Source organism: Schistocerca gregaria, chromosome 4 (genome assembly GCF_023897955.1).
Source record: "Schistocerca gregaria isolate iqSchGreg1 chromosome 4, iqSchGreg1.2, whole genome shotgun sequence".
In the NCBI taxonomy this organism is placed as follows: Eukaryota; Metazoa; Arthropoda; class Insecta; order Orthoptera; family Acrididae; genus Schistocerca; species Schistocerca gregaria.
In genome coordinates this window covers 780,623,088-780,767,266 of record NC_064923.1, presented here as the reverse complement: position 1 = coordinate 780,767,266, position 144,179 = coordinate 780,623,088, and positions in this window count along the sequence as shown.

The following is a 144,179-nucleotide window of genomic DNA, read 5'->3' as shown; positions in this document are numbered from 1 at the left end:
GACTTAGTTAATATCAGTAATGCGTTCAGCCCTTTTAGGGCATCATCAGATTGTGCAAAAGTAGAGGCATATGTAACCCATTAGTCATAAATCAACTGTCGGTTATATATGGCTTTATGACGGATTGATTACATCTTCAGCTACTTTTTCATTATCTGATGATGCCCCAAAAGGCAAAAAAACTTTATGGATATTATACAGCGAGTATAGAAAAGGATGGCGCAAAATTACAGTGATGGAAGTACACGGTAATAGAAGCACAAACGTCTCAGTGAAGACGGGTCCGCAAGCGAGCCGCTTGCGAGATAATCGCGACGGTATGGTTCCACTCCGCCACTGAGGGCATTATTTGTAACATCTTCCGGTCTCCCCCTTGTGCACTTCAGTAAAGAAGAAAATCAGAAAAAGAAATGTCGGGCACGGCCTTTCTGCCATACAGTCCCAGAGTGACGGACAGAATCGCGCAAACACGGCGTAAAGACGATTTTTAAACCGACAAGGAAGATTAATGAGTGCCTTAGATCGGCAAAGGAGAAAAGCGACCCACTTGCAATGTCAGGGATATACCGTATATCATGCACATGCGGAAAAGTTTATGTCAGAATGACTGGACGATCAAGCAACAGCAGGATCAAAGAACATAAGCGACATTGCAGGTTGGCTCAGGTGGAGAAATCGGCCGTGGCAGAGCACGCACTGAGTGAGACCGACCACGTAATAAAATACGTGGACACGGAAGTTCTGGCTGCAGAGAAGCACCATCACGCGCGTTTGTTAAGAGAGGCTGTAGAAATACAAAAACACGCAAACAGTTTCAACAAGAAAGAGGAAAGCCTTACGGTAAACGGATCCTGGCTTCCCGTACTGCAGCGAACGACCGTCGCAGGTAGCAAGAGGAGAACCGCACCGGAAATGACCGCGGAGAAGCCCTCGGACGTTGGCGTGCCAGCTACATGTAGTCTGCGGCCGCGAGCTCGGCTCCAGTCACAGACAAAGATATCTTACTCTGTGCTCCAGTTCACCACCGGCAGTGGAGGGTGAAGCTTTGACAATATCAGCCACTCGTGCTGACAATGCCAGCCACTCGTGCTGGCGAAACGTCAGTAAAATCTTCAGATGAACGTCGGCTGAAGAAACCGAGACAGAAGCCAATAGGCAGTTTGTCATTAAAGTTTACTTTCGCCTGGACAGCAGGTCAGGTATTGAGGTGTGAATGTGAGAGGCGAAAATGAAAGTCTATACTTATAGGTGTAGCGTACTTCATGGTGCAGCTTCTGGCTAGCCAGAAACAGTTTGAAGAACTTGTAAGGATGTAGCAGGCTGAGAGTACAATGTGTTACGAAGTAATTGTTACGAACAAAATGCGATGCATTGCGCCGTTTCAGGTTCGATTAGACTGAAGATAGCCAATGAATTGGTTGCGCACTCGAATTCAAGCAACCTGTGGGAGGCAGTCTAAACATAAATGTTTTTCTTTCGTTTCCTCAGACTGAACAAACGTAGGTTTTGCTCACCTGCCTTAAATTAATAACTTCTGGAAAAGACACATTGTAATTGCTAATGAGCGTTGCAACAAGTGGTAACCAACAGATGTCTGTGCATTACTGCATTTTGCGCCATCAACTGCTTGAATTTGGGCGCCTAATGACCTAGTTGGCAGAAGTCAATGCTAATTAAATCGGAAATGGAACAACATATTGAATTTTTGTCTTAATAATTATTTCTCAGCACATCCAACCTTCAACATCCATATAATCTTAGCAGACTGTTTCCGTACGAATGGAAATTGTGGTGTGCGTACGGTAAGACCTTCGGTACACACACCATCAGATTACTTGACTTGTCGCTCTAACGAAGTAGGCGAGTGTCAGCAATATGTCTCGTGGTCTTATTGTGGCGTGTTTATCTTCTGCCGTCAGGTCAGACGATAGAAATGCCACTTGCACGCTTACAGTAGCAGATTGACGGTGACCAAAATTGACAATCTGAAGTTTCTTTGGTCTTGGTATGTTAAGCTTATTCTCACATATCTCTGATACTTGGCAAATTGTCTATTCATTTATCTTTATGGCTAAGTACAGGAATATGATAATCTTATTAGGTGGAGACTGAAACTTTACTATAGACTGGTACAGACTGATGTAGACTGATACAGACAAATGCAGACTAATGCACACTGACTAATCGCGGGTCTGTACACTCATTATAATACCTCGAGCGTTCAGGTATCACTGCGTGAGTGTGATCTGCAAGGAGAAAAGGTTCTACGTTAGCAGCAATCTCATTGGCTGTGTTACATATTAATACGCAGATCGGCAGAAGCAGAATTTGGTCTCTCTCTAAGGCAGCGCCATCTCGTAGTGCAGAGATGGAGTAGCGCTGTGCCTGCGCTGTTCTGCTTAACGGGGCGCGCTCTATTGGGAAAGTTGTGTACGTGCTGACTACGCAGATATACACAACAGAAATAGAATATAATTAGAGTACTGTTATCCTTCTGAATAACGATTTTTAATCTCCATCATCTATGGGGTTCATCGAACTTCAGTTAATTTTTGTGCAAAACGTCTGCTGTGAAACAAATGTTGGCTGTGACATAGAAACAATGCTCAGCAGCGAAGACGAATCAATGAAAGTTTTGCTCAGCTCACTTGGGACGCCACAGCTGCAACCGGAGGTCGCTGCTGTTATAGGGCACTAGTTGTTCGGCACTTCGGGAAAAGTTGCAAGATCATGACAACTAATTTTTAAAAAGTAGCAAATATTTTCCGCCTCTTCTCCAATGTACCTAGAACTCTCGTTGTCAAAACTGTGCAAATAGTTTGGAAAAGAATGTGGGAGTCGAATGTGCACGAAGTATCCGAGGTAATAATCTAAGTGGTGGCGTCAGTCGAAGGAATACCTCCTCTTGGACACTTTACATCTCAACGTGGATCAGGTGTGCAGGGCAGAGGAGAAGGGCATGTACTTGAACAATGTGTTACCGCTCTACTAATATACTGTAAAACTGAACAAAAGAGACACCCTGAGGGAATGATCCCAATGGGACGGTAATCAGTGGATGTGATGTAGATGCACAGAAAAACATGTGCTCACAATTTCAGAAAAAAATACAGTGATTTATTCAAAAGAAAGAACTTCACAAATTGAGCAAGTTAATAAGGCATTGGTCCACGTCTGTCCCTTATGCAAGCTGTTATTCGGCTTGGCATTGAATGGTAGCGTTGCTAGATGTCCTCTTGAGGGATATCGTGTCGACGTATCGTTGTGCCGTAAGGCTTCCTGCTATAAAAAGAATCACCTCCCCAGACGCGTTACGCCTGTTGCCGGGCCGTATGCGGGACGATTGTCTGGTTGGCACCCCACCGCTGTCCAGAGCGTCTTCTGCCTGGGATCTCACTGACTGGAGTAGAGCTGTCATCAGTGACGACTCGCACTTCGAACTGAGCGCCATTACCAGGGGAGACGCGTCTCGTGACGCACTGGAGAGCAGTGCCATACTAACCTGACTGTTACCCACCATGCTGCCCGACAACCAAGGATGGTGGTCTGGGTTTCCATTACTTTTCATAGCAGGACTCCTTTTATTGTTATCCACGGCACACTTAGATGATATTCTGCACCCAGTTTTGTTGCACGTCATATGAAGCCATCGTGGACTTACATTTCATCAAGATGATGCCCGCCCACACATGACAAGAGTTTTAATGCTTGTCTCCGTGCTTAGCAAACCCTACGTGGACAGTAAGGTCGCCGGATCTCTACCAACAATTCGGCACGATACCCCGTCTAGAGCATGTCCAGCAGCTGTGTCAATTAATGCCACGCTGAGTAAAGACGAGGGCTGCTAGAAATCCTTGGGTAACAGAAGAAATATTGAATTTAATTGATGAAAGGAGAAAATATAAAAATGCAGTAAATGAAGCAGGCAAAAAGGAATACAAACGTCTCAAAAATGAGATCGACAGGAAGTGCAAAATGGCTAAACAGGGATGGCTAGAGGACAAATGTAAGGATGTAGAAGCTTATCTCACTAGGGGTAAGATAGATACTGCCTACAGGAAAATTAAAGAGACCTTTGGAGAGAAGAGAACCACGTGTATGAATATCAAGAGCTCAGATGGCAGCCCAGTTCTAAGCAAAGAAGGGAAGGCAGAAAGGTGGAAGGAATATATAGAAGGTTTATACAAGGGCGATGTACTCGAGGACAATATTATGGAAATGGAAGAGGATGTAGATGAAGACGAAATGGGAGATACGATACTGCGTGAAGAGTTTGACAGAGCACTGGAAGACCTGCGTCGAAACAAGGCCCCCGGACTAGACAACATTCCATTAGAACTACTGACGGCCTTGGGACAACCAGTCCTGAGAAAACTCTACCAGCTGGTGAGCAAGATGTATGAGACAGGCGAAATACCCTCAGACTTCAAGAAGAATATAATAATTCCAATCCCAAAGAAAGAAGGTGCTGACAGATGTGAAAATTACCGAACTATCAGTTTAATAAGCCACGGCTGCAAAATACTAACGCGAATTCTTTACAGACGAATGGAAAAACTGGTAGATGCAGACCTCGGGGAGGATCAGTTTGGATTCCGTCGAAATGTTGGAACACGTGAGGCAATACTGACCTTACGACTTATCTTAGAAGAAAGATTAAGAAAAGGCAAACCTACGTTTCTAGCATTTGTAGACTTAGAGAAAGCTTCTGACAATGTTGACTGGAATACTCTTTTTCAAATTCTAAAGGGGGCAGGGGTAAAATACAGGGAGCGAAAGGCTATTTACAATTTGTACAGAAACCAGATGGCAGTCATAAGAGTCGAGGGGCATGAAAGGGAAGCAGTGGTTGGGAAAGGAGTGAGACAGGGCTGTAACCTCTCCCCGATGTTATTCAATCTGTATATTGAGCAAGCAGTAAAGGAAACAAAAGAAAAATTTGGAGTAGGTATTAAAATTCATGGAGACGAAGTAAAAACTTTCAGGTTCGCCGATGACATTGTAATTCTGTCAGAGACGGCAAAGGACTTGGAAGAGCAGTTGAACGGAATGGACAGTGTCTTGAAAGGAGGATATAAGATGAACATTAACAAAAGCAAAACGAGGATAATGGAATGTAGTCAAATTAAATCGGGTGATGCTGAGGGAATTAGATTAGGAAAAGAGACACTTAAAGTAGTAAAGGAGTTTTTCTTTTTGGGGAGCAAAATAACTGATGATGGTCGAAGTAGAGAGGATATAAAATGTAGACTGGCAATGGCAAGGAAAGCGTTTCTGAAGAAGAGAAATTTGTTAACATCGAATATAGATTTATGTATCAGGAAGTCGTTTCTGAAAGTATTTGTTTGGAGTGTAGCCATGTATGGAAGTGAAACATGGACGATAACTAGTTTGGACAAGAAGAGAATAGAAGCTTTCGAAACGTGGTGCTACAGAAGAATACTGAAGATGAGGTGGATAGATCACGTAACTAATGAGGAGGTATTGAATAGGATTGGGGAGAAGAGAAGTTTGTGGCACAACTTGACTAGAAGAAGGGATCGGTTGGTAGGACATGTTTTGAGGCATCAAGGGATCACAAATTTAGCATTGGAGGGCAGCGTGGAGGGTAAAAATCGTAGAGGGAGACCGAGAGATGAGTACACTAAGCAGATTCAGAAGGATGTAGGTTGCAGTAGGTACTGGGAGATGAAGCAGCTTGCACAGGATAGAGTAGCATGGAGAGCTGCATCAAACCAGTCTCAGGACTGAAGACAACAACAACAACAACGAGTAACTGTTGCATAAGGGCCAGAGGTGCACCAACAATTTATTGACCTGCTCAGTTTGTGAAGCTATCTCTCTTGATTAAATCATTTTTTTCTGAAACTGTAATCGTTTTTCTGTACACGTACATCACCTCTACCGATGTCCGTCCCGTTTGGATAATTCCTTCATGGTATGTCGTGGTTTTAGTTTTCCCTAGAATCAATTCACTTTCGCTATGGTGCTCACAACACCTTATCTAAAAAAAAATAAATTAAAAGACGATCTTCTCACAGACAACATCTTCATATGCGAACATTGTTACACAGCAGCCTTTCCGTATAGTCCGTGTTACTATTGCACTTCACAGTCTCTTCCCAACCGCGATAAAACTGATAACTGTACAGTACACTGTTTCATCGAATGTAGGGTCCCCTCGTCCGTCTTTGTGAAGAAGACTCGTTTTTCCTCGTACTTTCAGTGACTTAATTCGTCAGTTCTTCTCTTGGTTGAATTTTAAGTTACAGGAATTATTTCCTCTTACATCTGCCTTTATGTAATCACCACTTCTTGTGAGTTCTCTTCTTCGCTGAATATCAAATTCGTGTGTAAATTTGGAAATTTGTGGTAAGGTATTATGGAGCCAGGCTGCTGAGCTCATCGGTCCCTAAGTTCACAAACTACTTAATCCAACTTAAACTAACTAACGCTAAGGATGTCACACACACCCATGCGCGAGGGAGGACTCGAACCTCCAATGGGGGGAGCTGGCGGACCGTGACAAGAAGCCTCAGACTGCGCAGCTACCCTGAAATTCGTGTGTCAGCTTTTCTGTACCACCAATACCTTGTGCGACATTACTAAAAGATAACTTTTTCCAATTCCAGAAATCGTCTCCCATTATCATGCAGAAGTCTGAAATTTGGCTCAGTATTGTCACCAACATTTCTTTGTAAAGGTGCAAAAGCTTGATGGAAGAGTATGACACTTGACATACATGCAGATGAAATGGCAATCCTGCTGTAAGACCCCCTGCTCAGCGACACCATTGGTGTTATTTGAGAAACTTTGTTGTGCTTTTTAAAACATGTCCCTGTAGAGAGATACTCATTCACCGATCACTAACCACCACCAGATGAGATAAACAACCACTCTACACTACTCGGTGCAAACGAAATCAGAGGCGTCACGCAGGGGTTGCGTATCTGGCTGGTGTGTAGCATTCGGTGGATGAATGTTTCAGCACAACATTTTTAAAGTGCCCAACGAAGGTGCGCAGGTGGTACTGATGGAGTTGACCGATTGCAGAGTCTTAGACACATCCTTTGCCGTCTTACACAGGTGTGTTTCAATGTCGAATTCGCCTATACACACTCCACAAGCGGCCTCAAAAAAGGTAGGATGGAAAAGCGTAAACATCCTTTACTGCTTCGGAACATATTCAAATTTCGCCGCTAGTGGTTCCATCATGTGCACTAAAACAAAACTCGAGATCATGCTGCACTCCAGACGGGTGAGATCACGTTAAACGGGATTACAGCACCGCGATGAATTTACAAAAATTTTGAATTCTTCAGGGTATGTGAACAGAGTAAGAAATTGCCAGGAACGTGACCTGTTCTACATCGCACTGAAAACTGTAGTTTTCGAGCGAGAAATATGTGAAAATGAACACCCCTAGGGAAGGGGTAGTTTCACTAACGCCCTTTATTCCGGTTACTGAGGCCTTTTAGTTTAGATTATGAGTGGCAATGTGTTCTAAATGTTTTGCTCGAGCACTCATAATGAACTAGTCATTTTTACGCCAGGCGTCGCGGTTCTGGCGGCAATCGGAGAGGCGTCAAACAAAGTCGTGAGTTATTGGTAAGAGTGGGTGTGATGAGCTTTCCATCGTCGGTGACGTTCAGAAGAAATGTGGTGATGTTTGGTGTCAATGTGACGTCATTAAACCTCCCTACATTTCACACAAAGTTTTGACGTGTGACCTTTTTTTCGCATATATCGTCGCCTTGGTGTTCGAAGTAGGGTTCTGTCGCAGAGCGTGACGCTTTCGCACCGTTACAGAGGACGGGCGGAGACACACGTGAGCAATTACTCTGTTTCATAACCGTCTGTTTCGCATACTCAATTACTCTGTTTCAAAAAATTCTCCTGTAATTGCGTTCACTACGTAGATTGATCGTACCGGTGTAGATGACAGGTGGGTTAAATATCACTCATCTCTGATGTTCTTAGCGTGGTGATTAATTATTCGAAGCACTGCCTTATTTATATGCGACTGCAACAGAAATGAATCACTCATTTCCTTTGTTACAACTCGAGTTCCAAATTACTCCTCCTGATTTGAGAACATGCGAACTAACAACGAAGTCTTGCAAACATAGCAGGCTCAGATTATATTGTCGCAGTGCTTATACAGTGTGGGTGTTATACTACCCCAACGACCTCCTTCAAGTCAATTAAGACAGAATATCATAATATGAAGTAGAGAAGAGTTATCTTTGCAAATACGACATCTTTGCCTATAAGCTAACACCAAGAAGTTTTTATAACAACAACATTGTTCATCACTGAGAGTTTTTGTTATGAAAGGAGGAGGAAGAAACCTCAGATTTAGTTAATGGACAAAGGTCCAAGTGATAATTGCAATTAATATCTTGAAAGCCAAGTCCAGGGTGATGTTAGTCAGAGATAACCTTTGTGTGAAAGAGAGTTGTAAGCGCAACGAAGAAATTCAATGCGCCTACAATACTCTTCCACAGAAGAAGTCGCTTGCTGGCTCTCGTCATGTTAAGACGTGCGAGAACAATTCTTGTCTTAGTTATTGAGAGTACGGAACACGACGAGATTGTTTTACTTTCAGAAGTGTTTCTTGCGTGACGTGATTCACGAACTTCGGAAACTGATTTTCTAAACAGAGACAGGAACTAATAGACGCGTTTAACCGTCCATAACGGGTTAATTGAACTTTATTGACGAATCTAGTGAAAATTGGACTTGACTTTCAAATAGTTGGAACTAAAAGAAGAGTGGATAGTATATCAAAGGAATACACTCAATTAGTCTCGAGTAAGACACAATTACACGACTTCACGAAGATAATATAATTACGCTGAAGAGTCAATTGTCGTAATTGTCAAGAAACTTAATTTTAATAGAACTGACTTTACCAACCAACTGCGTGCGCGTGTGGTGAGAAAGTTATGTAGTGACCTATTTCTGACAATCGATCCCTACAAGTGTAGAGTGCTCCATAAACATTTCGTGAAGTGTTATTTACGTGGAGTGATATAGTTATTCTTTGACTTAGCTTCTGTTAGTTATTCCGTACTGTTCATGTCTACCCAATTCATTCATCTGTGTAGTGTTCAGTTATTGCTAAATGTATGTGGGGATAAAGGAATTGTTTTCTCCAACACCCACATTTGGTGACACCCGACGAACTACGTAACATCCGCGTCGGCTTCAGCGTTTAACGAAGTTCCGCAACGTTCATGTCTCTAACTTCCGCGCCAGCCGCGTCGGGCTCGTTTCAGCACGATAAGGACCGATTCGCCAGCCTCAGTTCAACCTGAAGCCAGCAGTGCAGTTAACAGGGTGACGATAAAACCCCCACCGATCTGGTCACATAATCCTCTATTGTGGTTTGCCCAGTTAGAAAGCCAGTTCGTCCTAGCACAAATATCAGCGGACGAAACTAAGTACAGCTATGTGGTTGCATCACTTACAGAAGATCTAGCAGCTGAAGTACAAGATATCCTAGCCGCACCACCGGATACAGAACGTTATGCATCCATTAAAAACGCATTAATAACGCGTTTGTCACAATCAGAGGCAAAACGGCTAGAGAAGCTACTGCGCACTGAAGAGCTCGGAGATCGCACTCCATCACAACTCTTACGACGTTTGCGCACACTGGCAAGTAACACCGTAACTGATGATGTGCTACGAAATATATGTCTGTCTCGGCTGCCGCCAGATACTCAAAAAATTCTCACGGTATGTGCAGGCAATTTAATCGCACTGGAACAAACGGCCGACAGGTTAATTGAAGTGTACCGCACATCAAGTGTCTCAATATTAACGCCACAACAAGAAAATTCGCCCACAGTGACGTTAGTCTCCCTACAGTCACAACCGGCAGGGCTGACCGCACAGGTAGCTGCATTACAAACAACGCACAACCGCCAACTGCCACGCCGCCGACGGTCACGGAGTCGCAGTCGATCACCATCACTACAGAACTTATGCTGGTACCACAAGACATTTGGCAATGATGCGCGAAAGTGTACGCCACCTTGCAAGGGGAAACATGAGGCAGACACCGTAGCAGCGATGACTTCCAATGCAAACACTCACCGACTTTTTGTGACAGACAGCGAAACAAAACTACAGTTTCTCGTCGATACAGGCGCAGAAGTGTCCGTATATCCAGGAAACCGCCTATTACGCCGGAGCTGCGACGACTCTTATCTGTCAGGCCGGCAATGACTCCAAAATTAGAACATACGGTCGAGAAAAATTATTCCTTAATTTGAGGCTACGCCGTGTGTTTGAATGGCAGTTTACAGTGGCAGATATATCACAGCCTATTATCGGAGCAGACTTTTTGTCCTTCTACGACTTACTGCCAGATCTGCGACGCCAGCGACTAATAGATTTGACTACTAGTCTGCATACTACAGGAAAAGTCCGTTGTACCACACCACTAGAGGCACGCACAGTCACAGGCGACACACCACATATACGATCACTGAAAGGATACCCCGAGATCACACAGCAATCGCCCACTCTCCCACCAGTCAAGCATACAACTGTCCACCACATTTTGACCACGTCAGGGCCGCCAACTCACGCTCGGCCTAGACGTTTAACGGCCGAAAAGCTAAGAGTAGTAAAGCAGGAATTTCGCAGCATGCTGTCACAAGCTATCTGCAGAGTTTCTAGTATCAGTTGGGCATCCCCAATTCACATCGTGCCTAAAAATAAGAATGGATGGCGCCCCTGCGGTGACTATCGCCAGCTCAATGCAAGGACCATTCCAGACCTGTACCCAGTTCCACATATAGAAGACTTTTCTGCAAATGTTCACGGTAAGACTACATTTTCTGTGGTGTCACCGCCAGACACCACACTTGCTAGGTGGTAGCCTTTAAATCGGCCGCGGTCCGTTAGTATACGTCGGACCCGCGTGTCGCCACTATAAGTGATTGCAGACTGAGCGCCGCCACACGGCAGGTCTAGAGAGACTTCCTAGCACTCATCCAGTTGTACAGCCGACTTTGCTAGCGATGGTTCACTGACTTGTACGCTCTCATTTGCCAAGACAATAGTTAGCATAGCCTTCAGCTACGTTATTTGCTACGACCTAGCAAGGTGCCAGTATCCGTATTATTGATATTGTGAATCATGTACTATAAAGAGCGACGTTCCCCATGAATTGATTAAAGTTAAGTATTTCACCAGCTACGTCCGTTTCTCTCAATTCCAATTCCCTTGTCATGTTCCAGACCTCACGCCAGCCTGGGTGAGCTAAAACGCGTGCATTTCGGCCTCCTTTAACCATACGGTTGGCTCTCCTGCCAACCACAACATTGGCGACGAGAGTACAAGTGTTCTTATCTAAATTGCCCTGATGCACTTGTGTAATGGCTTCACCACAATCTCCAGATGGACAGTCCGAATTTTATCGCTTACAGAATCAGCAGACTCAGGCCTTACTGGATGCCCTTGGACAGCTCATCCAGGGTCAACGTGCGATGCAAAACGATGCGGTAGCAGCCGCTTCACCGCTAACGCAGCCACAACACGCACCAACTTTTCGACCTTTTGATGCTGCACTGGAAAGCTGGACGGAGTGGTCACGCCAATTTGGATTCCATCTCGCCGCCTACAGAATTCAAGGTAACGAGCGGCAGCCATTTTTGATATCTTCGGTCGGCGTACAAACGTACCGTGTGATAGTCAAATTATTTCCCCGACGCGATGTAGCAACTCTGTCCTACGAAGAAATTTTGTCTGCATTAGATGCATATTTCAAAGAATCAGTCAATGTAGTTGCCAATCGGTATACCTTCTCTTGTACAAAACGTACGGCAGGTCACACTAATCGGGAGTGGCTTGCAACCTTACAAGGCTGTACTAGGGATTGTGCTTTTGAGTGTCAATGTGGCCTCCCTTATTCAGATACTATGGTATGTGATGCAATTGCACAGAACGTTTCTGATGTTCGTATAAGGGAACAGATTTTGAAACTAGTCAATCCCTCCCTTCAACAAGTGATTGACATATTGGATCGGCAGGACACACTTGACTTTGCTCAGGAATCATTTGAAACTTCGCCAGCAGTGTGTCAGGTTCAAGGGCCCGCCGGGCGAGCTGCACGGAGCAGTAAACAGCCCTCGCGCCCGGCCGCGCCGCTGCCGCCAGGCTCTCAGCCACGTGCAGGCAAGCAAATGCAATGATCATATCATGCCCGCGGTGTGCTACTAAACATTCGCGTGAGAATTGCCCGTCACGCCAAGCTATTTGCTTTTATTGTAATAAAAAAGGACATGTTCAGAGTGTTTGCCAGAAAAAGCTCAAATTGGAAGCTCAAAACCGTTCCAGGCCCTTTGCTTCGCGCCGGAATCGGAATCGAACAAAGGATCCCCAGGCTCGCGAAACTTCGCCCATGGAAATTCATGTAGTTCACTCCACTCCGCTCAGTGCCACTCTCTCTAACAGTGACTGTGTTCGTCCCAAAAATAGTGTACGTCGACATCGCCGGAACTCCCGTCAAGTCGCAAGTGATTCTGTACCAGTGTCAGTTCACGTTGCACGAGACAGTCGCTCTTGTCGTCAGCAGGACAATAAACGTTTTGTGGACTTGAACATTAACGGCAAAGTGATACCATTCCAGCTCGATACCGGAGCTGCAGTTTCACTGATCAATCAAGACACTTACAAACTGCTGGGCACACCTCCGTTGCGTGCCGCAAATGTTAAGTTATCTAGTTATTCCGGTCAAGATATCCCTGCGTTAGGACAGTGCAGCCTTCTTGCAACATACAAAGGACAAAAAACTTGTGTCATTTTACGTCCTTTGTTCTTCTTCTGCAGTGGACTTGTTTGGTTTCGATTTATTTCAGTTTAACTTGTCTATACTAAATCAGGTGCTATCAGTGAACCAGACTGTGCCTTCAGACAGTGTTTCTCGTCTATGTGAAGAATTTGCAGACATTTTTGCACCGGGCCTCGGTTGCGCTAAGAACTATAAAGCACATTTGGAACTGAAAGTAAACGCGCAAATGAAATTTTTCAGAGCGCGCAATGTTTCCACGCATTGCGTGATGAGGTCGCAAAAACATTACACGATTTGGAATCACAAGGTGTAATTGAACGTGTGCAGAAGATCTTTTTGACAAACTGTGCCCGGGCAAATATTTATCGAAGTTGGACCTCGCAGATGCGTACTTGCAAATACCGGTGGACGAAGAATCCCAGCGCGTTTTGGTGGTTAACACGCATCTTGTGTTTTATCGATTCAAACGACTGCCATTCGGGTGTGCATCCGCCCCTGCATTGTTTCAGCAATATCTACAAACTGTTTGTGCGTCGATCCCTACTGCAGCAAATTATCTGGACGATATTGTGATCTCTGGAAAGACGGAAGAAGAACTTTTGGCCAATCTCGGAACATTATTTCAGGTCTTGCGACAAAATGGTCTTTGCTTGCGAAAGCACAAATGTGTGTTTTTTGCTCGGGACTTGCCATATTTGGGACATGTAATCAATGCCCAAGGCATACATCCCAGTCCCACGCAACTGCGTGCCATACACGACTTGCCTTCGCCGCAGAATTTGAAGCAGCTACAGAGTGTGCTGGGAAAAATAAATTACTAACATCGCTATGTGCCACAGGCCTCTTCCATTTCAGCTCCGCTTCATCGCTTACGCCGTAAGGGTGTTCCGTTCGTCTGGACGACGGAATGCGAACGCGCCTTTCGCCAGTTGAAATCGTCGTTGCTTTTCAATAGTTGCCTTACGCCATTCGATCCCCAGAAGCCCCTTTTGTTGATGGTGGATGCATCGGATTTCGGGATCAGTGCTGTGCTTGCGCACAAAGATGGATCGCACGATCGCCCTATTGCCTTTGCGTCCAAATTGCTCTCGTCTGCGCAAAGAAATTATTCACAGATCTAGAAAGAAACAGTGGCTCTCGTATTTGGTGTTACAAAGTTTCATGATTTCTTGTATGGTCGTCACTTTACCATAATCACAGACCACAAACCTTTGACATCGCTTTTTCATCCGACCAAAGCCAGTACCTCCACGTACAGCGCAGAAATTCATTCGCTGTCTATTTTCCTCTCGCAGTACCGCTACGATATCTTGTATCGGTCCACTGCTAAGCACGGAAACGCCGATGCGTTGTCCCGCTTGCCTGTTGCTGAGGACAGGGCATTCGATTCCTCCGAACTTGCTTGCATGTTCATTGATGCGGAAACCGATGACGTGGTCGAATCGTTTCCGATCGATTTTCATCGTGTAGCTACAGCCACAGTGGCCGACCCTGTCCTTGCTCCCGTTCTGCGTTTTGTTGCTACGCAATGGCCCTTGTTAAAGTCACGGATCGGGGACCCGTTGGTTCGCCGATTTTTTGCTCACAAGGAGAGACTTTTGGTACGACGTGGTGTTTTGATGTTGCGTTCTGATAATGATCAGTCCAGGGTCGTGGTACCACGTTCGTTACAGTCCTCTGTCTTACATCTTCTCCACCAAGGACATTGGGGTATAGTGAGAACGAAACAACTTGCTCGTCAGCACTGTACTTGGTTCGGAATCGATGCCGCGATTACGAATATGTGCTCTTCTTGCATGGTATGTGCCGAACAACAATCAGCACCACCGCGGAAATTCTTTGCATGGCCAAAAGCCACTTCCCCTTGGCAACGCTTACACATCGACTTTGCTGGTCCATTCTGGAATGCTCGATGGTTGGTTGTGGTAGATTCATTCAGTAATTTTTCTTTTGTTGTCCTGATGTCTTCCGCGACGTCTTCTGTCACCATCCAAGCGTTATCCGCTACCTTTTGCATTGAAGGTCTTCCACAGACTATTGTTTCCGACAATGGCCCACAAGTCATGTCAGCAGAATTTCAGTCATTCTAAAGGCCAATGGTATTGACGTCCGCGCCGTTTTCGCCACAGTCAAACGGTGCCGCTGAACGATTGGTCAGGACTTTCAAGTCACAGATGTTGAAGTTGAAAGAGTCGCATTCTCGGGAGGACGCGTTATTGCTCTTTTTGTCCTCGTATCGCTCTCGGCCCCGAGATGGTCGCTCGCCGGCTGAGTTGCTCCACGGTCGTCATCATCGAACCTTGATGTCTTTGCTACATCCACCGCATCAGGTTCCTGTGCAGCGGCAGACACCTGCTCTTGCTCCAGGCGACGTTGTCTACTATCGCCACTACCGAGGTTCACGGCGTTGGCTCGAAGGGCGCATTCTTCGCTGCATCGGACGCGCTATGTATCTGGTTTTGGGGGCCTCTGGTGAGGTGCGTCGGCATCTCAATCAGCTGCGCCTCGTCGTCGCACGGGATCTGCCGCTCGCCGTCTGCTTTCAGCGACGGTGCCGTCCGGTCAGCGCCCCGGGGACCCATCTACTGGCACGCCTCAGCCCCAGGTGTTACCGACGCTGCCTTCCATTTTGTCCCATGGCGACGCGCCGCCGCCACCGCCGCCGCCGCCTGTTCGCCCGCCGGCGACGCCCGCAGTGGACGTGTCGCTGCAACCGCCGGGCACCTCCCTGGGTCACGCGCCGCCGATCTCTTCCCGTGACCAGCTGTCCTCCGACATGGAACTCTTGCCCGCTCCGGACCATATGTCGTCTTCGCACGTCGGGTGCCCCGGCCTGATGGAGGTCGACCCTTCGGCCGCTCCAGTCTCTCTACGGGCGCATACACCGCATGTTGGCGTGCACCCTGGATAAAGTTTTTTAGGCGTTTCCTAGCTCCCCGCGGTCCGAATGGCAGGGTGCGGGTGGCACAGCCTCCCCTGTTGTTAGGCTCCCCACCTCGTCGCATACGTCAACATGGGGTCCTCCCCACGGCGGGCGGAAGCCTTATGCCACAACCGTACGCCGATTTGCGGGGGAGGAATGTGGTGTCACCGCCAGACACCACACTTGCTAGGTGGTAGCCTTTAAATCGGCCGCGGTCCGTTAGTATAAGTCGGACCCGCGTGTCTCCACTATTAGTAATTGCAGACCGAGGGCCGCCACACGGCAGGTCTAGAGAGACTCCCTACCTCTCGCCCCAGTTGTACAGCCGACTTTTCTAGCGATGGTTCACTGACTTCTATGCTCTCATTTGCTGAGACAATAGTTAGCATAGCCTTTAGCTACGTTATTTGCTACGAAGTAGCAAGGCGCCAGTATCTGTACTATTGATGTTGTTAATCATGTACCATAAAGAGCGACGTTCTCCATTAATGGATTAAAGTTAGGTAATCCACCAGCCACCTCCGTTTTTCTCAATTCTAATTCCCTTGTCATGTTCCAGACCTCACGCCAGCTTGCGTGAGCTAAAACGCATGCATTTTGGGCTCCTGTAGTAACGATAGTTGGCTCTCCTGCCAACCACAACATTTTCTACCACTGATCTAGTTCGGGGTTACTATCAGATCCCTACAGCTGCAGAAGACATTCCTAAAACAGCGGTGACAACACCATTCGGTCTATTTGAATTCACCCGAATGCCATTCGGACTATGTAATGCCGCCCAGACCTTCCAACGTTTTATGTATGAGGTTAGAAGAGATTTAGATTTTTGCTATGTGTATACAGATGATTTATTGTTGATGTCTGCATCGGAAGAGGAGCACTTACAGCATTTGGCACAAGTGTTTGACGCCTACGCACACATGGACTAGTAATTACTCCTACCAAGTGTGTTTTTGGTGGGAAAGAGACCCACTTTCTAGGATATTTGGTGAATGCACAGGGTGTTCGACCGCTACACAGTAAAACAGAGGCCATAAACAAATACCCCGCCATGTCACAGTTGTAGTAGTGAATTTCTACCAACGCTTCATTCGCAACCATGCACTGACAACTGCACCATTGAATGAACTACTTAAAGGCACACCTAAACCTAACCACAGTGTGCACTGGACTAACGAGGCGGACACCGCGTTTCACGCTATAAAAAAATCTATAGCAGAGGCCGCGCAATTAGCACACCCGGTTGTGCATGCTCCACTCGCTCTCATGGTTGATGCTTCGTCCACTGCCATTGGTGCCGTACTTCAGCAACAAATTGATCAGTTATGGCAGCCCATTGCATTCTATACTCATACGTTGTCACCTTCTCAGCAACGTTGGGCAACATATGACCGTGAGCTGTGCGCCGCTTATACAGCAGTAAGAATGTTCAGACACTCATTAGAAGGGTGACAGTTCACGATTTACACATATCACAAACAGCTTACCTATGCCTTTAAGGTAAAGCCAGAGAAGGCATCGCCCAGGCAGCTGCGACACTGATTATATCGGCCAGTTAACGACAAGCATTGTGTATGTGAAAGGGAAGCTAAATGTTCCAGCTGATGCACTTTCTCGCATAGAAGCAGTGTCCATAGCAGCAGATGACATCGCACAGGTGGAAGCAGTGACAATGGCCATTGATTACGACGCCCTCACGCATGCGCAACAACGTGATAGTGAGTTGCGTGATCTATTGCAACGAGAGAAAGGATTGAAGCTACAGCTCGTGACATTTCCTGAAGCAAGCATTGAGTTGTACTGTGACATAGCAAGAGGAAAGATACATCCATTTGTGCCACAGCAATTCAGAACACAGTCAGTAGCACCAATGCACAATCTGTCACACCTAGGAGTAAGAGCTACATTCAGATTGGTCAAACAAAAATTTGTATGGCCATGTATGCACACAGACTGTAAAGTATTTGTGAAGCAATGCTTGGCGTGCCAGAGGAATAATATCACACAGCACGTCAGGGCACCATTAGGCACATTTCTTCCACCAAATCAGCGTTTTGGGCATGTGCTTGTTGACATCATCGGCCCACTCTCGACGTCGGAAGGCTGCAGTTATTGCCTCACGGTGATTGAGAGATTTACTAGGTGGCTTGAGGCATTTCCAATGAAGGACATCACTGCAGAAACTATAACTCACACATTTTTTCGTGGTTGGATTGCCCGGTTTGGAGTTCCACTGAGAATTACAACTGATCAAGGACGAAAATTTGAAGCCTACGTTTTCAAAGCATTGGCTACGTTATTAGGTACGAAACGCATACGCACCACGGCATACCACCCCGCATCAAATGGCATGGTTGAGCGTCTTCATCGATGGTTAAAGGCAGCACTGAGATGTCACGCAACAACGGATTGCTCAGAGACACTACCTATCGTACTTTTGGGTCTACGTACGTAATTCAAAAGTGATCTGAAAGCAACAGTAGCAGAATTGGTGTATGTGTAACCTCCCCCTCACTTATCGACCTTAATGATAGTGAAAAAATAAACCGCGTGTACCTAATGGAAATTTGGGAAAAGCAATCGTCACCGAAGTTAATCCGTCGGTAGAGAGGGAGGAAAGGGTTACAGCTAAATGAAAGGAAAAATACAAATGAAACTGGTGGAAATTAATTTTGAAAAGGGGTAACGTTTATAAAGAAAGTAAATGTGCGGCCGTTACGTTAACAGTTAACTAGCGGTAATTACATATTTGGGATTTGGGGGAAATTACGGTCGCCAGTCATATGGACAATTACTATAGTAACTGAACAAGAAAGGTTATTACACATATAATTAGCACTAGAAGCGTGGCAACTGAAGGTTTGACACGTGTAGCATGAAAAATGAAAGTTTGTCAGAAGTAATAAATTTCGCTACACTGTGACTTAATTTAGCAAAAGAATTAAAAAAACCGGAAAATTGAAAGTTAATTTAGTGACTGAAATTAATAGTGAGCTCTGTTTCTGAAGCACATCGAAATTCAGTCAAATACTGTTAATCTTGGGCTACCTCAACAATCATTTCAAAAGCTACTTGAATCTACGCAATTTAGAAATAAGAGATTTAACTTAGAACTTGAATTAAATGATTCTGAACAATTAACAATAGTAAAATTTAGTACGTACCAAGCTGAGCTGCAGTCACAGGTAAGCTAAAATACGGTAACAAAACTCGCACTCTTAATTTCTGCTTGTGTAATCTAAATATTGTATCCAGCTATCAATACCTTAACTGAACTTCGAAATTAAAGCAGTGAAATCGAATGATATTACTTTAATGCTGGCGTTTGAATTTCGACGACACTTGGGTTCATTCCGGAAAAGGAATGGACCCTGCTTGGTAATGCAATTGGGACAATGAGCAACAAAGGTTCATGCTACGTTGCTGTAATTTTGTGAATGGAACAATTTTAAAAGCTGAGGTCTGCCATACAGTTATAAAACTTTACGTGCTTCCAGTCTTCCTTGTTGGTTAATTGAAGGTTTGAAGTCGTCGGTCGAGGAGGTGGTGACAGTCACTCATTGTCGGCCGTCGCTGTTGCAGAAGCTGGATGTTGGCGCGCTTTCTTCTCGGCACGGTCACCAGGCGAAACGGGCTCTTGATGTGCGCCAGCTAATGCTTCCCGTCCGCGACACTATGTCAGAAACTAACATAGCAAGTCGAGCACAATTACATGCTGCCAAACCCCGAACGAGCGGCAGCTCACGGGAGCGTCACACAACCCACCTGCTTCACCGCCCTACTCCAGCCAGACACTCTCTGCTCTGCCCGCGCTCCACGCGGCAGAGCTCACACTACCAAAGATCCTAAACACTTTGGTTCTCCACACGACCTATCGATGTATTCGTTCGACAGCATAGTTTTCCCTAGGCAAGACCCAGCGTAAAATACAAATAATATTTAGAAAATACACCAATTATACATCGGCATAGATCCATATATATATCAAAACAATTACAAAACATAAAGGCACAAAAATGTCATGTATTCAGGTAACAAAATAAGGAAAAAATTTATAGTGCAATAGATGGAAATAGGAGGATATGCCTTTCCGGCGTTACATATGGACAAACGTTACGCCTAACTGGAGAATTTCTGCAGAGCATGGCAGATGATACAATCACAGCCTCAGAATTCGCCACAAGATTAAGACAGCATATACGCCAATTGAGACGACCAATGCCTAGAAACCAGCTTGGAAGACACTCGTTCGTGTTTGCGGATCTAGACAAGTGCACGCATGTATTCTTACGCAATGATACTGTGCGTAAACCACTGCAGCCACCATATGACGGACAATATGTGGCAGTCAGTAGGGGAACCAACACTTTCCGCATAATGATTAACGGTACACCGACCACAGTTGCAGTGGACCGTATGAAGCCTGCATTTCTGGACGCAACAGACACCACAGCTACCACTGAACACAAACCAGAGAAGACAGGAGAAGCTACAAGATGTGTTCCTGTACCCCATGAACACCAGTCACTGCAACACCAAGGCCGACGTCGAGGACTATTACACCACTCCCTGACACAACCACTGACACGCGTGACGCACCGCCCAGTTCCAAGAAAGAAGGAGTTACAAGAGCTGGAAAGCGGGTGAAATTTAATCTGCGGTACCGTTAGCATTAAAGGGTGGAGTCATGTAGTGACCTATGTCTGACAATCGATCCCTACAAGCGTACAGTGCTTCATAAACATTCCGTGAAATGTACGTGCAATGATATAGTTATTCTTTGTCTTAGCTTTTGTTAGTTATTACGTGCTGTTCACGTCTACACAATTCATTCTTGTGAGTAGTGTTAAGTTATTGCTAAATATATGTCGGAGTAAAGGAATTGTTTTCTCCAACACCCACAGTTATAAAGTATTTAGTGGCCAAACTGTTCGTTCCAAGTGAAATATCAAGCGTGGACTACATTATTAATAATTTAATCAATGATAGTTAACCTACGACTGTTCAGCAATTTAATCTAAATATCAAAATACCTACTTCATTAATTGAAAAGAGAACTTTCGAACATATTTTTAACATTACGGCGTAGGTTCACTCGGACGTGATCAAAGAGTATCTGTGGATCCCGCTTCATACAGGTTCAACAACTCCATAGCAACGAGCCCACAACGTACGAGAAGATCGATAATTACAATGTATCCTCGCAATTGGTGGTGTGTACGATGCGGATGAGATAAGATTTAACAACTACTGCATATCCGGGCAATGAATAATTCAGTCTTAAATCAGAAGAAGCTTACGATTTCGCATTTCTGTCTCCCGTTCACCAATGGGGACCTACGTCACCGCGCATCGTGTCTCAACTCCAATGCGAGAGCTATGGCAATAGCAGCTCCACGGCGTCGATATCAGCACGCGGTTAGAGTGCAGGGACGCCACAGTGTGTCCCTATCTGGGACACCCTGAAGTGCAGGTTCATCAGCGTAATTGGAAAGATAACCTGTCCTTAGAGCATGATGGTACCTTTCCATCGCGATGTATGAGTGTTGTGTGTTTAAATGTATATGGTAAGTGGCTATAATGGGTGTGTGTTTGGTGGAATTATGTTGGTTCTGTATGATAACGATGAGAGGAGGGAGAAGGTGAAACCCGGTGCCAGCACATGGCCTGCACCTCTCGAAGAGCACCGCAACAGTGACACGTGTCCCGACCTCAGGACACCGTGCGGGGAGATTTGGAATTTAATCCAGTGTTTTGATCAGGAACCTTCATCACTACCCCTCCTGTCCCCTCTGCCGTAAAGGCAAGGGGAAAGCAGCCCACAGCAAATAGCGTGGGCAGGCGGTTACCCATCCAATTACTTGCCACGTCCGAACTTGCTTAACTCCAGAGATCTGACAAGAACCGGTGTATTCAACGAAGTAAGGATAATGAATATGATGCATCCTGGAGAAGTGAAACTTCTGACTTGAAGGACAGACACCAGGAAGTGAAGTCTTACCTCACACAGATATTATTTAAATTTGCTAATTGCCACACAGAGTGTCTTGACGCTGATGTCCTTCACGTAAGGGAAATGAATGCGGAAACATGGTGTTTGGAAGGCCGCTGTTGTCGTCAGTATTTCAGTAACACAGCCCGTTTCCACTGTCGTATATTAGCTTACGGTTTTATTAATGGAGTATCGCCCTGTCGAGACATGAGAGTGCAGCTACCAGGTTAATGACATATCCACCTCTCCTCCAGCGCCATCAACAAATGAGTCACAGAAATCTACCTTCCTCTGTCTAACACGTCATCATCTATGTTTCGGAAGTAATAATTCAAAAATATATACGTCACCTGGTAGCTAAACTTTACATTGCTTTTTTTTCTTATTTTCTGCAAAGTAGTGTTCCTCTCTCCTTGTTTCTTTATTATGCTTAGTCTTGTTTTTTGGAAACCAGGAATCTTTCTCATTGTCTACTGTCTACTCTAATTGTCCTTCAAACGTATTTTGTTCTCTTACAACTTTTGCGCCAATTGTGGCTGACATTTTGTGCCAATCAAAAGGTTCCGTGTATTCGCAATCAACTATCTGCCTTTACCAGTGGAATGCAACCATACTTATTTACATCCCACGTCATTCGCGTTGATGACAGTACTAGGACGGTTTCTCAAACAGATCCAATGCTTATCCAACCACAACATCGGTTGCAAAACATCATGATTAGGGGGAAGTCAAAGTTCAGTGTTTCTTCTTCTTATTCCATTTCTCCTATTTTCTATATGTTGGACTTCTATAAAAGGTGATTCTGTGATGTAAGGTTTCAGGGATAAGGAGCACGATAAATGTATAAATTTGAGATTAGGGAACCTGGTATGGAAACCACCGAGTGATAACCGAAAACTTTCCTCATACCTCTGACGGTGGAAAAAATATACCGGTACTGTTGTTGTTAAGAACGTAGGGTATGAAACTTTTCAGAAGCGCTAGCATGCAACGAAACAAGATAAAAAATGTCTACGGAACATGGCCTTCAATATACGTTGCTTAAGAACTACGAGTACTTCATCTTCGATACAGTGCAACACAACCCATGTGCTGGATGCTCTTTGGTTTCCTTGTTTTTGGAGGAGGTACTATGTACCACAGGAACAAAAACCAGTTCAGCAAATATAAGCTCCTTCCGAGGTATGAGCATTTGTTTCTCTTCGCTGTTCTGCAAGACACCTCCTCTACTGAACAAGTGTACAAGGTACACATTTTAGAGCCCATGTTTACTAGATATGCTTTTCTGTTCATACTGTCACCTTTAAAACCTAACTATCCCATTGTCTCAGCAACAATAGCACAGATATATGTATTCCACTGTCAGGGATATCAGGACTATTATCGCTTTCAACTTTTGACTCGGTCGTTTCCTGACCACTATCCCATACCTCAAATTGATACTCTTACCTTTCACAGTGTTTTCTGAAAGTTTGTGTTATCATCACGGAATGTTTTAAGCGATTTAAGGAATATAACTGGGATGAAATAACATTAGGTGTTCCACCGGGTTCGATCATGGGTCCCTCTCTTTCTTATCTGCAACAAGAAGCTAAACTGACACAGTTTGCTGATGATACATCATCATTATTAATCCATTAATGGAAACTCCAGTAGAAAATGACACAAATAATGTCTTTGGAAAAGTTATTGATTGGTTTTCTGCGAATGGACTTACTCTGAAGTTTGAAAAAACACAGTAAATCTAATTTTCTACTTCAAGGAGTACACATCAACAGAAGTCAGTAGCCAGGATAGAGCATACTAAGTTTTTGAGTGCACATATACATGAGAATCTCACTTGGAAAATCCATATTTTATATCTTCTAAAGCGACTACGTTCACTATTTTTCCAGTTAGAATAATTGTTAATTTTGAGAATATAGAAATCAGCAAATGACATACTTTGCATACTTTCACTTTGTAATGTCATACGGAATAATATTGTGGAGTAACTCAACACTTAGGAAAAAAGTACTCACTGCTCAAAAGAAAGTGGTTAGAATACTGTGTGGGGCTCATAGTCGCACATTTTACTGGCATCTCTTTAAAAAAGTTAGGAATTCTTACAACAGCCTCACAGCACATTTACACAGTAATGAAAACTGTTCTCAGCAACATGGGCTAGTTTAAATACAACAGTGACATTCATGATTATAATAACAGAATAAAGAAAAACTTACACTTTCTTCTACTTAACCTGTATTTGCCACAGAGAGAAGTAAAATATGTTGTTGTAAAACTTTTCGATAAATTACCAGATGAAGTAAAATGTGTGACAGACAGCAGTAACATTTTTCAAAATAGATAGAAATCATATCTCCTTGATTCTCGAATAGGAATAAATAAATCTTTAGGTATAATATATGCATTTTCTGTGGTAGGTAATAACATTTTTAAGCCTAAAAAAAAACCTTGACTCACGCTTGCATTTCTTATGCACTTGACACGGTCCCCGTGAGACTGGTCAGTGGAACACGTAACTAACACCTGTGCGCCTGGGGGCTAGTGGCTGTGCGGCTGTGCCTGCCAACTAGCAAGTAGACACACGTGTCTCCCCGTCTGGTATGGGGACACACCTGGCATTCGCGACTTCACACCGGTACACGCGGCTCCCTGCAACATCTGCAAGCGCCTAGTGCACACGGAAAGTCGCACATCTCTACACGCACTTTAATGAGTAGCATAGGGGCACCTCATTTTTGTATGGCCTTATGTGAGTGAATGTGATTATCTTGTCCGTACTTTAGAAGGTTGTATACGTGGAAGAACCCTGGAGATACTAAAAGGTATCAGATAGATTATATAATGGTAAGACAGAGATTTAGGAACCAGGTTTTAAGTTATAAGACATTTCCAGGGGCAGATGTGGACTCTGACCACAATCTATTGGTTATGACCTGTAGATTAAAACTGAAAAAACTGCAAAAATGTGGGAAATTAAGGAGATGGGACCTGGATAAACTGAAAGAACCAGAGGTTGTACAGAGTTTCAGGGAGAGCATAAGGGAACAATTGACAGGAATAGGGGAAAATAATACAGTAGAAGAAGAATGGGTAGCTCTGAGGGATGTAGTAGTGAAGGCAGCAGAGGATAAAGTAGGTACAAAGACGAGGGCTGCTAGAAATCCTTGGGTAACAGAAGAAATATTGAATTTAATTGATGAAAGGAGAAAATATAAAAATGCAGTAAATGAAGCAGGCAAAAAGGAATACAAACGTCTCAAAAATGAGATCGACAGGAAGTGCAAAATGGCTAAACAGGGATGGCTAGAGGACAAATGTAAGGATGTAGAAGCTTATCTCACTAGGGGTAAGATAGATACTGCCTACAGGAAAATTAAAGAGACCTTTGGAGAGAAGAGAACCACGTGTATGAATATCAAGAGCTCAGATGGCAGCCCAGTTCTAAGCAAAGAAGGGAAGGCAGAAAGGTGGAAGGAGTATATAGAAGGTTTATACAAGGGCGATGTACTTGAGGACAATATTATGGAAATGGAAGAGGATGTAGATGAAGACGAAATGGGAGATACGATACTGCGTGAAGAGTTTGACAGAGCACTGAAAGACCTGAGTCGAAACAAGGCCCCCGGAGTAGACAACATTCCATTAGAACTACTGACGGCCTTGGAACAACCAGTCCTGACAAAACTCTATCAGCTGGTGAGCAAGATGTGTGAGACAGGCGAAATACCCTCAGACTTCAAGAAGAATATAATAATTCCAATCCCAAAGAAAGAAGGTGCTGACAGATGTGAAAATTACCAAACTATCAGTTTAATAAGCCACGGCTGCAAAATACTAACGCGAATTCTTTACAGACAAATGGAAAAACTGGTAGATGCAGACCTCGGGGAGGATCAGTTTGGATTCCGTCGAAATGTTGGAACACGTGAGGCAATACTGACCTTACGACTTATCTTAGAAGAAAGATTAAGAAAAGGTAAACCTACGTTTCTAGCATTTGTAGACTTAGAGAAAGCTTTTGACAATGTTGACTGGAATACTCTTTTTCAAATTCTAAAGGTGGCAGGGGTAAAATACAGGGAGCGAAAGGCTATTTATAATTTGCACAGAAACCAGATGGCAGTCATAAGAGTCGAGGGGCATGAAAGGGAAGCAGTGGTTGGGAAAGGAGTGAGACAGGGTTGTAGCCTCTCCCCGATGTTATTCAATCTGTATATTGAGCAAGCAGTAAAGGAAACAAAAGAAAAAGTTGGAGTAGGTATTAAAATTCATGGAGACGAAGTAAAAACTTTGAGGTTCGCCGATGACATTGTAATTCTGTCAGAGACGGCAAAGGACTTGGAAGAGCAGTTGAATGGAATGGACAGTGTCTTGAAAGGAGGATATAAGATGAACATTAACAAAAGCAAAACGAGAATAATGGAATGTAGTCAAATTAAATCGGGTGATGCTGAGGGAATTAGATTAGGAAATGAGACACTTAAAGTAGTAAAGGAGTTTTGCTATTTAGGAAGTAAAATAACTGATGATGGTCGAAGTAGAGAGGATATAAAATGTAGACTGGCAATGGCAAGGAAAGCGTTTCTGAAGAAGAGAAATTTGTTAACATCGAATATCGATTTATGTATCAGGAAGTCGTTTCTGAAAGCATTTGTTTGGAGTGTAGCCATGTATGGAAGTGAAACATGGACGATAACTAGTTTGGACAAGAAGAGAATAGAAGCTTTCGAAATGTGGTGCTACAGAAGAATGCTGAAGATTAAATGGGTAGATCACGTAACTAATGAGGAGGTATTGAATAGGATTGGGGAGAAGAGAAGTTTGTGGCACAACTTGACTAGAAGAAGGGATCGGTTGGTAGGACATGTTTTGAGGCATCAAGGGATCACAAATTTAGCATTGGAGGGCAGCGTGGAGGGTAAAAATCGTAGAGGGAGACCGAGAGATGAGTACACTAAGCAGATTCAGAAGGATGTAGGTTGCAGTAGGTACTGGGAGATGAAGCAGCTTGCACAGGATAGAGTAGCATGGAGAGCTGCATCAAACCAGTCTCAGGACTGAAGACAACAACAACAACAACAACTTCAGCACATTTTATCAGTAGTATAAAAACTTCTAAACTTGCCAACTCTGATTTACTAGTTAGTTCCCACTTCATCTTCTTGTTTACGGAAGTACCTATGGTTAGTTGCACGTAACAGTGATAGTTAAGCATACACTAACCTATACTTATTTTATCCGATACGAAATATTTCAAATGACTGACGGCGCCGCTACGTAGGATTAAAAAAATAATGCCGTAATTAACCAAGCTTAATCTCACATCAGTGTCACATACATGCAGGATCTGATACTAAAGGCAGAAACCGACAAAGGAAAAATATCCGTGTCTCCTTCTGATACTCGTTCACAGGTAAACGTTTATTACCTGTACAAATAAAGCGTTTTGATTTCTTACATTCAAAAATAAAAATAAATATGGAGAACAGGGAAAAGACATTGTGGAGAGTTGTCTGCACTGTACTGGCTGTCAATTTGTGCCACAGCTATTAATTCCGTACCTCTTTTACTATCCGACTTCAGCGAGGCCAGTGTTAGCTAGGTGCGTCTTTGAACCATACTGTCAGCTGTGTGCTCTGCGTATTGAGGAACGGATCGTCTGAAGACAGCATAGAATTTCCTGTGGTTTTAAATTAACTTTCTGTGTACGTAGTATAGAGAATCCTGTTTATCGTAGGTGGCAGCATAATGTTCTATTAATGGGTCATTATAACTTAATAGTCAAAGAAAGTAGTACACCTGCCTAATATCTGATAGGGGCCACGCGAGCACTCGGAAGTGTCGCAACACGACGTGGCAGGGACTCCACAAATATCTCAAGTACAGCGACGTGGAATTGGCACCATGAATCTTGCAGGGCCGTCCATAAATCGGTAAGACCACGAGGGGGTGATCTTCTGACTAGCACGCTGCAAGGAATCCAAAATATGCTCAATAATTTTCATGCTGGAGAGTTTAGTGGCCAGCCACTCAGTAACAATTCTGGATGTTTGTGGTGTCGCATTGTCCTGTTGGAATAGCCCATATCTGTCGGAATGCACAATGGGCATGAATGGACGCAAGTGACCAGACAAGATACTTACGTACGTGTCTCCTGTCAGAGTCGTATCTAGACGTATCAGGGCTCCCATATCACTGTAACCGCACACGCCTCACACCATTACTAAGTCTCCACGAGCTTGACCAGTCTCCTGCTGTCATGCAGAGTCGGTGGATTCATGAGGTTGTGTCCATCCTTTCGATACTATTTCAAACGAGACTCGTCCGACTAGGCAACATGTTTCCAGTCATCAACAGTCCAGTGTCGATGTTGACGTTTAGCTTTGTGTCGTGCAGTCATCAACGGTACACGGAAGCCCATATCGATGATGTTTCGTTGATTGGTTCGCACGCTGAGACTGGTTGATGGCCCAGGATTCAAATCTTCCGCAATTTCCGGAAGGGTGGCACTTCCGTCACGTTGAACGATTCTCTTCAGCCATCGTTGATCCCGTTCTTTTTCCGGCCGCAGCGCGATCGCAGATTTGATGTTTTAGAGGATTCCTGATATTCACGGTACACTCGTGAAATGTTCGTACGGGAAAACCCCCACTTCATCGTTACCTCAGAGATTCTGTGTCCTATCGCTCATGAGCAGCTAAAATACCACGTTGAAACTCAGTTAAATCTTGATAGCCTGCCATTGTAGCAGCAATATCCGATCTAACAACTGCGCCAGACACTTGTCTTACATAGGCGTTATCGACAGCAGCGCAGTATACTGCTTGTTTACACATAGCTGTTTTGAATACTTAACTAACCTAAGGACATCACACACATCGATGCCTTAGGCATGATTCGAACCTGCGACCGTAGCGATAGCGCGGTTTCAACCTGAAGTGCTAGAACCGCTCGGCCACACCAGCCAGCTCAAGTACTTAGGCTTACTATTTATTGCCTACCTGAGTGGAGGTTTCTACATAAAATGTTATTTATTCCTGAAAAAGAAGATTTTTCTGTTATTAGCTGTTCGCAATATATGATGCACCACGATTTTCTACTGAACGTACATTTTACTCGGTGAAAATTTCGGCGACATATGTCTAGCTTATAAAGGCACATCTGCATGCCGCGCGCGAGTTTCCTCGAAAACGCGAAATCTTAATTAAATAATTAATCTCTGACAAATAAATAAAGCCTATGGCACAGAACTTCAGCGCTTTGCCGCTGATAAAACAAAATACAATTAGGACACTCTTATGTGTCTTTAGGAAGAAGGGGGTCGAGTTGAATAACTGGTATGGAAAGCACTATATTTTATTAACTGCCACACCGCCGTATTTTATGTTATATAAGAACACTGCGAGTTGCAATCTTACTAGGCACTCGATTCTGTAAAGAATTTATATTTATGAAAGTAAGTAGAATTATGTAACTGTAGCCTTATTCGTTGAATATATCTGATTTAACTAACTGTGTAAACTTCTTTATGTTTAGTAGACAGTCGCCTCTGTACGACGTATTGACATGGCTGCCAAATTATTCTAATATTGAGATTTAGATTTTGAGTCCGCACCTACCGCAGCAGTCTTTGAAAACGATTTAAATACGAAGTCCGATTATTTGAGTCTTATTTCACGGTCAACTACGAATAACATTGCATTTACGAAAAACCCATTGTCAAGCGTCTGATGCCAAATAGTTGAACGTCCACGTTCCAGATAAGCAAATATTAATTACAACCAATCACTATCATACATATATAATAATTTTTATTTTATTTTATTTACTTATTTATTTTATAAGCTGCTCCGAAAATTTACAACAAAAATGATATAATGTCGTCAAATACTTTGCCACTGCTCCCAGTTAATTGATACTATTGTAACACTGGATACGGTTTCTTACATTAACTTTAACTGATCTGAATTCCCACCATTATACAAGTAGTAATAACCCTTAAGTTACCCAATATCTGATAACTCTTTCGCAGTAAAAAGCGATATCTGGTTTTGCTGATCTGAAATCGTTAAAAGATCTGACACACTTTCGGCCGCTGGCTAACTCAAGTCAAATACGTTAGTTTCACACCGAATCCAAATTCGAAGTAGAACAAACTATTAGCGCTTCTCATTACCATCACAGCCATAATAATACCAGTAGTTGGCTGCTTATAAATCATCTTTGAAGTCACCCTGTAGTACTTTTGTTAGTTTTTGTTACTCTATAGATCCGGGCAGTCCGCAGCTCGTGGCCCCGCGGTGTCTTTCCCGGTTCACGAGCACGGGGTCTCGGGTTCGATTCCCGGCGGGGTCAGGGATTTTTCCCGCCTCAAGATGACTTGGTGTTGTTGTGTCGTCTTCACCATCATCATTCATACCCATTATGGTCGGAGGAAGGCAACGAGAAACCACCTCCACTAGAACCTTGCCTAGAACGGCGGTGCGGATCTCCCGCATCGATCCCCCACGTTCTGCCGAGAATCATGGGACTTAATTTCCATAGATCCGGGAGCAGCATCGACCTTGTGGTTTAGGGTTTGCAGGCCCTGTTAACATGCGATAACAAAAACCGACGAGCATGTAAACAAGATGCTGGAACCAGTAAAAATTGTTATTGGCCTATGTCCCTGCATTATTCAGCTTATCGAATCATCACGTCGGAGATATTGCTCAATCAGAGGAATGCCAAGAGCAGTAAACGAAAACAAGTCCGTCGTAAATTTTTAATATTTTTTTATGAAACAAGATGACCTTAAAATTTATTCAGATATTTTGATCAGTCTAATGGTGTGTGTCTGAAGATGCAAGCTTGTACACTCGAATGGCGTCTGTCTTAATGTGGTCATGTTATAAGGCGACTAATGTCGTGAGTGTGGTGAGCGACGTTGCTGTTCATGTGTTCTTTCTACCGGAGACTGATTTGAGAAAACTTTATTCATCTCTGCATAGCTACTGCAACAAGCATTTACTTCAACCTGCTGCAGTGAAGCCTTGATCACACTCTACAGCTTTTATTTATAGCTCTGCTGTCCATATTACAAAACCGATGGTCCACTCAAGACTCAGCATGCGTGTTATCGACCAATCATTTTCTTTACTGAAGTTGTGCTACAATTTTTATCACAATTCCATTCAGTACTTCCCCATTAATTAGTCGATCTATCCACTTAATCTTCAGCACTCTTCTGTAGCACAACATTTTTAAACCTTCTGTTCTTTTCGTGCCTGAACTGTTTTTCTTATACATTTCATTTCCGTACACGGTTCCACTCCAACACTTAATATAGTCTATGTTAAATTCGTTATTTTCAGAATGCAGTTCTTGCTATATCCGTAATATATTAAGATACTTTAACTTATTTTGGCAATAGTCACTTATTTTGCTACCTAACTAACAAAAACGTTTATTGTCTCATTTTCTAATCTAATTCCATTAACATTACGTGATTTAATTCGACGGCGTTCCATTACCATTTGGGAGTTTGTTATTTGCGTTTCTGGAATTTGTACATACTTTGGAAGTCTAAAATGTTAAGCGAAAATTTCGAATCGCTTAGTGTTTGCGCACAGTCTTTGGTCAGAGTAGGTCTGTCGGTGGAAGATGTGTTTTTTCATCGCTGCTTGCTAGCGAGGAGCGCGAGAGAAGAGTAGTAGTAAGGCAGGCGCCGAGCAGAGGACTCGTGGCACTGTCAACGTGAAGTTAAGTTTGTCTGTGTTAAGTAACACGACTTGTGTATGGTTATTGTGAAACAGAGGAGAAAGATTCTTTTATACATTTAGAAATAAATGAGATATAAGATTACTAGAAGAAGTACATGAAGAAGAATGAAGGTAATATCTTTAATTTAGTGGCACAGCATTAGCGCGTAGTTAGGATCCATTTTTGTATGAGCCATCCATATAAGGGAACTTCAGATTTTTCATTAAAGAGTGTGTAATTTTCGCTGTAAGGTATTTTTTGTGTTTATCAGTTATTTGTGTAACATTTGTCAGAGTGAGAGTTTGATGTCAATGTTGCCCTTTGCCAATGGTAATGAGTGTTGTAACATGGATTTCATACAGTCATGGATTTCTTACAGTCTAAAAACAGTATCTACAGATTTTATTTAATTGCAATCTTTCATTTATAAATTTCTACGTTACATTCGCAACTGCCAAGTGATAGGAACCTTCGACCATTCGATTCACGTGTATATCAATATTGTATAGTGTACACTGAGCAGTATTTGGCTTGTAATGCGGCAACTACGTATTCCAGCCCCTAGACAACGAAACGAGCCAAAAATTTTAATATTTCGTCACTGAGTCAGAGAGTACGCAGTTGGGGCCATCACACCATTTCATGTTAATGCTTTGAAAGCCCGCAGCACACAAGGACCACTTTGTTCAATTAAACAGATTAATAGTGAAGTTCAGGATTTCATCAATTTTCAAATTTTTATATATATTATAAAATAGGGCGAAATTCATGTTGTGTTCTAGCCCGCAGATGTATTTGCTTTCCCTCGTAGTTGGAAATGCATGAAGTCACACATAGCTAAACAACAGCAAAGTTAACAATCAGGTTCGTAAGTCAGCTCGAGTTATAAATAAAACAAACAGATTTAGGACGGAAACGTTTGCTTCAGTAAAGGAAACATTCACATTGTTTTACGCCTTGAAAGGAGGTATACGTTCAGTTGAACCGATCTTCCAAGTCATTGGCCATTTTGAGCCAAATCACTCACTTAAGCTGTTGAACGGTATACTTTGATCAAGACGGTTAGACAACGAACTGGATAACATGCATTTGAAGACTAATCCACGGCATGCGCTCTCCATCACCTTCACTCCGATTACTGATACATAAACATGCAATTAGTGAATCTTCGGAATTGTCGTACAACGTGGATCACAACGTTTCGAGTTCTAGTACGGTTTGTAGTGTTTTATAACAGACTGAATGTCTGGCACTGAAAGTGAAACCTTGCGAGCGGCCTTTCACGCGTAGAGCTGGATGGGAAGTAAAGCTTATCCGCGCCATTCTTATTTCAATAAGGGACCCGTCCGACCCTCGCAGACTTTCGCTTTCGACAGATAGCGCCTTCCTCGGCTGCATCAACACGAGGGGATCAGCCCCCGGGCCGTCAGCGGCGTTCTATCCCGTCGCGGGAGACGCGTCCCGGCGGTTCACACCCTCACTCTGCCCAATGTCAACCCTGTCGCACGGTACCCAGCGTGGAGTGACTGCTCTGCAGGTAGGGAGGCCGCAAACACGGTGGTGCAGCGTTACCACGATTATACCTTAGCGAATTGTTGTGCTTTTATTCAGAAACAACAAAAATAAACGTATATTAGAACAAATAAGCCCTCGGTCACAAATATTAAGTCAAAATTGACCAGGATTCGACACTACTATGAGTGTCGTCTTCAGAATTCAACTATTCAAAAACATAATAGGTATATAAGACATTAATAGACCAAAGAGTGTACCGACTGGACAGAGATGCAATGCTTACAAGTCACATTCTAAAAACAAAAAAAACATAAAAGCAAAAAACTAAGCCGGAAAGGCGACATCATGAAATGTTTTAAATAATATAAGATCGCGAGCCGCTAAGGGCTGCTCATACCTGAGTGAACACGGGTTGCAACAAAACTGAGGTGCCCACGTTAGAAAGTGTGGGCAAGTAAACACGGTGTTGCTACAAGCGCCATCTAATAGCAGCATAAACAACTAGGCTACTGTACATCCAAAAATAGACACATGATATTGTAATGAAGCTGATTCAGGCATAACGTAAGCACTAACAATAATAAGATGAAGTTACATATTTATCTGCTTTAAACATAGATATATTTTGTAACGTAAAAAAACGTCAGTTATGACATACAAGAAAACAGAAAAGACGTAACAGGAAAACAACATTTCGGAAAAGTGCATGAGTAAATCTGAAATAAAGATCAAGCAACGGCTTTATACAGTCGAAAAAGTTTTTATTTCGCAGCTGCAGCTGTTCTTTGAGAATGAGGCCAACATGACGAGATGTTTGAAAATCTCCAATTCCCCTTAAACATCTAACCTACGCCCCTTCTTTTCGGTATGCAGAATATTGCTATGGACAATGGCTTTAGGCACGTTGTGGGGCGGCGTATGGAAATAATTGTCAACGAATGTAATGTAGAAAAGATGCATTTCCCGGCACATGCACCATATGTGGGGTGGCGTATGGAATTTATTGTTATTGAAATGTTCCTATGATTTATTTGATGCTGTGGTTTGCCGTTCTCAACACTGGCTCTCTAACTACAATGTTGGCAACCAGAAAGTGATCAGCAAAACGTGAAGCCTGTATTTAGAGTTTCTAGTGCCCACTTCATCTGAGAAATACACTTATAGCTCTGAGGAATTAAGAGATTGTTTGGGATTCATAATCAAAAACGATTCACTCTAAAAGATTCACTATATTCTGAAAGTCACTGACCAAAAATAATCCACACAATCCAACTACCAGAGTAGTTCAGAGTCTAATGCGCTGAAGCAACTATAACTGTTCAAATTAAATGTTTAATTGATTGCTCGCCATAATTTGATGACAATGTTCATGAAACGCCACGCTAAATAATGGTAGAATGTCTGTTCCGCGGCGGTACGTGAAAATACGACAAACGCAAACTGAAGATAGATGATCATTAAAGTCATCCCAGAATTAACACTTCACTCGAAAATGATTTTCTGGCTACACGTATCCCGAGTAACTTATTACGGCAACCGAGGCTGTTTATAGCAATGATACCGACGCAAAGCGACTCCGGGCACAGGTGTTGAGCTAATCAGAGTCTGGAGAAAACTGGGGCCTTACTTTCTCGCACTGCGTTCTTATATATAAAGCCGCGATGCGGACGGCTAAGGGAACGCCTGATTAAATCCGCTGTCCCGACTAGCTTCTGGACTAGTAATGCACCACTTTAAGTTATCAAATAAATCATTGCTTCCTTTGCTGATGACCAATGAAACTCTCAATTTAAATGTGCAATCAGCACACAGGTAAGTAATCATAATAAAAGTCTGACGTGGCTAAGTCCAATATTTTGGGCGAGAGAATTAATTTAATTACGCTACACGCAGTAGACGAGATCTGAACTTGCCCTTTGGAGATACTCTATAGTTTTATAGTTATTCAATTGAAGCGTCTCACATATTTATGAATATAGCGGATCTCCCTTCTACTTAAATTTAAACATCTTAGCCTTATTTATTCACCTACTTAATCTGTCTTGTTTACTTAATTTCTAAGACAAAAACCAGAAAATTATGAATATCAACTAAAATTTAAATTTGTGAGATTCAGAACACTGTTTCTACTAAATTATTATGCAAAAGAAATCTAAATATAAGTTTTTAAGTTTCTAGCTCTTTTCTGTTGCGCCTATTATTTTTACAGAAAAACGTCCAAATCTCGAAAATGGTTAAAGTTATTGCACTGATATTCAATACATATTGGTTTAGTATTGCTCCTGACAAGCTAGAAACGTTTCAGGTTATTTACATGATTTTTAAAGTATTGCGCAACATTTATGACGTCAGAGCTAGTTACAGTGGACTGGTGGCACACAATGGAAAGACTGCTGTGAATTTTATACGGCGTGAGTTGGCTGCTTCCCTACAGCGTGTCCAATAATTAAGAGATGATCGGCAAAGGATGAATTTAGGTGACTGGTGCCGTTTCTTCTCAAAAGATGTTCTTTATATCTGATGGTGAAAGCACGTCCAGTTTGCTCTATATAATAGGAGGAGTCGGTATCACAGATGATCTTATAAACGCCGAAACTTTCTGTAGGGGAGCGAATGGATTTCAAATTATAAATGAAGTTTCTCTTCAGATTGTTGTTCGTAGAGAAGACAATTTTGAAATTGTATCTGTTGCGAAGCATGCGCTGAATCTGATAGGAAATGGGTCCTAGAAAGGAATAGAAAAAAGTTTTTTGGGAGTCACTTCAGCGCGTGAGTTGTTGAACGTATTAGTTCTTGCTGTTTTCTTTTTGAGGATATCGTCCACTATGTTAGGCGTATATTCATTATTGACTGCTGTGATTTTAAGTAAATTAATCTTCTCATTAAACGTTTCTGTTAAAAGTGGTGTAGAGGTGACTCGGTGGACGGCAGAGTGAAAAAAGGCCATTTTTTGAGACTGTGGATGAAAAGAGTAAGCAGGCACTATTTGGTCAGTATATGTTTCTTTTCGAAAAATATTTAAAGTGATGTTATTGTCTTCTATTGTAAGCGTTAAGTCTAAATAATGTAATTGGCGGTTTTCGTTTTCGAGTTCAATAGTGAAAGAAATTTTTTCATGGAGGTCGTTAAAAAGTTTAAGTATATTATCAATGATATCGGCGGGTCCGTTATAGATGACTAGAATATCATCAACGTATCTTGTGTAAGAAAGAATACCCATAGAAGCGGCTGAGAAGCGGTTAAACAGCTTTTTTTCCAGTGAATTGATAAAGATGTCGGCAAGGATGCCGGCTAAAGGGTTGCCCATAGCGAGCCCATCAGATTGCTGGTACAGTTGTCCGATGACTTCAAAGTAGTTGTATTTGACCACGACATGAATGAGATTCATTGCATGTTTCTATCCTGAATCTCTGATATTTTCTGTTGGATAGGATCTATCTCTAAGAGAGACTCACCCATATCGCTGATACGCTTACAAGCACACTTCCATCACATACATATATAATACATATAAGTGAGACACTGAAACAGATAAAATATGTCCAAGTACTATTTGTGCTGCTGTAACAACGAGTAATTCGGGGTTACTGTTCGCTAGTGAAGTTAGATATGGGGGTTGGCAGAGCAACTTTATTGTACTGAAATATATTCACCAAGCTGGTAAAGTTGATTTGTTTTGGCTTGAACAGTGGAATCAACCAACAAGTACATGATACTCGACTGGAGAAAACTTAATGGAAGCCCTAAGAATGACACATAACTTTTAAGGCTTTCGTGGCCACTTGTTGACAAACTTCCTATTGGCTTCTGTCTCGGGTTCTTCGGCCGACGTTCATCTAATGATTTTACTGTCCTTTCTCCAGCACGAGTGGCTGGCCTTGTCACATTTCCCCCTCCATTGCCGGTGCTGAACTGGAGCCGAGCTCGCGGCCGCAGACTACATGTACCTGGCGCCCCGACGTCCGAGGGCTTCTCCGCGGTCATTTCCGATGCGGTTCTCCTCTTGCTACCTGCGGCGGCCGTTCACTACAGTACAGAAATCCAGGATCCGTTTACCTTAAGGCTTCTTTCTTGTTGAAACTTTTGGCGTGTTTCTGTATTTCTACAGCTTCTCTGAACAAGCGCGTGTGATAGTGCATCTCTACAGCCAGAACTTCCGTGTCGGCGAATTTTATTAAGTGGTCGGTCTCATTCAGTGCGTGCTCTGCCACGCCCGATTTCTCCACCTGCCCCAACCTGCAATGTCGCTAATGCTCTTAAGATCCTGGTGTTAATTGATCGTCCAGTCATTCCGACATAAACTTTTCCGCATGTGCATGGTATACGGTGTATTCCCGACATTGCAAGTGGGTCTCTTTTCTCCTTCGCCGATCTAAGACACTCTTTGATCTTCCTTGTCGGTTTGAAAATCGTCTTTACGTCGTGTTTGCGCAATATACGGCTGATTCTGTCCGTCACTCTGGGAATGTACAGCAGAAAGGCAGTACCCGACATTTCTTTTTCTGATTGCTTACTTCGCCGAGTGTTTGGCTCTGCTACACTTCTAATATGACTTGTGGAGTACCCATTGCTCCTCAGAACACTTTCCAGGTGTTGCATTTCGCGTCTGATATGCTGCGGCTCACATATTCGTCCTGTTGGCGTTACGAGCGTATTAATCATGCCTCTCTTCTGGCTAGGGTGATGGTTTGATAGTTTGTGCAGGTATCGGTCCATGTGTGTCGGTTTTCGATACAAGCTTTGTCCCAGGTTTTCACCATCCTCTGTGGTCTAGAAATGGCAGTTTTTTGTCCTTTTCTACTTCCGTAGTAAATTTTATGTTGGCATGGAAGCAGTTGAAGGGTATTAGGAAGACACCGAGCAGTTCTTGGCGACTTGCAAGGCTAAGGTGTTGTACGGGTACGTCGACGATAGTTTCGTTGTGTGGAGCCATATATATATATTATTTTATTTGCAGGTAACTGCCGTACACTGAACTTCGCGATGTTGGCTCCTCTTAAAACAGCAACGGAATGGGGCTGGAGAGCTGTCCTCCAGGATATTTAAAGGCTCGGTCGATGAGCTACAGTGCACCTCCGACGTACGCGACAAGGTCTTAGTAGGCAACCTAACAGGGGTGACAGGAGGAACCGTTCCTGCTGTTATGGCCGCCTGGAGTAGTAGAGCTCAGCTCCTCAACTGGCGAGAATTCTCAGAAGGCGGGAGAACCGTGTGGACGATTTGAAATAACAGCGAGAACAGCAAGCCAGATTTCGCTATCTTGGGTGTTTTCTATATGAGTTAAACGGTTGTAACACTATAATCAGTATTGTTAATAATTTGTGCTGATTAATTCTGCATAATATCAAGTGTATATTTTTAACTATGCGATGTCTTTGATCTACTGTAAAGAAGTGGAAAGGTAGTGTGACATGTTTACTCTTTGCAAGTTAAGTTCTTTGTATTATTTTGAGGGAAGTGGTATTTAATTATGTATATTTGTGTTGACTTCTTAATATGTTTAAAGAGTGAGATCTTTAAAAATATGTTTGCTGGCAACTATGTAATAACTGGATCATAAATCGGGACTTTGTACTGTATAAAGAGAAACCCAAAGTAGTTCCCTATGCAACGGAAGTGAGTTGGTGCCCTACGAAAAGGTGAGTGTGGCGCTCAGTCTGGGCGGCAAGTGAGAGAGCACAGTAGGCAGTCGGTAGCACGTAAACAGTGCAGGTGCCGGGTGAGGCTTACAGTATTGCAGTTGGACTGGAATGGCTTCGGATTTAATACGCAGCTGTAAAATGGTGCTCTCGAGTTGGGAAAATCTCTAAAAATGATATCAACAACGACACGAAGAGGTAAATAGAGCACCTTATTGCCAATGGAAAGACCACCTAGCAGCCACATGCTCGCCACCACGATTGCGCAACCACTTCGTCAAGGCCAGAAATGTATTACTGTATGATCCAGTACTGCTGTGTATGGTTCTGTGAAAATACAATCCTAATGTTAAAAATATCTTTGAACAATGTGTCCATCCTATGCACTGATCCACGTAGGCTCCTCTCCTTTAAGTGATGAAATCCGAGAGTGTCCTTTGCATAAAAAGCATTAAAGGTTTTACAGTGCATTTTATTGATGTGTGGCAAAGTTATGCCAGTACTCTTGATGTGCAGGGTAAAATTCACTTCTTTTTCATACATGTAAAAGAGACTATTTATGTTTGAGTATTTTGAAACTTAGCTAGAAAATGTATTTGAATATCAGCTTAAGAAAGAGTATTACTTGAAAAACAAAAGTGTTCTAATGTTTGTTGCTTTAAAGTTGTTGTCAAAAGTACTCGCTTCACAAGAAGTATCATGACACTTTGTCTTGAGGTTGTTTGAAGTAAAATTTTACTGGTGACTACTTACGATTTGTAGAGGTTATTGTCAGCGTAATGAGTAGTAAATTAGTACAAACTTAATGATCTCAGATGAAAGAGTAACCCAATTCTACCTTAATGCTACATAATTCTCGAAGTGTGTATAGTTTTGTGGATGCAATCGAAGGGGTAGTTAGTGGAACATATTTCTATTCCATCATAACAAAAAAGGATAAATCAGATTAGTAGGTTTCTGGCTAATGAGTCTTGAAGTGATTACTCAGAAGCAAAGGTAGAAGGTTTGTATGCTGTATCTTCTTATTACTTTTGTATAGTAAACGTGTGTATTAAATGTACTTTACTATTATCATGTGCTATCTTGTTTCGTGTGGGTTGTGAAGAGCAAGTTTAGACTGTATTAGTAAAAGGCAAAAGTAATGATTAAAGTAAACAAGGAAAAGGGCTAATTTGCAAATCATGTGACGGCTTAACTGCTAAAGTGACAACTGCTCCTAACCACTGTGTAATTTGTCCATTTGGGTGTGTTCATTGCACTTCATAGAACAGTATTTAATGACAGTTCGTTTTGAATTAGTAAAAATAGGTTCCTATAAATAATGCTTTTACATTATTATGCCTAATTAGGCAGTTGACGGTATAACTATTTCAGTTAACAGTAAACAGTGTCTGATACTTTTTGCTAAATTATTTTCTTTCCGTTAACTACCTACAGCTATTCCTACGAAATTAAGGTTAGATACCAAGTTTCCGTTAGGCAAACTCGGTCAATTTTCTAAACTGTTCTCAGAGGGTAACATTTACTGCAACTTTAGGCCATATTTGGGAAATTTACTGCCGCAGTAGTGCTATACGTGGCTGCCTCGTGACAGAAGTAAACCTTGTCGTCAGTAGGTAAACTGCACGCCGGTGTAACAAGCGAAGCAGTAGCGTTATACGGGAAATGCTAAAATTATCCTGCCCCTCTAACCTGTAGTCCTCTATCTACACAATACCTCGGTAATGTCTGTGGACTTGCAAAATTTAATTTAGTGGTATTAATTCTACGATCAATTATGATGAATTCTTAATTAATCATTCTACTGGTCAGAGTTAGGTACCAGTCTATTCGGAATTTTATATGGAGTTCGCATCTGTGATGATAATTAAACGATTAACTTTATTTCTCTCTCTCCTTTTGTAGTGAGGTCTGGTCCGGACAGACGCCGTGGCATTGCCAAACAAAGTCACTGCGTTAAAACCTGTGCACTGTAACGTACGGGTTGTGAACGACTCCGATGGTAACACCAGTTAGTAAATCTGTAAAGTAAATTCCTACCTTTCAAAAGATATTGTGTTCTATTGCTAACTATTGCAGACCATAGGAGACAAAGCCAACAGTACTTCGCCAGAACTCTATTAAACGATATCTGAGAAACTTCGGCTGTGGTTGCACAGATAATATCCCAGGAGACAGTAGTACAGGTAATTGAATCGTATTTTTCACAATTTTCCACCACGAAAAAACATTCCATATAGATTCCGTGTACTGTTCATCCCGCGGTACGAAGCGGAAAGCGGTTCATCTGCGCATTGTAGGGGTATTAGCTACAGCTCAGCATAACGTTGCGGTAAAGTTATAACGTCGGCGAAATACGGTGTCAGAGACTAGGGTGGTATTAGCTGACTGTGGAGTGACCTAATTACTGTGCGCCAGCATGGGTGCAATATAGTACTGCATTTGTAAAAGCAGTGAGAACAAAATGCGAACACGGTGCCATAGCTGGCCAAATTACGTTACTCGTATATTTCTACCCCATTTACTTATTCCACTTTATTAGATCAGACTCAGAAATGTGATGCTTAGTATTCCGTAGATATTTCTAGCTGAAGCAGCAGCGAATTGACTCTACAGATCTTCTGTATACTATAGTCCACCCGAACAGGCTATGAAGGCCTATCGGTACCGACTGGCCGCCGCGTCACCATCAGCCTAAAGGCGTCACTGGATGCGGATGTGGAGAGGCATTGATCAGCACACCGCTCTCCCGGCCGTATGTTAGTTTACGATACTTCTCAATGAAGTAGCTCCACGTTTGGCCTCACAAGGGCTGAGTCCACCCAGCTAGCCCACATTTCATGGCAGATGGGATGGTCACTCAACCTGGTGCGGACAATATTTAACTACTCTGATCTGACGAGAACTGAAATATTTGTTGATGCACGTAGATCAGATACGGAATTATTAATAATTTTAATTAAAGAGTACCACTCTGGCAAGGCCCTTGGCTCTATGGAGCGTCTACTAGACCAAACTCAATAATATTAAACCTGCAGGGGCGTTGCACTGGAAAGACTGAGGCAATGTTTGAGGTACGTACTGCGTCGACGTAAACTGCGTGGAACACCAGTCACAGAGGTATTCACTGTTGCTAATAGAGATATACACTATTCTCAATGTAAGTGGGGCGCAGAGATAAGAAGTGTTTTCTCTGCAATATATGTCATATTCAGCCTACGGGGTGAACATTCATAAGACCGACAAACTGCAGGGACGGATTCCAGACTGAAAAAGTCCTATGAAGATGTGTCCGGAAACGCACCTTAGATGGCGCTTATGCATTACAGTTCGTTTTACCATTTGCAGTATGTTTCTTGTGTGTTATAACAGGCTGTATGATTGACACATCTCACTGTAAGCGGCAGAATGCTCCAGGACAAGCGGTATGGTGTCCGCGCACAGCAAACAGATGTACACGATCGAGAGGAACCACGGCTATAACAAGAGAATAACCTTCACAGACACCAACCACAGCAACTACATTCCAAGCCCGTGCTGAGCGTTTCTGTGTCACGGATCCTTTCGGACAGACGAATGTGCAGGGAGGCGACGGACTGTGGGTACACCACATTTGGAGATCCGAGTTCCACAGAATATTGAGACGAATCCTAGCACAGGCTCCAGGCAATTGGTCCCGCCAACATGGTGTAAGGCAAAGTACGACTGTATGTATCCTGCATGACATCCGCTAACATGGAGGCCGTTCTGAACATACGTTGTGACATGGATGCGATGCACATCTGTACTGTATTCCAGGATGACTTGTTGTTACACTCAAACATTCCGTTTCCTGGCACGTTTTTTCCTCCTAACACTCAGGAATCTGTCCCTGCAGTTTGTCGGTTTTGTTAATGTTCACCCTGTATTTAAGATAAATGTCACTAACGAAATGCTACTTGCGTATCAGAGAGCGTGTCAACCTGCCGGTGTGGCCGTGCGGCTCTAGGCGCTTCAGTCTGGAACCGCGTGACCTCTACGGTCGCAGGTTCGAATCGTGCCTCGGGCATGGATGTGTGTGATGTCCTTAGGTTAGTTAGGTTTAAGTAGTTCTAAGTTCTAAGGGACTGATGACCAGAAATGTTAAGTCACATAGTGCTCAGAGCCATTTGAGCGTGTCAATGTGTTGTAAATATTTGTATAACTAAATGTGTAAAATGCTCAAATAAACAGCTAGTTCCAGTGGCAGTTTGTCTATCTAATGGTTTCCAGAGACAAAAAATACCAGATTTTTCAGTATTTATGTAATTACTGAACCAATTAATAAATTTGAAATTCTTTTCTAATGTCCTCAATAAGCAGTATGATCTTACGTAAAAGGCTTAACACATTATGTCAATTATTACATTTAGAAAAAGTGTGTACATCTTGTAGCAGCATAACTCACTGATCACAGATTGCCTAGACTACATTCACGCAGTATTTAAGAACAGGAGGATGTAGCGTCATGCAACAAACTTTAAACATAATTTAAAACTTTTTCAAGCTACCACCCGCCCTCCGACACACACATGCACAAAAACACACACGCACACACGCACTAAATAATGAAAGGAAATGAGTTTGTTGCCCGCTACAATTTTGCTGTTCATTGAGTAAACTGGTTTCGAGACATCGTTGCAGGCAGAGCTCAACACGACCGTTATCGTTCACAATGTATATAAGTGATCACTTAGAAAGTGTTGGTAGCTCCTTAAGACTGTTCACAGATGATGCGGTTATCTACGAAAAAGTACCAACGCCAGAATACAGTATGGTTTTGTAAAATGACCTACAGAGGATTGGTGAGTGCTGCAGCTTCTGGCAGTTGCCATGAAGTCAAACGAGTGTAACTGATTGTGCGTACAAAGGAAAAAAAATTCACTACTGTACAGCTACTCTAGTGGCAACATAATTCTGGAAACTGTATGCACCGTAAAACATCTAGAAGTAATCATCCATAGAGACCATAAGTGGGATGACCACCTAAAACAAATAGTGGGAAAAGAAGATGCCAAACTGCGATTTTTAGCAAAAATTTTAATGAAATATAACTCATCCACGAAGAAAGTGTCTTTTAAAGAGCCAGTTCGACCGATTCTGGAGCGTTGTTCATCAGTGTGGAAAACTTACCAGACAGGACTAACATAAGAGATAGAGAATACCCAACGAAGAGTAGAGTTTAGTCGGCGCGAGGTCGTTCCAAAAACGTCCAGTACCAGACGTTACAAGAGAGGCGTTGTCCTTCTCGGAGAGGTTTAGTAATGAAATGACGAGAGAGCACTTTCCAAGAAGTGTTGCACAACATCTGACTTCCTCCCCAAACGTCTCGCAAAATCAGCACGACGAGAAAAGACGAGAATTAGATTTAATACGGAGTCTTAACGACAATCATTCTTCCCACGCACCACTAGCGAGTAGAACAGGAAAGGAGGGTATCAGTTAGTGGTGACAGAAGCCCCCTCCACCACTGAACGTCAGGTGGCTTGTGGAGTGTTGATGTGGACGTAGCGCCTGGCTAGCATTTTAATTTATTGCTTCTTTATTAAGAACTCTCTTCACAAGACGTACTGCACACAGTATCCACGTACACCTGTAAATGCACGTGCAAAATTACGTCACTGTACGACATGTACATTGAAGCGCGAAAGAAACTGGTATCATCATTGAGCCGTGGGTGGCTCGTGTCCGTGCCGTCTCTTATTTAACATCCTGTTTTTGCTGTACTGACACCTTGTTATGTTATTTTCCATTACTTGTGTCACTGAGTTGCTGCTTTGCTTGACCTTGAGCGGCAGTAGCAGCGCTTATCGATACAAGCCCTGCCGTAGTATCTTTGCTGGACTGCCATGACTTCTCGGTCGTCGTGTGTCGACCAGTTTAGCTGGAACGCGCCAGCAGGGAGTTCGGATCAGTCATAGTGTAGTTCGTCTTGCAGGTGTTCGTGAAACTGTGTGTAGTTCGTACGATTTTGACTGACTAGTTACTTTGTATGTTGTTGGCGTACTGGCTGCGAGGAGTCGGTCGGTTGGGTTGTCATCGGATCGTGAGTTGTTGGCCCGACTGCCTGTCTCACCTAAGCGAGCGTTAGTGCTTGAATTACAGGCCGATCTTCGAACATCTGGACGCCCTTGCGTGGACTGCCTTTTTTTTTAAAAAAAATTGTTATTGTTTCTGGTACTTGTATGGCCTCTAGCCGGTTTTGTGTTTTAAATTAGAGTTGTTTTAATCTTAAGGCCTTCAGCTAAGTTTAGAGTACTGTTTCAGATAAGCCCTTGGAATTTTAAGAAATTATTTAATTCTTTAGTCTTCGGCCTTCAGGTGATTTGAATTTAACTTCTTAACTGCAAGCAATGGAATTTTTAAGTCTTTGGCCCTCAGCCAGTTTGAGTTTGAGTTGTTTGTTCTTATGGCCTTCAGCCTAAATTAAAGAACTGTTCCACGCAAGGACTTCGGTATTCAAAATAAGAAAAAAAAATATGTTTTGGAGTTTTAAGTTTTCGTGTTTCAGGCGATTTGAATTTAACTTGTTATTTTAGCCTAATTAAAGCACTGTTTTCAGATAAGACTTGCCTTTTAAATTCCTGATTATGCTTGCGTTTTAAGTTATTGGGCTTCAGCCGTTTTTAATTTAAAGTAGTCAGTAGCCAGTAATTAAGTCACAGAGATTAAAGCTGTGTGTTTAAAAAAACTTTTCTGGCTCTTGTAATGTTTGATCAAATAATAAAATTGTATGTTCGAGTGTAACTGACAGCCCCTTATTTTGGCCACTTTCCACAACTTATTCTATCTGTCCTATATGCGGGTTAAGCAGGGCATTTCAATCATCATCATCTTCATTGGGCAGTCTGCCTTGCGGCAGGTTTTGACTGCAAAGCCCCCGATGCCTCCCTGTCTTCTGCATTCCTCTAGATTCTTCAGTACCCTCCTTGTGGCCTGCTGACATCATCCAGCTTCTGGAACCTTCCTCTCCCTTCTCCCTCTTCCCGGAATGAACCCTTCAATTGCCTCTCCTAGAAGGCAATCTCTTCCTAGATTGTGGTCTGTCAAGATTAGTTTCCTGTTGTTCACCGTCAGCAGTATCCCCATTCTTCTCCAACTCACCTCAGTACTCCTCATTCCTGACTTCATCAGGCCAGATGATATTCTCCATTCTACGCCTTATCCACATTTCACCAGCTTCCATTCTCTTCGCATCCTGATTTCTCAAAGTCCACGTCTCTGCTCCATACAAGGCCATGCTCCATATTAAGCTTTTAACCAGTAACTTCCTTAATTCCTTGTTTAAACAACTAGTTAGGAGTCTTCTCTGCTTTTGTAATGCGTCTTTCGCCAGAGCCTTTCCCACTTTCATATCTTGTTGGCAATCCATGTCTTCTTGGAATGCTCTTACTTCTTCTATGATATCTGACCCAAATTAATTTTCACTTTTGTTTTCTTTAGCCCAATGCTTTTGATTTTTTCTTTGTATTACTTTTCATACTATATGCTGCACAGGCTTAATTCAGGTCGTTTAGCATTTGAGTCAGCGTCTCTTGATTTTCTGCGAGGATCGCCATGTCATCTGCAAATCTTATACATTCAATTTTTCCGTCCATCTATCCTGACGCCTCCTGTCCCATCCAAACAGATCTCCAGTATATCCTCCCGATAGATGTTAAATAAGATCGAAAAGAGACAACAGGCCCATCTAACACCTTTCCCAATCTTGCTGCCACAGAGATCCCATTACCCATTCGCACCCGAGCTTTCTGATTGACGTAAACATTTGCGATCAACCTTCTCTCCTTCAACTTTACTCCCTTCTTCTTCAATCTATCTAACAGCTGCTCCCACTGCACTCTATCAAAGGCCTTTTAGAGGTCTATAAAGACAGTGTACACTTATTTGCCTTCTTCTATGCATCCTTCGCCGATGATTCTTAGAAGTCCAATGGCATCTCTTGTTCCCTTTCCCTTACGAAACCGTATTGTTCTTCACCATAGTCTCCTACTCAGAATTCGGAAAACTACTTTTGCTCCCTGCTATATTAGGATAATTAGTCTTTGGTATTGGGACTATTATACTTACTAGAAAGTTTTCTGGCCATTCAACTTTGTCATATATGTACTTGCAAGGAGAGGTCAACTCACTTTCGACTGTTTCTTTTAAACTCTTTAAGGTTTCTGCTGGAATGTCATCTATACGACACGATTTGTTGTTTTTAACTTCTCCCAATGCCTTATTTACTTCTGAAACTAGTATAAAATCTCCTTTTCATCTTCATTTACCGATTCTTCCTTCTCAATCTGTAGATCAGAAGGTCTTTGATCCGCTTCATAGAGAATTTCAGTATATTCTTTCCATCTATACTCGACAGCGTGTGGTTCACTTAAAAGAGTTCCATCTTTCTTTTCTATCTCCATATTTTTTTGTTCTTCCTTCCCTGACATACTATTTCTTTGGCTAATCCATACATCTTTTCGTACTTGCCCTCTTCCTCCAGCGCCTCAATTTCTGAGCAGATTTCTGTCGTCAATTTTTCCCTGGCCTGATCAATTACTCTTCTTAGCCCATTGTTCACTATTCTGTGTGGCCTTTTTCCTTCATCAGTTTGTGCGTTATTTAATTTTCCCCCTTCCTATCACCTTCAATATCATGCTGTCGGTAACCTATGGTTTTCTTCTCCGCTTGCACTTCACCAGACCAACAAAATCTTTACTAGTTGCTTTCAGAGTGTGTCTGAACTGGCTCCACTGTTCATTTATGCCCTTTCTCTTGTCTCTAATTTTCCACTTGTCTCGGGAGTCTTCTTCAAGCTTTTTGGTTATTCCTGCTTCCTTTAGAGCATCCAAGTTAAATTTCTCTCTCACTTTACCTAGCAACATTCTTTTCAATCTAACCTGCACATCTGCTACAACCAAGTTGTGGTCAGAGTTAAAATCTGTTCATGGATTTCTCATGCATACCTGGAATGTACTCTGGATTAGTATGTAATCAGTTTGGTATGTGCTATTGTCTATATTCGATGTCCTTGTGTACCGTCTTCTTTTGTGATGTTCAAAAAGCGTGTTTCCAGCTTACAAAACCTGACCATTCTCGCAGCTCTTCCATTTCTGTTCCCCAATCCAAACTTTCCAACCACATCTCCGTCTTTCCCTTCGTCAACCACCGCGTTCCAATCTCCCATTACTACGATGCACGCGTTTTTCTTCTCTCTCTTCTCTCTCCATCAGTGATTCAATTCTACTGTAACACTCTTCAATCACATCGTCACTGTGTTAGCTGGTTGGCTTGTGGACCTGTATCACAACTACATCTTTCTTGTGGCCTTTGTAATGTATTGCGAATACATAGAAAGCAGGATCCTTTATTGTATGATTGTATGACAGCGGAACAAACTCTGGTAGCTGTTACTTCTGTAAAATATCTGGGAATATGCCTAAGGAACAATCTGAAGTGGAATGATCATATAAAATTAATTGTTGGTAAGGTGGGTGCCAGGTTGAGATTCATTGGGAGAGTCCTTAGAAAATGTAGTCCACCAACAAAGGAGGTGGCTTACAAAACACTCGTTCGACCTGAATATTGCTCAACAGTGTAGGATCCGTACCAGGTCGGGTTGACAGAGGAGATAGAGAAGATCCAAAGAAGAGCGGCGAGCTTCGTCACATGGTTATTTGGTAAGCGTGGTAGCGTTACAGAGAAGTTTAGCAGACTCAAGTGGCAGACTCTGCAAGAGAGGCGCTCTGCATCGCGGTGTAGCTTGCTGTCCAGGTTTCGAGACGGTACGTTTCTGGATGAGGTATGGAATATATTGCTTCCCCCTACTTATACCACCCGAGGAGATCACGAATGTAAAATTAGAGAGATTCAAGCGCTCATGGAAGGTTTCCGGCAGTCGTTCGTCCCGCGAACCATACGCGACTGGAACAGGAAAGGGAGGTAATGACAGTGGCACGTATAGTGCACCCCGCCACACACCGTTGGGTGGCTTGCGGAGTATAAATGTAGATGTAGATGTAGAATCTCAGCATCATCAATCGGCACCTTCATTATCACGGTTTTCACCTTCTTCTTTACCATGATATCTACTCTATTCATTAAGTTTTCAATTCGTTTTCCTCGCGTGAGTATAGTAGTTTGTAGTCATCACTCTGTAACAAACCATTCCGTCCCCATCTCACTTCGCACATTCCAAGAATATCTATATTGTTGCGCTCCATCTCTTTTTTTCGCATATTCCAATTTGCCGGTATCTAAGAGGGTACGAACGTTCCATGTATCAATCCTTAGCTTTACCTCCTTCTTTTTCTTTTTTTTTTATCTTTATACTTTCAACTAGCCTCGATTTACTCCCCTCCCAAATATATGATTGAGGAGATGTCTTACCTCCGGAATAATTATTTTGCACATAGAGGCCGATGTCAAGTGGGAATCAGAATGTGGTAGCTTCCCGGTACTTTTCACGTATGATACCCGCCGCCCACGCTGGGTCAGACGCTGTTTGCAGTCGCTCACTTTGAGTCAGACACTGCAGCTGCCTGTTGGTCTGCGGGAGGTATTTGATTTCCCTCCTACCACCCATATCTGAGAGGCGTTCCCCGATCCGCCATCTGCGGACGCTCTCTCTAGGCGTTATAGGCACGCGTAATCAAATATAATGATATGTATATAGGCAGAAAACGGCGCTGACGTCGGCGACACCTATTTAAGAGAAGGGGCGTTTGGCGCAGCTGTTAGGTCGGTTACTGTTGCTGAAACGGCAGGTCATCAAGATTTAAGTGAGATGCACGTGGCGTTACAGTTGGTGCATGAGCAATGGGACACAGCATCTCCGAGGTAGCGATGAAGGGGAGATTTTCCCGTATGACCACGTCACAAGTGTACCGCGAATATCAGAAATCCACTAAAACATCACGTCTCCGACATTGCCACAGCCGGAAAAAGATCCTGCAAGAAAGGGACCAACAATTTACTGAAGAGAATCGTTCAGCGTGACAGAAGTGCAAGTATTCCGCATACTGCTGCACATTTCAATGCTCGGCCATCAAAAAGTGTCAGCATGCGAACCATTCAATGAAACATCATCCATATGAGGTTTCGAAGCCGAATTCCCACTCATGTACCCTTGATGACTGCAGTCCACAAAGCTCTACGCATCGCATGGACCCGTCAACACCAATATTAGACTGTTGGTGACTGGAAACATATTGCCTAGTCGCAAGAGACTCGTTTCAAATTGTATCGAGCGGATGACAACCTCATGAACCCATGGACTCTGCATGGCAGCAGGGGACTGTTCAAGCTCGTGGAGGCTCTGTAGCAGTGTGGGACGTGTGCAGTTGGACTGATATGGGACCCTTGGTACCTCTCGATACGACTCTGACAGGTGACACGTACGTAAGCATCCAGTCTGATCACCTGCATCCTTTCATGTCCATTGTGCATTCCGACAGACTTGGACAATTCCAGCTGGACAGTGCGATACCCCACACGTCCAGGATAGAGACAGAGTGGCTCCATTATCATTCTTATGAGTTTAGACACATACTCCTCAGACATGAACGATATTGGGCATAACTGAGATGTCTTTCAATGTGCTGTTCAGGAGATATCTACACCCCCTCGCAGTCTTACGGATTTATGGACAGCCCTGCAGGATTCATTGAGTCAGGTCCGTCCAGCACCACTTCAGACATTAGTCGAGTCCGCGCCACGTCGTGTTGCGGCGCTTCTGCGTACTTTCGGGAGCCTTACATGATATTACGTAGGTTCGCCACTTTCTTTGGCTCTTCAGTGTAGTTCAGGAGATAAGGCGTCACAAACATTGAAACTCGGATAAAATTAGCTCCCTTAAAAAGAAGTGCATATTATTCAGATTTCAACCATAAAGGTTTCTCATGGTTAATGTCAAATATTCAGCACATTAACTCTTTTATAAATTGATCATACAAGTTGTTTTAAAGCAACTGGTTTGTGAAGCAAGCGAAATCTTGTAAAATTTGTCAGTTTTCTAAGCAGTGTAGCTAAAAGGATAAGAGTCGTAATCCAGTGTAATGCTTACCATCTTTTAAAAGATCTTTTGGTAACAGTTTGATTTATGGATGACAGGTTTCGGTCTCACACTTTTCTCCACAATGTAATGTGTGTTGCGATTCAATTAAATTATGTGAATTATTTATCTTCAGCGTGGATACACATATTGCGAAACAAAAGCGAAGTAGAAGCTTGATATTTTTCCTGGAGGATTGAATTAAATTATGTTAATTGTTTATGTTCAGCGTGGATACACATATTGCGAAACAAAAGTGAAGTAGAAGCTTGATATTTTTCCTGGAGGTTTTTTTACACTGTTATGTTAACATGGTAGATCGCATCTTTAAACAATCGTTATGGGGGGGGGGGTAATTCCTCTTCAATAACCCCTAGCCCCTACAAATATTCGAATAATGAGTCAAGATACACAACAAGATTTTAGGAAAGTTGCGCTTCGCACGTGACTATGGAAGAAATATCTGAGAGCGCAATGCGATAGCACGCAATACAAAACATGTCATCATCCACACTGAACATTATCGAAAAAGTACGATGTAAAATTTAACAGTTTTGTTTCATTCCTAGCACGCTTTTCGAACGCGTTTACAAGCAACGGTGTATATTCCTGTAACAAGGAGTAAGAACGTCGGTCGTCGGAAGGGACCACATGCGAATGTCAACCCGTATCAGTGGCAGTGTAAAAGGGACCAGGAACCGCTCCTGTTAGTGGGTGCTAGGCCATCCCAGCCAGCTTTTGAACTAAGAATGCGAGGAGAACTGGGTGAACTAGACATTTGGAGTGGGGTACCTCGCGAAGGTCCATTTCGCTCACCGGCGCATAAGCTGCACTTCTTCAACACACAAACTAGTCACAGCTGACTGTAGTTACGGTCTGAGGAGTTGTAATTTTGCAACTTTTCAAATGATTCAAGGCGTAGAGATCATAGTCGGCCCAATGAGATATTTGACCTGCAGCGTGTTGAAGGAATAGTTGAGGTCGGACACTGTTACGTGATGTCTTGGAGAAGATTTTCGGAGCGTGCATGGACCCTCTCTTTAGGTTACCGAGAGCATGGAGGAGGGTGTACATTTCGCATTCTGGGTCATCAAGTGTTGCACTACTCTACATCTCCGTGATTTGTATGCTGTGGAGACACCTGTTTTGCGAGATGATGTGAGCCGTGTTCATTCGGCAGGACTCATACATTCCTGGTTTGACGAACACTCCAGCATTTTGTCACATCACGACTACATCGCTAAATCATTCCATCTTATTTCCACATAAAATGCCTGGGAGTATTTCAAGCAGCTAGTATGAAGCTCTATGATATCTAATCGCTGCGTAACTTTGGATGTTCCGTACTTGAAGAAGTTTACGGTGTCTTATCCTCGCAGAAATGAGACCATTATCAAGATTGGATCCGGCGTTACACAGTGACGTCTCCACCTGCTCACGAGTCATATGTGCAGTGTTGTGACGAGTACTGTTTAGAATGTAAATTCTTTTGCACGCTGTAACTGAGAGCTGAAGTCAATAATGTGATCGAGGTAACTGATTACATATACGAATAATAATAGATAGGCGTCTTCATGATATGAGGGAAAATATTTTATTTGTGAGGTCTCATGGGAACTAACAACAGGTGCGAAAGAACTACAACATACGCTAACACTAAGGCAGCTAGTAGCAGTATTAAAAAATGGGCAGTTTTTTCAATGCAGCTGCCTACATAACACTTTGCCCACAGAAAAGTTCTTTAAGCAACTTCTAGCACCTAGTATCTGTTTCAGCATTTCTACTAGATTAGTGATTCTACAAAACGTGCTGTCAGTTATACAAACAGCGACATATAAAAGTTATTACTTGTATGCCAGTAGGTGTTGGAACTGCTTTAATGAATCTTCGGTTAATTTTTCACGGGGTTATGGAGTTCAAAATCGACTGTATGTCTTGGCACATAAAATATGCTCTCATTTCATCAGTACCCTCCCCATTTTGACGTACATTCCGAGATTTCGCAGTAGATGCGATTAAATATTATTTCGTTTTTAGCTTGCGGGTGGACAAATTAGTGATCGGTTAATGGACGGATAAAACTGTATCGAGAACAAAACGGACTCTTTTTTAACACCCCTCCAATGTTCCAACAGCAAATTTCCAATTACACAGAAATTTCATCACGACTATAAATATACGACCGTTCAGCGGACGCAATGAGAGAGAACTCTCGCTACAGGTGGTCTCTACAAAAGAGTACAGCTACAGCAGTGACTCCTGTTTCTGAATAAAGAGTAAACAGAAACACAGTTGTTAAATTACTGTTATAGGATATCACTGCCGAACTGAAAATGTACTTAATCTTTCCTAAATATACTCGACATTCAAGCAGAATCTATGTTTTCATTCTTAGAGCGACTTACTGCGCTTTCTTTCATGTCAACCTCCCACCTACACTGTTCATAGGTGATTTCCGAACAGATAATTATGTAAGAATGCGGTGCTGCTCATAGCTGGGAAGTAACATTGGTCGAGGAGTACTTTTTGCATGAAATGACACGATTTCAGACACTTTTTTGGTCTCACACAGATACTATTGTATGTGTATAGACTGAAGCGGCGACTGAAAATTTGTACCAAAGCAAGGAATCCAACCCGGGTTATCTGTTTACATTGCAGTTGGGTTAGCCACTAAGGCACCTTGGCACAGAGGTACACACCGCTGCATGGATTACCCTGGAATGCCTCCCACTTCGATCCAAATACTGTGCGTGTGTAAGGGGAATTTAAGGTACACTGTGGCGGTAGTGAGACTTTGGATCGAGGAGGGAGGCGTGTCAGGGTAATCCGTGGATTTACCTGAATCGCTGTGGCGAGGTGGCTTAGTGGTTAACGCATCTACATAGTAAGCAGGAAACCTGGTTCAATTCCCTGCCTTGGTACAAATTTTCGTTCACCACTTCAGTCTTCATACATAGCACTTTTTCCACTGGGGAAAACTGAACCATTCTTCCTTCGACCCACAGTATCTGATAGCAGAAGTCTTCAGAAAACCGTTTAAAATAATTTTCCATAATGCCCAAGGTGAATTACGACACTCGCTTTCCCTTCTTGCTGTACTATGGTGCCTGACTGTCTATTGATATCGACATCCACCGGAGGTTGAAGCCAATAAAAAAAGGATGTATACATCAAAAACAGATTCGTAATGTTAAAAGGGGAAATATGTCAACGTCATTATGTTGGTTTCTTTCAAAACGCCGAACTCGAAAGTGAGAAGAGTTTTATTCTGCTCCACGGCAACTAATTAGGCGGAAATAGGGTATAGCCTGCCAAGGAGAAGCTGACCAGACCAAACGTATCAGATTATTCTTATCTGTATTAGGTGTCGAACTCATAACAACCGTACTTGGCAGGGAGAAAAAGTAACTAAACAAAGGCTGCAACTTAACATTTAGAGTACACACATGAGCTAAAACGGTGATAAGCATGTGTGGCCGCTACACAGAGGCTCTGAGTTCGTTTCCCGGGGTTGTTGTTGTGGTCTTCAGTCCTGAGACTGGTTTGATGCAGCTTTTCATGCTACCCTATCCTGTGCAAGCTTCTCCATCTCCCAGTAGTTAGTGCAACCTACATCCTTCTTAATCTGCTTAGTGTATTCATCTCTTGGTCTCCCGCAACGATTTTTACCGTCCACGCTGCCCTCCAATGCTAAATTTCTGATCTCTTGATGCCTCAGAACACGTCCTACTAACCGGTCCCTTCTTTTTGCCAAGTTGTGCTACAAACTTCTCTTCTCTCCAATTCAATTCAATCCTTCATCATTCGTTATCTGATCTATCCATCTATTCTTCAGCATTCTTCTGTAGCAACACATTTCGAAAGCTTGTATTCTCCTCCTGTCCAAACTATTTATCGTCCATGTTAAACTTCCATACATGGCTACAGTCCATACAAATACTTTCAGAAACGACTTCCTGACACTTAAATCTATACTCGATGTTAACAAATTTCTTTTCTTCAGAAACGCTTTCCCTGCCATTGCCAGTCTACATTTTATATCCTCTGTACTTCGACCATCATCAGTTATTTTGCTCCCCAAATAGCAAAACTCGTACCGCCATGAATTTTTCGTTGGCGGGAAGAGTAGAACGGGTGTGGTCAGTCTCGTGAGGGCGACTGAAGAGCCACCTGACCGATCAGTAGTGGCTTCAAGGTCGCTACAACGAACAACACCCTAAAGAGTCGTGTGTCCACCTCCCAAGCCTGCATGCAACAACCAGTAAGGCAACGGATGACAAGGCGGTCGACCGGTAGGGACTGACTCGTCTGGACCCCCATATGGAGTTTCGCTTGCTTGCTTTGTTCAGCTAAAGCACTGGATAAAACCCACCGTGAGGCTGAACGCCTCCTGATGGCGTTATGGACACGTGGCACGCCAAGGAAAGTATCTGTGTGGAGTACAGACGAAACAAAAGTCATTGTAGCGACTACATAGGTCGCAGATGGAGGAAATTCCAGTGACATTAGGTACTCATGAAGAGCGGATTGTTGTGGTCCACCGTCTGGCGAGGAGGAGCATTTCGGTAACGGTGAAGCTGGTCGGCTATCTCTGCAAAGTGGCTGAAGGACAGTGAAGCCACGAACAAGCGACCAGTGTTGGATATCCACACCTCATCACCGAACGTTTATGTCGGAAGGCCTGCGCGCTTTGTGCAGTCGGGTAGGCAGCCACGTGCGGCACATCTGACGAGGCGGTACAGTGCTGAGGCGGCCCGGGCGTTAACGAGGCACTCTGTGCAGCGCACATTGTTGACCCTGGTGTCCGCCGAAGACGACCGCAGTGTGCGCTGGCAGTGACCCAACGACGCCGTCAGAAGCGGCTGCACTGGGCACGATGGTCGTTATTGCCTCGTTCAGTCTTCATATTTTCTGCATTTCCGATGTGGCGATGCAGTGACAGTTTGAAACGCATTAATATATGTATGCTCTCACCCACTCTCGCACATGTTTGAAATTTTATTAGTGGTCTGAAAGGTACTTAAAGGAAATCAAAATTTATTTGATTGGGAGTAAGGACCCATATACAGGTCTAAGTGGGAAATTTATGAACTGTGGCCGAATGCCTATTATCAAATCCATGTCCGTAGTTTCATTTTAGTAACGTCTGATTAAGGTCCAGTTCAATAGATAATAGACAGTGCATTATGTGTAGGCGATAGTTCTTATATACAATACACGTAGTTATAGCCTCTGTCTGCTAGGTAAAAACTTCAACTGCAGAAGCTACAAACTCCTCCATAGCCGGTCCTAAGCCCAGTTGAGAAACAGAGTACATACTCATCAAACAGAGGTTTAGGGGCAGCGTGAAACACTCCAAGACTGAGCCCGCTGCCGATGTCGACTCGGATAACTGCCTTTTGGTTGAAGATATCAGTACAAGGATGAAGACGATCCCACAGCACGGGAGGGGAAAGCACAGATTTGATTTGAAAAACTAATAGAGGACAGTGGCGCAGTATAGGAGTGCTTGTAGCAACGCTTTAGTGAAGCGACAGGTGAAAATGGAAGTTCGGAAGTGCAGTGGCTAAAAGTTAAACTGGATTTGTTGAATACTTCACACATTGAAGTCCGGAGGGAAGCAAAGACAGGGAGGTAAACGTGGACCACCAACGAGATGCTGCAGAAGATGAAGGTAAGGAGGAAGTGTAAAAATGTTAACGAAGAGAGATGCAGAGGTTAGAACAACACACTCAGAAGATGCCCAGACAAAGCAAAGAAAGAGTATGTAGATGATGATCATGATGATGATGACATTTGATTTGTGGGACGCTCAACTGCGTGATTACCAGTGCTCGTACAAATTGCCAATCCTTCCACCGTCCAGTCTCGCCACTTTGCCGAATGACGATGATATGTTGAGGATAAGGCAAACACGTAGTCTCCAGGTGGATATAATCGCCTACCCGGCCAGGTATCGAACAATATGTGTGACGAAACAGAGGAACGTACCATCTCATGTTTCTGAAGACGAAGGAGCTTAGAGGGAGGGAGAACAAAGAGTAAACACCTTCGGAATAGAAGACTCTACAGAAATGGTTACTGAACAAGCGATAGCCCAAAAAATATGTGAAGAATGTGTAAAGGAACGCTACGATAAGGAACCTCACCCACAAGACTTGGAAACAGACAAAGAAGAGGCGACTGACGAAGCCGAAAAGTGTAGCATAATGATAAAGGAAAGAAGGAAACAGGGAAGGCCATTAGGGACAGGACAGCTACAGGAGATGGCAACATACCGGTGGATTTGCTGAAGGAAACGGAGTTCTGAAAGCTCGGACGCAACCCCACTACAAAATCTATGAAACTATAGAACGGACTAAGGACTTTACGGACATCACAATGGTTGCTCTTCAGGGGAAACAACAATCCAACAAATTTAGTGATTAGAGCACAATTAGTCTCATCTCAGACATGGAGGAGATCATTGCAAGAATAGTCAGGTGACGGCTGGAACACAAAATTGAAGAAGCAATGGAAGACGACCATTTGGGATTTAGGAAAGGAAAAGGTACCAGAGACGACATCAGCATGGTGAGGATTTTGTGGGAGAGAGTTTTGGCTGTTAACGAAGAAGCATACGCTTGTTTTATAGACTGGCAGAGGGCCTTCGACTGAGTCAGGCGGTTGGAAGTGATGAATTTCCTTAAGGAGATAGGACTGAACTGGAGAGCCTGGAGACTCATTCTCAACTTTTAGCTGGGACAAGGAACAAAGGCGCGACTGAGTTATGGGAAAGAAACAGCTTGGAAATATCGTAGACGTGACTGAAACTAGTTGTAGAGGCATACGACCGTCATAGTAGCGTGTTTAGAAACGGTTTTAAAATAGCTGCTTGGCCGCGAACTAATAGTCATACGATATTTTTGGACACTTTTTTCATTCATCACGCATTTCTGGCTCTGCCCATCTTCAGACGACCTGGTTCTCATAGGGGGGAACGGCCGCCAGCCACTTCACTCGGCTGTTGGTAGCGCACATGTCTACGTGAAGTCTTAGTTTGCGGTGTGGAATTGTAGAACCAATGTCGCTGTTGACGTTACTTAACATCTTTGTAAAAGTTTTATGTTCACTTTGAACCAAAAGGTATGTATTACGTGTTGCATGTCTTGTTGTATGGTGGTTTTGTATAAGGGCTCCATTTATTCACAGGTCTAATTTCGCGAGATAGCAAAAATAAATGTATTTGTCATCAGTTCATCTGAAGACGGACAGAGCGCTAAATTCGTAATGAATAAAAAAAAACAAGAAATATCCTACAACAACTATTTAGCGACGAACCAGCCATTTTAAAGCCATTTCTAGCTAGGAAATAGGAAGTGGAGTCACTCAGGGATGTTATCTATCGCCGAGTCTCTTCGACCTTCACGGAGAAGGGGGGTGAGAGAAGCTTTGAAAGGATGTGGAATCTTAAGGACAGGACAACGACACATCAACACCATGAAGTACCCTGGTGAACTGGCAGTGCTGGCCAAAATCATAGACAACTGGAACACATGACGAACCGGCTGATGGTAACTGTAAGAAAATATGGCACAGAAACCAACTTCGAGAAATTAGAAGTGATGCAGATATCAAAACGGGAGACACCTTTGAAGATAACTGTCGACAATCGAGAACTGGAAAATGTAATCTATTTCAAGTACTTGGGAAACCTCCTGACAATGGATGCCTAGTGCACAAATGAAATTCGAGTAAGAACAGCTGTGGCCAAAGTCGTATACAACAAGAAGGGGTCTCTGCTAAGCAGCAAGTTGAGCTTGGAATTAAATAAGAGACTTCTGCATTGCACGGAGCAGAGACAATGACCATGAAAAAACTGTATGAAATACCTTGGAGGTTTTGGGATGTGGTGCTGGAGAAGAATAGAAAAAGATCAAATTGGGAGATCCCATGACAAACGACGATGTACTGAAAAGAGTAGGAGAAAAGGAAACTACTTTCAATACAGTTCTTTAGAGGACGGCTAACTCAATTAGAATGTAATTAGACACGGAGTACTCGTACAGCAAGGGAAGATCAAAGGAACGAAAGATCAAAGAAACTACAAGACCAGGATGAAGAAGAATGCAAGATCTACATTACATGAAAGATAGAAGGACATACAGCAGATTGAAGGAAGAAGCTCAAGACACGGAGAGTTGGCTTCAAAATTCTCCATACAACGACACGTACGTGCCACTAGATACCGTATAATGATAATAGTAACAATAACAATAATAAGCTACAGTCCTCACTCACTTTCGTCACTACTTTCAAAGTAACAAATACACTACTGGCCGTTAAAATTGCTACACCAAGGAAAAATGCAAATGATAAACGGGTATTAATTGGACAAATATATTATAATAGAACTGGGTGCATAGATCATGAGAAATTAGTACCCAGAACAACCACCTCTCGCCGTAATAAAGGCCTTGATACGCCTGGGCAGTGAGTCAAACAGAGCTTCAACACTCCACAACACTCACACTCAACAACTCCAGCTTCAACACGATACCACAGTTCATCCTGAGTAGTGACTGGCGTATTGTGACGAGCCAGTTGCTCGGCCACCATTGACCAGACGTTATCAATTGAAGAGAGATCTGGAGAATGTGCTGCCCAGGGCAGCAATCCAACATTTTCTGTATCTAGAAAGGCCCGTACAAGACCTACAACATACTGTCGTGCATTACCCTGTTAATATGCAGTGTTTAGCAGGCGCATCAGAAATGTAATGTCCACTGTTCACAGTGCCGTCAATGCGAACAAGAGGTGACCGAGACGTGTAACCAATGGCATCCTATACCATCACGCCGGGTGGTACGCCAGTATGGAGATGACGAATACACGCTTCCAATGTGCGTTCACCGTGATGTTTCCAAACACGGATGCGACCATCATGATGCTATAAACAGAACCAGGATTCATCCGAAAAAATGACATTTTGCCATTCCTGCACCCAGGTTTGTCGTTGGGTACACCATCGCGGGCGCTCGTGCCTGTGATGCAGCGTCAATGGTAACCGCAGACATGGTCTTCGAGCTGATAGTCCATGCAGCTGCAAACGTCGTCGAACAGTTCGTGCAGGTGGTTGTTGTCTTGCAAACGTCCCCATCTGTTGACTCAGGGATCGAGACGTGGCTGCACGATCCGTTAGAGCCATGCGGATAAGATGCCTGTCATATCGACTGCTAGTGATACGAGGCCGTTGGGATCCAGCACGGCGTTCCGTATTAACCTCGTGAAGCCACCGATTCCATATTCTGCTAACAGTAATGGGATCTCGACCAACGCGAGCAGGAATGTCGCGATACGATAAACCGCAATCGCGATAGGTCACATTCCGACCTTTATCAAAGTCGAAAATGTGATGGTAAGCATTTCTCCTCCTTACATGAGGTATCACAACAACGTTTCAGCAGGCAACGCCGGTCAACTGCTGTTTGTGTATGACAAATCGGTTTTAAACTTTCCTCTTGTCAGCAGGTTGTAGGTGTCGTCACCGTCGTCAACCTTGTGTGAATGCTCTGAAAAGCTAATCATTTGCATATCACAGCATCTTCTTCCTATTGACTAAATTTCGTGTCTGTAGCACGTCATCTTCGCGGTGTAGCAGTGTTAATGACCAGTAGTGTGTACTCTAGTTGAGGTCATTTTGGGAATGTATGCACGAAAATAGCAAAAGCTGAAACAGAACTCGATCTAGAGAAATTGTTTCCTATCGTTCTCATGGTAATGTTACTTTTAAACAGTTCAGCAACTTTTAAAAAATGTGCATCTTCTTTGACAACTCTACTGTGCCTTCTTCGTCCCTGAATCAGCTAATATCAGTATTCTTCCTCTCGTTGCATTTCCCCTTTCTACCCATTGCTGAGCTATAATTCTCCATGAATATTAGTCTGTGTTCCCAAAATCCAGCCTGCAACACTCGCAACCTGGCTCTAAAACGAACTCAGATCGTAAAACCCGCATCATCAGCACCACGGTGGCCAACGAATGTCCGTCTGCCAAAGTTCTCGGCCGCGGGTGAATGTGGTGAGCTCACACGAAGCAGAGCGAAAGCAAACGGCCTAACTCAAAGACGTTTCATGTAACGGAAGAACTGTACAACAATGCCTATAGTAGAAATGCAAATCGACAGGATATGAGACGCCTGAGAGGTACTACAAATACCTCGCGAAAGAACTTGTTCCTGTTCTAGCCATAGTTTATCGTACGTCGTTGGCGTACTGAGAAGAAAACAACAGCTCATTTCGATTTTCAAGAGGGGCTGTAGGACAGGGGCACTTCATTGTCATCTTATTATCACTGACGTTAATACTCCGTATTAATGGTGTATGTTCTAGGATCAAGCATTACAGAATTTCTGGGAAATGAAACTATCCTCTACAGAAATGAAAGCAGTTTCTGTAAACAAACTTATTGTGAAACAGCTAGCTCTGTTCGCTTATGAAATCCAGGCCACCGTTGACAAAGGTTCACAGGTTGTTCCTTTTTTTTTACTTTGGAAAAGGCATTCAGTAATGTTCTATACTGTCGTTTGGGAAACAAAATCCAAGCTTACCGTGTATCGGACCATATTTGATACTGGCTTTGGGACTCCGTTTCAGATAGAACTCAACACGTCCATCTTAACTGAACAAAATCGTCTTACGAAAAAGTAATTTCGAAGGTACAGGAAGAGGGCGTTACAGGGCCATCACTGTTCACATTTTATAATGTTTATATAGTGGTTGAACTTTCAGGCTGCGTGAAGTTCTTCGCGGACTTTGCTGTGGCCTACAGGAAGATTGCAACGCTAGGGAACTGAGGCGAAATGCTGGATGACCTGCGGAGGAATGACAAGTGGTGTGCGGACCGACGGTAGATCCTGAACGCAGCTACGTGCAACGCACTGCACATAAATATTCGGGGAGAGCCACTACTTTCGACTGTACCTTTGGCGACAATCACTGGAAAGTGGAAGTACCGCAAAATGCTTAAGAGTAACCAGTCCGAGCGACGTAGAATGGGATGATCACAAAAACTAACATTAGGGAAAACAGTTGACAGGCCGCGATTCATTGGGAGAAAATGGTTCAAATGGCTCTGAATACTATGCGACTTAACTTCTGCGGTCATCAGTCGTCTAGAAATTAGAACTAATTAAACCTAACTAAGCTAAGGACATCACACACATCCATGCCCGAGGCACGATTCTAACCTGCGACCGTAGCGATTCATTGGGAGAATTCTAAGGAAATATAACTTATCCAATTATTACTTCATACCACACTCATTACGCAAAATGGCCACAACGAGGAATTTGAGAAGACGAAGCTATACCGACAATCGGTCACTCGACGCGCCATTCACGAATGGAACAGTGAAGGAGGCATCAGGCAGTGGGACTACAGGCACCCTCCGGTCACGTTCCAGGAGAAGTGGTCGAGTAAGGCTGAAGCAAAAAGGCTGCGTGTCGACATGTGCCCTATTCCCAATGTTTGCCGAGATAGACCACATTTAATGCAAATTTCATAGTTTGTACTATTTAATACAGTGTCAGGTTTCACACGTACATTTGTTCAACAATTAGTAAACATTATAACACACATTTTACAAAGTATGGATTGAAAAATAAGCATTTTTAACACAATCGTCTGTAAGCACTGTCGTACACGTTACATCACACCTGTTGTACAGATCACAATAAACTTTCGAGCAGTGCGAGTGGCCCGTTGGCTTGAGGCGCCATGTCGTGGATTGCGCGGCCCCTCCCGCCGGAGGTTCGAGTCCTCCCTCGGGCGTGGGTGTGTTTGTTGTTCTTAGCATAAGTTAGTTTAAGTCGTGTGTAAGTCTATAAACTTATAACATCAGCAGTTTGGTCCCTTAGGAATTTACAAACATTTGAACATTTTAAACTTCCAAGTATCCTACGGTCAATTTAAATGCATTTGTGCACTCATGGGAGAACGTTTTGCTTTTCTAAGTTCCTAATGAGGGTAGCATAATCTTTCGTTTGTGCAACTCAGATTTCATCCAACCCCGTAAAGAAAAATCAAAGGACGTGAAGTCTGGCACTACTACCACAAATAATCTACCGATTGGGGCAAGTACGCTTGAGATGTTCAGTCACACGTCTGATAAAATATAGAGGGGGCTCCAACATGCTGGTTGCACAGTGCAGTCTGCGCGGCCAAAGGAATTTTTTCAAGACGTTCAACTAACGTATATCCCAAAAATAAATAAATGGAAGTGATTCCGTGCCGTCACTCGCTGTTCTAAAATCATTGAACTTATCAACATGTTATCAATCATGTCACACCAAACACTCATACAAAAAAATAACTTCGACCGTCGGTAAGTATTACGTGTGTTGTTGGTTCTAATCCATGTAAACGTGGCTTCACCATTGGACAGAGTTACATTAAGCAAAGCTTACTATAGTTGTCCATTAACCAGTGACAAAAGTCAAGTGTTGTGACATTGTCGCTAATCAGAGGAGTGTGGATGTGCAGTATGTGAAATGACTACGAGTTTCCCGCGTGTAATATTCTCCATAAATGTGTTCGTGGGACAATGATACGTGCACAAAGTCGCCGTGTGCTACACCACTTGGACAACGTTTTGCTGTTCCTGCACAGGTTGTTGAAGTGCACTTTCAGAAGAACGTGTCGGAAAGCGCCGATGGTATTTTTCGACGGCAGCAGGAGCACTACCGTTGCAGAAACCATTGACGTAAATCACATCTGCATGTTCTTCATTACTGTAGCTGTGTGATATTTTAATCAGCACGTGTACAAACACAATTAACCGATACTTCTCTCTGATACACTGCCAATCCTTTGCACTACTTCATTCAGAAAACCTATCTACAACTGAACTTTCAACGGGCTCATTTAATGGCTGAAAGACATCCAGAAAAAATAGGTCGCAAGCAACGGCGTAGATAGGGCTGAAAGAGAACGTCAAAGTGGATGGGTAATACACATGCCACTAGCCCACAAACAAATGTACAATAAATGTATTCTACCCAGGAAACCATTTGGGAAAGGGCATATGTCCATACAAAGTTTTTTGTTTCAAACGAGCATTCCTCATATCCTTGGATACCCTTCCATACAGATAGAGATACCCCGCATATGGAAATGTATATCGATGAAAGAAGTAGATTATAAGATCGACGAATTCTTGAGGATTGTTCATCAGTCAGCGATCCTCAACAAGCAGTATTAGTAACCGCCGTCTGCTGCACGTCTGCTATGCAGCGAGCTACCTTAATTTTATTGTTAACTGTATTTTTCTTACTTGTTACTTCTTCTTCCGTGTGTTTTTGCTTTTAGGAAGCTTTAATTGTCGAGTGCTATTAATAGTGTTCCATAGATTTCGTGTTTGTTTTGAATGCAGTCAGAGAGAGTCCCTTTAGTCAGCCATAGTGCCAGTATTCTAGTGTTTGTTTTGAATGCAGTCCAGAGACAAGAAGTGGTTAGCAATCACAGTTTAGTCCATAATCAGCAGCCTTTAGTGAATTAGAAGTCTAGTTAAAAGTTGATTAAGTCTCTTCACTAAATTACGGAGATGATATATAAACTCCAGTGGAAGACTCTGCAGGAGAGACGCTCAGTAGTTCGGTACGGCCTTTTCTTAAAGTTTCGAGAACATACGTTCACCGAAGAGTCAAGCAGTATATTGCTCCCTCCTACTTATATCTCGCGAAGACACCATGAGGATAAAACCAGAGAGATTAGATACCTCACAGAAGGATACCGACAATCCTTTTTTCGACGAACAACACGAGACTGGAATAGAAGGGAGAACCGATAGAGGTATTCAGGGTACCCTCCGCCACACACCGTCAGGTGGCTTGCGGAATATGGATGTAGATGTAGATGTAGATGTAGATGTAGATAGAGGGAAAGCCAAGAAAGATTTGGTCAGTTCGTCAAGAGGTCGTTTGGTACGCGTGATAGCAATACGGAGACACTCAACAAAGTCCAATGACCGATTAGACAAAAGTTCTAATGGTCGAAAAGAGTGTATGACCTCACCCTGATTGTAAAGCTGTAGCCTAGGCCCGTGTGACATGAAGCGGTGCTGAAGATCCGTGTGCATGCAAAAAGCTCTTTTCTGGACTACACATAGTGGTTTGTGCTCCTGGAAAGACGTAGCTTTTGACGTCATGTGCTTAGCTGTACGTGAAGATGTTTGCAAAAAAGGAGAGCTTGGTATTGAGCTTTACAGTATTATACAACATGTTGGAATGTCTTCTGACTGAGATTAATAATTAGAATCGTCGACCACAACATGCAAGAATTCATATATGTTCAAATGTAGTTTTGTAATATGACGAAGATTAATGCATTTTTCCGAAACTGAACAATATACAAAGTAGCAACTTCACCTTGTTTAACTGAGTACAAACAACTCTGCTAGTTCTATTAAGTGTCTTTTTTGTGTAAACAAAGCCCATCCAAGTTTTATTGTACGTACGATACTGATAAATGCTAAATTATCAGTGCTTACGGACAAGTAGGAAATTTATTCTGATTTATAAAGTGGATAAATTCTATTAATCTATTAGCATTGATTAATACTTTAAGAGATTTAAGCTAAGAATTTTGCTAACGTCTTACTTGAATTGAATGAAGTATAAAGAATCAGTCCCAATACATTTGCAGTCTATATTGGTAGATAATGACAAGCTTTTCTCTTAGACAAAGTTAATTGAAAATGATTTTATTCTTGTTGAAACGGATTTAATTCTGCAAGTAATTAAAGCTTTTCTTTTACTTGACAATTTATTTAAAAGGATTATTCTGATTCAAGCAGCTCTTACTTTTCAAGTAAGTAGAGTGTTTCTGAATACTCACATTTTATGCAAAGAGAAATCATTCAAACTAAACTAACTTAAAAGTCGTAAGTTTCTACAGCATTTTCTTAAACATAAAACTTTAAGGTCGACTGTGTAACCTTATGGCATTCCCTTCGTATGCTGCGCTATCACAAACTGTGACGACGTTAAAGAATGCTTAGCAGGAAGGAACTGAAAAGAGTGTTACTGTGTCTTCGGTCGTCCATTGCTTACTGTTCATTTACAGACTGACAGTACGTCACAGTTGAGACTGTTGAAACTGTATAATTAGGTACATTGTTAGATACTGCTATGAAACAGGGTTAGATTGAAAGTATTTCATTTCATAAGTTAAGTGAATTCATTGTAAAAACGTTACTAGGCAACCATATAAGGAGAACTAAACTTGTAAACTAATTATAAATTATCTCACAATTCTAAAAGTATTAAAAGTCTGAATAGTAATCGCTACGCGTTTGACCTGATAATAGCAGCCGTTTACGTTGTGCGTTACGGAGAAAATTAGTACTGAAATTTTGACAGAGTACCTTCTTAGAGGAATCAGAGTACACGCACTACCGGAAAAAAATGAACGCCTTCAGGGACAGTGTTCAGTGGTACCAGGCCATAACGTGTGCACACTGAGGGCTTGTAATATTAGTAATTCATTTGTCACGGTGAATGGCGATCGGATGGCTTTCAAGAGGCCTGCGCGTGCACCCTTAGCTTCGACTCTGCAGACAGTAACTGTGCTTAGTTAAGAAGCGAACAGTGTTTGCAACATTCATTGTAGGGAACTACCATACCCCACTTCCGAATATACACTCCTGGAAATGGAAAAAAGAACACATTGACACCGGTGTGTCAGACCCACCATACTTGCTCCGGACACTGCGAGAGGGCTGTACAAGCAATGATCACACGCACGACACAGCGGGCACACCAGGAACCGCGGTGTTGGCCGTCAAATGGCGCTAGCTGCGCACCATTTGTGCACCGCCGCCGTCAGTGTCAGCCATTTTGCCATGGCATACGGAGCTCCATCGCAGTCTTTAACACTGGTAGCATGCCGCGACAGCGTGGACGTGAACCGTATGTGCAGTTGACGGACTTTGAGCGAAGGCGTATAGTGGGCATGCGGGAGGCCGGATGGACGTACCGCCGAATTGCTCAACACTTGGAGCGTGAGGTCTCCACAGTATATCGATGTTGTCGCCAGTGGTCGGCGGAAGGTGCACGTGCCCGTCGACCTGGGACCGGACCGCAGCGACGCACGGATGCACGCCAAGACCGTAGGATCCTACGCAGTGCCGTAGAGGACCGCACCGCCACTTCCCAGCAAATTAGGGACACTGTTGCTCCTGGGGTATCGACGAGGACCATTCGCAACCGTCTCCATAAAGCTGGGCTACGGTCCCACACACCGTTAGGCCGTCTTCCGCTCACGCCCAAACATCGTGCAGCCCGCCTCCAGTAGTGTCGCGACAGGCGTGAATGGAGGGACGAATGGAGACGTGTCGTCTTCAGCGATGAGAGTCGCTTCTGCCTTGGTGCCAATGATGGTCGTATGCGTGTTGGGCGCCGTGCAGGTGAGCGCCACAATCAGGACTGCATACGACCGAGGCACACAGGGCCAACACCCGGCATCATGGTGTGGGGAGCGATCTCCTACACTGGACGTACACCTCTGGTGATCGTCGAGGGGACACTGAATAGTGCACGGTACATCCAAACCGTCATCGAACCTATCGTTCTACCATTCCTAGACCGGCAAGGGAACTTGCTGTTCCAACAGGACAATGCACGTCCGCATGTATCCCGTGCCACCCAACGTGCTCTAGAAGGTGTAAGTCAACTACCCTGGGCAGCAAGATCTCCGGATCTGTCCCCCATTGAGCATGTTTGGGACTGGATGAAGCGTCGTCTCACGCGCTCTGCACGTCCAGCACGAACGCTGGTCCAACTGAGGCGCCAGGTGGCCATGGCAACCCGTTCCACAGGACTACATCCAGTATCTCTACGATCGTCTCCATGGGAGAATAATAGCAGTCTGCATTGCTGCGAAAGGTGGATATACACTGTACTAGTGCCGACATTGTGCATGCTCTGTTGCCTGTGTCTATGTGCCTGTGGTTCTGTCAGTGTAATCATGTGACGTATCTGACCCCAGGAATGTGTCAATAAAGTTTCCCCTTCCTGGGACAATGAATTCACGGTGTTCTTATTTCAATTTCCAGGAGTGTATACTCTTGTCGAACAGCTTAAGCCGTATGAACGGGATCGCTCTGTGCTCCTGTGGGAAGTTTGCTGGAGATATTGACGTACTGCTGCAAACGTCGGTGGCAATGTATCGATAGTAAATTGTTGTTTTCAGCAGAGGTTGCCAGCGACATCTCGACATGTATCGTTAAGTGAACATTCATCGGAAGCGATAAAGCGGGAATTTACTCTCTCCAAGGCTTGCAAGAACAAAAGATACAAGATGCTTGAAGAATCTATTGCAGGATTCTGTTCGAACTTTTATGATTGTTTTCATGCAAGAATACAAGCTGACATATTCAATATAGAGGGCTACGCAGTGTATTGATGTGAGTGTTTGGAGATCCTTTACAGTGACGAGTATTTCAATGGGTCTGAAACAGAACCTTTACCCAGTGAATGTTTCTTATTTTGTCTTCCGGAAATGTGTTAATTTCTCAGACATATGTCTCGTAAAATGATCATGACGAGAAGAATGAGAGAAATCTGATGTTATACGGAGCCACACGCTTTAGAAGAGTAGATGTAGTAATTAGAATGTAAGTGATTTATACCGCCACCGCCTGTTTCCGAACCCGGTTGGTTCGCTGAGTTTCGGTGCTAATTCTGCTGAGTCAGCTTCCACTTGCCCCGCGCGCGCAGGCTCTGCCGCGCAGCTTCACGGCCGCCACGTGCCTGGAGGTTGTTCCGACGGCGGTGGCGGCGCAGAGCTGTGTGTTGCGGGTTGCGGCCACACAGCACCTAAGGGGACGGCCGGTCTCCTGGGCGCACGAAGCGACAAGTGACGGGCTGCGGGGAAGCCTAGCCTTACCCCGCGACCCCAGCCGAGCTGGCGGGTCGCGCAGGAGTGCGTCACGTCACGTCACTTACCCCGTGGGCCCGGCTGATGTCTGGTAGGGCCCTGGGGACGGCGCTCTGATGCTCGCGGGCGTCTCACACCTACGCCCTATACCCGTCACGTCCCATTACCCTCGCGCATTATTCCCCAAATGCGGGGATTTATTAACGTCTCCACCGAGTGTTCAACAACCACCTTTTGATTACAACACTAGAAAAAAAATGTGTTTTTAATAACAATTGAGGCGTCGCAGCTAGGCTATGTTAATAGTTCACACCAACTGTGACTATTTGAAAAGATATGATAACACCTTTAGTGTTTGGATTCAAATTTGGAAAGTTTTGATTTTATAAAACCTTTTCGTAATTTCCCTGTAGTAATACCTTTAAGAATTTCAAGTAGATATTTATGTTTCGTGTTAGGGTGAGTGTGAAAAAGGATACTTATGTGACTGTATGTGGGATATTCGCCAATACTGAATTTTCAGTTTGTAATTCTCTATAGGAACTTGCAAGTATTCCAACTTTGTATCGTAGGAACGAATCATCCAGTGGTTCCCCTACTGGTGTATGACGGATGTCCAAACATATTTGAATATGTAAGAGACATCCAGAACGTTCGCGACTATATAGTTAAATTCCGGACATAAAGTACAGCTCAAGGTTTATTTCACTTTATTTGTGTAACAAGAGAGTTTTGAGTTGCTTATTTTAATAACGTCAATGAGCTGAGGGCAGTGGTTGGCTCTTGCTAGATTGCGGTGCGAGCCGCGCCCCGACAGTCAGTTCTGATTGGCCGTAATTCTGTACAGCCAATAAGAAGTGAGACGGTTGGCCACCAAACGCAGGAGATAGAGGGGCTTGTACAGGCAGAGAGAAGAAGGAAGTGGTGGACTAGGTTTCTAAGAAGCCCGTGATGCTGAAAGTGTCCGCACGCATTATGTGTAAAATGAAGTGATATTGTGATTTCCGCGTTTCGGTACAGTGATAAAGGTAGCTGCTGTTTAACATTAACTATTTGTGAATTTTTAAGATTCGAGAAATATTTTGTTCTGGAGAAAATTGCGTGTGTGAACTTTGAACTGAAAGCGTGTCGGTACTAAGTAAATTTTTTTATTGAGTATTTATGGCGAGAAAGAACTTTATTTAAAGACAACCACAGAATGCTGAGTGCAAAAGTAAATAGCAGTTTATTGACTGTGTTACTCACATAAGTGATTTCGGAATTGGATAGGAAACGTTCTGGCTGTTTGTGTGTAACGAGGTCTGTGAACAGGAACTTTAAATATCTGAACACATGTGGGCTGATCTTGCTTAATACCAATAAAAAATCCTAACGCAAGTTTAAAAGGACGCCTTGCGTCACACAGTGACTGAATTATTTTTATTTAGAGTAGACGGTAGAGTTTTGTGGGTGATAAAGAAAGAAAAGGGAACTTCATCTTTAGTCTTAGTTGCTTACAGTCCATGGTCCGATCATGCTTAATTCATTATGGTAAATAATAAACTGTTTCTACCCTCAGATTGTCCCTAAATGGTATCCTTACACTGATAAGCTAAAACATTATGACCACTGCTCACCCCGACGTTGGATGTCCCTTGGCAGTTTTGCTGGCACGTGACGCAGTAACGAAAACTCGAAGGCGTAGTAGGATCACCCTACCGAAGATACGAGCTGAAAGTTGGAAAATCGGTTGAGGTAAGTGACTTTGACGAAGGCCTGATTATTATAACGCAGAGCCTATCAAACAGTAGCTGGAAAACGGTGAAGCTGGTCGAATGTTCAAGTGCTACTGTCATGAGCGTGTACGAAGGGAGGTAGAAGGACGGTGAAACTACCACCAGGCGCTAAGTGGTTCAACGTGCACGACTCTTCACAGAACGTGTGGGTCGGAGGCTCGTGTGCTCTATAAAGTAGGATAGATGGTGGCATCTCCACCGAAATAGCACAATGCCAGTCCACGCACAATAGTTTCGGAGCACACCGTTCATCGTACACTGTTGAACATGGAGCTCCACAGCAAACCACCACTACGTCTTCATATATTGACCCAATTACATTGTCAACTACGGTTGCAGTGGCCACGTAACCATCGAGATTCGATCGTCGATAAATGGAAACGTGTCGGCTCATATGGTGAACCACATTTTTTCTACGCTAGGTCAATGGTCGTCTCCACAAACACCGTTATCTAGGTAAACGGCGGCTGAAAATGTGCAACGCGCCACGGAATCAGACTAGTGGAAGCAGTATTTTGCTATGGAAGACATTCTACTGCGCTTGCATGGGAACTGTGCTAGCAACCGTTGACACGCCGAGAGCTGTGTACCACCTGCATACCTTCATGGCTGATGCTCTCCCACACGGCGATGCCATGTTTCAGCAATATAAGTCCTTCGTGCCTAGGAGCCAGACCCGCGACAGCGAAGTTGATGTCACCAGATTCACCCGATCCAAATCATATGAAACTCATCTGGGACGCTATCGGCACCATCACTGCGGACGCAAATCAGCGGCCCATTATTTACGCGAATTACATGACCTGTGCGTAGACATCTAATGCCACATACCTTCACAAACCTGCAAACAAACTGTCGGATCCCTGAGACGCAGAATCAGTTATGTATTTCGTTCTAAAAAGGGACAAAGGAGTTGTTAAGCAGGTGGTCATAATGTTTCGGCTCATCAGTATAATTCTGAATGTATGGCTGAGTGAGTTTCCAAATATGCTGATTGTGAAACTGACAGTTTCATTTCTCTCATGCAGAGTAGTGCAAACATTAAGACGTTCATCCAAAGGCGTCTAGCAAAGTGGTTCCCTCTCAATACCGAGCTTTCCCTCTTTTTTCGTCTATACAGTTGGCTGCAGGGACGCCCATAACCTGCTGATAAAAAGTGGTCGTCACGATAACGCCATTGGCCAGCGTTGAAATCAATAAACTGTTTACATTCAACTAGATATACAAAAAGGTATAAATAGTAACAAAGTACATAAAAATAATAAACTACATATTTAATAATTAATGTTCCCTTTAGCACAGTTGCAACGCTTATAGGTTTCGTGTTTATGTCTTTGGTCTGCGCTCTCCACTATTATTTTGGTGCTAGGCACCCACTGTGACAGTCACCTTAGCGACGGCTGTTTTGACATTCCTCACTGCTTTGTATATCACAATAATCTCTCACGACAGGGCATAGTTTATAAGAGAAACATGAGTATTATTTCTCATGCATTTAAGAAGTAGTGGATTATTGTTCGTAACAAATAAAAATACTTGACCTGCAGTGAACAGTGAGAAGATTGTTTACAAATGTTTGATAGACTGTCGTGTTATGCAGAGACTGCACTAAAATGAAATGAAGTGGTTTACATTACTGTGATGTTCATATGCTAGGATCACAATGCAGTTCAAAACATGTTTCATCTAATTAAACAGTTAACGCACGTCTCCTAATCATGTAATACAGTATGACACAAATAAATTGTTATAATGATTAAAACTATAATGTATTATAAATAGAAGATAGTTGAATAGTTCACACAAATCGATAAATCGTATACTAAAACATAGTGAAATTCACATGAGTGTTTAGTTATTCAGTGATGCTGAAATGCTCCAGTAAGCTGCAGCATAACTGTTATGATCATTAGCGCTGTCAAGAGCTTAAAACTCTAACGACAGTGCAATAGTTAAAACAAATCGATTAATCACACATTAAGATGTAGTAAAATCGATTCAGACTGTTGTAATTCGGTGATATTAAAATGATAAAGCCGCATATATGCTATAAAATGATATGAAATCGTCAGTATTCTTTGCCAATTTTAAACTATATTAAAAAGGTTAAAATAACTACAGCTTATTTATATTAATACTATGTAGTTAGAGTCACATGTACTGATAGGAATGAAAGGGGTTTAACGTTTCTGTTTTATGTACGTCTCTGTTCTTCTGAGTTACTACCTGTGTCGCTTTGTTATAGTGATTCTGCACCACTCCCCTGTCTCCGTTCCCCTGGTGTTGTGGCCTCTGCATTGCTCCTCGGTGTTCCCTGCTCCCCAGAATTCCGCTTGTAGGAGTCTTGACGTGGTATCGGCTGTCTCATTTAGTTCCTTCTAGCTTTCCGGATGCCGTGTTGCGTGGTTCATGTTGTAATGCATAAGTTGGATACGTATTTCTTGTGCGTGTTTAATACAGTGTAACACGACGTACTTAGGCGTATCTTCTTATCCACATTCGCAGTTTTCCACCGTCGTTAAGTTCATGCGATTTAAATAGACCGGATATCGGTCGTAACCGAAGAGAAAATGAGTCATATATCGGCTTTGGTCGGCGTGCTAAATGCTTAAACTCTTCCTTACGTCGGGGCAGAATGAGCACACTCGCCTTTTCCCTAGCGTCCCATTCTCATTGACAGGGAGTTGTCCTACTACATTTTAATTCTTTCTTATGTTTTACACTTCCATTTGGTATTTGGAACACCTTGTCATGCTAGCCTAGTCTTAACCAATGCGCCACTGCCCTGTGCCTAATCGTTAAGTCTATAGGGTAAGTGCCAAGTATCACACACGGTGCTTCTATGGATGTAGAACTAAAAGCTCGTGATAATTGTAACACCACGTTTCTTTGGCCTCTGTGGGCAGACATTGGTTGATAATCTGAGTCGATGTGCCAATGTGTTCGCCGAAAAACTCACTATCTACTCATATACTGCGCAGTAGCATTGTTTTCTCATTTTTGGAGGCATTCTGTATTGGGCTGAGTTTATCTTCGCTTGTTTATGTAGCACTTTGACTGCCTTCTTAGCTACAAGCTTTATGTGGTTTTTGAATGTAAGTCGCTCAGCTACGTGCACTCAGAGATATCCGGTAACAGTTATGAAAATAACTATTTTGTGGTCACAGTCAGCACCAATGGACAGAGCAAAGTGTTCTACGCAGTGTGATTGTCTGTTGCTGTGATGCGAATCCAATTTAAATGAAATTTTCCACGTTATTCACCTTCGTCAGAAAGTTCTGATGTCCAATTCCGTCCCGCAGCAGTTCATGCCGTTTGTGTTTTGTCTGCATGGGTTTCTGGTATTTCGGTAAGATCCTAAATTCTTAGAACCTCTATAGGCGCTTCACTGTGTCTATGAAAAGAGCCGAGTTATGGACCATTTTGTAAAGTTTTCTGGTTTTCAAGTCTCTTCCCTCGGAAGTCTGTATGCCAGCGTTCTTGCTGAGTCTTGGCAGAGTGCAATCATTACATAATTATGTTCAAAGAACATGTTTTTCTTCCATAACGATCGGATGATATTTGATTTGCTTTATGTTAATGTTCAGATTATTGTAATAACCTCCCATTCTCTTTGTAGATGACTTGCAAAACTACATGCCTGTCAAACGTTTCCATGTCCTACAAATCCCCCGGAATAGCCACGACTCATACTTCTCAGGAGTTAACATAATCGTTTTTCAAACTTTCCTCACCAGGAATAAAACCTATTACTTGATGTGAACTGTGCCTCTGTGAACTTGTAACGTAACTGCAGCACCATTCCGTTGTGGATCTACAAGTACATTCAGGGCTTAATAAAAGACGTATGCCATCAAGAACACATGACATATTATGTACGGTAGACGAGTGTAGTATGCAAGAAATAATCAAATTACTAGCTTCCCCCATCCAGGGAGAACATCAAGTCCATACTGGCATGCAAAAAGTACGTTTACTAAAGTAATGGGAAACCGGGTATTTTGAAAGTGGTAGAAAATGTAACTTGAGGAGGGAGATGAGGCTTCTTACAAGGCACTGCCTACCAGAAACACTCGAGATCTCAACTGTAGGTGACTTTTCTTAGAAGACTACTTTTGGCCAGGAATGCCTTACTTTTATGTGATAGTATACTTCACTCGAGATCTCAACTGTAGGTGACTTTTCTTAGAAGACTACTTTTGGCCAGGAATGCCTTACTTTTATGTGATAGTATACTTCATGACCCCCTAGCTTCGTCCGTCGTATGTTATTTCGCTGCTAAGGTAGCATTAATCATTAATTACGTCAACAAAGTTTTCGCAAACTTCAAGTCACGTTACTCACTATCCTCGTTTCTGCTGCTCTTCGTTATTTTTATCTTCTTTCGATTTACTCTCAGTCGATATTCTGTAGTCTTTGGACTCTTCACTGCAATCACCATGTCCTGTCTTCAGGATAGCAATATCATCAGCGAATCTTATCATTCATATCCTTTCACCCTGAATTTTAATCTATCTCTTTAACTTTCATTTCCGTAGATGGTTTTTCGGCGTAGAAATTTAACAGCTGGGGTGAAAGACACCATCATGTTTGTACATACTCCTTAATCTGAGGACTTCGTTTTTAGTTTCCATTCTTATTGTTGCCTCTTGGTTCCTGTACGTATTGTATTTTACTAGTTTTTCGCTAGAACTTATTCCTATTTGGCATAAAATTTCGAACCTCTACCATTTTACACTATTCAGCGCTTTTTCTAGGTCGAATAACGCTACGAATGTAACTCGATTTTTCTTGAGTTTTGCTTCCGTGGTGAAGAACAACGACTGAACCGCCTCTCCGAGGCCAGTAAGTTTCTGAAATCCATACTAACTGTCAACTAACAAATCCTCAGTTTTCCTTTCTGGTCTTCTGTATATTATTGCTGGTAACAGATTGGATACTTGCGCTCATAACTTATTATCTTCCTCTACGTGATTACTCTGGTATTGACATAAAGTGTATGACGGAGGGTTCAATGAACCACCCTAAGCCGTCTCTCTACCGTCCCACTCTCGAACGGCGCGCGGGAGACACTAGCACTTAAATTTTTCTGTGCGAGCCCTGATTACCCTTATTTAATCGTGATGATCATTTCTCCATATGTAAGTGCCTCGCAACAGAATGTTTTCGCAATCGCAGGAGAAAACTGGGGACTGTAATTTCATGAAATGTTCCCGTCGCAACGAAAAACCCTTTTCTTTTAATGATCACGTATCATGTCTGTGGCACTATCCCCCCTATTTCGTTATAATACAACACGAGCTGCCCTTTTTTCAACTTTTTCGGATACTCTTGCACTTACCAGCTCTTCCTATTTTCAAAACTGAATAAATGATATTTTAAAAAGAGTGTGATCGTATGTCTCCCGTCTCATAGATTCTATACATTAACTTGAAAAACACTTCGCTTACAACTTCCATACAATATTCTCGAAAATCCGAAGGGATGTTGTCTGTTCTTTCGCTTTATTTGATCGCATGTCTTTCAAAGCTTTGTTTGAATAATGCTGGATACCGTAGGTCTTCCATATCATCGACTGACCTGTCGCGTCTTCATATAAGTCTTCCTCCTCATAGAGGCCTTCAGTGTGCTCTTAGCACCTGTCCACGCTCTCCCTTGCATATAACAGCGGAATTCACGTTGTTCTTTTACCATTGATGTAGTTGGTTCTAATTTTACCAACAGTTGTTTGACTTTTCGATATGCTTCATCCGTCTATCTTTTTCTATTTCTTCACATTTTGCCTGCAGTCCCAATTTATTTTATTCCGAAGTGACCTATAATACTGTACTGCTGTCTTTCGCTTGACTTTTGTTTACTTTCTTCTTTCATCAATCAGCTAAAGTATTCTTTCAATCATACGTTTCTTCGTACTTCCCTTCCTTATATCTGTATCTGTCTGCCCGTGTTCTGTAATTTCTCTTCAACTACACGGCCTACTGTGATATTATTACAGCAGTAATTGCATCCTTAGAGAGCTTCAAAAGCATCTCATCATAGTACTTCAGTATCCCACTTCTTTCCAAAATGCTTGTTCCAGCTGATTTTCATAAATTTCGTTCTTCTCTTCACATTACTAAGTTTTAACCTCAGTTGTGTGTTAAAGCCTTGTGGTACATTATCATCAAGGAAACAATGGTAACCAACGATATATTATATGACATTCATCTGAGCTTTGACTTTCAGATGTGAAACATGTGTTCTCGTTGACACATCAGTTCGTAGTTTCACCTGTGGAATCACATCTATGATCTGGTCTTACATTCGAAGGAGACTTGTAATCACAGATTACACAACCCCAAATTGCATTGAAATAACGGAAATAGTAAGGCAGTGAAATCAGTGACACCAATTACGAAAAGAAAAAGAAAAACCACAGCAATTTCTATGACAATGCTCCCGGTTGCTTATATAATTCACGGTTGATGAGTCAACGATTGTTACTCATGTGTACACGTAAAACATTAAAGAATTAAATTCCATCAAAACTATGCATAGTTATTTGGCAACTGGTTGAACACAATAATCAAACCACCATAACTAAGAAGAAGAAGGAAAAGGGAAGAAAAATAAAGATAAAGAGGCGGCAAGTATGATCGGTTAAGTCTTAAAAGTTCCAAAGCGCAATGCTTTCATTCAGATGACAGAAGAAACCCCAGACGCACCACAAGACAAAATTTCTCTTCCACTTCTACGTATTAATTTTCTTATCGTGATAACACTAAGCATAATCATTTATTAACTTATTGATAAATTTTGTTAAAAAATATATTCTTATGGGTATGTCGTACCGTACAAGGCTTGAGTTCGGAATCTGTGTTGGACCATGGTATTAACCAGCTAGAGTCTTCTGTTGTGACATCCCGGGTCATGTCACCTACCCCTGCCTGGCGCAGTCAGGACGTTAATGGCATCGTGGGTTTAGTTTACTTTGTTATCAATCTTCGTAGTGGTTATAAGAGGGAGAAATGTCCTTAGTTGAAGGGAGTTAGGTTACAGAAAATCGGAGTTGGCAGGAATATTTTATTGAAGCAGCAAGTTATTATTTTTCTCTAATCGTTTTATTGTTGTTCTAACAAATACATTTACTTAGTAATGTGTCGAACCAAAAACCCTTATCAGAACTCAGATGCTTTCAATAATTCCTGTAGAGGATTTCTATCAGAAAAGAGTGCTTAACTGTCACTGTCTTCTAACATCGGTTACTTGGCCTGAGAAATCAATCGTCAACGCTATGAACTGCTTCCTTGCTACTCATAGGCGACTTTACCTACCTTACAAAGGACAACCTAGCACTAACTTGTTCTTTTTATTCACTGTTATTCGACTCTTCTAAATCTTTGAGACCGAGAAAGGCAGCCCATTTTCAGCACTATTTCAATGAGTACTGTAAAATGCTACTTAACTTGCAGTTAACGTGTGTCCACAGTGGTTTACCAACGTCTGCTCGTAGCTGAAATGTTTACTTCTGCACCAGGTGCTGCTGTGCAGCGACATTGCCTTCTGGATGCTCGGAACTGAAACTGAATACTCCTCCCACCCACTGTCTAACGACTGTCTATATCGTTCTTAATTGATTGTATCTGCTGGCAGACCTCTGCACTCTCTTTCTGCAACATTCCTTTCGACCCCTGCTTCTACTTGTGATCGAGATTCTTCCATCATGCTGGTTGGAAAATACGCTATTATTTCGTTGAACTCGATCCTCGGCGTATTTGGCGAGGTGTCACGTGTCCTACGTAAGACATGTTTCACCAGAAAAAGCAAACAGTATCCGGCTGCTTTGGGAAGCGTTATATGCACCCGATATCTTACGTGGCTTCCCTTTGCCACGCAAGCGGTCCCGTCTTGCATGCAAAACTTGATTTATTTCTCTATCCATAAACGACTTATGTTGTTGTGAGTTTTGAACAGTGTTCGTTATTACTAGTTGAAATTTATTGAGAATGGAACCTTATTTCTCTCTCATTCTTAATATCGAGAACGTATTCTCTCACAGTACTATAATCAGAACAGTTCACTACCACAGCGTTCCATTACCCCATACTATCAGATTATCATCTCTGTCTGCAGACTACACTACTGGCCACTAAAATTGCTACACCACGAAGATGACGTGCTACAGACGCGAAATTTAACCGACAGGAAGAAGATGCTGTGATATGCAAATTATTAGCTTTTCATAGCATTCACACAAGGTTGGCGCCTGTGGCGACAGCTACAACGTGCTGACATAAGGAAAGTTTCCAACCGATTTCTCATACACAAACAGCAGTTGACCGGCGTTGCCTGGTGAAACGTTGTTGTGATACCTCGTTTAAGGAGGAGAAATGCATACCATCACGTTTCCGACTTTGGTAAAGGTCGGAATGTAGCCTATCTCGATTGCGGTTTATCGTATCGCGACATTGCTGCTCGCGTTGGTCGAGATCCAATGACTCTTAGCAGAATATGTAATCGGTTGGTTCGGGAGGGTAATACGGAACGCCGTGCTGGCTCCCAACGGCCTGGTATCACTAGCAGACGAGATGACAGGCATCTTATCCTCATAGCTGTAATCGATCGTGCAGCCACGTCTCGATCCCTGAGTCAACAGATGGGGACGTTGGCAAGACGACAACCATTTGCACGAACGCTTGCAGTAGCATGGACTATCAGCTCAGAGTCCATGGTTGCGGTTACCCTTGACGCTGCATCACAGACAGGAGCGCCTGCGATGGTGCACTCAACGAGGAACCTGGGTACACGAATGTCAAAACTTCATTTTTTCGGATGAATCCAGGTTCTGTTTACAGCATCATAATGGTCGTATCCCTGTTTGGTCACGTCCCGGTGAACGCACATTGGAAACGTGTATTCGCTATCGACATACTGGCTTATTACCCGGCGTGATGGTATGGGGTGCTATTGGTTACACGTCTCGGCCACCTCTTGTTCGCATTCACGGCACTTTGGACGTTACATGTCAGATGTGTTACGATCCATGGCTCTACCCTTCATTCGATCCTTGGGAAACCCTACATTTCAGCAGGATAATGCAGACGGCATATTGGAGGTCCTGTACGGGCCATTCTAGATACAGAAAATGTTCGACTTCTGCCCTGGCCAGCACATTCTCCAGATCTCTAACCAACTGAAAACGTCTGCTCAATGGTGGCCGAGCAACTGGCTCGTCACAACACGCCAGTCACTACTCTTGATGAACAGTGGTGTCGTGTAGAAGCTGCATGGGCAGCTGTACCTGTACACGCCATCCAAGCTCTGTTTGACTCAATGCCCAGGCGTATCAAGGTCGTTATTACGGCCAGAGGTGGTTGTTCTGGGTACTGATTTCTCAGTATGTATGCACCCAAATTGCGTGAAAATGTAATCACATGTTAGTTCTAGTATAATATATTTGTCCGATGAATACCCGTTTATCATCTGCATTTCTTCTTAGTGTAGCAATTTTAATGGCCAGGAGTGTAAATTAGCAGTTCAGTACCCTCGTATACAATCTCTGCCTTTCCTTCTTCTATTGAATCAAGTATTAAATGTTCCGCCTCGGCTGTTGATTAATAAACAGGTATTTGCTTTATTACGTTGCGGCCATACTGGCCTTACTCAGCCACATTCTACGAAAACTGGTGTACAGCAAATTTAAGTTTGGCTTATTAACACAGAAAAATATTTTTCAATAGCCCAGCCTAAAATTCTCACTTGCGGGTGGCAGCAAAACATCTCATAATGTGTCCTACTATTAGCAGTGGACATGGTATTTCGGAAAGCAAGAAAGTACACGTGCAAGCGTCAATTTTACATTAGAATGTTTACTAAATTCAATGTCATCATCGTAGAATCTATTGGCGAGTTTCAAAATACAGTACGCGCTCACTTTCGTGGTCAGGAACAAAGTGTCAAGTTTGTTCACTTGGTTACCGAACACAGCAAAGATACAATATTGTACATAGGTGTGTTAACAAAAAAGTACACATGTCACAGACGTATTGTAAAACACGTATGTAGGTCTCCGGCTTATGAGGGTGATTTATATACCTGAACTGTTGTTCTTGGAGTCAGTTTGCTGTCGATTCTGTCGAACTCAACCCAGTCGCTGAACTCTTCACAGTTACTCACTCATGCGCGGCCTTACTGTTCATAATGAATCCTCTTCCCATTATACCATTTACTGCTGCTATTGGTATTAAGCTGTAATCTTCTGACCAGAGATCCTTAACTTCTTTCCATTTCACTTCACTGACCTCCAGATATGGTTTAAGGATAAACAAAGCAAGAGGAAGTTGGCCATTTGGAGACAAGAATGCCTAACAAACTAAAGTTTTAGAAAGAGCCGTTCAGAGCTGTGGGAAAAGAAATGGTCGAGTTGGTCAAGAATAATTGTGCCACCTCTATCTGACAACACTTTTATTTGGAAGCAGATAGCACCGAACGAGAACAGTGGCGATCACTTAAAGAGTTCCTTAGTAGAAGGCAGCACGTCCTTTCACGTAGCCCACTACTTGAGGCTCCACTTTGTAGCAGTGTTCCCGAATGTTAAAGCCCCATAGGTTTAGAGACGGCTTCCAGATTTCGAGGAGCAAGCTGTTTAAGCAACCTGACGCTTTCTACCCGCGACGGCGCAGTTAATGGACACTACAAAAGTAGATGAAACGTACGTATGCAACCACAAAGGTAGCCGCGCTGCGCCTCAGGTGGCGGTAACATTTTTCTGCTGCTGAGTTACTATCGTCCCACCATCAAAAGCATTAGTAAGAACGCATCTGATAATATTCAACCTTTGTTATAATTAAAGATCCCATCTGCAAACGATCATGAACAAGTTACTGCAGAATAATACTTTAGTGAAGTATGACATTAAAAAGAAAACATGAAACCTAACCACTCCAACACCTTCCGTTCCCTCGCTAATCGATTTCCCAGCAGTCATTGTAAGTAGAACACTTGTACCATAGCTAGCCAACTGAAATTAAGAGTAGTGCGTTTGTACTGGAATCTACACAGAATACTTTCTACAGCCTACGGATGATAGGACGCTAGTTCCACTTTTCATGGCATACAGTATAAGCAAGCACTTCAAATGAGGTTATGAATTACAGCAGATTAGAGGAGTTGCTTTTTTTGGTCTTACAGCTGGTTCCGAAACCGTGAATCATAAGGAACTAAGAAAGAAGCTCTACACAACTAAGGACTACGGACTGAATGAGTTTATTCAGTGCTGCAGAACAAATAGTTTCTTGCCACTCTAAATGGAAAAAACTATATATGGAGAATGCAGAAAAATGGCCTTCTCCAGGAAAGTGGCTCCGATATTATATGACACATTACCAATGATCTACCGCTCAGCAATGGAATCATCTACAAAGATGGCGCAGCTGTTGCTACTCAGGGAGCAACATTTCAAGAGGCAGAATCCAAGCTAACTTCTACTCTCGAAGAACTTGACATTTACAATGACAACAAACACTTGAAACGCAAGCGTCCGTGTTTCACGTACGGAACAAGGAGGAAAGGAGAACGTTGAACATCACGTGGTAAGGTCGCAATCCAAACCACTGCGCCCAACAGCAGTGCCTAGGGTTATTGCTGAATCGCCTGTTATCATACAGACAGCAATGTATAGTCACCAGACAGAATGTATGCATCGGCAACAGTCTTATCCGGAGGCTGACAAACACGAGGCAGGGAGCGCCGCCGAGGGTCCCAGGCACACACGCACTCACACAGTGGTTCTCTGCTGCGCAGTATGCCGCTCCAGTCTGCAAGAACTCTGCACATCATACAAAGCAAATTGGTGCTTCTCTTCATGAGACAGGCCACATAGTTACAAGATGCCAAAGACCAACCCAAGTCAACAAGAAATCTCCACTCATGGGAGTAACCACGCCAGATGTTAGGCGACAGGTAGCAGCAGAGAACGAAAAGAAGAAGCAAGGAATAGAGTCACGACATCCATTGTTTCGAACTCGTACGTATCCATCACGACCGTAATCCAGAAGAAGCTTGCTTCTCACAGCTGCACCAATTACACGTGGAGCAGAAGCCTGCCAACTGAGCTGTAGAAAACGAAGTCTCCTGGAGGATTATCCAATACGAAACCTGAAAACCCTCAACAGGCTCATAACAGAGGCGAAAGGTGCAAGAACAAGTTCGAAAACTGAGGTGTCAGTAATGATGGATGTTGTCAATGTGCGGCAAGACATTACTCTGGATTAACCTGGACGAAATCTGTGACGTGGGAGACGTGTTTGCAGCAAATAACCGTGCTATTCTGTGTGATGGACATTGGACTCATAGAATGAGAAGTTATCTGTAACTAATGTTAGATTATAGTTTTTATTATATTGTACTTTAGTCTTGTTTTAATTCAGATAAATAAACAAATAAAATTTAATATGTTCGCGAAAACACATCGTATAGTGCTACTAAAGCAAATCTCTAGTGTTTTTTACGAACGGAATATACAAGTGCAATATTCTGTCCTTCTCATCTGATGTTGGCAGTGAATATGTTCAAGAATACTGCGACTGTGGCTATCAAACTAAAAACTCAGAATAATCGAAGAGCGGTTTCTAAACATGTTGCTTAGTATTACGAAAACTAGAGTTCATTACCAGGCAAGACAATAACCAGTACGTACTTCGCTGTTTATGTACCACAGATAGTTATACAGTTATAGTATTTCATACATGCAGTAATGAAAATTGCTATGTGCCATAAATGAATTCTTATTAGATCGAAGGGGGGTTTATAGTCTCTCGAATGAAAGCAGAATTTACACATTTAATAGATTTATTGCAGAGATCAGTTTACACCATACCTTTCAAAACAAGTATCGGAACAAGAGTAAGTAATCTCTTATCATGCAGATAATTATATTTTACGAGAGTCAACCAAACACGACTAGTTAACACAGGCTCACACCTATACGTTCCATGACTCTTCCTCGTATGCGACGAAAATAACAGTTAGTGCACACAGCATGTCAAAGTAATAAAAATCAGGTGGAATTTCCTTACAAAATGCAGCATCTTTATTGTTCGGCATCTAGCAATGTTGAATGATCTTACAAACACATTTTAGAACTCCAAAGTGCCCCAAACGTGATGGATATTCCGTATTAATTTTGATGGATAATTATCTGGAGTGCAAGCACACCAATGATCTGAGAAAGGATCACGTCTGTAAAACAAAACGTTATTTTGAATCTTATAATGAACAAGCTTGTTTGGAGGGTTGTACAATACTGCTGCTTAACATTTTTCTACCTGAGGTCAGCATCCTGCAATCATTCAATGTGTTTCCATGTATCTAAATAGTAATTCTTAAGGATGGAGTTTTTCTTTAGCAGGACTCCAAAATCTGAAAGTTGTTCTGTAATTTTTGACACACTTGATAAGCATTGCGGAAGTCATGAAAGTGCATCTGCCACGACATTACTTCGTCCCATGTTGTGAATGGTCTTGAAGTCATATTCTTGAAGGAATAAAGACCATCTGGTTAACCTAGTATGTAACAAGTTACAGCTTAGAAGAAAACTTCATGTTTGGTGATCAGAGTACACTTTTATGCGTTTATTAGAACCACAAACATGGTGACCCTATCGAGCAACTCAGGCCCGTGCACTTAATCTAAGGCCACAATAAATTCAGTGGAACTAATGTTCAGTCCAAATGGTAAAACCTTAAGTTGGTAAATATGGTAAGCACACCCGAACGCAGGATACTTGTGTGATTCCTCTGGCAGGACTATCTGCCAGTAGGAGGAATGCAAATCAATATTTCGACGAAATTTCACTCGATGAAATCTTTATATCTTGTCTGCAAGGCTTTTTTGTCTTGTTTGAGTCAGAATGATCACTTTATTAATACTCCTTGCATTCAGAACCGAACTGATGTTGTCCCCCGTCTTAGCTACTGCTAGCAGTGGAGTACAAAATGGCGATAGTCATGGTTCTACTATTTTCCATGACAACATTTTCTGAATTTTGCGGTCAACTTAAAGACTGATGTGCACACATAATAATGTGGAAACGCATGAGTATGATACCGATAACTACCAACAATTACAGACTCTTCTTCAAGTATAGTTGGATATCTGAACAAAATATTTATTAAGCCAATTTCTTGATCTTGGGTTAGATATATCGATTCAGAAACCTTATTTTCAATGATTTCCTCAGCACAGTATGCCTCGTTAGTATGAGTCTGCAGACTATCTGAATTGTGAATCTGTCAACTAATTAATTATATTTTTGTAACGTCTGCATTATTTTTCATAGTTTGCTTACCATTTTATTAAGTCTACTGCGACGTTCATCCCTTTTATAGTCATGTACCACTGTCCTGTAGAGAGGTTTATTGTTGAGTTGTCTCCCTAAAGAACTCAATGCTGTCAAACAATCTACCACTGAAAACGCGCCTTTAGTCGATGAATTTCCTAGAGTGACTGGAAGGCACAGTTGTATCTTTACATGTCTAGCTCAGGAGCCGACGACAAAGAGGATTCTACAGTTCTGCAGTGGCATTATCATTTCAGTTGTACTTTATAATCCCAGTGCCTTTTGTTCTCAGGTGACTCATTGTAAAAAGTTTCCGATGTGTTTATGGCAAGACGACGGAAATTAACAGACTTTGTGTGTGGAATGGTGGTTGGAGCTAGGCGCATGGGACGTTACATTTCGGAAATCGTTAGCGAATTCAACATTCCGCGATCCACAATGTCAAGACAGGGTCCAGAATACCAATTTTCAGGCATTATCTCTCACCACGGACAACGTAGTGGCCGACGGCTTACACTTGATGGCTAAAATAGCGGCGTTTGCGTAGCGTTGTCAGTGCTAACAGACAAGCATCTCTGCGTGAAACAATCATAGAAATGAAAGAAATCAAGGTCCTCAAAATTTGGCGTTACTGGGCTTTACCAAGACTAAGTTATCTGTGCACTGTTCAATCGTTCGACAAACTTTGCTGTATGGGAGCAAAAGCTGGGTGGATTCAGGCTATCTTATCAACAAGGTTGAGGTTACGGATATGAAAGTTGCTAGGATGATTGCAGGTAATAGTAGATGGGAACAATGGCAGGAGGGTGTCCACAATGAGGAAATCAAAGAAAATCTGGGAATGAACTCTACAGATGTAGCAGTCAGGGCGAACAGGCTTAGATGGTGGGGTCATGTTACACACATGGGAGAAGCAAGGTTACCCAAGAGACTCAGGGGTTCAGCAGGAGAGGGTAGGAGGAGTTGGGGTAGACCACGGAGAAGATACCTCGATTCGGTTAAGAATGATTTTGAAGTAACAGCCTTAACATCAGAAGAGGCACCAATGTTAGCACTGAATAGGGGATCATGGAGGAATTTTATAAGGGGGACTATGCTCCAGACTGAACGCTGAAAGGCATAATCAGTCTTAAATGATGATGATGATGATGATGATGATGATGATGAGCTATGGCAACAGATGACTGACACGAACGACTGTGCTTACAGCACGACGTCGTCGGCAGCGCCTGTCTTGGGCTAGTGACCACATCGGCTGGACCCTATACTAGTGTTGGACCAGACCCTGTTCAGATGAGTACAGATTTCAATTGGTAAGCCGATGGCAGGGTTCAAGTGTGGCGCCGAACCCACGGAGCCATGGACCGAGGTTGTCAAGAAAACACTGTGCAAGCTGGTGGTGGCTCCATAGTAGTGTGGGCTGTGTTTACACTAAATGGAGTAGAGCCTCTGGTTCAATTGACACGATCATTGACTGGAAGTGGTTACGTTAGGCTACTTAGAGACCATTTGCAGTCTTTCAAGAACTTGATGTTCCAAGATAACGATGTCATGTCACTGAGTCACAACTCTTCGCGACTTATTTGAAGCACATTCTGGACAATTTTAGCGAACGGAATGGCCACGTAGATCGACAGACACGAACCCCTTTGAACATTTATGAGACGTAATCGGGAGGTTATTTCAGGCACAAAATCCTGCTCTCGCAGTACTTTCGCAATTTTGGACTCCTAAAGAGACAACAAGGCTCATTATTTCTGCAGGGTCTGCCACCGACTTGTTGAGACCATGCCACGTCGAGTTGCTGCAATATGAAGCGCAAAAGGAGGTCCGCCACGATAAAGTCATCTCAGTGTAAAATTGACAAGATGTCTCTATGAGATATGTGCTCATCGCAATACCTGATTTTATTTACATACTTCTCGAAGAGCATGCCATACATAAAAACGTTTCAGACTGAATCCTATCTCACGAAGTCTCTCCTGAAGCACAACGGACCAGTACTTCCAAATTGTTTATTGCTTTGGCAATATTAGGGTATTTTCCGCCACCCATAGGAAGGTTCACCTTGGATTAAGCCTCTTACAAACTGGATTTTCTATATATCTATCCAGGTTCATGGAAACACAACGTTACAGGACTTCACAAAAACAACAGGGTGAATGGTGTCTTTATCGAGCAAGAAAACTTGAAACGGCCCATGTTTCAACAATAATTGAGTATACACCATCACACCATCACATACAGTTTGCCAATAATCATTGTGTTTGTCAGCTTAAAACGATATTTCCGCTATCTGTTCGATTGTAGTGGGGGAAGGAGCAGACTGTCGAAGCGATATATTATTAATATCGTGTGTTGTGATTTTCGCGTCTCTTAGTTCTCCTTTCATGCCATTTACTTGTATTGAAATATTAGGTTGGTGCATAGCAGAGGCTTTAGTCAGTAATAATCATCACATCAAGAAAAGTTTTGCATCACCTCGATTCCCAGAGTTTGGAACCTGTACAGAAATTTGGGATGGAGAGCAACATAAATATCATTACCACCCTTTTTTTTTTTGCTCATGAAAACCATACATTGCATGTTTACCACCATACAGCAAGACCTTCAGTGGTGGTGGTCCAGACTGCTGTACGCACACAGGTACCTCTAATACCCAGTAGCACATCCTCTTGCATTGGTGCATGTCTATATTCGTCGTGACATACTATCCAAAGTTCAATCAAGGCACTGTTGATCCAGATTGTCCCACACCTCAACGGCGATTCGGCTTAGATCTCTCAGAGTAGTTGGTGGATCAAGTCGTCCATAAACAGCCTTTTCCAATCTATCCCAGGCATGTTCGATAGCGTTCATCTGTGCAGAACAGGCTGGCCACTGTAGTCGAGCGATGTCGTTATCCTGAAGGACGTCATTCACACGATGTGTACGATGGGGGTGCGAATTGTTGCCCATGAAGATGAATGCCTCGCCAATGTGCTGCCGATATGGTTGGGCAATTGGTCGTATGATGCCATTCACGTATCGTACAGCCGTTACGGCGCCTTCCATGACCACCAGCGGCGTACGTCGGGCCCGCATAATGCCGCCCCAAAACATCAGGGAACCTCCACCTTGCTGGACTCGCTGGACAGTGTGTCTAAGGCGTTCATCCTGACCGAGGTGCCTACAAACATGTCTCCGACGATTGTGTGGTTGAAGGCATACGCGACTGTCATCGGTGAAGAGAACGTAATACCAGTACTGAGCGGTCCATTCTTCATGTTGTTGGGCCCATCTCCACCGCACTGCATGGTCTCATGGTTGCAAAGATGGACATCGCCATGGACGTCGGGAGTGATGTTATGCAACATGCACCCTATTGTGCACAGTTTTAGTCTTAACACGACGTCCTGTGGCTGCACGAAATGCAGTATGCAACATGGTGGCGTTGCTCTCAGGGTTCCTCCGAGCTATAATCTGTAGGTAGCGGTCATCCACTGCAACAGTAGCCCATGGGTGGCCTGAGCGAGGCATTTCACCGACAGTTCCTGCCCTCTGTATCTCCCCCGTGTCCGAACAACATCCTTTTGGTTCACTCCGAGACGCCTGGGCACTACCCTTGTTGAGAGCCCTTTCTGGCTCAAAGTAACTACGCGGACGCCGTCGAACCGCGCTATTGACCGTCTAAGCATGGTTGCACTACAGAACACCAGCCGTGTACCTCCATCCTGGTGGAATACTGGAACTAATCTGCTGTCGGACCCCTCCGTCTAATATGCGCTACTCATGCAGGGTTGCTTACATCTTTGGGTGGGTTTAGTAATATCTCTGAACAGTCAAAGGGACTGTGTGTGTGATACAATGTCCACAGTCAACGCCTATCTTCAGGGGTTCTGGGAACCGGAGTGATGGAAAACTATTTTTGATGTGTGTCTATTCTGCTTCACTATTTACAAAAGTAACGTTCCGGTGCCGCTAGTACAGAAATCGCGTAGTTCTGAGGCCAAGAACTCGTCTAGCCATAATCGGATCGTATTTTCATTCCTATAGGAAGTTCCTTGAAGGCTGTTCGATAGAGTGCGGAAAAAGTGAATATCTGAGGAGTCTGAGGATGAGGAGAATGGGGTGGGTGCAGAATGACCTTGCAATCCAACTCCTGTACATCGTCTTTCGGCAGTCTAGAAGAATGAGGGAAAGGGGGCGGGGGAAGGGGTAGATTATCTTGGAGAAGCACCACTTCTCGCACTCTCCCTGGTCTTTTTTCTTAGATAGCGTGTCCAGGACGTCTCAGTTGTGACAGTAAAGTCTGGCAGTGATGGCTGCACCTCACTGAAGCAATAGTACGGGACACAGTCGTTGTTCCACCAGATGGGTAACAGAGACAGGTAACAGACGAATAACAGACATCTTTTGTGGATGCACGCAGGTCTTTGTACGGGGAGCTGCTGCTTTGTTTGGACTCAACCATTCCTTTCTTTTCATTATGTTAGGATAAAGCACCATTTCTCCTCACAATTAACTAGATAGGAGTGGTCAGTGTTGTTTAAAAGCCAATTGGTGACTATCAAACAGAGATGCACATATGGCCATCCACTGATTTTTGTGAATTCGGCTTACAGCATGCTGTACCCGTACATCAGATTTCTGAACATTTTCCACTGCATCCCAATGTCGCAAGATGGTATAATAATCACAGATCATCACATTTGCGATTTCTCTAGTACAGTAACGAGGATAGTTGTAGCTTAATGCGTTTAACCGATTTTCAACAAATCCCAAAGGTCTTCTTGAACGTGGAAAGTCAGTCATGTCAAAATTATCCTCTTTGAAACGAAAGAACTAGTTACTGGCCGTGTTCTGGCTAGTAGGATGATTCCCGTAGACGCCGAAAATGTTTCTGACTGACCCCGCTGCCGTCACACCTCCACTGAACTCAATCAGAAAGATATGTAGGAAATGACAAATTGACAATCCATTTTTAACGTCCACATCTCCACTCGCTATTTCCAAATGACAAAGTGGCAATAAGTAAACAAAAATAGCAACAGTGATTTACTAATACAAAAATGACAATCGATAAATAAACGCATAGCAACCGGAATAACAACAGCAAAAACAAAAACGCTACTAACTTATGCATCAACCTAATAAAATCACGCCAATCCGTTATCGCTCAATGTGACTTTTCTTTGATTTTCGACGATTCCGACTCGTTACTTTCTTGTGGGCTAATTGGTTCTTTCTGACATCACCCTTGCACAAAATTTTTACGTATCCTCGTCTGCTTGAGGTCCTACCTTTTTGTCAGTTTGGCTGTCTCTTTCAGCAGACCAGTCCGAAATCGCTTTCGGACGTCGTCGACTGTCCGACTCAGATTTCTCCTGCGATTTGTTGCCGGGTTCAGCAGTAATATTAACTTCTCTTATCGATAGCTGCTGACCAGTGTCCGACAGTGTTGTTTGAGCTTTACTGGCAACCGAATCGTCGTCAGTCTATTTCTCTACAGCCTTAGGTAGGCCTTCCTGAGTTAATCATAATTCCGGAATTTCGCCCTTTAGTTGTTTCGCAATGTCCACTTCCTTTTCACTGAGATGCTGACAATGGAGCCTGTGCTGACGTAATGGCGCTCAATTCTGTCGACTCCGTTGTTTGCACTGACTAAAGTTCACCACTTCTATCGAGAAAAGTATTCATTATTCTTGCTCTATGGAACATTTCTGTTTGTGGGTTAGTGGCTTTGGTGGCTTTTTCAGTCAACGTAGCAGCAAAGGCCTGAGATTGTTCATCAGGATACGTTTCAGATTCCATACCGGACTGCTGTTTCACAGTTTTCATCATTACACAATGAAATATGAAAAACCCTCTCAAATTAGATATATCACTTTAGAATCAACAATTAATAATGGTTGATGATATCTAACTTGAAATACGCTGGATCTCACTGCACCGTCGGAAGATTTCCAGTCTGTCTCTTTTAGATAGTATTTCTCGTGAACTGTGAATGTGTGAGAAACAAAACATCAAATATTTTTTATAATAAGAAATATTAATACATCACACTTTGTTTCTTATATTTAAAGTTTTTAAGTTTGTCACTGAACGGCAACATGTTAAGGTAACACCAGTATTCATATTCTTTCTATTGTGTGTAACTGAAGCTGAAATTATGTACGAACATTTATTTAATCGTTTAAAGTTTTTGTCACAATACTTTCTGATTTAGTCGTAACAAGAGGGCACTAGGTTCTTTTAGAATGAAAACAATTTTCGAGCACCGTAGAAAGTGTTTACTTGCGGCTTTCTTCTTGTGTTAGTGGAAATATAGTTGTATACATTTATTATCTGAAGCCGTTAATAGAGACAAGTTTTATTTACGAAAAAATAGAGTTTATGTGCATTGACATATTATGTGGATAACATCAGCAAATAAAAGCAGGTCCGACTTGAATTACAAATACATTTAGTAACAGAGGTACCACAACGCTCGGTATTTTTAGCCATCAGAAAATACGTTACGATTCCTAAAAGAGTCTCACCTCAACAATTCGGAAAGAAAAACTTTTAGTCTTATGAAGGGATTAGGTTTGTGCATAAAATAATAAAAGTTATATCATTAGTAACTGAAACATTATCGATATACCTTGTTTATTTCCTAAGAAATACAAGAGGCTCAGCTGTGCGCGAAAAGAAAAAGCAGTACAAGCGAAGAAAAGGAAGTAGAGAGAATGCACTCTTTCTGCACTTATATGATAAAAATCAAGATACATGAAACATAAATATAGTTCTAATGTCACTCATGACCGTATGAGAAATATAGGTGACATAATTATTTTTTTATGCACAGGATAAATGGAAGATATTGACACAGTAGAAGACTGGAAACAACAGTAACCTGCACATAATAATTTTCTCTGTTAATTTTCATGCAAATGCCTCTCAGCGACGGAAAGAAATTTGTGTCTAATGGTGAGTACATTCCTGGCACGAGGTTAAACCTAAAGAAATTCTGCTTCTTTGTTACGGTGAACTGGAAGTGCGACAACCAATGTTTCAGAACTTAATCTAGTCGTGTGCTCTCTTAACATGTGCCGTAGCTAGTGCCAATCAAACCTAAAGCGCCTCGATCTGAAGAAACTAGTGCCTTGACAGAATCCCAGAAATGACCCACGCAACTCATTAACAATTCCAGTCTCACTTCAGTGTCAGAAAATGAAATTACGTGAACACCACACTACTACGTTAAATGCTCGAAGTAAAACTATAATTTATAGTATCCAGAACTGGACAACTGTGAATACGAATATCAGTCCTAAGTTCTTAACAGTATGTTAAGTGCTGTAGTGAGTTACTTACAGTTGAGCACTGTGCTGCGGGGATGTAGACACCTAACTGTAGCCGTAATAGCCGAAAATGAACCACTCACTATTTACCAGCAATGGGCCTTAACTCTGTTAGATGATACTGCAGTTCCAAAGTTTCGATACGCATGTTTTGTCAAGATGTGCTACACACATCGAGATAATACTCCATTCGACATCGTTTTTTAAAACAAGAATAAATACATCTCTGCAGGATTATGGACAGCGTCTGTTGTCAAGATCTACTTTGTTAGTTAATATGTACTCATCGGAATGGGGATACGTGTTCTTAAAAATAAGAGATGCAACTATCGACATGAAATGCCCGATAAATTTAAGAGATGCAATATTTAGCAACACGTAACACGCTATCATGAAATAGAAAAGGCGAAAGGAGATGCTAGGTTCCACTTAAATCCCAATAAACCATAAAGAAGATTGAAATAAAAAAAATATTATAATTTAAATGACATAACTGATGAAGATAGTAAACATTGAAGCCTTGGCATTACAAAAAGGCGTGACATACAAGTCGGAGATACGAGAGTCCCATAAACTCAATTCCACAAGCTACAAAAACTAAATCATAGACTGAGATAAACCGAAGGAAAACGTGAGTGAATTTATTGCATGATTATTTAATTAAATTACAGAAGTTTGATTCTGTAACCAGATTCGTATTTACTAATTTCAAAAATTCACAAACCATTTGCAACAGGATGAGGGGAAAATGTTCATTTCCGCAATTATAGCAGCACGAATTAGTTATAGTTTAGTCATGGAATACGAGCACCTCACGAAAGAGTTTATAGAATGGTGTCAAACACAAGCAATTCGTTCGAATAACCATAATAAATAGAACAATATCACAAAGACTGCTAACCCGGGGAAATGTCGTTCAACATGGTTCGGCCGTCTGCGCACCGCTAAGCGACACGAATAGTCGCGTTTGAAAAGCTACTAGCTGGTGTACTCCTCGCACGAGAAGAGGCAGCTAACGTTGACGTGGGCTCAGACGGGGTTGAGGTCCACTGTCGACACACTGGACGAGTTGGGTAACATGATCTTTGCTCCCAGCGCTATGCAGAGGCCGTTATCGGCTTTATTTGGCTTGCAAGCCACACAGTTGCCTGACGAAAATGGGTGCGTGAGAAATAGCTGCGTTAACTCTTTCAGTGGTTGTCAATGAAGTGCGGAGAAAAGCGAGAAAATGATTCTGGACGCGTCACTGGCTTGAGCAGCGAACTGCTGGTGAGGAACACTACATAAGGCCATAAAACGTTCTGAGATACATACTGGTTGAAGTTATTCATCAAGTTAACCGAATTTTCAGCCAATTTCCGGTTTCACATTGGACATCGTTAACGCCTAGTGTGCAATGTCACTCTGCGCATGAATAATGTCCATGTTCTCGTTGTTGCATTGGCAACCAGAGCTCTGAAATAAAGTACTTTATCACACAGGTTTCAAGATCGAATTTCGTTCCGTAAATTCATCCGAATGAAAGAGGAGATTTACGCGAAGCTGTTCACAACCAATCAAAAACGCGATAATTAATTGAAACCCTCAGCTGCCGACAGGTTTGTTGACATACCTTGATGGGGACAGCTGAAAACGTGTGCCCAGATCGGGACTCGAACCCGGGATCTCCTCCTTACATGGCGGGCGCTCTATCCATCTGAGCCACCGAGGACACGGATAAATAGCGTGACTGCAGTGAGTTTTCGCTTGCATGCTTCCCGTGAGACCCACATTCCCAACTGTCCACAGTCTACATACGTAGTGTTCCTAATAGATACTTTGCCCATCCACTCATTACTCGCGCCCACTGGATCGAGCATCTGCCATGTAAGCAGGAGATCTCGGGTTCGAGTCCCGGTCGGGGCACAAATTTTCAGCTGTTCCCATCAGGGTATGTCAACAAGAACTGTCGGCAGCTGAGGGTTTCAATTAGTTATCATTTATTCTAGAAAAGCTGCACTGTCATCAATGGTATCTGTATTTTCGAGAACAGTTACTATCTTCATATATACTCAAAAAGGTATTTACCTACAAGATACAGACACGAGTCAATCAATGATCCCAGAGGTAGGCATACACTAATGGGCCAAAACAATATTACCGCCTGGTTAGTAGCTGGTTTGCTCGTCTCTGGAACAAAACACGCAACTGATTCTGCGTATGAGCGACTCTATAAAGTTTATTGATAGATTTGTGGAGATATGCGGCTTTAGATGTCTACGCACATATCATGTAATTCGCGTAAATAACGGGCCTCAGATTTGTGTCCACGGTGGTTCCTCTCAATAACGACCCAAATGGATTCCATAGGATTTACATCAGGCTTAATTTGGTCTTCGACATATCAACGTGAGTTCATTATAATGCTCCTCAAACCACTTTACCACGTGTGTGGCTCAGCGGAAAATGACGTCGCCGTCGGGGAGACATCAAGCGTGAAGGGATGCAGGTGGTTCGCAGCTGTCTGCGTGCTTTCGATTACTGCCGCAGGGACCATGCAAGCGGAGGAGAATATCTCCACAATACTGCTCCCAGCAGATTGCGTCCATGTTGCGCTGCACATTTCGAGCCGCCGTTCACTTCGATGACAGCGTTTGTGGAGACGACCGGGGACCTAGTGTAGCAAAAATGTGTTTCAACAGAAGAGTCGACATGTTTCCATTGATGACGCTCGAAGCCCGGTGGTCCCGTGTCCACTGAAATCGCAGTTGCTGATGTCGTTGGCTCAACATGCGAACACTTAGGGGTGGTCCGCTGCGGAGCCTCACGTTCAGCCATGTACGACGAACGGTGTGCTCCGAAGCACTTGTGCCTCAGATCGCCATCTGTCCTACTTTACAGTGCAGACAAGCCTCCGAACCCCGTGTTCTGTGCAGAGTCGTGGATGCAGTTCCACTGTCCTGCGTCTTTCTGTATGTGCTCACGACACTAGCACGTGAGCATTCGACCAGCTTAGCCGTTTTCGAGATACTCGTTCATAGACTTTGTCTAATAACAATTTGTCCTTTGTCACAGTTTTTTAACTAAATGGTTTCCCTCATTTTCAGCCGTTTTCTTCGCAAGGGTGATACCTCTTACTTGTCTTCTCCGCTTATACGCATTTGTTACCGCATCACGTGGCCGCAACGCCACCAGGCGGCATCCAGCATCGCAGTGGGCAGTGGTCGTAGTGTTTTGGCTCGTCAGTATATGTGTTTCATTAAAAGTTTCAACATGACGAAAACTTCTACTGTGATGTATGTCTACTTTGAGACATAGACTGGTTAGACATGTGAAGATTTCTGGTCACTAGGGAAACTTTCCAGTAATTTTCCTTTCAAGAAGAATTCCAGCAAAGACATTATCTATATAAATAAAAATATAAGTGTTCGTTTGATCACACACGAACACACACACACACACACACACAGACACACACACACACACACACACACACACACACACACACACACACAGGCGCGCGCGCGCGCGCGTGAACAATATAATTTCAAAGCAGTCGGTCAAAATTGTTCGGAGATTTGTGAATTTGTGATTAGGAACATCTACATCATAGGGTGCATATACATCAAAAGGTCACTGTTGGGCCGCCCGGAGTCGCCGAGCGGTTCTAGGTGCTACGATCACAGGTTCGAATCCTGCCTTGGGCATGGATGTGTGTGATGTCCTTAGGTTAGTTTGGTTCAAGTAGTTCTAAGTTCTAGGGGACTGATCACCTCAGCAGTTAAGTCCCATAGTGCTGAGAGCTATTTGAACCATTTGCAACTGTTGGTTTGTTCAAAACCGTGTACCTCTGAAAGTTCTTGACGGACTACTTCGAAATTATGTCACAATGTAGCCCATTCTAATACAGTCGTGCTTATATGGATGTACAATAATAGTAATAATATAAAATTGAGAAACAAGGCCAAAAACTGTGTCTGTTTACTTAATTTAATATAGGAAAGCGTTACAAAATTTTATATATATATATATATATATATATATATATATATATATATCCGACACACACAACATTTTAAGGTATCGGTCCATAGCTTAATGTACAATTACGTCAATGTTCATTTTTTAACAAATTACATACATTATTACAAATTCAGCAATTACTCTACGATGGCCAGACTAAAGTTATGCGTCAGCTTAGGACTTTTCAACTACGGTGGACTGGGGCCTAATGTTTTATTTCTATCATGGGATTGTGATCTCCTCTGAGATGTGGTAATTGTACATTAAGCTATGCAAAGATACCTTAAGGAATTGAGACGATCATCTTTGCCTTGTCGTCATGTTTACCTGTGCATTATAATCTTTGGGAATCAGTTATGTACTTAAAATGGGTTTATAACCAGAAACATAGGTTGTGCAATAACAGTAATAATAAAATTGTAAAACAAGGCCAAAAACAGGGTTAGTTTACTTTATTTACAATGTTTTTCCAAGAAGCCACAGTTGATTCAATTAAAACTATATACACCAACCTAGTATCGATATAACCCTGTTCAGGCGGTAGTAGAGTCACCTGGCAGGGACTGACTGCTGGTGAGAAGCACATAAGTTGCATGGAGTATCAGTCCATGCAGTCCGTGTATATAACGGGGAAGGTGCACGGTATACCTGAGTATGACGGAATATAGACTGAGATGGCCTGGATGCTCGGCACAAGCGTTTGGGAAACTGCCCGGCTTGTGGGGTGTTGGAGGAATGCTGTTCTGATTGTCTTTAACAAGTGGTAAAACCAAAGCGAAACCACATCTTGCCATCTTGGGATCGGGCGGCCACCTCTCATTACATATGCTGGACTTGTAGGCTATGCAGGCTCGTAAACAGGACAGTCGGCGAACTGTTGTGGAACTAACATCACACTTTTACGCTGGGCAGAGTACAAGTGTGTCTAAAGACACAGTGCACCGAACGTTCCCAACAATGGAGCTCTGCAAATCAACGAATTATGCTTGTGCACCACGGCATCGTCAGCTGTAACTGAAATGGGCAAGCGCCCACTCTTACTGGTCGCAGGCGTAGTGGCAGAGCGTTGCACGGCCTGATGAATCCCGATATACTCTCCATCACGCCGACAGGAGGGAACGCATCCGTCGTCTTCCAGGGGAACAGCTCCTTGACACCTGTGCTGTGGGATGGAGACAAGCTGACGGCGACTTCATTATGCACTGGAAAACATTCACTTGGGCATCCATGAGACCAGTGGAGCTCGTGCACGGAACCATGACGGCCAATAGTTGTCGTACGCTAGTTGAGTGGTTGATTTAGAAAAGGGTACTAAGCAGTGAGGTCATCAGTACCATGAGATTTGGGAAGAATGGGGAAAGAGTTTGACCACGTCCTTTCAAAGGAACCATCCCAGCATTTGCCTGAAGTGATTTAGGGAAATCACAGAAAACCTAAACCAGGATGGCTGGAGCGGGTTTGAACCGTCGTCCTCCCAAATGCGAATACAGAGTGCTAACCACTGCGCCACTTTGCACGGTATCGTACACTGGTTGAAAACCATATATTCCCCTTAATGACGACCATGTTCGCCGACGGAAGTGGCATTTTTCAACAAGGTAATGCACCATGTGACAACGCCAGGAGCGTGATGGAGTAGTTAGAGTGAGAAGATGGCGAGTTCCAATTCTTATGGTGGTCGACCAACTCGACAGATCTGAACCCGATCGATCCGGGATGTGACTGAACGTGGCGTCAAAGCTCATCGGCCTGCTCCCCTTAATTTACGGGATTTGGATGACTTATGTATGCTGATGTAATGCCAGCCACGTCCAGCGACCTACGAATGCCTCACTGCTTTCATGCCACAAGGCCTCGCCGCTGTTATCCGTGCGAATCGTGGACGTACAGGCCATTGGGTAGGAGGTCATAATGTTCTGGCTCGTGTAAAAACAAATGCGCTTTCGAATGCAACGTTGTGTTAAAATTCCTAATTGCATGGTCAAAAACTTTCAGAGATTTTCAGTTAGGAACATCTACATTTTCTATGTGAGTGAAAACAGATGTTCGCTTCTTAAAAATCTGCTTACTCCGAAGGTTCGTCACGGGTTGCTTTAAAATTTTGACAAAACGTTGCATTCGAACACTCAAGTGTTTTTATACACCGCCAGGTGGTATATATGTAATATACACTCCTGGAAATGGAAAAAAGAACACATTGACACCGGTGTGTCAGACCCATCATACTTGCTCCGGACACTGCGAGAGGGCTGTACAAGCAATGATCACAAGCACGGCACAGCGGACACACCAGGAACCGTGGTGTTGGCCGTCGAATGGCGCTAGCTGCGCAGCATTTGTGCACCGCTGCCGTCAGTGTCAGCCAGTTTGCCGTGGCATACGGAGCTCCATCGCAGTCTTTAACACTGGTAGCATGCCCCGACAGCGTGGACGTGAACCGTATGTGCAGCTGACGGACTTTGAGCGAGGGCGTATAGTGGGCATGCGGGAGGCCGGGTGGACGTACCGCCGAATTGCTCAACACTTATGGCGTGAGGTCTCCACAGTACATCGATGTTGTCGCCAGTGGTCGGCGGAAGGTGCACGTGCCCGTCGACCTGGGACCGGACCGCAGCGACGCACGGATGCACGCCAAGACCGTAGGATCCTACGCACTGCCGTAGGGGACCGCACCGCCACTTCCCAGCAAATTAGGGACACTGTTGCTCCTGGGGTATCGGCGAGGATCATTCGCAACCGTCTCCATGAAGCTGGGCTACGGTCCCGCACACCGTTAGGCCGTCTTCCGCTCACGCCCCAACATCTTGCAGCCCGCCTCCAGTGGTGTCGCGACAGGCGTGAATGGAGGGACGAATGGGGACGTGTCGTCTTCAGCGATGAGATTCGCTTCTGCCTTGGTGCCAATGAAGATCGTATGCATGTTAGGCGCCGTGCAGGTGAGCGCCACAATCAGGACTGCATACGACCGAGGCACACAGGGCCAACACCCGGCATCATGGTGTGGGGAGCGATCTCCTACACTGGCCGTACACCTCTGATGATCGTCGAGGGGACACTGAATAGTGCACGGTACATCCAAACCGTCATCGAACCCATCGTTCTACCATTCCTAGACCGGGAAGGGAACTTGCTGTTCCAACAGGACAATGCACGTCCGCATGTATCCCGTGCCACCCAACGTGCTCTAGAAGGTGTAAGTCAACTACCCTGGCCAGCAAGACCTCCGGATCTGTCCCCCATTGAGCATGTTTGGGACTGGATGAAGCGTCGTCTCACGCGGTCTGCACGTCGAGCACGAACGCTGGTCCAGCTGAGGCGCCAGGTGGAAATGGCATGGCAAGCCGTTCCACAGGACTACATCCAGCATCTCTACGATCGTCTCCATGGGAGAATAGCAGCCTGCATTGCTGCGAAAGGTGGATATACACTGTACTAGTGCCGACATTGTGCATGCTCTGTTGCCTGTGTCTATGTGCCTGTGGTTCTGTCAGTGTGATCATGTGATGTATCTGACCCCAGGAATGTGTCAATAAAGTTTTCCCCTTCCTGGGACAATGAATTCACGGTGTTCTTATTTCAATTTCCAGGAGTGTATATGTTGTAAAAGAGGAAATGTTATAAAAATGTAAATGCTGATATCTTTTCCTCATATTTGATTCCATGCCAATGATTCTGCTCCACGGCCACGATACAATCCAAAAATGTCCTGAAATGTTGAATTGTTCAGAATCTTATTTTCTCAAAAAGCTCTTGCTAATTGCTTTACAATTTTGATGCAACGTTTTATTCTAACACTGGCTCGTTTTTAGGCACCTAGTTATTTAATAAACGATTTATAATGTATGTTTATGTTACCTCTTGAGATTCGTTTGTAACAGCGGTTCCTTCTATTTAATTTAATATAAGTTTATGTTTAAAAAAGGTTAATAAAAACGTGTGTATATGCCAGTGGAATGTTGTGTCAAAATTTCAAAGAAATTTGTCAAAAACTTTCTTAGATATATGCTTAGGAACATCTACATCTATACACAGAAAAACGTTAATGTTAGTTTGCTCAAAATTGTGTATCTCCGAAAGTATTTGACCGATTGCTTTGAAATTTTGGTATGAGGTTGCATCTAATACAGGTGTATTTTAAGTACCTACTTCTTTAAGACACACACACACACACACACACACACACACACACACACACACACACAATAAACCAACATTTTCATGTGCATAGATGCAGATGTTCCTAAGCACCACTCTTCGAAAGTTTTTGACCAATTGCTTGGAAATTTTGTCACAACTTTCCATTGGTATAAGTATAGGTTTTTATTTACCTGTTTTTAACATGCACTGTTTTAAGTGTTTTCTTATTATTAAATTTATAAAACGTTATATGTATCATACATTAAAAGAGAGATAAATATAAACAAAAATTTAATTTAATGCAACACCATGACAAAATTTCTAAGTGTTTGGTAAAACACTTTCACACATTTTTAATGATGAACATCTACATTTTCTACATAAGTACAAATGAAGGGCTTGTTTCAGTTGTGGTACAAGTCCATTTTTGTTCATTTTGATATACGAAGTCCCGAAGTTAAATGAGTGCTGAAAAATCTGCATTTGAGATACCGGAAATATTGAAGCATATGGCTTCTTGATATAAATGAACCTTTCTTTCTGTTTGTTTGGATCATTAATTTCAGGAGCATTATAGGCAGAAAAGTGGAGGTAATGGACTTGTACCACTACTGAAATAAGCCCTTCAAATTTAGATGTTTAGTTCTTCAAAAATCTCCAATCTCCCAATGTTCTTCGTGGATTGCTTTAAAATTCTGACGCAACGTTGCATTCGAATACTCACGTATTTTTGTGTACTCTTTGGAACACCTTGTTGTCTAAATGTAATATGTGTTTAAAGTCGACTAAACCGATGGTTTTGTCGCCGTTCACTTTATCGTTATCTAATATTCAAATTATATAGAGAGATGTGTAGATCGAATTGATTTGATTTCATTGACAGTACATTCCTTTATTGTTATGAAAAATTTTCTGATACGCTTGCGGAAACACGGAAGGGAGGATGAGCAGACGTGATGTGGGCTCAAGACGAAACGCTCGCTTGGGTTGGAATCCCCTTGCCGAAGTTCGAGGTGTCTCTCTGATATACAGGCGCTTTGCGGACATCCTCAACTGCTTCTCGAAACCGTCATGAGCCTGCTTTGCGTCGACTACGATCGCCTGTTCTGGAGAACAATAACTGTTAATAGGAGGGGGGTGGGCATGGTACATCCGCCTAGGTTCTGACTGCAGAAGCGAACTGGAATTGATTTTCCCCTATGGAATGAACAGCTTCTTGGCCGTTTAAGTTAAGTAATTTCACACCCGTTTCTCGATTTCTGATTTTCTTTCTTTGGGTTTAAATTGTTGGTACTTAAGTATAGGGGTGTTCTTAGAACACAATAGTTGCTTGAGATGGTACATAGAAACTTAGCTGTCCGGTTAATAACTGTTTTGCTACTAAAAAAAATGGTGACAGCTGTTAGAATATTTTTCATAAACTCGTGAATACTAAGAAATCATATGAACTGTCTGCTTAGTAACCATTTTCATGTACAAAAATTGGGACAGTTGTTAGAATGGTTTTCTTAAATTGGTGAATACTAAGAAGGCATGTGAGCTGTCTGTTTAATTACTGTTTTCCTATTACTTTTAAAAATGTTTACGCTGTTGGAATCTTCCAGTAATTCCCTGAAGGAAGCTGTATTCGAAGGGTTCAAAATTGGTTCAAATGGCTCTGAGCAATATGGGACTTAATACCTGAGGTCATCAGTCCCCTAGAACTTAGAACTATTTAAACATAACTAACCTAAGGACATCACACACATCCATGCCCGAGGCAGGATTCGAACCTGCGACCGTAGTGGCCGCGCGATTCCAGACTGAAGCGCCTAGAACAGCTCGGCCACTCCGGCCACTCCGGCCGGCTATTCAAAGGGAAGTGAATGCTGCAGAAACTGAGTGGGGCCCCAGTGTTTTCATTTAGGTGACCAGATCCTTAGTTCCCATTCGAAATCCACCTCATTAGCAGAATGTTATTAAAGATTTTCGTGTTATAGTTCAGTGCAACTACTGCGCTCTTAGAATAAAACTTATGGTAATTCTGACTCTCATTACACACTTCTTTCACCTGGTCACAAAATTGACTTAGAGTGTCACTGTTCCATCATCCTTTCCAAGTTTGTAGTGGAATAATTTAGCGCTCAGCAAAATTCATTGCATAACAAATGATAGTTTACGGTCTTCATAGAGCATCTTCACTCTGGTACAGATTAATGACCTAATGGCGATTTTTCTCGGCGTACTATAATGTGTAACAAAAGGGGGAAAGCTATAAAATGGAATTTTTTCACCATTTTCGATCCCATGTAAATGGTTGTGCCCCACGACCTTCACATATACCAGGACAGAAGGAAGGTCAGCATCGTCATTTTTATTGAATTTCACCGCCTTACACTGCACAAAAATGATAGATGATAGTACGAACAATGCTGACATTGAAACTTCCTGACAGATTAAAACTGTGTGACCGACCGAGACTCGAACTCGGCAGGGAGGCGGCGGAAGGTACGTAAACCAGATTTGGAGGACCGCATTCTGCAGGATGTTGTGGAATCAGGTCCTCCAAATCTGCTGCCTCCCGACCGTTTCCACGCGCTTGGCCGTACACAGACTTCATCTCGGCTTGTTCTCGACGTGAATACCCGAATATTCTGCTGCTTACTGTACGCTCCTTCAGTCACATAGCTTGCAACACACAAGGTCACACGAGGTCAGTGCAAGTTTCATTCGCCAGTGACATCTACAGTGGCAACGATCAATTTCCGGAAAAATGTGCGAAGGACCTTTTCTCCTCCATTTATAGTCAGAAATACGTCCCTGCAATTTGTCAGTCTTATTACTGTTCACCCTGCATACATAAATTTACAGATGGCGACGGCTAAAGATTTGACACTCTATAGCGTCGTAGGGTGACATTTCCGGACGTAGATTCCAATGTAAAACTTGATCTACTAATTCCCCTCTACAAAAGCTTAGATCCGTAGCACGTACTCCATGAGGAAGAAAATCGACCAAATACGATATTTAGCGCCATACTATATGGTAGCTGCTAAGTTTTGCATCTCACTGGTGACGTTCTCCTGCACGACGCAAATATCTGACACACACCAGATTCCTTATTTCACGCATCGCAGTTTAGTGGAACGTGGAATTCCGTGCTGTGACGTCACCAGCTCCTCGTCCACGTCCGTTTTTACGTTCCGTGAGACGACGACCTAGAGGAGGCTAACCAAAACGTCAGGGAACACGTGACCAGAGCTTCCGCCGAACACCGTACACAGAAAACATCGAAGACTTTGACTACAATCGATACTGGCTACGGTGAGACATCTGCAGCCAGTAGTTCACGAGGTGATGTAAGAAATTTACAAAAAAAAAAAAAAAAAAAAAAATAGAATGTGGCTGTTTAATAGGTAACTTTTAGCCTGAACAAGAATCTAGAAATTATGAAATCAGCCCCCAAAAGCCGAAACAGAAGCGCGACACAGGAGATGTACAACGTTTTCATTTCTCATCTTTCCAGGCTTCGATGCTACTGCAAAACAGTCCGTGTATATCATTGATCTTTTCTTGCACGGTCCATAGTTTTCTGTCGTTTCTTGAGAACAAACATTTTGCACTGACAACAGTGAACCTTTTAATGTGGAAACACTGAGTCACAGCACCAGAAACTGCGCCAAAGAGTATTATTCCGCCGCCTCCACTGGCGCAGTAGTTGTTCAGATAATCTCGAGGGCAGTTGTAGTTCAGAGGATGCCGAGAGCAGTGCTTGTTAAGTGGATGTCGAGAGCAGTACTAGTTGAGAGCATGTCGTCAGCAGTTGTCGTTCTGTTGGGCGAGAGAGTAGACGCTGTTCCGTTTGTGTAATGTATATATGGAAGATGTCGCAATGATCACAGTGTATTTTTCGTCTGTATATATATATGGAGGTAACAAAAGTTCCTTTACTTCAAATTTCCTAAATAACAATTCCTCTTGGTCACAGGTTCAGTCAACAAAGCATCTGGCTCGTGTTCGTGTGTTAAACTTGTAATTCTGGTTTCTATGTGTACTTATAGTATTTCTGGTTTTTCAATTAGTTCATTGTAAATGGTGTTCAAAATATCTCGTCGTATTGAGGAAGAACCGTGCCAGATACATGTACGTTGAGTCACACTACCACATACAGAACAGTTACACTTGTGCTTTGTTGTTTCGTAGCTTTTATAGTTGCTGGGGCTCAATTAATCAATTGTGTTAACGGAAATTTCCATTCTTTATTGATATTTTATGCAGTCAGATTGCATACTATTACTACTCAGGGCCAACCGGTTATGAGATTTCGTAACCGTATACACAGCTACTAAAATTGTTATATTTTCATCATTTCTATAATTATGCTCCCATGCACTTGGCGACCGCTGCTTCGGATCGCCCCTTCGAATTCTTTTGACAGTAAAAATAGCAGACAGTAGTATTGGTGTAGTAATTTGTAGTTTAGTAATTGTAGTCTATATTGTATGTGTAGATTTGGTAATTGAAAATTTGTAGTTGTCTTGTCATTCTTCTAATTGTATTTTTACAGAATTTAATTTTTGATATGTCGTATACGGATTTGACAGTTCTGTGCAATTATGAAGATTTCAATTGTTCGTTAATCGTGTCGTCGGGAAGCGTTTCGCGTGAATGGTATCGTCGGTGATTGTTATATTGTGTGTAATTTTCGTATAGTGACTAGTTTTGTATGTTTTGTAAATGATTACGCGATCGATAAAAAAAGGCAAAAATGATGGATAGTCAGAATGACGAAATTGTTAACATGGTTAACTCGCCAACACAGGAGAACAGTATGATGAATAATGAAGTAGAAAACAATTTAATAAGCCGGGAAAATAGTCCGGAACCAGTTCAAAATTTTTCACAATCGGAAAATTTTCTGAACATGAGATTAACGACAGAAGATTTTGGAATAGTATCGAACACAGATAGCTTTACAGCTATGACGAAGGAAGTTAGTTTTACGGGAAATGTTAGGGGCGAAAACAATTTTGAGCCAGTTAATATGGGGCAGTTGATGGGTGCTATATTAAATTTGGGATCACAGATGGGAACACTGGCAACACGGCTAGACTCACAAATAAGAACAGTTAAAACTGATATGGTAACAATGGAAACACGGTTAGACTGACGAATAGGGACATGTTTCAAAAACATGAAAGAGGAATTAAAGAAAGAAATTAGAGAAGAAGTACAACCGATTTTGAATAATGACAATAATAGATTAATTTCAATAGAAATTAGACAAGAGGAACAGGATACAGAACAGGAAGAAAGAGATCGCGTGATAGTACATAAATTTCCAGAGTTAAATTTACAACGTGCACACGATAAGGAAGAAATATTTGAAAGAATCGAGGAATCTGTACCAAATGAAAGAATAAATAACCTAACACAACAATATGAACAGTTAACTAGTAAATACTGAAACTCGAGTCGCGACACTTACAGAAGACGTAAATAAACAGAAAGAACAAATAGGTGACTTATCGGATAGAGTTGACGTGATTTCAGATAAATTGACTAGTCTTAGTTTAAATGAGGACAGAGATTCAGATGATACAGTTCCACTGCCATTTGCAGAAACCGAAAAGTAATAGAACATAAATAAACATGTTGAAAATCAGGGAAAATTTAATGAACGCGTTAAAAGAGAATTTGACGCATTACCAAAGCAACAAAGTGAAAGCGAAATCGTATGAAAAGACAGTAGAAGAAATTTAGAATCACAGATAGCAGCGGGTTTAGAATAAAATAATTTATTTCATTCACGAGATGCAATAAGAGAGCGCCAGGCGCGCGAACTTGACAATAATCGACATTGGGACGGGGACAGACGCGGTAGGTCTTCGTGGCCACGAGGCGAAAACTTTGACTATAAACACTTCTTAACTGTTCGGAAATTTGAGATCTTTCGCAATTCTAAGAATGACACACGTACATGTTCATCGTTAGATCAATTTATGTACGCACTTCATCTACATCTACATCCATACTCCGCAAGCCACCTGACGGTGTGTGGCGGAGGGTACCCTGAGTACCTCTATCGGTTTTCCCTTCTATTCCAGTCACGTATTGTACGTGGAAAGAAGTATTGTCGGTATGCTTCTGCGTGGGCTCTAATCTCTCTGATTTTATCCTCATGGTCTCTTCGCGAGATACACGTAGGAGAGAACAAACAATGTATTTACCTCAATAGGCTTGACTCTTCGGTGAAGGTATGTTCTCGAAACTTTAACAAAAGCCCGTACCAAGCTACAGAGCGTCTCTCCTGCAAAGTCTTCCACTGGAGTTTATCTATCATCTCCGTAACGCTTTCAAGGTTACTAAATGATCCTGTAACGAAGCGCGCTGCTCTCCGTTGGGTCTTCTCTATCTCTTCTATCAACCCTATCTGGTACGGATTCCACACTGCTGAGCAGTATTCAAGCAGTGGACGAACAAGCGTACTGTAACCTACTTCCTCTCTTTTCGGATTGCATTTCCTTAGGGTTCTTCCAATGAATCTCAGTCTGGCATCTGCTTTACCGACGATCAACTTTATATGATCATTCCATTTTAAATTACTCCTAATGCGTACTCCCAGATAATTTATGGAATTAACTGCTTCCAGTTGCTGACCTGCTATTTTGTAGCTAAATGATAAGGGATCTATCTTTCTATGTATTCGCAGCACATTACACTTGTCTACATTGAGATTCAATTGCCATCCCCTGCACCGTGCGTCAATTCGCTGCAGATCCTCCTGCATTTCAGTACAATTTTCCATTGTTACAACCTCTCGATACACCACAGCATTATCTGCAAAAAGCCTCAGTCAACTTCCGATGTCATCCACCAGGTCATTTATGTATATTGTGAATAGCAACTCCCCTGCGGCACATCTGAAATCACTCTTACTTCGGAAGACTTCTCTCCATTGAGAATGACATGCTGCGTTCTGTTATCTAGGAACTCCTCAATCCAATTTCACAATTGGTCTGATAGTCCATATGCTCTTACTTTGTTCATTAAACGACCGTGGGGAAGTGTGTATCGATGTCCACCAAATAGGCCACTAAGTCACCGACTGGCATTGATATGTGGCTATTTAAGTCCTCAGGGGATTCACTACACTTGTAAGTAGGCTGTTTAGGCTTTTATATTGGTAACGCCACGTAGCGCTCTATATGAAAATCACTGGCTGTGCTGTGTGCAGTCTGTGGCTAGTTTGCATTGTAGTGTTGGGGAGCTGGAAGTGGACAGCACATAGTGTTGCACAGTTGGAGGTGAGCCGCCAGCGGTGGTGGATGTGAGGGGAGAGATGGCGGAGTTTTGAAATTTGTGAGACTGGGTGTCATGAACTGCTATATACATTATGACTTTTGATCCCTATTGAGGTAAATACATTGTTCGTACTCTATCAAAATCTTTCATTTGCTAACTATGCCTATCAGTAGTTAGTGCCTTTCGTAGTTTGAATGTTTTATTTAGCTGGCAGTAGTGGCGCTCGCTGTATTGCAGTAGTTTGAGTAACGAAGATTTTTGTGAGGTAAGTGATTTGTGAAACGTATAGGTTAATTTAGTCAGGGCCATTCTCTTGTAGGGATTACTGAAGGTCAGATTGCGTTGCGCTAAAAAAAATATTGTGTGTCAGTTTAAGCACAGTAATTCATTAATTGTTCTAAAGGGACGTTTCACACTAAGTGAATATGTGCCGTAGCGTGCACTGGGCTCCAAGCTGTAGTATTGCTATTTCCGTTTTAGTTTTCTGACTGCACCCACTCTTTTACTATTCCTTGTATCTATCAAAACAACTCTTCCACTATCAATCTATCTAGGAAGACAGTCGGTAAGGAATAACCGGACATGACTATTTTACCAAAAAGTAATTTCGGAAATTACCGTTTGGATTACTATATCTTCTGCAGCATTCATTTGTAGTTTAAACGAAATTTTACCTGTTTATCTTCGTGACAATATAACTTCATATGTTGACGATATTCGTTTTGCTAAACGTTCTTGGAGTGAGCATAAAAAATTTAGGATTCATTATTACATATTTTTGCTAGAGTTGTCATTACAGTGAACTTGGAAAAATCTGAATTCGGTCGTTCTCAGGTGAAATTTCTTGGTCATATTATTTCTACAGAAGGTATTCTTCCTGATTCAGAGAAACTAGACGCTATTCGTAATTATGCTGTTCCTACTACAAAACGTGATGTTCGTAGTTTCCTTGGTGTCTGTAATTTTCTTACACGCTTTGTTAGATTGGACAATTTGGCCACTCCTCGTTTCTGTGAACTATCCGGAAAGTATTCTAATTGGTGTTGGGATGAGGAAGCTCAGTGAGAATTTGAACAACTTCGTGATGCTTTAGTTGCTGCTCCACTCCTTTCAATTGCGGATTTATCTAAAGATTTTTGTTTGTCGACGGACTCACCATACAAAGGCCTAGGTGCACATTTATTTCAAGAGACAGAAGAAAACGGCGTTGTAGTACAGAAAACTATTGCATTAGGAAGTCGTGTTCTCTCTGAATCAGAAAAGAATTATTCGATTACAGAACTTGAAGCTTTGGCTGTTGTATGGATTTTCACAAAATTTCGTATCTTTTTGTATGTCAGACATACTAAGGTTTACACCGATCATCGAGTTCTGGAATTTCTTATGTCAACAAAATTAACACATGGAAGATTGTCACGATGGGCGCTGTATCTACAGGAATTTGATTTTAGTATTGTTTACATACAGAGTTCTTCAAATATTATAGCTGATGCTTTATCACGTGCACCTATGGGTTTGAAACAAAGTGCTGAGGAGGACTGCAAAGAAAACAAATAGTGTTTAATGTATATTCAAGGTGTTGCGTTTGAAAATTTTATTTCGTCTTCGCTCCAGGACATCGCTAAGGAGAAAAACAAGGATCTAATCTGGAAGGACATTAAGGAGGAGAAAGGAAAGCGTAGCGATTAGACAGTATTATTTACTTCGCAATGATATCCTTTTTAAACGAAAATCCGTTGACAACTCTGTTTGGTTAGTTTGCATTCCTGATGAGTGTGTTAATAAATTGATTTGGTATACACATTTCAGTTATGCACACTTTGGTCGCAGAAAATGCTTTCATAAATTACAAGAAAATTGCTACTTCAGTAATATCGAGAAACGTATTCGATCTGTTCTTGCCAAATGCAAATTATTTCAGAAGGCTAAGCCGCCAAATATTTCTCACAGAGCACCGTTGTTTCCTATCATTCCAGCGAAATTAAAGGAGATTGCTGCAGTCGATTTGTTCGGTCCAGTGGTTCGTTATAGCAATGATTTTGCGCACATTTTGGTAGCAGTGCAATTGACATCAAAATATGTGTGTTTTACACCTTTACGCAAAGCAACAGATCGTTCGGTATCTAATGCTTTCATCAAACGTTTTCTCAAAGAAGTGGGTCATGTTGATAAGGTTATAGCAGATAATGGATCACAGTTCCGCTCTAAAATTTGGCTTCGTACTCTACTGCGTCGTAAAATTAAAACAAATTTCATTTCACTTTTTCACCTTCAATCTAACGCTTCAGTGAGATGGACGAAGGAAATCAATAAATTGTGTCGACTTTATTGTCATCAGAATCACAGAACGTGGGATCAGTATATTCATATTTTTCAAACATTCTGAATGAACTCCCTAATGTTTCAACTTCTTTACCGCCTATATTGATATTAAAAAATAAAGCACCGACAAATCGCATTTCTGAAATAGTTGCTTTTCCGCCTACACGGAAACTGTGTCATTATGAAGTTGTCAAACTGGCTCTACAAAATATTGCATCTGCGGCTGCTAGAAGAGAGAAATCAGCTAAACGTCCTGGTCTTTCAAAAACTTTGTCAGTTGGTCAAAAGGTGTTAAATAAGTCTCATCGCTTGTCTCACAAAGGAAAAGGCTTGTGTCGCAAATTTTTCTGCTTTATAACGGTCCATATAGAGTTCGCAAAATTATTGATGATAACACTGTCGAAGTTGAAACTCTTAAATCACGGCGCTCCAAGGGAATACATCATATATCGAACGTTAAAATTTTTGTGGAATGACATACTTCTGAGAAACTAACAGTTACACGTAAACACGCAGAGAATACAAGGATACCGCGCCGTGTTTCTGGCGGCGGCACATACACAAATCAACAGTCAAGTCTGCGCGCCTTACAAGACAGTCGTTGACCGCAAACAGTTACTTCGTGCAGCTCGATCGAGCACTCAGTGCGAATGCACTGTCAACCGTAAACAAATACACAGTCTAATTTCTCAGAGTAAATTCAGTATAAAGCTATAGTGACTTGATAAACTATGTTATAAACGTCAGTTTTTTTCAGGATACAGTTGTATAAAATATTTAAGAACTTCAGGTAAATTCTGTGTGTGTCCTACGTTAAGAGGACTTTCTATCGAGAAACTTTCAGGAAGAATGTAATTTCGAAGAAGAAAGTAATAAACTGAAAAGGTAACTATTAATTGAGTTTATTTTTCAGGTAACATATTTCCACTTAGGTACGTACTTTAGACGTAATTTGTGTGCTCACGATTACGTGATTTATACTTTGTGTTAACTAATTTTGACAATGATTGATTAATGAATGGGGTTGTTACTTACGTATATTATGCATCGTTGGCTGCTCTGCTTTTTCACTGATGTCATATGTTTTTATTAGATGCCTGCTGTGCTTATTATTTAAATTATAATTGTCACCTGATTAGTTGTGCCAATATGGTTATGTATGTAAGTTGTACTTATGTGATTTGTCTCCTTGCGCCTTCGTGTTTACTTATTAAGATTACATATGAACGTTTATTCGCTTATGCTGATATGATGCTAATGACCTGTTTATTATGTAAGATATATATTTGCTGCTTTGCGTATGGATTGCATATTTACACATTTCTGTTTTGTTGTCATAACTACTCTTTAAATTGGTATATAGAAATGCTGATATACTCTGTACGAACATGGAGTTTAGGTCACACTATGGTATTAATTATAGATTGTTCGCTTTGCAGAGCATCGTTGTAGGGATTGTGCTACATCCACTTGTTGACATTCTGTTCTCTACTGATATATTTACTCGCTATTGCATGTTTTGCTTACCCTCATTGCTTTAAATTTTAAGATAAGAAAATGAACTGCTATAATTCTTCAAACGACATTGGCACAAGAAACTTCACTGAAGTCACATGAGCTGGAGGTTTTATGGAAGCTGTGTAAATTTATACTAATACAAAGGAAGCTAACGACATGAAATACCAACACTAGGTTTACACCGTTGACAGTTATTAGACTGCATTCTTCGTGAGCAATTGAAATAGCAAGTGACACTTGACACAAGAAATACTCCACGTGTTTGCCTCAGTTTTGCCATGATTCTTGAAGTGGTGTACACACTGTCAAATATTACAATTATTCACACTCCGTACTCGTACTTACTTACTGAATGTTATTCAAACTAAGGGCTGTTAGAGGTCATGTATACATTTCTTTTATTTAATGATGGACAAGGTAACCAAAATGTATTTTATAATTCATAATGAGTAGAAGATTTGGGTCAGATGGATTACATAGAGGTTGTGTGTGGACATTATGTCTTCGGATTGTATGGAATGATGAACTGAAGTTTGCACTAGGATTTTATCTGTACTTGTTCGAGGAGACTGACTAGAGGAAAGAGTTTTTATGGAAGTGAAATGATATTGGCGATAAGGTTTAATGTGCCTACCCATTGAAGGGGTATTATTGAGGTATTGAGATTGTGTGAAGTTGATGATTATTGGAGTTTTGGTGGGAAAGAGGTAAGGTAAATGATATTGATGATAAGGTTTATATGTATCGACGTAAGAGGTATTATTGAAGTATTAAGATTGTGTAATACTGTTTTTTTTTTTTAGTTTTGGTGGATAACAGGTAAAGTAAGTGAGGGCATGTTGTTTTTTTTTTTTTTTGTTGGTTTATGTGGAACAAGGAGGATGAAGATGGCAGGCTAGAACCCTCAAGTGGAAGGAAGATTGTCTACACACACACTTCGTTAAATCAATAAGCAGTATATACTACTTTTTTTCTTTTTTTTTTTGGAGAAAGAAAGTATTTGCATATCATGGCACACTGACAGCTGTTCAGAAAAAGTTGGGTTGGCAAACATTGGTCTTGACATTATGACTATGACGTCGACTAACTATTATTGACTGTTATACACTGTTGCCACTACCACTTGATACACATGTTGAACGTCAAATTTTGACAGAATTGCATTTACACAGTTAACACTATTCAATTACACAGTAGTACTTAATGTGGATGAAATATAAGTGAGTGTGTTTAGTGTGTTTTCCTTTCCTAATCCCAAATAATTGGTACCGACCTATCTCCTAAATGTTATTTTACTTGTTTGTTGTGGCTTGCACTGACACCCATAAATATTATAGGTTTACTGATATTTGTGTATTTGAAATAGTTCATGGGACATTTATCTGATATCATTTGTGTGTTTATTATAATTTGTATGTTTAGTGTAGGAGCAATGATAATAATTTTGTAAAAGCAATTGTGTGTGAATTCAAACTGTTGTTCGTTTGTTTGTGCTCGCACCTATCATCACTGATGGGTGCCACTTGGAAATGTTTAATTAGTGCTGATGAACTCTGATGAACTGTTTAATTAGTGATAGTGAATATTATGGACTGTTACCTGCGCTTGTTCAACATTAATGGGTGCCACTTGGAAATGTTTAATTACTGCTGATGAACTGTGATGAACTGTTTAATTAGTGATAGTGAATGTTATGGACTGTTACCTGCACTTGCTCAACATTACTGAGTGTCACTGATGGAACTGCTGCTACTGATGATGTCACATGTTGGTGTCTGCACCTGTTCAACATTGCTGGGTGCCACTGATGGAACTGCTTCTACTGAAATGACGTCACTTGTTGGTGTCTGCACTTGTTCAACATTACTGGATGCCACTGATGGAACTGCTTCTACTAAAATGATGTCACTTGTTGGTGTCTGCGCCTGCTCGCCATTCCTGGGTGCCACTGTTGGAGCTGTTTAAATACTGCTGATGAAATGTTATGAGACTGCTATTTGCACCTGCTTGGTGCCACTGTTGGAACTGCCAGCTACTCTGAGGAGTGCTACCTTTTAATTGAACTAATAAAAAAATTTTATGCGAATATTTGTATAAACTAATTTTTTGTGTATTTACAGTTTACGAAATGTTATGAGACTCTTACCTGCACCTATTCGTCATTGCTGACGCTATTGATTGAATTGTTTACCCACATGATACTTGTGTGAACTATTGTGTAAAATCACATGTATGCCTGCATTTGTATTCCTTACTATATTTTATATATTAGGTTATTGAAGGGTCAGTGCAAAGCCAAAATTTATTTAGTTACGTGATATTTACTTAATGATATCATCTTTCATCTTTGTCTGTATTTTTTTTGATGAATTTTGTGGTATTTTCACCACCAATGCTGGCAAAAATACCATCAAATTCTAGCCTATGGAGGAGGGGCATATGAAAGTGGCCTCAGAAAATGTCCTACCAAAATGTCTAGTCAAGTTGTGCCACAAATTTCTCTTCAATTGTATTCAACACCTCCTCATTAATTATGAGATCTACCCGTCTAATCTTCAGCATTCTTCTGTAGCACCACATTTCGAAAGCTTCTATTCTCTTCTTGTCCAAACTACTTATCGTCCATGTTTCACTTCCAGACATGGCTACACCCCATACAAATACTTTCAGAATCTGCTCCCTGACACTTAAATCTATACTCGATGTTACCGAGTTTCTCTTCTTCAGAAACACTTTCCTTGCCATTGCCAGTCTACATTTTATATCCTCTCTACTTCGACCATCATCAGCTATTCTGCTCCCCAAACAGCAAAACTCCTTTACTACTTTAAGTGCCTCATTTCCTAATCTATTTCCCTCAGCATCATCCAACTAAATTCTACTACATTCCATTATCTTCGTTTTGCTTTTGTTGATGTTCATCTTATATCCTCCTTTCAAGACACTGTCCATTCCGTTCAACTGCTCTTCGAAGTCCTTTGCTGTCTTTGACAGAATTACAATATTATCTGCAAACCTTTTTTATTTCTTCTCCATGGATTTTAATACCTACTCCGCTATCAGTATAGCTTGTTTATTTGCAAAGAATTAAAAAAGCCATAGATGTGTGCGTAAAGAAAAAGTAGCACAACCTAAGAAAACGAAGTAGAGAGAATGCAATCTTTCTGCACGTATATGATAAAAAATCAAGATACTTGAAACATAAATATAGTTATAATGTAACTAAAGAACGTATGACAAATATTGGTGACATAATTATTTTTTATGCAGAGGATAAATTGACGATATTGACACAGTAGAAGATTGAAAACAGCAGTAACCTGTTCATAATAATTTTCTCTGTTAATTTTCATAAAAATGCCTCTCAGCGACGGAAAGAAATTTGTGCCTAGTGGTAAAACCTGAAGTAATTCTGCTTCTTTGTTACGGGGAACTGGAAATGCGACAATTAATATATCAGAACTCAATCACTTTCTAGTCGTGTGTTCTCTTAACATGTGGTGCAGCTTGTGCCAATCAACCCTAAAGTGCCTCGATCTGAAGAAACCAGTGCCTTGACAGATTCCCAGAAATGACCCACGCAACTCATTAACAGTCCCAGTATCACTTCAGTGTCAGAAAATGAAATTACGTGAGCACCACATTCCTACGTTAGCTGCTCAAAGTAAAACTATAATGCACAGTATCCAAAACTGAACAACTGTGAATATGAATATCTCCATCTACATTTATACTCCGCAAGCCAGAAAACGTTGTGTGGCGGAGGACACTTTACGTGCCACTGTCATTACCTCCCTTTTCTGTTCCAGTCGCTTATGGTTCGCGGGAAGAACGACTGTCTGAAAGCCTCCGTGCGCGCTCGAATCTCTCTAATTTTACATTCGTGATCTCCTCGGGAGGTATAAGTAGGGGGAAGCAATATATTCGATACCTCATCCAGAAACACACCCTCTCGAAACCTGGCGGGCAAGCTACAACGCGATGCAGAGCGCCACTCTTGCACAGTCTGCCACTTGATTTTGCTAAACATCTCCGTAACGCTATCACGGTTACCAAATAACCCTCTGACGAAACGCGCCGCTCTTCTTTGGTTCATCTCTATCTCCTCTGTCAACCTGACCTTGTAAGGATCCCACACCGATGATCAATTCTCAAGTATAGGTGGAACGAGTGTTGTAAGCCACCTCCTTTGTTGATGGACTACATTTTCTAGGGACTCTCCAAATGGAAGTTGTAAGCTCTTAACAGTTTGTAAAATGCTGTAGTGAGTAACTTATAGTTGAGCACTGTGCTGCGAGGATGGAGACGCCGTACTGTAATCGTAATAGTCGATAATGAACCACTCACTATTTACTAGCAATTGGCCTTAACTCGGTTAGATGATGCTGCAATTTCAAAGTTTCGATACGCATTATTGACCAAGATGTGTTACACCCATCGAAATAATACTCTGTTCGACATCGTTAAAAAAAAAAAAAAAAAAAAGGAAATACATTTATGCAGGAATATGCACAGCGTCTGTTGTCAATGTCAATTTCTAGTTAATTTTAGCTAATATGTACGCATCGGAATGGGGATATGTGTTCTTAAGAGATGAGACTTTCGACATGAAATGCTCGATAAATTTATAAGATGCAACACTTTGTAACACGCCATCATGAAATAGCGACAGACGAAAGGTGATGCAAGTTTCCTCTTAAATCCCAATAATCCATAAAGAAGATTGAAATAAAAAAAATATTAGAATTTAAATGACATAACTGATAAGGATAGTTAACACTCAGGCCTTGGCATTACAAAATGACGTGACACACAAGTCTTATATACCAGCATCCCATAAACTCAATTCTACCGGCGACAAAAACTAAATCATAGACTCAACTAAACCGAAAGAATACGTGAGAGGATTGATTGCATAATTTTTTAATTAAATTACAGAAGTTTGATTCTGTAACCAGATTCGTATTTACTAATTTCACAAAAGCGCAAACGATTTGCAACAGGATAAGGGGAAAATGTTCATTTCCGCAGTTATACACTCCTGGAAATGGAAAAAAGAACACATTTACACCGGTGTGCCAGACCCACCATACTTGCTCCGGACACTGTGAGAGGGCTGTACAAGCAATGATCACACTCACGGCACAGCGGACACACCAGGAACCGCGGTGTTGGCCGTCGAATGGCGCTAGCTGCTCAGCACTTGTGCACCGCCGCCGTCAGTGTCAGCCAGTTTGCCGTGGCATACGGAGCTCCATCGCAGTCTTTAACACTGGTAGCATGCTGCGACAGCGTTGACGTGAACCGTATGTGCAGTTGACGGACTTTGAGCGAGGGTGTATAGTGGGCATGCGGGTGGCCGGGTGGACGTACCGCCGAATTGCTCAACACGTGGGGCGTGAGGTCTCCACAGTACATCGATGTTGTCGCCAGTGGTTGGCGGATGGTGCACGTTCCCGTCGACCTGGGACTGGATCGCAGCGACGGAAGGATGCACGCCAAGACCGTAGGATCCTACGCAGTGCCGTAGGGGACCGCACCGCCACTTCCCAGCAAATTAGGGACGCTGTTGCTCCTGGGGTATCGGCGAGGACCATTCGCAACCGTCTCCATGAAGCTGGGCTACAGTCCCGCACACCGTTAGGCTTTCTTCCGCTCACGCCCAAACATCGTGCAGCCCGCCTCCAGTGGTGTCGCGACAGGCGTGAATGGAGGGACGAATGGAGACGTGTCGTCTTCAGCGATGAGAGTCGCTTCTGCCTTGGTGCCAATGATGGTCGTATGCGTGTTTGGCGCCGTGCAGGTGAGCGCCACAATCAGGACTGCATACGACCTAGGCACACAGGGCCAACACCCGGCATCATGGTGTGGGGAGCGATCTCCTACACTGGCCGTACACCTCTGGTGATCGTCGAGGGGACAGTGAATAGTTTACAGTACATCCAAACCGTCATCGAACCCATCGTTCTACCATTCCTAGACCGGCAAGGGAACTTGCTGTTCCAACAGGACAATACACGTCCGCATGTATCCCGTGCCACCCAACGTGCTCTAGAAGGTGTAAGTCAACTACCCTGGCCAGCAAGATCTCCGGATCTGTCCCCCATTGAGCATGTTTGGGACTGGATGAAGCGTCGTCTCACGCGGTCTGCACGTCCAGCACGAACGCTGGTCCAGCTGAGGCGCCAGGTGGAAATGGCATGGCAAGCCGTTCCACAGGACTACATCCAGCATCTCTACGATCGTCTCCATGGGAGAATAGCAGCCTGCATTGCTGCGAAAGGTGGATATACACTGTACTAGTGCCGACATTTTGCATGCTCTGTTGCCTGTGTCTATGTGCCTGTGGTTCTGTCAGTGTGATAATGTGATGTATCTGACCTCAGGAATGGGTCAATAAAGTTTCCTCTTCCTGGGACAATGAATTCACGGTGTTCTTATTTCAATTTCCAGGAGTGCAGTAGCACGAACTGGTTAAGCCTTTAACCATGGAATGCGAGCACCTCACGAAAGAGGTTATAGAATGGTTTCCAACACGAGCAATTCGTTCGAATAACCATAATAAATAGAACAATATCACCAAGACTGCTAACCCGGGGAAATGGCGTTCGACACAGTTCGGCCGTCTGCGCACCGCGAAGCGACACGAACAGTCTCGTTTGAAAAGCTACTAGCTGGTGTACTCCTCGCACGAGAAGAGTCAGCTAACGTTGACGTGGGCTCAGACGGGGTTGAGGACCACTGTCGACACACGGCACGAGCTGGCTAACGTGATCTGGGCTCCCAGCGCTATGCAGTGGCTGTTGTCGGCTCGCAAACCTCACAGTTGCTTTACGAAAATGGATGTGCCAAAAATAGCTGCGTTAACTCTTTCAGTGGTTATCAATGAAGGGCGGAGAAGAGCGGGAAGATGATTCTGGACACGTTACCGGGATGAAAAGCGAACTGCTGGTGGGGAACACTACATAATGATATAAAACGTTCTGAGATACATACTAGTAGACGTTATTCGTTAAGTTAATTGAATTTTCAGCCAATTTCCGGTTTCACATTGGACATAGTTAACGCCTAGTGTCCAATGTCAGTCTGCGCGTGAGTAATGTCCATGTTCTCGTTGTTGCATTGGCAACCAACGCTCGGAAGTAAAGTACTTTATCACACGGATTTTACGATCGAATTTCGTTTCGTAAATTTATTCGAATGAAAGAGGTGATTTCCCCGAAGCTGTTCACAGACACTCAAAAAGGCGATAATTAATTGAAACCCTCAGCTGTCAACAACATACCTCCATGGTGACAGCTGAATATGTGTGCCCCGACCGGGACTCGAACCCGGGATCTCCTGCTTACGTGGCAGACGCTCTATTCATCTGAGCCACCGAGGACACAGATGAATAGTGCGACTGTAGGGACTTGTACGCTTCCCGTGAGACCCACATTCCCAACGGTCTACATACGTACTGCCCGTACTACACTCCTGGAAATTGAAATAAGAACAGAGTGAATTCATTGTCCCAGGAAGGGGAAACTTTATTGACACATTCCTGGGGTCAGATACATCACATGATCACACTGACAGAACCACAGGCACATAGACACAGGCAACAGAGCATGCACAATGTCGGCACTAGTACAGTGTATATCCACCTTTCGCAGCAATCCAGGCTGCTATTCTCCCATGGAGACGATCGTAGAGATGCTGGATGTAGTCCTGTGGAACGGCTTGCCATGCCATTTCCACCTGGCGCCTCAGTTGGACCAGCGTTCGTGCTGGACGACGCTTCATCCAGCCCCAAACATGCTCAATGGGGGACACATCCAGAGATCTTGCTGGCCAGGGTAGTTGACTTACACCTTCTAGAGCACGTTGGGTGGCACGGGATACATGCGGACGTGCATTGTTCTGTTGGAACAGCAAGTTCCCTTGCCGGTCTAGGAATGGTAGAACGATGGGTTCGATGACGGTTTGGATGTACTGTAAACTATTCACTGTCCCCTCGACGATCACCAGAGGTGTACGGCCAGTGTAGGAGATCGCTCCCCACACCATGATGCCGGGTGTTGGGCCTGTGTGCCTCGGTCGTATGCAGTCCTGATTGTGGCGCTCACCTGCACGGCGCCAAACACGCATACGACCATCATTGGCACCAAGGCAGAAGCGACTCTGATCGCTGAAGACGACACGTCTCCATTCGTCCCTCCAGTCACGCCTGTCGCGACACCACTGGACGCGGGCTGCACGATGTTGGGGCGTGAGCGGAAGACGGCCTAACGGTGTGCGGGACCGTATCCCAGCTTCATGGAGACGGTTGCGAATGGTCCTCGCCGATACCCCAGGAGCAACAGTGTCCGTAATTTGCTGGGAAGTGGCGGTGCGGTCCCCTACGGCACTGCGTAGGATCCTACGGTCTTGGTATGCATCCGTGCGTCGCTGCGGTCCGGTCCCAGGTCGACGGGCACGTGCCTTTTCCGCCGACCACTGGCGACAACATCGATGTACTGTGGAGACCTCACGCCCAACGTGTTGAGCAATTCGGCGGTACGTCCACCCGGCCTCCCGGATGCCCACTATACGCCCTCGCTCAAAGTCCGTCAACTGCACATACGGTTCACGTCAACGCTGTCGCGGCATGCTACCAGTGTTAAAGACTGCGATGGAGCTCCATATGCCACGGCAAACTGGCTGACACTGACGGTGGCGGTGCACAAATGCTGCGCAGCTAGCGCCATTCGACGTTCAACACCGCGGTTCCTGGTGTGTCCGCTGTGCCGTGCGTGTGTTCATTGCTTGTACAGCCCTCTCACAGTGTCCAGAGCAAGTATGGTGGGTCTGACACACCGGTGTCAATGTGTTCTTTTTTCCATTTCCAGGAGTGTAGGTACTTTGCACATCCACTTATTACTCGCGCCCACTGGATAGAGCGTCTGTCATGTAAGCAGGAGATCTCGGGTTCGAGTCCAGGACGGGGCACACATTCAGCTGTCCCCATCAAGTTATGTCAACAACACCTGTCTGCAGCTGAGTGTTTCAATTAATTATCATTTATTCTAGAGAAGCTGCACGGTCATCTGTGGTATCTGTTCTTTCGAGAACTGTTACTGCCTTCATATATACTCAAAAAGGTATTTACCCACAAGATACAAACACGAGTCAGGCAATGATCCCAGAGGTAGGCATACACTGATGGACCAAAACAATATGACCGCCTGGTTAGTAGCGTGTTTGTTCGTCTCTGGAACACAATACATAACTGATACTGCGTATGAGCGATTCGAAAGCTTATTGATAGATTTGTGGAGGTATGTGGCTTTACATGTCACCGCACATATCATGGAATTCGCTTAAATGAAGGGGTTCAGATTTGTATCCGCGGTGTTGGCTCCCATTAACGACCCAAATGGGTTTCATAGGATTTGCATCAGGCTTAATTTTGTCTTCGAGATATCAACGTGAATGCTCCTCAAATCACTAACACGGTTCTAGCTCAGACACGGACAATTATACTGTGGTAAATGACGTCGCCGTCGGGGAGACATCAAGCGTGAAGGGATGCAGGTGGTTCACAGCTGTCAGGGTGTCTTCGATTACTGCCGCAGGGACCATGCAAGCTCAGGAGAATGTCTCCCACAACATAATACTGCTCCCACCAGCCTGCGTCCGAGGTGCCCTGCACGTTTCGACCTGCCCTTCACTTCGATGACGGCGTTCATGGAGACTGTTTCAACAGAAGAGTCGACAAATTTCAAATGATCCACAGTCGAAGCCCCGTGGCCCCGTGTCCACTGAAATCGCAGTTGACGATGTCGTTGGATCAACTTGTGAACTGGGGTGGTCTGCTGCGGAGCTTCAGGTCCACCAACGTATGACGAACGGTGTGCTCCGAAGCACTTGTGCGTGGGCCAGCACTGTTCTCTTTCGGGAGATATGCCACAGATGACCATCTGTCCTACTTTACAGAGCATACACGCCTCCGAACTCTATGTTCTGTTCGGAGTCGTGGATGTCCAGCCACGTAACGCCTAGTGGCAGTTGCTCTGTCCTACGTCTTTCTGTATGTGCTCACGACACTAGCACGTGAGCATTCGACCAGCTTAGCCGTTTCAAGATACTCGTTCACAGGCTTTGCGTAATAATAACCTGCCCTTTGTCAAAGTCTTTTATCTAAATTGATTCCCTCATTTGCTGCCCGATCTTCTCTAACGTGGTACCTCTTACGTGTCTTCTCCTTTGACACGCTTTTGTTACCGCTGCAAGTGGCCGCCACGCCACCGGGTGGCATCCAGCATCGCAATGGGCAGTGGTCGTAGTGTTTTGGCTCGTCAGTATTTGTATTTCATTAAAAGTTTAAAATAGCAAAAACTTCGACAGTGACGTGTGTCTACCTTCAGACGTAGACTGTCTACACATGTGGAGATATCTGGTCACTGGGGAAACGTTCCAGTCGTTGTCCTTTCCTAGAAGAATTCCAGCAAAGACATTATCTATATGAATAAAAATGTAAGTGTTCGTTTGTTCACACACGAATACACACACACACACACACACACACACACACACACACACACACACACACGCGCGCGCGCGCGCGCGCGCGCCCGAACAATAGAATTTCAAAGCAGTCGGTCAAAATTGTTCGGAGATTTGTGAATTTGTGATTAGGAACATCTACATCATAGGGTGGATATACATCAAAATGTCACTGTTGGGACGGCCGGAGTCGCCGAGCGGTTCTAGGTGCTACAGTTCGGAACTGTGCTACTGCTACGATCACAGGTTCGAATCCTGCCTTGGGCATGGATGTGTGTGATGTCCTTAGGTTAGTTAGGTTCAAGTAGTTCTAAGTTCTAGGGGACTGATCACCTCAGCAGTTAAGTCCCATAGTGCTGAGAGCTATTTGAACCATTTGCAACTGTTGGTTTGTTCAAAACCATGTACCTCTGAAAGTTCTTGACGGACTACTTTGAAATTATGTCACAATGTAGCCCATTCTAATACAGTCGTGCTTATATGGATTTACAATAATAGTAATAATATAAAATTGTGAAACAAGGCCAAAAACTGTGTCTGTTTACTTAATTTAATATAGGAAAGCGTTACAAAATTTTATATATATACACACACACACACACACACACACACATATATATATATATATATATATATATATATATATATATATATATATGAACAAACGAAGAATATAATTTCAAAGCATTCGGTCAAAATTGTTTGGAGAATTGTGAATTTTTGATTAGGAATATCTTCATCGAGGGGTGTATATACATAAAAATGTAGCTGTTCGTTTGTTCAGACCCGTGTACTTCTGAAATTTCTTGACGGAGTGCTTTCAAATTATGTCACAATGTTCCATTCTAATACAGTCGTGCTTTTATATAGATATATGCAACATTTTGTAAATTTTTTAACGTTTCCCTATATTAAATTACGTAAACAGACTCTGTTTTGAGTCTTGTTTCACAATTTTACATTATTACTGTTACTGCACAAACTAGGCTTCGGATTATAAGTCCATTTTCAAGTATATTACTGAGTCCCAAAGGTCATAATGCACAGATAAACATAATGGTATGGCAAAAATAATCATCTCAACTTCTTAAGGTATCGGTCCATAGCTTAATGTACACTTACGTCAAAGCCCATTTTTTAACAAATAACATACTTTATTACAAATTCAGCAATTACACTACGATGGCCAGATTAAATTTATGCGTCAGCGTAGAACTTTTTAACTATTATGGACGGGGGCCCCACGTTTTATTTCTATCCTGGGATTGTGATATCATCTTTTAGATGACGTAATTGTACATTAAGCTATGGATCGATACCTTAAGAAATTGAGATGATTCTCTTTGCCTTGTCATCATGTTTATCTGTGCATTATAATCTTTAGGAGTGAGTTATGTACTTGAAAATGGGCTTATAAACCGAAACCTAGGTTGTGTAATAACAGTAATAATAAAATTGTGAAACAAAGCCAAAAACAGTGTTTGTTTACTTAATTTTCAATGTTTCCCCAAGAACCCACAATTGATTCAATTAAAACTATATTAAATTTACTCCAAATTATATATCACATATATTAGAGGATAACGATATAAATTGTTCAGGCAGAACATTATGACCATCTTCCTACTTTCGATATAATCCTGTCTAGGTGGTAGAAGCGTCATCTGGCAGGAATTGACTGCTAGTTATGAGCACATAAGGTGCAAAGTATATCAGGGAACGTGCGCGATCTGTCTGAGTATGACCGAATACAGATTGTGATGGCCTGGATGCTCGACACGAGCGTTTCGGAAAGTGCCCGACTTGTCGGGTGTTCGAGGAGTGCTGTTCTGATTGTGTTTACCACATGGCATAACCAAAGTGAAACCACATCCTGTCATCGTGGGATTGGGTGGCAACCTCTCATTACACATGTTGGACGTCGCAGGTTATGCTGGCTCGTTCAACAGGACAGGCAGCGAGCTGTTGTGGAACTAACATCAGACTTTAATGCTGGGAAGAGTACAAGTGTGTCTAAGGACACAGTGCACCGAACGTCCCCAACAATGGAGCTCTGCAAATCGACGAATTCTGCTTGTGCCACTGTTAGCCCCACGGCATCGTCAGCTGTGACTGAAAAGGGGGAAGTGCCCACTCTCACTGGTCGCAGGCGTAGTGGCAGAGCGTTGCACAGGCTGATGAATCCCGACATCCTCTCCATCACGTCGACGGGAGGGAACGAATCCGTCGTCTTCCAGGGGAACAGCTCCTTTACACCTGTGCTGTGGGATGGAGACAAGCAGACGGCGACTCCACTATGCTCTGAGAAACATTTACTTGGGCATCCATGAGACCAGTGGAGCTCGTGCACGGCACCATGACGGCCAAGAAGTGTCGTATGCCGGTTGTTTGGTTGATTTAGGGGAGGGTACTAAAGAGAGAGGTCACCAGTCCCACAAGATTTGGGAAGAGTGGGGAAAGAAGTCGGCCACGGCCTTTCAAAGAAACCATCCCGGCATTTGCTGAAGTTATTTAGGGAAATCACAGAAAACCTAAACCAGTATGGCTGGACCAGGTTTGAACAGTCGTCGTCCCAAATTCCAGTCCAGTGTGCTAACCACTGCCCCACCTTGCTCGGTATCGCATACTGGTTGCAAAACATGTACCCCCCCTTAATGACGATCATGTTCGCCGATGGTAGTGGCATTTTTCAAGAAGATAATGTACCATGTCACAAGGCCAGGAGCGTGGTGCAGGGGTTCGAGTAAGACGATGGAGAGTTCCAGTTCGTATGGGGGTCGACCAACTCGAGAGATCTGAACCCGATCGATCCGGGATGTGACCGAACGTGGCGTCATAGCTCATCGGACTCCTCAATTTATGGGACTTAGATGACTTATATACGCTGATGTAATGCCAGCCCGGGCCAGCGACCTACGAATGCCTCACTGCTTTAATGCCACGAGGCATCGCCACTGTTATCCGTGCCAAGCGTCAACCTACCGGCTGTTGGGTAGGCGGTCATAATGTTCTGGCTGATCAGTGTAAAAACAAATGCTGTTTCGAATGAAACATAGTGTCAAAATTTCAAAGTGCATGGTCAAAAACGTTCTGAGATTTTCAGGTAGGAACATCCATATTTTCTATGTGAATAAAAACTTATATATTCGCTTCTCAAAAATCTCCTTACTCCGAAGATTCGTCATGGGTTGCTGTAAAATTCTGACATAACGTTGCATTCGAACACTCAAGTGTTTTATACACTAGTTGGAGCGCCATGTGTTATATATGTAATGTGTATGTAGTAAAAGGGGAAATGTTATAAAAATGTAAATGGTGATATCTTTTCCCTCATATTTGATTCCATGCAAATGATTGTGCTCCACAGCCATGATGTAATCGAGAAACATCCTGAAATGTTGAATTGTTCAGAGTCTTAATCTCAAAAAGCGCTTGCCAATTGCTTTGCAGTTTTGACAGAACGTTTAATTCTAATATGAGCAGGTTTTGAGGCACCTAGTTGTTTAATACATAATTTATAGTATGCATCTATGTAACTTCTTGAGATTTTTTTAACAACTATTCCCTTTTATTAAATTCATATCAGTTTGTGTTTAAAAATAGGTTAATGAAAACTTGTGTATATTCCAGTGGAATGTTGTGTCAACATTTCAAAGAAACTGGTCAAAAACTTTCTTAGATATATACTTAAAGAAATCTACATTTATACACACAAAAATGTAAATGTTAGTTTTTTCAAAATTGTCTATCTCCAAAAGTTCTTGATCGATTGCTTTGAACTTTGCATATAATACAGCTGTATTTTTAGGTATCTATTGCTTTAACACACACACACACACACACACACACACACACACACACACACACACACACACACACACATAATATTCACATTTTCATGTGCATAGATGCAGATGTTCCTAAGCACCACTCTGCGAAAGTTTTTGACCAATTGCTTGGAAATTTTGCCACAACTTTCCATCGGTATAAGCAGATGTTTTTGTTTACCTATTTTTAACATGCAGTGTTTGTAGTGATTTCGTATTATTAAATTTGCAAAACATTATATTGAGATAAATAAAAACAAAAATTTATTTGAATGTAACACCTTGACAAAATTTCGAAGTGTTTGGTCATAAACTTTCACATATTTTCAATGATGACCATCTACATTTTTTACATAAGTACAAATGCAGATGTTTATTTCTTCAAAATCTCCAACCTCTGAATGTTACTCGTAGATTGCTTTGAAGTTTTGACACAACATTGCATTGGAAAACTCACATATTTTTGTCTACTTATTGGAAGAGCCTGTTTAGATGTAATTTATGTTTAAAATCTACAAAACTGATGGTTTTGTCGCCGTTCACTTTATTGATTTCTAATGTTCAAATTATATAGAGAGTTATTTAGATCGAATTGATTTGATCTGAAAGCAGCATATTACTTTATTTTTATTAAACATTTTCCAGTACGCTCGCGGAAACACGGAAGGGAGGTGGACTGGCAGGATGAGCAAACGTGATGTGGGCTGAAGGTGAAACGCTCCCTTCGGAGAGAATTCCCTTGCCGAAGTTCGAGGTGTCTCTTTGAGATATGGGCTCACTGCGGACACAATCAAATGCTTCGCTAAGGCGTCATGAGCCTGTTTTGCAACGACTACGATCGCCTATTCTGGAGACCAAGAATTGTTGGTAGGGGCGTAGTACATCCGTCTAAGTTCTGACTGCAGGGGCGAATTGGAATTGATTTACCGGAATCAACGGCTTCTTGGCATTTTAAGTTAAGTAATTTCACATGTGTTTCTCGATTTCTAATTTTTCCTTTCTTTGGGTTTAAATTTTTGATACTCAAGTATAGGGGTGCTCTTGAAACACAATTGTTGCTTGAGCTGGTACATAGCAGCTTAGCTGTCCGGTTAATAACTGTTTTACTATTCTAAAAAGCTTGTGACAGCTGTTAACTAAGAAGTCATACGACCTGTCTGCTTGGTAACTATTTTGATGATAAAAAAAATCTGCGCCAGCTGTTAGAATAGTTTTCTTAAATTGGTGAATACTAAGAATGCTGTCTGCTTAATCACTGTTTTCCTATTACTTTTAAAATTTTGGTAGCTGTTGAAATCTTCCAATAATTCCATGAAGAAAGCTATATTCAAAGGGATGTGAAGGCTGCAGCAACTGAGTGGGGCTCCAGGGCTTCCATTTAGGTGACCAGATCCTAAGTTCCCATCTGAAATCCACCTCATTAAACAGAATGTTGTTAAACATTTTCAAGTTAAAGTTCAGTACATATACTGCAGTCCGTTTGTGTGAAGATATATAATAAAGAATAGAGGTTATGATAATTCTGACTCTCTTTACATACTTACCTCACCTGGTCATAAAATTGAGTTACTGTGTCACTGCTCCATCATACTTTCCAAGTCCGTACGGGAATAATGTAGCGCTAAGTAAAAATCATTGCATAACAAATGATAGTTTACAGTCTTCATCGGGCATCTGCACACTGGTACAGGTTAATTACCTAATGGCTATTTTCCGTGGGGTACTATAATGTGTAATAAAAGGGGGAAAGTTATAATATGGAATTTTGTTTCATAATTTTCGATCCCATGTATATGGTTGTGCCTCACTACATTCACGTATTCCAAGGTCAGCATCGTCATTTTTATTGAATTTCGCTACAGTGCATTGCACAAAAATGACAGATGACATTAAGAACAATGCTGACTATCTTTCTGTCCTGAAATACCAAATTGTTCAAACTCGATTAATCCCCCACAGTTCTTGCCGATTGTTTTGAAAGTTGCTTTTAGGTACCTAATTCTTTAATATATTACTTGTAACGTATGTATATGTGACCCTTTGAGATACTTATAAAAACGTTTTCTATCTTTGAACGTAATTAAATTTGTGTACTACATATACTTACAAACAGGTAAATAAGAACACGCGCGTATACCAATGACACATTGTTTCAGAATTTCGAAGCAACCGGTTAAAAACTTTCGGCTACTTGCGAATAGTAACACCCACATTTTCCATATAAGTACAAACTAAAATGTTTAATTTTTCAAAATGTCCTATCTTTCAAACTTTTTCGTGGTTTGCTTTGAAATTTTGACACAACGCTGAATTCGAATATTCAAGTGTTTTTATATACCTGCTGGGACGCCATCTGGTATACAGTTAATAGCAGAGAGAAGTTATAAAAATGTACATGCTGGTTTTTTCAAAGTCGTTAATCTCCTACAGTCTTAGACCGAAATTGTGACACAACGTTGCATTCTAATACAGGCGTGTTTTTTGCTACATGAATCTTTAATACATGTATATTTTAAATACATATAATACGTAAGCATATATGTGTTAATATACAAGGGTGAACATTAATAAAACCAACAAGTTGCTGGGACCGATTCGTGATTGGAACTGGAGGAAAAGAGGTCCTATGAACGTGTGCCCGGAACAGGGTCAACAAAGTGCAGAGAATAATTCCTGACTGGATATGGAGAAAAAGAGGTTCTATGAGCATGTATCTGGAAACGTATCGCTGTCACCGTGGATGGCGGAGACGGGTAACAGCACCGCTGACCCCCTACCGTGTGTTACTCTTGTGCAGTAGGCTGTGTGGTTGATGCAGCGTACTGTAAGCAGCAGAATGGTCCGGTATTCATGTCGGGGACAAACCGAGATCAGGTCTGTGTACGCCAAAACAGACTAAAGCAGCAGAGAGGCGGGACAGCTGTACCAAAAGAAGTACCCTGACAGACGACAGCCACAACACGCAACATCTTAAGCCCTTTTCTGGCATTCGTGTGATCGTGGGTGCTTTCAGACAGACGAACGTGCAGGGAATGTACGTAAACCAGATTTGGAGGACCGCATTCTGCAGGATGTTGTAGAATCAGGTCCTCCAAATCTGCTGCCTCCCGACCGTTTCCATGTGCTTGGCCGTACACAGACTTCATCTCGGCTTGTTCTCGACGTGAATACCCGAATATTCTGCTGCTTACTGTACGCTTCGTCAGTCACACAGCTTGCAACACGCAAGGAGCAAACGGCACGTGGTTAGAGGAAGTTTCATACGTCAGTGACATCTACAGTGGGAACGATATATTTCCGGAAAAATGTTCATAGGGCCATTAATCCCCCATTTCTAGTCGGGAATACGTCCCTGCAGTTTGTCAGTTTTATTACTGATCGCCCTGTATACATAAATTTACAGGTGCCGACGGCTAAAACTTTGAACTTTATAACGTCGTAGGGTGACGTTTCCGGACGTAGGTTCCTATGTAAAACTTGATCTACCAACTCCCCTCTACAATAGCTTAGATTCATGGCACGTATTCCATGAGCAAGAAAACCGACCAAATGCGATATTTAACGCCGTACTATATGGTAGCTGCTAAGTCTGCTCGTAACGTAAAAACGACGTCGCATCTCACTGGTGACGTTCCTCTGCACGATACAAATATCTGACACACACCAGATTCCTTATATCACCCAACGCACTTAAGTGGAACGTGGAATTCCATGCTGCGACGTCACCAGCTCCTCCTCCACGTCCGTTTTCATGTTCCGTCAGACGACGGCGTAGAGCCGACTGACCAAAACGCCAGGGAACACGTAACCAGAGCTTCCGCCGAACACCGCAAAGAGAAAGCATCGAAGACTGTGACTACAATCGATACTGGCTACGGAGAGACATCTGCAGCCAGTAGTTCACGAGATGAAGTAAGAAATATATATATATATAAAATAGAAAGTGGCTATTTAATAGGCCAGAACAAGAATCTAGAAATTATGAGATCAGCCCCCAAAAGCCGAAACAGAAGGGCGACACAGGAGGTGTACAACGTTTTCATTTCTCATCTTGCCATGCTTCGATGCTACTGCAAAACAATCTGTGTATATCATTGATGTTTTCTTGCACGGTCCATAGTTTTCTGTCGTATCTTCAGAACAATCATTTTGCACAGACAACAGTGAACCGTTCAGGCTAATTACATGAGTTATTGTGTATAAATGAGTCAGACTGCACTACTGTCTCTCTACGTTTACCCCTTTGAGTGAAAGCGCCCTTTGAGCTAGCATTCATTTTTCAAAATTTTCCTTTGTTTTGCTGTATGTACTACTCACGTTCGTAAGAGCCGAAGCGAAATTTGTTTTGAGCAGTACTCACACGTGTAAGTGTTAATGTTTCGATCACGTAAACCGATACATCTCGCATTTGTCTTTGTTTGACATGTTAATTTCGCCCCCTGGCGTTTCTTTCTGAGTTAACTGGTAGTTAAGTGTGCAACAGTCAGCCGAAAATACTTTGGATTTTTCGTCGTCGGTGGATTCAAGGCCTGCAACATGATTTTTATCTTGCGTTTCTCCCCATATGCTAAAATGATCGTCTAAACGTTTGAAGGTCATATCCTTTCCTCCAGAAGTGCTAGATCTGCAAGGTCAGTGGGAAAACTTCTGTGAAGTTTGGAAGGTAGGAGACGAGATACTGGTGGCACTAAACCTGTGAGGACTGGTCGTGAGTCGTGTCCGGGTAGCTCAGTCGGTAGAGCACTTTTCGAGACAGGCAATGGTCTCGAGTTCGAGTCTCGGGCCGGCGCATAGTTTCAATCTGCTAGGAAGTTTCAGTTTGATATGCAACATTTCGCAAAGCGCGTTAAAATACTAATACCAAAGGGAACTGAGCAGTCTGTATAGAGAGAATCATTGGCTGCACGGACGTACAGTATCAACGAAATGAAGGAGATTTATAAAGGAGAAATTAACTTTGATAAAAATATGAAAAGGTTGGTAAACGAAAACAGACTGTCTTGCGGAAAAACGTCATACGCAAGTATTACCAATTTAACTTTGAGAAGGCTGGTAAAAGGAAACAGACGCTCCTGCGAAAAAAAGTCATACACATGTATTACCAATTTAAGATAGTTCATAATACCTCGCAAGGTAGTGGTTGCAGGGACAATGATTGTAGCACTGGCAAACAGAGGAGTGTATGCTACATAGTTAAAGGTGTTTACAGTTTCTGTAAGACACGTACGGTAAATATTGGAAGACTTTACGTAATGTATGTAAGTTATATGAAAAGGTAAGACATGACGCCGGGGTTGCTCCAAGTATGACCTTGTTTTAGCAGTTATTTCTTACAGCACTATCATTTCGTCAGAATAACTCATATGAATAATGCTATCGAAACTAAATGTAAAATAAGGTAAAATTCTGTTGCATCTTCACTGTGACCATTCCTTCCTTTCTCAAGTACTTAGTAGTTAGACAAAACATATATGCCTGTACTTTCCTCATAACATAATCTTGATCGTTTTGTGCTTCCACAGCCGAATAACGTAAATATTAATAAAAACCACCATATCTGCATTGAAAGTGGAATTAGACATTTTTCAGTCATGACGCCAGCACATTTCTGCGGCTTTGTGAGAATGAGTTACGAACGCTGTTGAGTTATATATATAATATACTTTATGAATTTTTTAATAGGTGTTAGTCTCATCTTTGTCACGTTGAAGCACAGGTCACCTAAAGGTGTTCGTTTGGAACGGAGCCAATTATGGTGCAGTTAACGCACCTGGAAACCAGCTTTTGTGGTTTCTGCTCGTATTTATAAAGACTTCCCTCGTAGACTATGAACTTACCTGGACGTAAGAATGAAACATCTTTCTGGACGTAAGAATGAAACATCGTTGAACAAACACAACAATACCACGAAATAGTCTGAAAATCAGTTTCAAATGCTGAAATGATATTCATCGTTCTCCCAACATGCACACATATACAGCACGTGTGTGAAAATGTACTAGTCGTTGTGGTAGGTGAGACATGCCGCTGAAAGTAATAAACGTCGACGTACTTAAAATGCGATCAGAGACCTTGCAGATCCAGCGCCGGCCTTATAAACAGCACCCACTAAATCCTGTCCTCAGCAGTTTCGATCCAGTTAACTGTGAAATCCAGTTGTTTCTGCACTGAACCATAGTCCATCTTCCGGTATTGTGATCTTCCCACGGGCTATTTGCACGTGGCCTTCCTCGAACACTTCTTTCGGAATAGCATCGTCTCTCACCTTTGTGACATATCCAGCCCACTGCACACGCTTCACCTTTGTTTTCTTGGTGTAGTATTATGCTGATTCATGACAGCGTATTTTTCGTGATTTTTCAGTCTCATTCCCTGTTTTCTTCCTTCGCTGGCCCAGAAATATTTCTGGTGATCTTCCCCTCAAATGTCAAAGGCCTTGCCGCAGTGGACACACCGGTTCCCATCAGATCTTCCGAAGTTAAGCGCTCTCGGGTGTGGCTGGCACTTGTGTGGGTGACCATCTGGCCCTCCATGCGCTGTTGCCATTATTCGGGGTGCACTCAGCCTCGTGATGCCAATTGAGGAGCTACTCGACCGAATAGTAGCGGCTCCGGTCACAGAAAACCGTCATAACGAAAGGGAGAGCGGTGTGCTGACCAAACGTCCTTTCTATCCGCATCCTTATTGAGGATGACACGGCTGTCGGATGGTCCCGATGGGCCACTTGTGGAGTGCTTCACTCAAATACCATCAGGTTTTCTTTACCGCCGTTGGCGGCGCTAATTGCCTCTAAGCCGTATATCAGCAGAGGGGGAATAATTCTGTAAAATGCATTCATTTTAACTTGCGGTGAGATTAGGTTTAAACTCATGAATAATTTAGGCTGTTATGTGATCTTGAATTACTAACGATTCCTTTGTATACTGCAGATCACAGCCCTGCTTGCAAAGAGATGTCTGACTATTCTTTTTGTCACTGGGGTTAAGGAACGCCAGTGTCTTTGTATTCACTGTCCTCGTAGCTACATGTCTACACAGCGCGTTAGTCCTCTGGGAAACGCACGGTTCATGAGAAACGCTGTAATGACCGCAACAAATATTTCTTTAGAATGGAAACGAGGTAGTAATCACACTCAGAGATCCATCATTAAGCTAACCAATTTGAATTCACGCATTTAGTTCGTACAGGGGTAGTCGTCCAGCTTCAGCTTCCGCAGCTATGATAGGTATTGACATCCTAGCGCAACATGACCTGGTAGATAGGGTCGGAAGTTCCATGCGCCTTTTCGCGGATGATGCTGTAGCATACAGAGAAGTTCGAGCTTTAGAAAATTGCAGCGAAATGCAGGAAGATCTGCAGCGGATAGGCACTTGGTGCAGGGAATGGCAATTGACCCTTAACATAGACAAATGTAATGTATTGCGAATACATAGAAAGAAGGATCCTTTATTGTATGATTATATGATAGCGGAACAAAGAGTGGTAGCAGTTACTTCTGTATAATATCTGAGAGTATGCGTACGGAACTATTTGAAATGCTGAAGCTGTATAACGTCAATCAAGATATCTTCTTTGGCCGTACAGATTATCCTGACACAGGTATAACGTTTCCGCCGGTACTGAACAAGAGTTATTTCGCGGGACAGCAGTTTAACAATGGACGGAGGCATTTTATTTTGGTTCTGTGGAGGCTTGCTGCAGTATTTTGGCGCGGGTTTTAATTTCATCAGGACGGCACGTATGCGGAATACTAAGTAACTTTACGTTTTCGAGGCGACAATTAAAACTCTATGACTATGTCTCTCACTTATATCTGATTCATCCATCTCATACAGCAAACACCGCTATTTATTCCAAGAATAACAGCTCAACACGGCGTTTTCACAGCCCGCAGTCCGAGCTGTAGGGAAGCAGCCTACTCACGGCACATGAACATCATGTGCTTCCCATTGTGTACCAGCCTAGTCCGCTGTAACTAGCTATGACGTCAAGAATGTTGCCCAATACCTTAAAAATAAAATAAATAATCTGAAACGTTAATAGCATGTCAGGAGTGATGCTTTAATAATAATGTGTTATGTTTCAGTTTAGTAACTTTGAACAGTTTTAGAAATTTAAATTTTTATGTAAAAATTATCGGCGCAACATAAAGGAGCTAGAAACTTCAAAATTTGTATTCAGATTCCTTTTTCATTGTAATTTAATGGAACCAGCATGTTAGAGTTCACAAAGTGATATTTTGGTTGAAATTCATAATTTTCTGTTTTTGGGTCCTAAAAGTTCCGAAGCAAGATAGATTAAGTAAGTGATTAGATAAAGCTAGGATGTTTAGATTTAAGTAGAATGGAGATACGCTATAATAACAAAGATGTGAGAAGTTTCAAAAAGGTAGCTATAAAACTATAGCTGTATCCTCTCTCCAAAGGTCAAGTTCAGAGCTCATCTATTGCGTACAGTACAACTAAAATAATTCTCTCGCCAAAAGTATTTAACATAGCCACATTAGAATTCTATTATAGATACTTACCTAGGTGCTGAGTGTTCAATTAAATCGAGAGCTTCATTAGCCTACAGCCAATGAAGCAGTTAATTATCTAGTAAATTGATGTGGTGTTTTGCTAGCCCAGCGGCTAGTCAGTAAGGCAAATGTTGTCGTCTGCTCCTTCGGCGGTCCTCACAGTGGCTATATAAATAAGAGCGTGCGACCTAGAGCAAGTCCCCAGTTCTGTTCTAGATTCGTATCAGCGCGCACTCCGTTTCGGAAGCCGCGGCGCGTTTGTGCAGTTGCAAGGTGTAGCCTTGGATACCGTATTACGTAACTCAATATGCACTTAACAGCGATTTCACATTGGGGTAAACTGTTAATTATGGAACGACTCCAGTGATTTGTTCTCAGTTTGTGTATGTCGTATTTTCACGTGTCGCTGCAGGACAGACTTTCTACGATTACTAGCGTGGCGTTTGATGAGTATTAACATCAAATTTCGGCGAGTACTCACTTTGAACATTTACATCGATAACAGTTTCGTTATCTAAGGATAATAGGATCTGCGCAATAGACTCTGAACAGCTCTGATAGTACAATAGCTGATATGGGTAATCATTTGTCTAGAATTTTACACTTTATCGTTTTCAGAATATAGTGAAAATTGTTACAGTAAACTGCATTTTATATGAATCCCAGACATCATCCTAAATCCTCAGAGTAATGAACTTCAATAATCAATAACTTTTATTGTCCATCAGAGTGGGCACAATTAACTGTAATTGCATGCATCACGTTTTTGCTAATCACTTTCTGGTTGCCAACATTGTAGTTAGAGAGCCTGTGTTGAGAACGGCAACAAATAATAATAACGTTTTTATTTTCCACCCGCCGCCCCACACAGCTTCTGGCTGAATCAGAAAAACACAGTTACTTCCACCACAAGGCAGAAGTAGTAGAGGTAGTAGTAGTAGTAGTAGTAGCATGTGCGCCCAGTGTAGCTTTCACGTGGGAGCGCTGCCCGCGTCTGTAAATCGCAGCCTGCGAGACGCAGGTGCTTCCCACATCCAGCACTTCCCCAACAACAGCCGCCACAAGGCACCATCCTGCCCGGGTAGGAATATAAAACGGGCGATATTTCTTCTCTCCAATCAAATTTTCATGCCTCCATTAAGGATAGGCCGTACGTTCTTTGCTAGATTCTCAGGAACGTCTTCTCGACTCGTCTGAAATCGTTAAAATGAAGGCAAGTGATAATGGAGATTGTGGAAGCAAATGACGTGTTAAGCATTACAGTGTGCGATTAGCACATGAGCCATCCTCATGAAAATGTCATTACCGATAACTACTATTATTACGTGAGAACACTCTAACAGGCTGCACAATTTGAAACAATAAAACTGTAACCCCAATACGGATTTGAATTTGACTTTGACTTGGCTGCTCGCTACCAGTTTTTAGAACTAGTATTAATTCGGTCCTGATGGTAAAGACGGGCACGTTGGTGCCCCTTCATATTGACTAATAAGTAAAAAGTATGAATACATTGTCACTCATCGTCTGTAAGAAACCTTCTTGTTTTTAAGAAGGAATTGTAAATACACTCCAAGACAAAATAAACGACGCACAACGAAGGAATCGCTCACAAATTCGACGCTCACAGGTATCGACGGAAAAAGCTAAACGGTAAACTATGATGGCCGATCACCGAATGTCTGACGCTGGAAGGAAGATTGGTTTTAATGTCCCGTCGACATCGAGGTCATTAGGCACGGAGCAAAAGCTCGGAATGTGTCAAGGATGGGGAAAGAAATCGGCCTTGCACTTTTAAAGGAACCATCCCGGTATTTGCCTGGAGTGATTTAGGGAAATCACGAGAAACCTATATCGGGAAGGCCGGACTCGAGTTTGAACCCGGATGCGAGTCCACTGAGCTAACTGCTGCGTCTCCTCGATCGGTTTGTGCGACGCTGCATATCAATTTCACCGCACAGATGGCAAGGGTAGTGAACAGGGATAAGCCGGTACTAGCACATAAAGTCTTTGCGAATTTTGTTGGTTGCACTCAGTTGGACAGTAACTATGCCTCGCAGACTGGCGTACGATCCAGTCCCGGATCTATAGAGGGGCAAATGTGGTATCTGTCCCGGGCGGCAATTTCTGGAGGAAAAATACCTTGTATCACAAAGCGTCTAGCATCCAGCGCACGTTGGTCTATCGGTTAATCATATGAGTTTAAAACGCAACCCTGTTGTTTTTAAACATTTTTGAACACATTCTCTATTAATTTCTGAACGCATCATAGGTTGATTTTTGAATTAGTGCTTAGTCTCTCTCTCTCGCATCAAGATATAAAAGACTTTCCCCCAGACAAAAGGGACGGGGCTATTCGATCTGAGCCGAATAAACCTGAACGGGTGAATACCAATCGTTTTTTGTTTACGTGTTTGACTGAGTGTGGAAATGAAAATTGTCGTTTTAATTACTAGCGAAATCCATAGATTCAGACCAGCAGAGTAGGAATAAACGACAAAGATGAATAGCTGGTAAGAAAGATTACACATTATATTCTCGGTGTAGCCAAGAAAATGAAATTTTGGCAGAACATTTTTGTCAGATAACTACACTGTTAAGGACCAGTTGTACAGACCCAAGTTAGGAGCCACTTCTATTTTCGCAATAGCGTGTGAAACGCGTTGTGCCAAAGAGGTAACAATGTCTAAGCGGAGAAGATACACCGAGTAACTAAACCGGTGATTCAGGCAGGGTTAGTGAAGTTAAATGGAGAATAAGTGTTGACAATGGCTGGAGTAGTTACAGAATTAGTTATAAAGGAGATGGTTTGTTACGACAAGGAAGGAGAAGAAACGGGGACATAACACAAATTATATGGAAGAATATGACGATTCTAAATGTTTATAAAAATTTCGTACTGCTACTACTTTTCGATCTCATGTTTGAAAAACTGGAGCACATGAAAGAAATGTGAAACTGTTTCCTAACATAAAACGCTTTGCTTGTAATAGGTATAATAGGCATTTGATATTGGTACTCTGTGAATTATATCCCTTCGCGTTATTTATGTGAATGAGGTAGATAAAAACGACCATTTGTGCCTAAACAGCATCGTTATTTGGCGTGTGCTTCATTTGCTCCAATATTAGAAAGGCCTATTTCGTTTTATCTAGTAGACAGTCACAAAATAGACGTATTCAAAGTGAGAAACTTCACCACTCTAGTGTACTGTTCGTATTAATAGCTTTTTTTAAAGTATTAGTCAACGACATTTTGATTTTTCATGTAGTAAAACGCCTGAGGAACGCACGCCTTGTAAGGCTGTCGCAAAATTAGAGAGACGAAAAAGCTGAGGTCTAAGTATTGAGGAAATGTGTACTTTCTTGCTTGTCAAAAAAGAGAAAGTTATTAGCTAACAGGCAATAAAAAGTGCAGATTTTCAGTGGAGTTCTTATTCTCCCGGTCACAAATAATCCCACCTAGTATTAATTGTGAGATTTTTTTAAGTGGGCTAGGATGTCAATCTAGCCGACTGGGAATAGGGCAGTCACCACAGGAAATGTTAATTTTCACTGTCGTGTATGTAGGTTTGCGGCTTCCATTACAAAAGATACACGTTTGATCTAAACAGAGCGAAATACGGTGACGTGTGACAGAAGAATGCTAAGTGAAGAGGAGAGGTGTGGCACTGTACTTTGGCGCACTTAGGGCCAAGTAACATGTCTTACATTTCCTCGAACATACCTGTTTTACATATCAAACTCTTCAGAAATATGTGCGCTACAAAATGAACATATTTTTGAAAAATCGATTTTTTTTTAAGTTTTAACGTCCTATCGCAAACGCATGAATGCGAGGGGGAGGGGAGAGGCGACACTACGGAGTTTTTACCCCCGTTTCTAAGTGTCGCAGATCAGAGGCTGGCACAAGCAACAGATGCAGATGTATACCTTTAAAAAAAAAGACCTGTAGTTGGGCTCAAAGAATCCGTCTGGAGTAATTGGTGAATCACTCAACATTTAAAAAGGAGCCGTGCCATTTGTTCGGAAATGCCGGCATGGGTGAACCGTAACCGAACACAGCGTCAAAATCGAAACTGTCGACGTAGAGAACAACCGAGCAGTCGTGAGAGAGTCAGGCAGAGTTCCGAATTTATGATTGCCATCAATCCGACGTGTAACTATTGCTTCAGTGACCACGAGTACCCCTAATAGGAGGTTCAGAAAAAAGGGAGTTGAGCTCGTGGCGCCCCTCGTGCCGCCTTCCATTGACCTGTGTACACCAACAGGCCTGTCTGCAGGGCTGTCGGGAAAATTCGGCCTGGAATCGCATTGATTGGAACAGAGAGATGAGTCCAGCTTCGAAATGATCACCTAACCTATGACCAGAGGACGTGTCTGCAGACGCCACGGACATTACTGGTAAACCAATGTCGTTGTCGCCCGACATAAGGCTCGATAATCAGGAATGACAGACTGGGACGTCACAGAAGGACACCTTTGGTTTTACCCGCGGCAACCTTTGCATAGAACGGTACATAGACGATATTCTATTCCCCGTTTCGTTGCTGTTCACGGAAAGTCGTCCTGGGCTTACATTTCACCAAGACAATGCCCATTAGATACAGGCTCCCAGGTAGATGATATTTTCCTAGACTTCCGGAAGGTGTTCGATACAGTTACGCACTGTCGCCTGATAAACAAAGTAAGAGCCTATGGAATATCAGACCAATTGTGTGGCTGGATTGAAGAGTTTTTAGCAAACAGAAAACAGCATGTTGTTATCAATGGAGAGGCGCCTACAGACGTTAAAGTAACCTCTGGCGTGCCACAGGGGAGTGTTATGGGACCATTGCTTTTCACAATTTATATAAATGACCTAGTAGATAGTGTCGGAAGTTCCATGCGGCTTTTCGCGGATGATGCGGTAGTATACAGAGAAGTTGCAGCATTAGAAAACTGTAGCGAAATGCAGGAAGATCTGCAGCGGATAGGCACTTGGTGTAGGGAGTGGCAACTGACCCTTAACATAGACAAATGTAATGTATTGCGAATACATAGAAAGAAGGACCCTTTATTGTATGATTACATGATAGCGGAACAAACACTGGTAGCAGTTACTTCTGTTATATATCTGGGAGTATACGTGCGGAAAGATTTGAAGTGGAATGATCATATAAAATTAATTGTTGGTAAGACGGGTACTAGGTTGAGATTCATTGGGAGAGTCCTTAGCAAATGTAGTCCGTCAACAAAGGAGGTGGCTTATAAAACACTCTTTCGGCCTGTACTTGAGTATTGCTCATCAGTGTGGGATCCGTACCAAATCGGGTTGACGGAGGAGATAGAGACGATCCAAAGAAGAGCTGCGCGTTTCGTCACAGGGTTATTTGGTAACCGTGACAGCGTTACGGAAATGTTTAGCAAACTCAAGTGGCAGACTCTGCAAGAGAGGAGCTCTGCATCGCGGTGTAGCTTGCTGTCCAGGTTTCGAGAGGGTGCGTTTCTGGATGAGGTATCGAATATATTGCTTCCTCCTACTTATACCTGCCGAGGAGATCACGAATGTAAAATTAAAGAGATTCGAGCGCTCACGGAGGCTTTCAGACAGTCGTTCTTCCCGCGAACCATACGCGACTGGAACAGAAAAGGGAGGTAATGACAGTGGCACGTAAAGTGCCCTCCGCCACACGCCGTTGGGTGGCTTGCGGAGTATGAATGTAGATGAATGTAGATGTAGATATGCACACTGCTAGGGTTTTTACTGCTTATCTTCGTGATTGCCAACCCTACCTTGGTCGGCAAGGTTGTCAGATCCGTCTTTAATTGAGAGCGTTTGGACCATTATTGGCAGCTTAACCTCTTCCAAAATAGCTCAGTACTTTGACGATGTAAGGCACCAATTGGACAGAATTCGACATGTTATATTCCCTCTTTCCCCCTCCTTAAATCCCCATTCCCCAAAACACGCTAAACTAGTAAACATCTACTTTACACACCAAGATATTATGTACATCTGCACAAATCTTCGTTACTATTGCCAATCCTTCTCATGTTTGTCATTATTATTTGATTTTTTTACTGTTATTATTATTGCTTATTATTGCTTTTATCATAATCTGTATGTATAGCACCTGCTGTAAAAATACTGCCAGCATTTAATTTATTAAGTCTTAGTCATGTTTATCATTACATTTTATTATGGCTTTTATCATAATCTGTATGTATAGCACCTGTTGTGAAAATACTGCCGCATTTACTTAATTAGGTCTTAGTCACTACTCTTTATTCATATTGTCACTAGAGTAAGCTAACATTCTCATTTAAACTATTGTCATGGTGTAACTCTGATGTGTGAAATGCTGCATGTGTGGAACACTGGTCCGATGTAAGAGAGGGCCTGATGGCCCTAATCTGATTCGGGTTAAGAAAAAAAATATATATCTCAGAAAAATATCCAACAGTTCGGTCAATAAATATCAAGCCGAATCTCTGCTTGCATAAGGGCCAAGTATGTGCCAACGCGTTATTGATTTCCTCAATTCGTGAATCCTTTTTACTTGAATAAATCACCCAGTGTTTCTGAAAATGTAATCATTTGTTTGTATGTACATGACATGCATCGATCATTGATATTCGTCTCATTCGAATAATTCCTTCGTGGTGCATAGTTCTTCTCTTTTTTTTAGGCAGCAGAATTGGCCAGCGTATCACAACCACAGTCATAGTGAAGAGAGTGAAGAGAAATGAAATTATGTAACCTGAAGCACAACTCCAAAAGTTGAACTTCTAGACAAACATGATAATGTATCAATAAGCCATGCCATGAAACCTTCACGGGTTATCAGCCGAGTGGCGTCGTCTTCTAGTCGCAACGTTTCAATGGATTGCGTATCCGTCATCTTCAGTTGAAGATCTTCGCTGTCCATTGAAACGTTGCCACTAAAAGGCGACGCCACTCGGCTGATAACCCGTGAAGATTTCATAGCTTAAATACGCCGTGAAAACCTGCAATCGGATATAAATAAGCCGTTAGCAATGAGTCATCAGACGCAAATAGAACTAGCTGTATTCCTCTGAAGAAGAAATATTGAACACATATTATATGGGATATACTGTTTGAGTTAATCTGCACAAGGACATTCTAAAATGTTTCGATGTTTACATACAGGGTATCAACATTCATGTTCTGTTCGATGTGCGACAGACAGTAGGGCTTGTATTCTGTTGCAGATTAGTCCTACATTCTATTCAATTTTCAGATGGTGTGCGGGAAATAAAGGCCCGGATTAGCTTACTTTTACCATCGTCGTCGTGAACAAGCGGTCTGAGCTGAGGGACAAAACTGTTTTTCCACCTCTTTGGCCATGAGCTCTCAGTATTCATCGAGAAGATTCCTCCGTGGTGACTGACATCTTGCTTATAGGCTTACTCACTGGAATTCAGCTAATTTTTTTTTGTGGTGTTTCCGTGCTGGCGTAACAAACCTGTGACCAAAGTAGACTATCTTATGTGGTAAAGGAGGCAGACCACTCGACAAAACTCAAGAATATGATTAAAGTGTGGTTTTAAGGTAGCTCTTTCGATCGTGAATATTGCTCTTGCTGTACATTTCAATAACACGGCAGAAATTACCGAGAAGAAGCAGTCATAAACAGTAGTCTGCTAATGTTTCGAGGCAACCATTACGGTGACGCCGACTTCAAAGCTACGTACAGAATATGTCTGTAGCGCCGTCTTCCCTTATTGTACCTCCTTGAATAATAGAAATTATGACCCATGATAGGAAGTCCATAACGCAAATTATAATCTCTGATCTATCAGTTGTAACGAACATGTAAGCAATGTCTATAATCAATAATAAAATTTGCATTGGTCGAAATTAATTAATAACACGTCGGCTGCTATCATCAAGGTATAATACGGAGATGCAGCTCTATAGACATAAGTCGTACGTTGCTTTGAAGCCGGCGCCAACATGTTAGTAGCCCCAAATCATTAGCAGGCGACTGCTTACAACTGTTTTCTTTTCTTAATTAAGTTTCCATGTGTACGCAAAGTTTGTTTTAATAGTAACATAGTGTCAGGAAGGCATTGTCAGAAGTCTTTCTGTTCTTAAAGGGTTGTTTGATCGAGTTGTACGTCGCATTTGGTCTCGCTAACGTAACTCTCTTTTGTTACACGTTTCGAATGACAAATAAGTATCTGATGTCAAAAACATTCTTCCTAATCCCACATTTTCCTTGTTACGGAATGAAGAACTTATGTTCCGTCTCTGACCTCTTCCCGAAAATGATGAGAATATTTTGCTGTATCTGGACGATTTGGAATATTATCTCCTCATATAGTTGAACCAAAGTGCTCTTCTAGTTCTGTCGATAGGAAATCTAAAGACAAATTATAGAAATAAATCTACTAAATAGAAGGGCCATACCGTTTACGTCAATATGCAGCAGGATTTTGTTGTTGTTGTTGTGGTCTTCAGTCCTGAAACTGGTTTGCTGCAGCTCTCCATGCTACTCTATCCTGTGCAAGCTTCTTCATCTCCCAGTACCTAATGCAACCTACGTCCTTCTGAATCTGCTTAGTGTAGTCATCTCTTGGTCTCCCTCTACGATTTTTACCCTCCACGCTGCCCTCCAATACTAAATTGGTGATCCCCTGATGCATCAGAACATGTCCTACCAACCGATCCCTTCTTCTGGTCAAGTTGTGACACAAACTTCTCTTCTCCCCAATCCGATTCAATACTTCCTCATTAGTTATGTGATCTACCCATCTAATCTTCAGCATTCTTCTGTAGCACCACATTTCGAAAGCTTCTGTTCTCTTGTTGTCCAAACTATTTATCGTCCATGTTTCACTTCCATACATGGCTAAACTCCATACAAATACTTTCAGAAATGTCTTCCTGACACTTAAATCAATACTCGATGTTAACAAATTTCTCTTCTTCAGAAACGCTTTCCTTGCCATTGCCAGTCTACATTTTATGTCCTCTCTACTTCGACCATCATCAGTTATTTTGCTCCCCAAATAGCAAAACTCCTTTACTACTTTAAGTGTCTCACTTCCTAATCTAATTCCCTCATCATCACCCGACTTAATTCGACTACATTCCATTATCCTCGTTTTACTTTTGTTGATGGTCATCTTATATCCTCCTTTCAAGACACTATACATTCTATTCAACTGCTCTTCCAAGTCCTTTGCTGTCTCTGACAGAATTACGATGTCATCGCCGAACCACATAGTTTTTATTTCTTCTCCATGGATTTTAATACCTACTCCGAATTTTCTTTTGTTTCCTTTACTGCTTGCTCAATATACAGATTGAATAACATCGGGGATAGACTACAGCCCTGTCTCATTCCCTTCCCCACCACTGCTTCCCTTTCATGTCCCTCGAATCTTATAACTGCCATCTGGTTTCTGTACAAATTGTAAATAGCCTTTCGCTCCCTGTATTTTAGCCCTGCCACCTTCAGAATTTGAAAGAGAGTATTCCAGTCAACATTGTCAAAAGCTTTCTCTAAGTCTACAAATGCTACAAACGTAGGTTTGCCCTTCCTTAATCTAGCTTCTAAGATAAGTCGTAGGGTCAGTATTGCCTCACGTGTTCCAACATTTCTACGGAATCCAAATTGATCTTCCCCGAAGTCGGCTTCTACTAGTTTTTCCATTCGTCTGTAAAGAACTCGCGTTAGTATTTTACAGCTGTGACTTATTAAACTGATAGTTCGGTAATTTTCACATCTGTCAACACCTGCTTTCCTTGGGATTGGAATTATTATATTCTTCTTGAAGTCTGAGGGTATTTCACCTGTCTCATACATCTTGTTCACCAGATGGTAGAGTTTGGTCAGGACTGGCTCTCCCAAGGCCGTCAGTAGTTCCAATGGAATGTTGTCGATACCGGGGGCCTTGTTTCGACTCAGGTCTTTCAGTGCTCTGACAAACTCTTCACGCAGTATCGTATCTCCCATTTCATTTTCATCTACATCCTCTTCCATTTCCATAATATTGTCCTCAAGTACATCGCCCTTGTATAG